This window comes from Volvox carteri (genome assembly GCF_000143455.1).
Source record: "Volvox carteri f. nagariensis unplaced genomic scaffold VOLCAscaffold_50, whole genome shotgun sequence".
Lineage (NCBI taxonomy): Eukaryota > Viridiplantae > Chlorophyta > Chlorophyceae > Chlamydomonadales > Volvocaceae > Volvox > Volvox carteri.
In genome coordinates, this window is record NW_003307593.1 from 875,449 (window position 1) to 1,001,478 (window position 126,030).

The 126,030-nt window shown below is 57.1% G+C and overlaps 15 protein-coding genes across 15 annotated transcripts in view; 9 read left to right on the top strand and 6 right to left on the bottom strand.

The window, feature by feature from the left end:
• VOLCADRAFT_96252 (uncharacterized protein) overlaps window positions 1–2,540 on the top strand; it is a gene marked incomplete at both ends in the record, with an annotated part of 4,629 nt that extends 2,089 nt beyond the window's left edge. Inside the window, 5 exons of the mRNA XM_002955260.1 lie at window positions 453–506; window positions 793–882; window positions 1,159–1,202; window positions 1,711–1,933; window positions 2,448–2,540. Coding sequence (XP_002955306.1) covers window positions 453–506; window positions 793–882; window positions 1,159–1,202; window positions 1,711–1,933; window positions 2,448–2,540 — 504 coding nt within the window. The remainder of the gene's footprint in view (window positions 1–452; window positions 507–792; window positions 883–1,158; window positions 1,203–1,710; window positions 1,934–2,447) is intronic.
• A 3,096-nt stretch (window positions 2,541–5,636) lies between these two features.
• Window positions 5,637–12,016, top strand: VOLCADRAFT_96253 (uncharacterized protein; the record flags this gene model as incomplete). Its single annotated transcript, XM_002955261.1, has 9 exons — window positions 5,637–5,703; window positions 5,866–5,997; window positions 6,708–7,535; window positions 7,874–7,930; window positions 7,980–9,063; window positions 9,748–10,180; window positions 10,340–10,813; window positions 11,134–11,467; window positions 12,000–12,016. 9 exons carry the CDS (start codon window positions 5,637–5,639, stop codon window positions 12,014–12,016), a joined length of 3,426 nt encoding a protein of 1,141 aa, XP_002955307.1.
• Window positions 12,017–17,935: 5,919 nt separating this feature from the next.
• VOLCADRAFT_119034 (uncharacterized protein) lies at window positions 17,936–20,866 on the bottom strand (the record flags this gene model as incomplete). Its single annotated transcript, XM_002955321.1, has 7 exons — window positions 17,936–17,992; window positions 18,400–18,525; window positions 19,116–19,229; window positions 19,861–19,995; window positions 20,201–20,365; window positions 20,472–20,616; window positions 20,706–20,866. 7 exons carry the CDS (start codon window positions 20,864–20,866, stop codon window positions 17,936–17,938), a joined length of 903 nt encoding a protein of 300 aa, XP_002955367.1.
• A 374-nt stretch (window positions 20,867–21,240) lies between these two features.
• Window positions 21,241–27,122, top strand: VOLCADRAFT_121415 (uncharacterized protein). The gene is made up of 12 exons (XM_002955262.1): window positions 21,241–21,573; window positions 21,952–22,064; window positions 22,508–22,660; window positions 23,094–23,195; window positions 23,305–23,409; window positions 23,881–23,961; window positions 23,995–24,150; window positions 24,665–24,745; window positions 24,982–25,095; window positions 25,605–25,703; window positions 26,243–26,317; window positions 26,686–27,122. The coding sequence occupies exons 1-12, from the start codon at window positions 21,297–21,299 to the stop codon at window positions 26,830–26,832; spliced, it is 1,503 nt and encodes a 500-aa protein (XP_002955308.1). The 5' UTR covers window positions 21,241–21,296; the 3' UTR covers window positions 26,833–27,122.
• Window positions 27,123–32,156: 5,034 nt separating this feature from the next.
• VOLCADRAFT_65761 (uncharacterized protein) lies at window positions 32,157–35,146 on the top strand (the record flags this gene model as incomplete). Its single annotated transcript, XM_002955263.1, has 7 exons — window positions 32,157–32,261; window positions 32,534–32,697; window positions 33,023–33,055; window positions 33,520–33,616; window positions 33,917–34,009; window positions 34,290–34,439; window positions 34,979–35,146. 7 exons carry the CDS (start codon window positions 32,157–32,159, stop codon window positions 35,144–35,146), a joined length of 810 nt encoding a protein of 269 aa, XP_002955309.1.
• A 1,352-nt stretch (window positions 35,147–36,498) lies between these two features.
• Window positions 36,499–40,065, bottom strand: VOLCADRAFT_96258 (uncharacterized protein; the record flags this gene model as incomplete). Its single annotated transcript, XM_002955322.1, has 5 exons — window positions 36,499–36,543; window positions 36,575–36,712; window positions 38,703–38,938; window positions 39,222–39,548; window positions 39,876–40,065. 5 exons carry the CDS (start codon window positions 40,063–40,065, stop codon window positions 36,499–36,501), a joined length of 936 nt encoding a protein of 311 aa, XP_002955368.1.
• A 485-nt stretch (window positions 40,066–40,550) lies between these two features.
• Window positions 40,551–50,408, top strand: VOLCADRAFT_96259 (uncharacterized protein; the record flags this gene model as incomplete). The annotated part of the gene is made up of 14 exons (XM_002955264.1): window positions 40,551–40,591; window positions 41,751–41,773; window positions 43,573–44,201; window positions 44,583–44,762; window positions 45,038–45,153; window positions 45,459–45,519; window positions 46,522–46,607; window positions 47,009–47,090; window positions 47,278–47,370; window positions 47,662–47,791; window positions 48,132–48,268; window positions 48,635–49,140; window positions 49,319–49,817; window positions 49,935–50,408. The coding sequence occupies 14 exons, from the start codon at window positions 40,551–40,553 to the stop codon at window positions 50,406–50,408; spliced, it is 3,057 nt and encodes a 1,018-aa protein (XP_002955310.1).
• A 1,263-nt stretch (window positions 50,409–51,671) lies between these two features.
• On the bottom strand, window positions 51,672–56,488 carry VOLCADRAFT_121416 (uncharacterized protein; the record flags this gene model as incomplete). The annotated part of the gene is made up of 10 exons (XM_002955323.1): window positions 51,672–52,046; window positions 52,516–52,583; window positions 52,636–52,846; window positions 53,027–53,267; window positions 53,821–53,979; window positions 54,143–54,228; window positions 54,719–54,908; window positions 55,268–55,345; window positions 55,914–56,018; window positions 56,414–56,488. The coding sequence occupies 10 exons, from the start codon at window positions 56,486–56,488 to the stop codon at window positions 51,955–51,957; spliced, it is 1,305 nt and encodes a 434-aa protein (XP_002955369.1). The 3' UTR covers window positions 51,672–51,954.
• A 493-nt stretch (window positions 56,489–56,981) lies between these two features.
• VOLCADRAFT_96261 (uncharacterized protein) lies at window positions 56,982–70,236 on the top strand (the record flags this gene model as incomplete). The annotated part of the gene is made up of 24 exons (XM_002955265.1): window positions 56,982–57,068; window positions 57,763–57,864; window positions 58,228–58,315; window positions 58,385–58,845; window positions 59,198–59,221; window positions 59,381–59,607; window positions 60,017–60,349; window positions 60,894–61,218; window positions 61,592–61,624; window positions 62,052–62,300; window positions 62,426–62,647; window positions 63,224–63,388; window positions 63,629–63,718; window positions 64,135–64,329; window positions 64,578–64,706; window positions 65,213–65,256; window positions 66,096–66,406; window positions 66,620–66,826; window positions 67,526–67,580; window positions 68,135–68,309; window positions 68,608–68,667; window positions 69,259–69,392; window positions 69,619–69,706; window positions 70,171–70,236. 24 exons carry the CDS (start codon window positions 56,982–56,984, stop codon window positions 70,234–70,236), a joined length of 3,870 nt encoding a protein of 1,289 aa, XP_002955311.1.
• A 2,925-nt stretch (window positions 70,237–73,161) lies between these two features.
• Window positions 73,162–73,610, bottom strand: VOLCADRAFT_37192 (uncharacterized protein; the record flags this gene model as incomplete). Its single annotated transcript, XM_002955324.1, has 2 exons — window positions 73,162–73,203; window positions 73,476–73,610. Coding segments are annotated over 2 exons (177 nt in total), but the record flags the coding sequence as incomplete, so codon positions are not given.
• Window positions 73,611–74,335: 725 nt separating this feature from the next.
• On the top strand, window positions 74,336–79,445 carry VOLCADRAFT_96263 (uncharacterized protein; the record flags this gene model as incomplete). Its single annotated transcript, XM_002955266.1, has 5 exons — window positions 74,336–74,341; window positions 74,708–74,783; window positions 76,001–76,133; window positions 76,371–76,540; window positions 76,726–79,445. The coding sequence occupies 5 exons, from the start codon at window positions 74,336–74,338 to the stop codon at window positions 79,443–79,445; spliced, it is 3,105 nt and encodes a 1,034-aa protein (XP_002955312.1).
• Window positions 79,446–80,618: 1,173 nt separating this feature from the next.
• Window positions 80,619–81,812, bottom strand: VOLCADRAFT_32891 (uncharacterized protein; the record flags this gene model as incomplete). The annotated part of the gene is made up of 4 exons (XM_002955325.1): window positions 80,619–80,774; window positions 81,083–81,398; window positions 81,605–81,665; window positions 81,701–81,812. Coding segments are annotated over 4 exons (645 nt in total), but the record flags the coding sequence as incomplete, so codon positions are not given.
• A 3,175-nt stretch (window positions 81,813–84,987) lies between these two features.
• Window positions 84,988–113,150, top strand: VOLCADRAFT_96265 (uncharacterized protein; the record flags this gene model as incomplete). Its single annotated transcript, XM_002955267.1, has 50 exons — window positions 84,988–85,046; window positions 85,379–85,545; window positions 85,959–86,185; window positions 86,728–86,853; window positions 87,089–87,154; window positions 87,453–87,470; window positions 87,815–87,884; window positions 88,276–88,324; window positions 88,839–88,884; window positions 89,114–89,191; window positions 90,223–90,324; window positions 90,639–90,886; window positions 91,180–91,263; window positions 91,542–91,614; window positions 91,802–91,906; window positions 93,170–93,297; window positions 93,783–93,860; window positions 94,084–94,162; window positions 94,554–94,737; window positions 95,216–95,329; window positions 95,775–95,993; window positions 96,239–96,368; window positions 96,893–97,114; window positions 97,476–97,573; window positions 97,802–98,130; window positions 98,310–98,494; window positions 98,814–98,886; window positions 99,188–99,321; window positions 99,611–100,208; window positions 100,559–101,507; window positions 101,678–101,841; window positions 102,300–102,819; window positions 103,132–103,310; window positions 103,841–103,990; window positions 104,385–104,426; window positions 105,332–105,391; window positions 105,763–105,909; window positions 106,239–106,475; window positions 106,656–106,715; window positions 106,982–107,364; window positions 107,745–107,916; window positions 108,143–108,223; window positions 108,605–108,703; window positions 109,099–109,126; window positions 110,014–110,159; window positions 110,596–110,730; window positions 111,012–111,078; window positions 111,942–112,045; window positions 112,414–112,570; window positions 113,005–113,150. 50 exons carry the CDS (start codon window positions 84,988–84,990, stop codon window positions 113,148–113,150), a joined length of 8,115 nt encoding a protein of 2,704 aa, XP_002955313.1.
• A 2,639-nt stretch (window positions 113,151–115,789) lies between these two features.
• VOLCADRAFT_96266 (uncharacterized protein) lies at window positions 115,790–121,002 on the bottom strand (the record flags this gene model as incomplete). The annotated part of the gene is made up of 4 exons (XM_002955326.1): window positions 115,790–115,812; window positions 116,525–116,602; window positions 117,671–120,013; window positions 120,915–121,002. 4 exons carry the CDS (start codon window positions 121,000–121,002, stop codon window positions 115,790–115,792), a joined length of 2,532 nt encoding a protein of 843 aa, XP_002955372.1.
• A 4,548-nt stretch (window positions 121,003–125,550) lies between these two features.
• On the top strand, window positions 125,551–126,030 carry VOLCADRAFT_65776 (uncharacterized protein; the record flags this gene model as incomplete). Its single annotated transcript, XM_002955268.1, has 2 exons — window positions 125,551–125,637; window positions 125,953–126,030. Coding segments are annotated over 2 exons (165 nt in total), but the record flags the coding sequence as incomplete, so codon positions are not given.

Sequence of the window (126,030 nt, forward strand, 5' to 3'; positions counted from 1 at the left end):
GGGGGAGGAGGCTGACAGGCTGTGTTTGGCTGGGGTGGGGAGCGGGTGACTACCTGGTGGTTAAGGACTGGGAGGCTAGGGGGCCGGCTAGGGGGGTGCGAGGCAGACTGCGTGACTACGCACATGCATACATACATACATACTTGGCTTGCCTTTCACTTACATATATACATAATTACAATGATGATGATAATAATAATATTTATTTATATAGTCCTATAACTCGGGGGAAATGTCCCGGTTCCTTTCAGGTCGCACTCCGCCTCTGCAGGGGCGAGTGGGCCGAGTGGGGCGAGTGTTGCTAGTGGCGGCTTGATGACTCCGCGCCCACCACCGCCGCTGCCGTTGCCGTTGTTGTTGTTATTGTCACCGTATGTCAAATGCCGATATCTCGGTGTTCGGCTTGCCAGACGCTCACCCGTACATCCGTACATACATCCGTTTACCCCCAGGGATTGGAGTACATGAATGACGACCCCGCCGCCATGCACGTGCTGTACCTCAAGGTGTGTGTCCACCTCCACCTCCACATCCACATCCACATCCACCTCCCCCTTTGGGGCCGTGTCTGAAGCCCGGAGGTGGTGGTGGGCGATGTTTCCGTTTCAGGGCGTGTGTGGCCTCTCAAGAGATACACACAGACAGACACCGAGGGAGGACCTTGCGCTGGACGTCCGCGGTTGTTTCTTTGACTTTGGGTTTGGGGGGTTGACTCGTAATTGTCATTCCCCCTCAACCCCGCTAAGGGTCCCAAAACCCCACCCCGCACCGCCCCGCATGTGCCGTACTCAGGTTCACGATATGGGTCCCGGCAGCCGGCTGGAGGCGGTGTGTGACCTTGTAGTGGAGGAGTTCGCTCGGGCGGGGCTGCTGCTGCCTCAGGTGTGTGTGTGTGTGTGTGTATCGGAGGGGGGACCCGCCGGGGAGGAGCCCTTCCCTTCAGCGCCCGCCACCACCACCACCATCATCGTTATCATCATCATCAATATCTTCTTCAATATCTTCAGTATCACCCTCAGTATCATCATACTAATAAGAATCACCATCACTCTTTCCCGCTCCCATACCCGCCCCACCTGGCCCACCTAACCCCCCACCCACCCCCACCAAACCCAAAACCGTGTTTACATACATACGCACATACGCACAACCCAACAGGACGAACGCAAGGTGAAGCTCCATGCAACCGTCCTGAACACCAGGTGCCGCATGGACGTGTGTGTAGGGGGCGGTTGGGGTTTAATTCGGTTAGCAGTTGCTTAGCGCCTGCTTTGGTCACTGTCGTTGTCTCTTGCTGTTGCTAACTCCCATGTCACCATTGTTGGTGATGATAGTGTAAAAGTGATAATGGTACTGGTACTGATGAATGATATTGGATAGTGAGATATGGGTGACGGAGGTGAGGTTGGGGGTGAGGTCTCCTATCATCGCTGTCCCCTTTGGAGCCTTTCTGTGCCCCCCCGGGAGTCGTGAAAGGGGGGGAAATGTCGACCTGCGAAGGGGGGAGGGGAAGGGGCGCTTCTGAGAGGCGCACGGCTGCGGGGTGGGGGGGGAGGCAACGCGTGTCTCCTGTCTCCTCCTCACCCCCGCACGTCCTCACCCCAGTGCGCTAACCTCCTAGACACAAGTGCCGCCCACCACTCGTACACTTTAAGTGAGTCTCCACCGCTCCTTCCCCCCCGTCACCCCGTCACCCCTCACCCCGGGCAGGTATCGGAGGCGCAACCAAGCGGGCGGTGCCGGTGGTGGTGGTGGTGGTGGTGCCGGTGGTGGTGGTGGTGGTGGTGGTGGTGGTGGTGCCGGTGGTGGTGGTGGTGGTGGTGGTGGTGGTGGTGGTGGTCCGACCGGTCGTCGTGAGGAGAGGCAGCCCTTTGACGGGCGAGCTCTGTTGGCGGAGCACGGCCGCCTGGACCTTGGGATACACACGCTGGAGGTAAGGGGGGAAGGGGGAGGGGGGTGGGAGTCACGGGCCGCATGGGAGCAAAGGATCTGCGGAAGGCGGTCCGACGGGGAGCGGGGTGCGGAAACCGGTTGACCTGGGCAACATCGGGAAGCAACTGGACTGGATTAAAGTCGGACTGGGGGATTTCGTGTGTGTGTATATGTATGTATGTATGTGCATGTATGCATGCATGCATACATGTATGTTTCTGGGCCACCTACACACTCTCTATAACTCCGCAACCCCCGTGTGCAGCCGTGTTGGGGCCTTATGTAGGCGGGTGGTCGGGTCTGACTGGCGGACTGACGGACTGACGGTCTGATGGTGCGGCTCACTCCCCTGAGGCGCCTGATACTGCCTGTCTTCGCTGGAGCTCTGCATGTAGTGACTTAGGGTTCTTCAACCTGTATGACGTACTTCCTTTTCGCGGCTCTCAGCCCAATCAAACACACACACACTCGCCATCTCTCCGCCCCTCCCCCCATCTCCCCCTCTCTGTCCGCAGGCTGTCCATCTGTCCCAGCGGGGGGTCTACGGGGAGGGCGGCTACTACCGCTGCATGAGCAAGTTGGACCTTGCGGCGCCCGGGGACGGTTGAAGGTCGCGAGGGCGGATGTGCTCTCTGCGACCTGCACTCCAACATGAGTGCGTGTATGCATGTATGTATGTATGTATGTATGTATGTATGTATGTATGTATGTATGTATGTATGTATGTATGTATGTATGTATGTATGTATGTATGTATGTATGTGCAATTCTTTAACGACTGCGCTGTCTGGGCACCTGGATTGTGAGGGTGGCAGAGGAAGCAAGCGAGCTGCATGGGTTGGTGAACGGCGAGGGGAGGTGGAAGAAAGAGAGGGAGTGAGAAAAGGGGGGAGCATTTAAACTGCTGCCGCCTCTCGGCGCGCAGCGGCTGCGGCGCATGTGTTCGCATGCGGGTGCTGGTGGTGGCGGAGAGCGGGGGAGAGCCATGTCAACTACCACCTATTAAGGCATAAGACATGTGCAGGCACAATTACGGATGCTACTCTGGATGCCTTGGCACCTCAGCAGCCTTGGTTACGGTGATTCAAGTAACACTGCAAGGCTGCTCGAACAGGACGATGCAAGCATTAAAGTTAGGATTACAACTTTTTCTGTATTTGAAAACTTTGGAAGATGTATGCAAGCAAAATTGTAAAAACAGTTTAACGTCCTTCGCTTGACTAAATCCATCCTAAGAACACGGATTCTTTTGCTTGTAATTAGGCGATCTTTAGGTTTTCATTCACCTTTTGTTCCATTTGTTTCCACGAGGAATGTTCATACGTCTGGATTAAGGAACGGATTCAAGTACAACAATAATGGTAGACATTAAAGAACTATCGAGTATCAACATGAAGGTCTTGCAGCACCTTTGAACGGCACCCACGGTGTGGTGCATAACACTAAACAAGAAGCGCAAAGCTTCCACAAAAGCTTCCACAAAACAAGGAACACCTACACCCTTTATAAAGGATAACTTTCCAACCTATCAATCAGGTTTTTTATGAGGCGTTGTTAATCTACATTTAACCCGCGAAGCGCGCGAATACGGGCGTAGATCGCTAACTATACCGCCAAGCTTAAACCCGCCAAGCTTAATCCGCCTAATCCGTCCTAGTCCGCGCGATGTTTCCATATGCGACGGATTAAGCCTTAAACCGTGACTTTTAAATCCAAGTGGAAACACCCCTTAAGTGGGGTAAATGCGTGCAGGGTTGGTGCGCTAAACGTTCTTACTCATTTGCAAGTGGCGCTGGCACCTCTGGGCTTTTTTATCGGCTTCGGTGTGTAGTGTACTGGCAGCCATTTCCATGAGCCGAGCTGCAGCGCACAAAGAATTCACCGTGAAAGAATGCACCACGCTGCACCGCTAAAGAGACGTTCGTCAGCGTTCGTGGCCCGACCGGGCTTACCGCAACTTTTAAACGTTCACCCAGCAGGGCAGAATAACGAAACAGTTAACTTAACGAATCGGTAAGCTCCTCGTCATCCTTAGACGAGGCCGGCAGCGGCATGGAAGTTGGGCGCTGCGACGACTAGGCTCGATTATTTTTTATCCAAAGTAGTCCGGAACGCCACACAAAGTTTTTGTCCGTAGCAGCCCCGGAACAGCTCGAAAGTCCAAAAATCCATCACATCGTTTATGTTCCCTTAATGGGAGGATACATTTCCAAGCCAGATCTTGTTGCCAAATAAAAAGCTTCGTGCATCAGTTCATCTGCGCTGATGTCCCACTGCAAATTTGTTTCTTTGCTAGGACCAGCTTCATCCATCGACCACCGCAGCACTCCTAGTCTCCAGCAGACGGACCGGGTCCTCCAGGGCGAGGGAGGGCTGACGCGCATTCGGTGTGCAAACCTACGCCGACGCGAAAAACCGGTGTTCTTGACGACTACACAAAAACAATTAGCACAGCTGCTTTGTAACAATGTCACAGTGTGTGCGCCTTTCGCCTTCACGATTGCCGCAGACCGAGGACGTACAGCTGCAGTGTTGCCGCACCGCATGCCATTCCGAATGGCTCACACTCCTCCGTTGAGGTGGTTGGTTTTGTTGCCCGTACACGGTCTACGGGGCACCCGGCCGCCGTTCGGCATGTTGGAGCGCAGGGTTGCGTGGGCATGTCTTCCTAGAGCTTTCGCTGGGTGTGCAGCCGTAACTTTTACCAATCCCGAGCGCCCGTGCCCCCTCTAGCTCGCGACACTTCTTAGGGCTCATAAGCTCATGTTTCCGTGTGGTCCCCGATGCTGTCCGGGCCGAAGAAAACGACGTGTACATCAGACGTGGATTCGGAGAGTGTGACGATGGTTCTTAGTTTCCAGGGCACGCTCCTGCATGCATTTGTGTAATGCACGGAGGGGACCCAAAGCTCCTAGGATTGCTGCTGATATCAAGCAGCATGCGTTGCTGGGCGTAGTTGCTGCGCGTAAATATGCGTATCCGGATTTCAGTGCTACTCAGGCTTGCTGCATGCTTTTGGATGCTAAGGTATGATAGTGTGAAGGTGGGGGTATCGTAACCCGAGAGAAATCGTACTGAACATTTAAACGCTTGAATTCCTCTGAAAATACTAAAATGCACTATCATACTTTCCAGCAACGCTATCCAACGTGACTGGCTCGGTGCGCTACAGGTATGCAAACTGAAATTTTAAAATCTCTTGTTTGCAGCAGTTTAAATATATAATTGAGAAGAGAATTATAGATGATTGACATATTGATTTAACCCTGCCTTGATCCCCCACTGTTTAAAGGTGCTTCCAGTAATACGATGCTTTCTGGTAATACGGAAGATGAGGCCACATTACGAGATATTGCTGCACATTTAAAAAACGGTCTGGCAGCGGCATCTGTTAGGCATGTGGTAAGCGATTTAACATATTGTAAAGATAGGTGCAAGTTGGGCTGTACAGCCGCGCTAACTACCGGCCGTATCGCCCGGATTCACAGCGAACACTGAGTGACGTGAATTGGATGCATGTCGCAAGAGTGTTAGTATGCACTTAAAAAAAGGTGGACTCATACATACAAATGAAGCAAATCAATCAACGTGCAGCCAAACCGCGTCCTAGCAAGCGAGTTAGGCTGCTCCTAAAAAGCAGATGAAAAACGTAAAATCTACAATCCGTCTTTTACTATGTGGCTGTGGATCAAACTCCTTCTCCAATGGTTATACAGAACCAAGCGACGATGTGCTACCACAAACGCGACCCCCGAGCGAGCAGACACAGAGGTAAGATCTTCATTGTACAGTTTATGGATAGTATTTATGGCATAATACTAAAATTACCTAACACACGTGTTTTTCATTACCGTTTGCGAACTGGCAGATGGGAAGTTTTCTCGCAACGCTCTCGCAGACCGCCACAGGCTGAACATGGACATCTATGTGCAGCGGACGAGCACTCACAAAAAATAGCTTTTGTTCAGGATAGCCCGAGAAGCCTGACGAGGCAGGCAGGACATCTATCGTCACCCGCGGAGTTCACAAGAAGCCATGGCCCCAACACTGACGAACTTTGCAAAGGTAAGAAAAATTCCATAACCTGCTAAAAACAATTCGTGGGCTCGCCGCGTCAACAACTGGGAAAGAACCAATGTGCAAGTTGGCACATTGGACACTGCATGGCAGACGGTCGAAATCAGGGACTACCTCGCCTCCTGCTGGCTTGTGTGGATTAAGATTCCAGCGGTCACATGTTAATCTATATTTATTCCTTAAACTCATCATTCAACATATTCTTGAATGAACTCATCTCAGCGCTCCGCGCATGTAGCGGCGCTCAGTTCCCTAACTCTCGAAACCTGCCTAAATTAGGATTTGAAGCTTGGACCGGAAGGCGTTTCCTTGATGTTCAACCCAACGAGGGATTCAAATTATCATACATGTGCAGATGATTGGCAACGGTTGCAGATTGCCCGACCTCTGCCAAATCGCTTCAGGACAGCAATCAGCATAATTCCGTATTATAATTTCGTATCAAGGGGCCCATGCCCTGCACAGAGCAGGGAGCCATGCCAATAAGACCAGGACCCACCGTAACCGAGTTCACAAAAGAAGACGCTGCTTAAGGAGACGGAATGAAACAACACAGGTGCTGCAAGCCCAGCACGTGGAACGCGATTTAGGAGAAAAACCTATACAGCCAAGTTGGACAAGCATTATGCAACCCCTGAAGTTGATCTTTTTCGATACTCCACTTTACCTTCGCCCTCGTGACCGTTTTTGTTGCGCAGGACCTGTCGAATCTATCACGCCAACTGCTCCGGAAAGTTATGCCGCCGTCTCGATAGCTTCTGCACATGGAAACAAAGCCCCGATCTATCATGGAATTGCTGAAGTTAAGCATCGCAGAAACGCCGAAGCCGGTCCTCCGCCAGAAGGCCTTAGGCCGCCGCTGCCGTCCGCGCTGCAGCAGCAATCGCGAGACATCCACAAACTGAGCCTTATCCAAGCATTTTTGGACCCAAAGCTCCCAAGCCGAGGGTGTAGCGGGCCGAAGCAACGGTCCCTTGATCCATTACTTGTTCCTCACCCCGGTGGTTCCGCACCCCCGTCACGTCTGATGCGAATTCACACGCCTCCAACAGCGGCAGCGGCGGCAGTAACGACTCGTCCAGGTTCAAAGTCCCATGGCACCAAACGCACCACCTCTGCACGCAAGGACGCGACGATTGGCGTCAATTGCCAAATCAGGCATGTGCCCCGCCTTGTGGACGCTACACGGACGCATGCCGTACCACACGAAATGCACGCGACATTTTCGGACACAGCTGACGTGTGCCATTGGACGGCTTCCTGCGGTAACTCACCGGTCTCTGGCGATGTACGACAAGCCACAAACGGCGCCCTGGGGACCTGCAGCCTTCCAGCTGACGGCAGAGCCCAAGAGCCGTCCGTGAGGCGGCCCACGGCAGGGTTGTCGTACAACGCATCGGCGGGCGGCACCGGTGTTCATACCACCATGGCGGGATGTACGACTGACTGTAGAATTATGGGGGGTGATACGGCTATGTGCATAACCGCAGCGGGCGATACGGCTGTCTGTACAACAATGGCGGGCGGTAAGGGTTGCTGTACATTGATAGCGAGCGCATCTCCGAGCGATGCCGGTGGTGCACCAGTGGACTGTTGGGAGGGTATGGAGCTTCCAGCAGCAGCAGCACCAGCAGTAACAGCAGTAACAGCAGTAACAGCAGGAGCAGCAGCTCAGGTGCTACATTCGCAGCCGCTGCAGCTGCAGCGTGAGGTCCTCAACGGGGAGAGCTCCAAGCTGCCTGGCCCCCGGGTGCCCAGAGAAAGCAACAACGCGCCGTGCTCGGTGGCCAAGGTCGACGCTGCCGCCGCCACAGCTCTAGAAGCGCGCTCGAGTGCGGCGGATCTCCCCCCTGCTGCTGCTGAGGCCTCAGCCCGGACCCAGCCGCCGCCGGCAGCTACCTGCGAAAGACCGACCATTTCGGTAGGCTGCATAAACCCATGCATTATGTTTCTGGGTCCTGGCGCCACAGGTGCTGGCAGTGGCACCTGCTCCCGCAATGCCATGCATGCAATCGTCTGCTCAGACAGTCAGGACACTGCCATGTTCACAACAATGGATGTGGGACTCGATCCAGGGATTTCAGCAAGAGGATTCCTTTCCTCAGGCGGCTCAGGCCAGGGACTCTATGACGCATACAACCCCAGCGAAGGCGAGATCGTGATAATTGACTTGAACACTTGGGTTATGCCAGATATGTCTGATGAGTCACACACACGCTGCGTCTGGCCGGTGGTATGTGGCCGTCGGGACGGCAGCGGGAATACCGGCGAATGTGGGGGCGGTGCCGTTACAGCACCCATCGCTAGCGGCCCAGGCGCCGCCGCCGGGGCGGCAGCGACCACCGCTAGCGGCGGCAGCGCCGCCACCAGAGCCGCGCACACTAGGTTGGGTGTGTATCTCCGGCCTCATGAGGGGTGGGCTGCCGGCGGCGGCAAGGATGCTGGCGGCAGCTGGGACGGCTGCGCTGGTGGGGAGTGGAGTTGCCGACAGGGCTTCATGCTTGCGACGGCGACGGCGGCCGCAGGCGACGGGGAGGAGGAGCGGGAGAATCCTGCAGCATCGAACGGCATATTGACATTATTGGAAACGCAGCCACTCCACGACGCGGCTGCCGCGGCCGCTGCCTTCCCTGCAGCAGCTGCCATCGCCTGCCGTGCACACGCGGCACCTTGCGCCCGTGGCGCTTATGCTCTGGGCCCCACCGCAGGGAGCTCAGCCCGGTGCGATCCGACTGCGACTGCCCGACCTAGACGCTCTGCTCGGAGCTCAAACGCTGTGGATGAGGTTTCTGGCGAGGCAGTCGCCAAGGCCGACACCACACTTACTTTGGCAGGAGGTGTCTCCGGCTTGACCGAGGTCGGGGGTTCGAGTCCAGCCAGCGGCACCTGCCCTGAGGGCACTAGCCCCACTGCGGCTCTGCTGCCCCGCAGTGACCCGGCGTCTAGGACGGCTAGCAGCAAGTGGCTCCAGGGGGCCATGGAAGATGGATTGGACCGATCATCACCTGCTGTCGATGCCAAGCTGTTTGGTGCAATCCAGTGTGCAGCATGCCAGTGAGTTGTGCGGATCGGGAGGGATCTTTCTACACAGCCCGGGGTGCACACCGGGGGTATCATCCGCATACCGGTTGACTCCGAAACCTGCAGTCGATTGGGGAGGAAAGCGGGCGGCATGGCAACCCAGATAAGATGCTTGCCTTACAAATACCAAAAGATGCACATCGTGAAGTGTCTCCATGTCCCCATGTCCCCAGGGAGCAGCGGTTTTGCCGCTGTTGTGGTACTAATAGCCAAATTGAGGATGAAAAACACGTGTTATTGGAATGCCCAGCCTATAATAATATTCGTGCGGAACAAGGATTCGATCATCAACAGAGCATGTTGGAGGCCATGAAATGGGAACCAGTACGTCTGGCGAGGATGTTGGAACGTATGTGGGCTCACCGCAACTCAGTTATCCCCTTTGGGCGCTAGGCTGGGCTGATGTGCGGTGTTTCCTGTTCTCCGTGGCTTTTAGGCGTATAGATATTGCCCTTAGGCCTTCGGCTCGTATGGGTAGTCTTACAGGTATGGGGTCAGGCACCCCCAACCATGTAACACACACACACACACATCGTGAAGTGCACTGTCTCTGAGGTTGCCGTGCATATATTAACATGCCGTACATATTACCTTCAAAATAGCCCGCTGTGGACACAATGATTTTTCACTTATACCATAAATTTGCTTGTGCGGCAGGATGTACAGCTGCTCGTACAGCGGATATGATCACTCGTCGTACCGAGGGGACCTGAACGGCCTGCTCCTGCGGTCCATTGAATCGTACGGCGGTACGGGCATCGTCACCTTCCGAGCGACCTCTCCCTGTGGTAAGACGCTGACGGCCAAGGTGACGGAGCTTCCGCACGGCATGGACCTATCGTACATTTCTTTTGTTGCCAGCAGCGGTTGCGGCGCTGACGGTGCGGCAACGCTAGCACCAGCACCAGCGGTGGTGGACCTCCCTGCTGAGTTGCCGTCAGCAGTAGCGTCAACGGCTGCCGCCACAATCGCAATGGCAACGACCGATGCCTGGAATACGGACTTGGACCCGGGCATCTGGGCTGGAGCCCTGCAGAGTGCCGCTGACATTGCGTGGCTGATGTACCTCAGCCATCCGAACATTGCAAGGGTACGGCCCGCATGTGATTTTCCCCAAAGTTGTCTGATGCGTTACCATGTCGTAAGTGCAGGACAGTGCAATCGTTTCCAGCTAATGTACCCGGGGTAACCGCCAATCGCCAACCGCCAACTGCCAACTGCATTGCATTTGCCCTCTACAAATTTACAGATCCACTTATGGCGCAACGGAGTGTATCTGAAGCCGTGCAAGGCCACAGCAAGCAAGGACGCCCAAACGACCAACACCACAGACGCCGCCGCCACCACTACTATTACAACGGAAGTTACAGCCGCAGCTGCGATGGCTGCCAACGCAAGCTTTGGAAAAGCATCAGGCGTGCTATCGCTGCGCCTCGACATCGATGGCGACTGCAATAGGGAACGGAATGGCCGTGCACCAGTTGACGGAGCTGGTACGGTGGCCACCGTTGGCCAGAGCGCAGGTGCTGACGTCAGCGTTGCCGCTGACGCGGCCGCCGACGCCGACACAAATGCAACTACCGGCACCAGCTCGCCAGTCTGTTTGGTGCTTGTGACCTCTTGTGACTTGGGCAGCCTCCGAACGGCGCTCGATAAGGGGCTCTTTGGGCGCCATCGTGCATGTGGCGAGCCTGCCCGCTCGGCGCGGGTGGTGGACTGGAAGGTGATACTACTGCAGCGGGGGTTTGGTACACAAGCTAATATGACCTACTAGCTAACATAGCTAATAGTACGTAATTAGCTGGCGGGCTGCTCCGCTTCTTGGCAGTATCGCTGTTGAGCGATACCGCCACTTAGCTCTATCGATGTGGCGGCTTCTAGGGAAGGATAGGTTCTTGGATTTGGTGCCCTCCCTATATGGTATTATCCAAAGCCGTTTCTCCGCGCTTCTTCCGCAGCAAGCGGGTTACTCCGCCCATTACGCTACCCAATGATTAAGCCACCTGCTATCAATATGCTTACACCCGCCAATCAACCCGTCAGGCTATCCTACATACCCTCCTAGACGTCGCGCGAGCGCTGCGGTACCTGCACGGCAAGCATATCGTACACAGGTCTCTGCAGCCGGACGCAGTACAGCTGTACTCTAACGGCAGCGACCCACGCGGCTTCACGGCCAAGCTGGCAGAGTTTGGGCTGGCAGTGCGGTTGCACCCGCACCCGCAGCAGCAGAAGTCTGAGCCACTGGCAAGTCACGGCAAAACCAGGTTTGAGCGGGAGGAGCAGCGGCAACAGCAACAGCAAGGGCGGGGGGAAGCATCCGAGAGGACTTCCGCCATTGGTCCCCTGCACAGCATTCCACCAGAGGCTTTTCAAGGTGCGTTGAGGATCTTCGCGGTGGGCTGTGGGAGCGCCGAACGACTGGCAGGAACGACTGGAAAACCCCTCGCTTACACCAAACGGCGCTGGATTGGGGCATCCATTTATTCTGATGGCTGGCCTATCTGCTGAACGTGCACTAGGTTCTGGGCGGTGATGATGATGGCCGTTACTGCTTCATGCCGGCCAGTCACTAGCTTAGCACGATAACAAATCTATCTATCTATCTATATCTATCTATCTATCTCTCTCTCTATCTCTCTCTCTATATCTCCTTTGGAGGAGCTCCTTCTTGACGCTTATCAGCATCCGTCACCATATATGCCCTGATTAGGTGCTCCCCCAAGCTGCGCCGCCGACATATACGCATTTGGAATTCTGATGTGGAGTTGCAGCTGCTGGTGGACGTCCACACCCCCCGAGCACACGGCTCAGCCCTTCGGCGCTGCAACAGACCCGTCGAGGGTGCCGGAGCTGGTGTTGCGCGGCGCACGGCCCCTGTTTGACACACATGTGCCCATGCCGTACAGGTACGGTAGTCATGTAGTGCTTGAGGCCACGTGTATCCAATTCTCATGTACGGGCTGGCGTTGTGTAATTAGGACACGAACTGCGTGCATGCAAACACCCGACGTGGTCTAAAGCCTACAAGGCGTTTTAGGCTGAAACAAGCCAAGGGAGTAGGGTTGGCAAAAATACTATATTTATTTTCCCAAATAGTATAGTATAGTAAGAAATAGTACTATATATAGTAATATAGTACTATGATACTATTACTAGGCAGGTACACGCTCCCTGTAGAAGGGGGGTGTACGACCAACCGTTGTACCTGAAAATTACACCGTTGGAAAGGTCTTCTTTTGTTCTTTCTAAATATCTACTTCGACATGAGAAAGCAGATCGCTGTGGTCATCCAGATCACTTTTTGTTAGTTCAGTGCCCGGTAGGTGGACCCCAAACCCGATGTCTCAAGGCGTGTTATGGCACATAAAGACATAATCACAGATAGAAGACCCAGTGTTGACAAGACAACACACGGACGCCATACTAGTGAAGTTCCTGCACTACAACGCCCAGCAGGCCGAATAGGTTCCGCAACTCGGGCTTCTCGATCAGGTGAATAGGCACGTTGTTCCTGTAGAAGAACATGCCAAGCTCCTCCACGACTTGCCCCACGAGAGTCGCGGGAATCACTGGGAGGAGGGTCTGGCCATCAATGCCGCGCCGGCGCTTGGAGAGGGCCTGCTGATCCGCCGTGCTGGGGCCCGCCGCAGCAGAGCTGGTTCCACTCTGTTGCTGTTGCTGGCTGAGTGACGCTGCACGCTGTTTGATAGCCTTGCAAGCACCTTGCTTGATGTGGTGCGTGTTGGTAAAGGTTGGGTTCACGGCGCTGAGCGGCTCATCGCAGAACAGGCAGACTAGCTTTGGTAGACCACCCCACCACTCCACATCGAAGTTGTCCCAAAGACTACCCGTCTTGGCGTTCTTCTTCTGGTTACGTAGCTTGTTAAAAAGCTCGTTCCGAGAACGGAGAACTTCAGGGGGGACGTCTGGACCAGGATGCAAGCCTCTGATCGCCTTGTCATTCTTTATACTGGATTCCTTTGACATTATTCATCAATAACTACGTAGCACAGCTCGAAGACACGGCTATAGCCCTTCAAAATACAGCTTGACTGCAGATCTCGACTTGGTCCAACTAGTACTGGACACTATCCAAACCCAAATCTAGTACTATCTAGTACTATTTTTACTATACTATTTTACTATGTACGAACGCGGTACGAGCGTCGTAAACTAGTACCAGTTTAGAGCCCTGCATATGAAATAGTACTATGCATAGTACTATTATAGTATAGTACTCTTTTCTAGTATAGTACCCGTGCCAACCCTTGAAGGGAGAGAGTCAACCCTCAACCTCTCATCGTGTCGTGTTAACATGAGCATATCGCAGAAGCGGCATGACATGTGCTGTGCCAAGGCGCGCTGCTCACGAACATAAGTATGCACCCATCTATCTGTATCTAACCTTGCATGCATGCATGCAGGCACCTGGCCCAAGCCTGCTGGTCTGCTGACCCGTCCTGTCGTCCGACGGCACCTCAGCTGGTGTCTAAGCTGCTTATGTTGCTGCGAGAGACTTAGAGGCTGGGGCTTGGGAGGGGGGAATGAGTGGCGGGAAAGGCGCCGGTAGGTGTCAGTCAATTAGTTTAATTTATTAAGCAGTTATCGGTTCGTTATATTGGTTAGGGATAGCCTTAGCTTGTTGAGGACTGGAGGTCAGGGTGGCCCCGATGCTGACCATCTAGCTCTGGGCCTTGGCTGAGCTCCGGCGTTGCTCATTAGCACGTTGATGTCATTTCATGTCATGCCATGCCATGCGGGGAGTGAATGCAGGGCCGAAGCTGAGGGGGGCGACAAGCGAGTCAGCGCAGCGAGCACAGGAAGAAGCTTGGTTCAGAGATGGTTTCTAGTTGGGTCACTAATCCCAACACGTGTAGAGGTTTAGGATAGTTGAGACGGTCCAGGAGGGCATATATGAGGAGATGCAACGTTATGGTTAGGGCGGCGGCGTTATTGTTAGGCCATGCATTCCATCACGGAGAAGATTCGTTGCAAGCAGTAAGACGTACATGAGGAAGGCATTGGAGATGACGGAACAATAAAATGAAGCAAGTGGCGAGATCCGTTATTGAACATAATAATTTCTGCGTACAGTGGCTTTGCAGCCCACGCGATGCGACATGCACAAAGATAACACTGGACTAGGTAATGTGCAGGTAATCTGTAGGGTGCGAGCCGCCAAAGGATAGGTGCGGCGACCTTTTATTTAGTTTTTAGTTAGGTAGAGTCCAACCAAAAATTTGGCATTTGTTTTGTAGTGTCTGGCCGCTGAAACGGCCTACCGAGATGCTGGTCGAGCGCTTCGCGCGTATTTGTAGTTGATATGTGTGCCGTACTGTATACTAGCCGCTACAGGTTTGCATTCAGTGGCCCGTCGCTGCTGCCTGGTGTGATATAAATCGGGCGCCTGTACGAGCGCTCTAATGGGGCGAGCGAGAGTTGATGCAAAAGTGACAGGAGGGTGGAGGCGGGCGGCAAACAGCAGCCTCCGTCTCAGCCACCGCAACTAACCGTTGCTGTGCCTCTGTAGGCGTGTGCAAGGAGCCAAAACGTGCTATCTAATGTATGTTTCTGAAAACATATATGAGCGAGTTTTAATGGTCCGAGCCGCGAGTAGGGGCTAACTGGTGAGGGCGTGTCAATGAATGTGAATGAATCTTGTGTGTATGTGTGTGTATTTATAGCTGCACATGCACATAGAGTATACCTGGCACCTGCCTTGCCTACAGGCATTGTGAAATTTTAGCATGTCAACTGCGGGCTGCAGTTACCATCGATTGCAAGAAGTCTGGATTTAGTAAGCCGGGCGGCGAAGGCTGTTGCTGGAGACCTAACTGGCCCATTAAATGCCGGTGCATATAGCCAGTGGATAGCTGGTTAAGAGTTTCAGCTTTTTTTTGCAATAGCGGTTGTAATGGCTTCTTTGTTGGTAGCAGCATTACTTGCAAGTAGTGCACTTTGGTGGTGAAGTGGTAGCGGTAGTGCATGCCAGCTGCGGGCGGCTGGAAACGGTAGCCTCTGCTATTCCGGAACGTTTTCTCCGATGTGCAAATGTTTGTCTTGTCATATTGAGCCGCATGTACCTTTTAGTTAGTAATAGAATTTATATCTAGATTTTATGGGATGATAACCAGGCAGGGTACTATGTCTTTCCCTAGTTTAAACTTCCTCGTCAGGTCGTGCACTATGGTGTTTAGATGTGTTGGGCTTGGGCCACAAGCGGGCGCAGCGATGAGTTGTAGCGATTCGACATCCCTAGCATTGTCCATCATCCCATTACATGCACAACGCATTACCCTCCATTTTATCGCTCAGTGGCACGGTATGGAAGTTACGAGTCTGTGCATGGTGTGGTATGGAAGCTTACTGCATTGTTCAAGGTCGTTAACTGTTACGCAACAAGAAAGGGGCGAGAAAGTCTCAATTTGGATTTTTGAGGGCCACATGCATGGTACAGCCATACGTGTAACAGACAAGTATTACAAGTGCCGCAATTCCACAGGGCCAGCCAGTAAACGCCAATTCATTCACAAGATCCAATTTAATGCTGGAGTATAAAAGCTTTGAGGCAATGCTTAACATATTCTTTTGTCACAATCATTCATTGCACATATCAAGCAAGGGTAATGGGCCTCCTCAGGTGCCCTAGGAGATGCTGGCACGCCATTGCTCAAATCTGCCCAAACCCTCATCAATGCTCATAGGCTGACCTGCTGCAAGGCAGGCCGTACGAGACAAGACCACTTGCTCCACCCCATCTATCATCCCGTCCCCATGCACATGCATCAATGTCTCGATATTCCCCTGCGTTATGGTATTCCCCATGTTTTACGTTGAACCATGCACACTAAATCCTGCGGGAATCTATAACATAGCCGAGTTGCATCGGCTTCCTTATCGTGAACAGCTCCGCTTCCCAACGCCAGTGTCTTACTGCCGCCCTCTGGGGCTGCAGGTGGCCATCCGTCACGCCAAGGACAGGCGCTGCATGGCCGCAGATGGCGCGACACCTGCATATAAAGTGGACTTGTCCCTGGCACTGCCCACATCGACCGCCGCCACAGCATCTGCGGAAGCGGCCCCAGCCATCCAGCTCATCATCATTTCAGGGTCCGAGTTCGATGCGATCGCCTCATCCAGCCGCCTGTTGTACTCGGCGACCGTGCGCCGCAGCTTATTGTACCGATCCATAATCTCCTTCACTCGGGACTCCTTCGCTGCCAGCAGCTCGTCCGTGCGCTCGCGCCAGTGCCGCATCTGCGATGATGTAAGACACAGCAGACGGGGGCAGTACAGGGTTGGGTAGAGCGTACACCAAGCGGGAGAGCCGGGTGGACAGGTGCCGCTTTAAATGGGCGTCCCGGCCAGGCTGGAAGGTGCAGGGAATAAGTGGCCTGCAGCAGCAGCAGGCACACATACATACACAAGGAAATAAGGAGGACAGGGGGAAACCTTGCAGTGCACCAGCTGATTTAGGATGTGCAGCTCCCAGAGGGCCCCTTGCTGTCAGGGCACATGCGTGTCTGGGGCGCAGAACTGTTCGGTTTGTAGGTTCATGCATGGTCTACAAGTCGGCGCAGACCCACGCACCCGTGCCTCCTGTTCTTCAGCCCGAGCATGGTCAGCCGCGCGCTCCGCTTTCACGGATTCACGCCGGCTGGTCTGCTTCTCCACTTCCGCTGCTGCCAGATCCACCCTGACCTTTCCCTGTGACAAAAGGATGTTCAACGTGCAAGTAGAGGTGACGTTAGACCTCTCAGCAAGCCGCCGATGGCGACGATAAATAGACTGGGATCAAGGGACCGGTTCCTTGGTTCGAATAGACAGCTAATAAGGCTAGCGTGACGAAACCATGGCAAAGCCCACTCGTGCACTCACCTGCTGCTCAGTGCGGCTGATCTTGTCCAGCAGCGATGCCCCTTTCCGCTTCTCCGATGCGTGCATGGTGAGCAGATCGTCGTGCTGCCGCTCCTGGTCGGCAATGGCCTGTGGTCGCGATGACAGACAAGGTGGTCCCATGACAGAACTTAGGACAGGAACGGGGGCACCTACACTGCCAAGAATGATTGGCACGCAAGGACATCCGGACAGGGAGATCACGACAAGATGCAGTTTTACAACTGCACTGCGCACTATGCCCATGTAGTACAGATGCCCGCAGAGTATTGGGCAAACGATGATGAGGGGACTGGCCGGATGTGGGCCTGACTCGAAGCGCAAGAAAGGGCAGCCACAAGTGGCTGCACGGATTTAAACGTGGTCAGGAAAGGAACATGCGCGCGTTGGGTGCATGACAGGGCAGCTTTTAAAGCTGTCAGGTAACGAGGCCCGAGCCCAAGTGGCTTTGATTGAGGCCAATCCAGCATGAATGACGTGCAAAGGCAAACATATGCACACCCGGGCGCGAGTTCGCGTACCTTCATGTTTTCCTTGGTGGAGGCGCCCACGCTCTTCTTTTTGGCCACTGCAGCCTCGACCTCCTCCTGCGCGCACCAAGGATACAACCGCTCGGACACGGCAAAGGTGACAGCAGCGTTTTCGGTGTAACACACAGGCATTGCAATCTTTTCAATACACGTTGCTGCTCAAAATCATTACATCGGGGGCGGAAGAAGTGCCACATGCAGATGTAAGGTTTTGGACCAGGCCAACGACCCAACCCAAGAGGTTCGAGAGCAACCGACACCGCCGCTTTTTTAGTTGGAAAGAAACCAGCAGACTAGTTGACTTGTAGCTGGACCTACAGCCCGTCAGACGTGGTTGTCCGACTCAAACACTGAACGCCGCCCCAAGTGCTGCAGAGACTATTGTTGGGTCTTCCGGTTCCCCGGTACCCCAGGATCTATCCCAGCAGACATCTCACCACCGCCGTTACGCAGCGCTGCAAATCCTTCTCGAACTGCGATGCGGGGGCGGTCAGTGCGAGGGCTTCAGCGACATTTGCGCAAAACAAAACGATTCTGTTAAGAACATGGACGGTCCAGGGAGTGGCGTCTGTCATATCACGGCGATATCATAAGTCTTAAGAACCAGAACCTTACGAGCCAGGAAACAAGGCCATCACAGCACAAGTATTCCAAGTGTTTTCGTAGAGACCGCCGCTAGCGCTCGGGGACACATATCCCATTCCCTTACCCTTTACCTTAGCCGATTCGATTGTGATAGCAACCCCATTTAACGACAGTCCTGGACCCGTTAATCGCAATGTGTACGGGCAGGTTGAGTAAGCAGGAAGTACGGCTACAGCTCCTGCCATTCTAGTTTCAGCACTTGCATCTGACAACAGCACTTGCATCACACGCACACCTTGGTTAACATGTCCAGTTTGCGTTCGTGCTCCGCGCGAAGCGAGGACAATCCGGCGTGGTAGTCGCGCTTCTTATCGTAGGCCGCACATAGGTCGTTGATTACTGTCTTGTGTTTCTCGGGGCTCTGCATGCCGGCGTACAACATGAAACAAAAGGCAACATTCTACAGCATCGCAAACAAAGAGGCTCCGCGGCGGCGCATTGCTGGGTAGCAGTCACACCAGCCCGCAAATCGGCATCTCCACCGGGGCGAGACCCGAAATGCTTATTCGCTGCGCCCTGCGCTGCAGAGATGTAAAACTGCTGATGTCCTAATCGTTAGCTGCAATCATCTATGCTCCCTGGTCAAGGTGACATGCTGGTCAAGGTGCATTGTTCTCGCGTCAATCATGTAGGCCAGGCCAGGAAGCACGGGGCCGTCTCCGGGGGAGGGGGAGGAGGAGAGCGTGCAAGGGCGCCGCGAGACGCACAAAAGGATACAACCCCTTCATGCGGAGCAATAGGCCGTTTCCGAGTATTAGCCAACAAAGCCCCTTTAAGAATCGGCCCATGCCAGGGGTTGTATTGTCTGTTTGGAAGCTGTAAATTGCGCTGCCGTAAAACGCGCCCAAACTGCGAAGTCCCGAAATGCTTGTTTGTTGGCAATGGCCCGAGGTTTGTTACCTAAATGGGATATAAGTTCCCAATTACTTTATTAAGCAGCCGCTCACTTACATGTACGAGCTCGTCCTGCAGCGCTGAGCACTTGTCGTACAGTGAGTTGAGCATGAGCTTTAACTCTGCCGCTTGGTCTGTGAGGGCGTTGGTTTGTGCCTTGATTCCGCGGGTCTGCACATAGGAAATGGAAAACGTTGCAGGCACGGGGTTGGTACTAGGGTCGAAAGGCCACATGTCACATGTACGATACCAGGTCCCATATTGGGAACGGCCTCCTGCCTAAGCGCCGTGGTTACGACCACACTGGAGCGAGACGGGACTCGATGCACACATAAACGATACTGGATTGTCCAATGTGTATAAATGCAGGTTTTTTGTTACGCAATGCCATCCTCAAATTTTGGTACAATCCGGAATGACCGCGCGCCACGGCAACGCCCCCATGGTGCTGCTTGTGCCGGTACGTGCTGTGGCCAGCGTTTTGACCCAGTAGCGAAACCCTAGCAGCAGCATGCCAGCCTCGTTAGGAGGTAGTTAGGTGCGGCAGTCTCGTTAGGAGGCAACAGATTTGCAGCCTCATCACCAACCCACATATATATGTATAATACTGGGAGGGCTTGGGTGAGCCAAAACACCTAGGACGGCACACATGCTTACAAGTACAGTGATTGTTGTCCCAAGGGTTGTCAAAGGTCAAAGAATGCTACAGTTCCTGGAAAAGCCGTGACCGAAGTACATGGCTTCAAGCGGGGACTACAGTGAGGGGAAAGAGGCAAAATGCACCGCTAGTGAAAGCACTGACCTCTTCGGCGAGTACCGTGTGGACCTTGTTGTGCTGCATGATCTTTGCGGTGATGGCCTGCGTATCCATTTCAACGGCAGCCGCCTCCTGTTGGCGTGCAGCGCGACGTTCCTTGAGGCGCTTCAGCTCCGCCAACTGCCAACCGGACAATTTTACAGCGAAGGGAGGCAGCGTTCTTGGATTTTGCAGCGGTTGCATGCGGTTGCTATATGCAACACGAAAAGGGAAGGTTGCCCTTGTTTGGAGGCCCATTTGGACCAGATCGAAGAACTGGGCCTGGCGTGAATCTGGGAGCAATAGGTTTTGGGAACGACCGAAGGAGCCCCCGACGGTCTCTTACGTTCTTCTCCTTCCTTTCCATCTCAGAGTGCTCCAGTCTCATCATCTCCGCCAGCCTGTTCTGCAGCATGTCCAAGTTGGTGACCTTCTCTTCACGGTATCTGGCGAAATTAATCATGGCGCAGAAGTGCCGCCGCAGCCGCGCGGGTTCCGGCTTAAAAATGTCCTGCAGAAAGTAGCATGTGGGTCGTGCGGACGGGTGTCGTCCGATGTTTGGGCTGCGCGGTAAGTGGGAGGGCTCAGGCAGTTTGAGTCCTAGGGCAGCCACCTACGTTCAGGGTGAAGTCTGTGATGCCGCAAAACTGCATGAGCTTGGTCAACTTCTGGAGGAAGTTTAAAAATGGTATCGACTCATCATGCAGCTCCATGTACTCCATTCCGGTGAGCGCGGCGAAGTCGGGCCGTGCGAGCTCTTCCCTTGAGTTGAGGAGCAGAGGGGCGGAACGACTTAACAAGAAGTCGCACCCATCAGGACCCCACCCACCCAGCTGTAAAAGTATTCAGACCTGGAAGTGTCCATTAAGGCAATTACTGCCTGCTCGTAATATGTGCGGACCGCCTCAGGGGTTGGTTTGATCAACTGACTCGGGTCCAGGTTTATTTGCATGTCACTTAAGCACTGCTGAATATCATCATTGCTTAGGTCAGTTGGAAATCTGAAAGACATTTCTTATGCTACGACTCAGGCAGACTCGTTTGTTAGCCGCAGCTGTCGACAAGCCAAACCGGTCCTTGTTGCTCCCTCAACTGTCACACCGAGAGAGGGCGAGCCGTCCCTGTCAAACTTAAAAGCAATCTGGTGTGAAATTCACGCTGAGGGAATGTCCACCTGGGGGGAGTGAAATGGTGGGTGTTCACCTTGCTATGAGAAACGTGGACACGATAAATAACTGTGGTAGGGATCTCCCGAAAATTACATTATCATTGAATCAGGATGCTTAGACGGTAGGTTTCGTACCCGTACTGGATCCGGAACAGAAGTCATCGAAGCATGTTGGGTTTAAAATGTAACCCAAAATTGCACGACTACAGAGAAATGACTTTTAATTACGAAGTTAGTAAACTTCGTAGGGTAGCTGTAACGTTTGCCCGGAACCATGCCGATTGCAGACTTTGTGAAGGAGATCGACGCGAAGAAACTCAAAGCCGTCCAGGAACGGTTAAAAAAAGAGAAGGCATCACAAAAATACACACCTGATGCCAAGAAGCCGGGGGTCTTCCATTACCTGCTGCATCATGCCGTGAAAGGTGGAGACCCAGCTATTGTCGAAGCGCTCCTTGCAGCTGCAGCTGATGTGTCCGCTTTGGATCATGAGGATTCAACGGCACTCCACTGGGCCGTGCGAGACGTTGGCACTCCTCCCAAAATAGCGGGTATGTGGGCGACATGTGTGATGTCTCGACGTATGGAGGTCAGACCGACCCACCACACCGGCACGCAACGCACTCTCACATCGCAAGTTCTTTCTGAGTAGCTTCCATGCCTTGTTACTGAAATAACTAGGCCTATGGATGGTATCGTGGTTACCAAGTGCCAGTACAGGATATACTCGCAGCCCTCTTGTCAATAACAGAGATCCTGCACGCTTTTAGCCATGCTTCGAAACATGCATGACAGCGTGGTGATGAGCCTCTATGCAGTCTCCTTCCCTCCTTAAGCGTATACACTTAAACCCAGCTCCAGAAAGCATACGAGACGCATCTTCCAACTCTACTGCCGTAACCCCTGGGTCCTGTCGTACTGCCGTACAGAGCTGCTACTTGAGAAAAAGGCAAAGGTGGATGCTCTGAACAAGGCGAAAATGACACCTCTGCATGTGGCAGCCGTAGCGGGTGCCTTGAGCGCAATCGATCTTCTCGTAAAGGCGAGTGTCAACAACGTGACGCGCACCTGATAGGTACTGGATTTGCTATCTAGGTAGGGACCAGGCCCGTGTGAGCTGCTGATATTTCACCCGTTTCGCTGGCTTGGCCGCAATCCGCCGTCCCTTACACCTGCGGCTGAGCATGTCCGGTCCTGTAGGTCACCTCCCGCTGCTCGATAGTCCTCGACAGTCCTCAGGACCCTCAGGACCAGGGTTCAGGCCATCTTCTATCTGGGCCGAACCCGCCAGCAGGTGTCCGCAGGTCCGCAGACACTGCACCCCACGACGACCGCCCAACCCGCTGCCCGCGGCCTTGCCAGCCATGTATCCATGTAACCAAAGAGGAGTTGCGTGTGGGGTCGCGCACTCGCTTGGTGCTGCAAGCTACTTAATAGATCCCTCCTCCTTCTCCTCCGCCTCCTTTGGACTCAACACTACGCCAGGCCGGCGCCGCAGCGGACGTCTCACCCCCAGGCGGCGGTGGCACCCCGCTGCAATGCGCCCTCCGCGCCTGCTGTGAGGGCGCCCTGAAGCCAGCTGTCTTGCTGGAGGTGGTGGACAAACTGGTAGCCGCAGGAGCCAAACTGACAACCAAGGTTGGTAGGTCGGTCGACGCGCGCCCATGCCGCACACCCTCATATGCGGTACACCCACGCCGTCCGGGGGGATGCACGGCTGGTCGATATGGTAAAGCCCGACCGCTCGAGCTCATACTCACATGCCTCTAGAGTCAGCTTCTGCGAGAGCTACATAAGTGCGTCATATCATCAGTTCTTCAACATCAGCGTCGCTGTCACCCGCAGCATCGGCAACATCGGCAGCGCCCCAAATGGCAGTTAAGTCCAGCAGGGCGGCCCACTGGGTGCCCAGCGACGACAGGCTATCCGTGCGCTCCACAATGACCTGCGCCAAGTAAATAAACCGTCCTTCGCCGCGACGCCGCAAAGGTGTCGCCATCACCACCGCCGCACAGCAGCTGTAACAACAACTCATAGCCCTCCCCTCGCTCCTGGTGCTGCTGTGTTACAGGATGCCAATGGTCTGACTCCGCTGATGTTTCTGGTGGAATCGGGCCGGGTGGCGGAGGCGCTGCAGTTGCTGGAACGGCCCAACTGTGGCGTAGACGAACTGGTGAGCAACTAACTAACTGACTTATAATAATATAATAACCAACTCTCCTGCGTACCCATCTTTCTCGTTTCTCTTCATGTACCCGCGCGCTGCTGGTCTCCCCCGTCAGGACCCCTCTGGTCGCAGCCTGCTCATGGTCCAGGTCGCATCTGACCAGCCGCACATGGACCTGGTTCGCGAGCTGGTGGCCAAGGGAGCCTCGGCGGACCTGCAGGTGCGTGGACGGGTGGTCGATGCAAGTCCACCACCAGATAGATCCTCGCCCAGGCTGCTCAGCTGGCCTGCCTCGTGGGCCTGATTCCAAACCAAGCTCTTGCTCTTGTGTTGGCGTGGGCATGTCGCAAGGCTGGCGGGATAGGAGAGGCTAAACGTCCGTCGGCAGGTTCTCCTCAGTTTGCAACGGGATCCATCCGCATTTCTTATGTCTGTTAGCACGTCATATGGCGTGACAGGGCAGTGCGGCTGCCGTTTCCTTTCAGTAACCTACCCCTGACCATTGGGTAATAAAGGCAAAGACCTTGCAGGTGTAGCAATAAGCCTATTGAATCAGGAGACCAGCCCACATTGCAGTGGTGCCCTGTTCTCGCTGCCCTTACAACCTGGCATCCGTCCTCCCACTGCTTCGGAGCTGATGCTGCACCTCGTCCCTCTCCCCCAACATAACGCAAACACGTGCCTGGTGCAGTACCCTCAATCCCTGGATACGCCACTGCACGTAGCCGCGCTCAAGGGCAACTTGGCGCTGGTTACGGCGTTGCTGCCTGCTGTACGAAAGCCGTACCTGCGCAATGCCGCCAAGGCCACCGCAGCGGAGGTAGCGCTGGCGGAGGCGTCCGGTGGTGCCGGCGCGGCGATTGCGGAGGCAATCGTAACCGCGGGCGGGGACCCCGGCGAGGCGGGCATGTCACTCATGAAGGCCGCGGTTGAGAAGAAGGCGGACGGCATAGCTGCGCTGGTGGGTGCCCGCGCACCGTTTGAGAAATGTTTTCATGGAGCTCGCGTTGGTCTTTTTACGCGTGGGGACTTAGTCAGCAGGTGAAAGGTGAAACGGAGGAGGGGACTTAGTCAGCAGGTGAAAAGTGAAACGGAGGAGGGGACTTAGTCAGCAGGTGAAAAGTGAAACGGAGGAGGGGACTTCGTTGCGGAAGCATGAACCCCATGTCGATGGGCCCGATATGGAGCCCTCTTGGAGGCCAAGCGCATGGACGTCTGGAAAAACCTTATTGCTGCAGCCCTATATATTGTTACTTATAGTTTGGGAGGTAGTTAACAGGCATGTGGAGGTTTACGGAACGCCCTGGAAGTTTACCATAACTCGCGGTTGTTGTAAGGGCAGCGCGGGTAGGGATGCGGGTGCCTGTTACTGTCATCTTGTTGACCAAGCCATGTGTCCTCTGCCTCCTGCACGACGACGCATCATCCGCGCTGCTGCTGCTGCTGCTGCTGCCCACTACCTGTCCCTGTTGCAGCTTGTCCCCCTCCTCAAACCTGCCGTGTTGACCTCCCTGGACTTGGAGTTCAAGACCTTCATCGCGGCTGGACTAGGCCGGGTGCGTGATGTGGATGCGGTACCTCGGTGGCTTTACATCTTCGGCATACAGTTCACTTCACTTGTGCTATAGACTTATAAAGTGAATCTATCAGCTTAATGACCTACCTTTGATGCTCAGGCTTTCTGGACCGCTCGTATTGAAGCTTTGCCATGCTCCTCTGTCCTCATATTCCACCTTAGTACCCTCCATAGCCCTCCCTCCCTTGACCCCGCGGTGACCCCGTGGCCCTTCAGGCCGCCATGGCATACGTGAAGCGCTTCGATGCGGAACACGCGGGTGACGCTCCTGTGGACGATGCGGGGAACACGTACCTACACCTCGTGGCGGAGAGTGGCGGAAGCTATGACGTAAGATCGGCCAAGGCCTGGGCTTGGGCAGGGACACGAGGCACAAGGCACGAGGCACGCAGGATGAAGGAAAGAAAGATGGAGACCCGGCGCTGCAGGCGGGCGGGCTGAAGTTGTTTCCGGTAGTACAGGCCTTGTAGGGGGTGGAGTGTTGAGGTGGAGGAGGATCTGGCGATTGGGAAGGTCAACAGTGGGTATCGTGTCTGGCGCAGACGACGACACGTTGTCCTTAAGTCCACAATGTTTGCGGGCAGTTGTCTAGCGCTCGTGTAGCGACACCAGGCGGGCGACTGGAGTGTAAGGAATGGGGGTTGATTGGAGGCGATCAGGTTGGTTTCTCCTTTTGAATGCGTCTTGTCTCTGGTTGTATTGTCAGCTGGGTTGGGTTCCGCAGGGTTGCGGTCGGGACATCAGGCAGCAGGCAGGGACAAGGAAGGTTGTCAGTGGAATGTGGTGCCACATTAAGCGGCAAACGTGCACCCACCATACACCCCATCCACCACGTGCAGGTGGTCACCGCGATGATGTCTCTGGGGCTCAACCCCAATACTGCGAACAAGGAGGGCGACAGCCCACTACATGTGGCCGCAAGGGGGGGCCATGTGGAGGTACGCGGGGATTTGATGTTACAGTTGGCTGTTAGCTGTCGCTGTTGACTAGCGCTGTTGCACTTCTTGCTGGTCGGCCTACCTTATATGGACGGGTTGGTGCCTGTGTGTGTGTGTGTGCGTGTTTGCGTGCATGTGTGTGGATGTGTGTGTGTGTGTGTGAGCTGGCAGCGCTCTTCCTCGGGATGCCCGCCCTGTGGGGCGATCTCAACAGGGGATGACCGGCGGTGATAGCGCAGGTAATGAGTCCAAGAGTCATTGAACTTCTGTCCGCTCCATGCCCCACAGACAGTAATCATGCGCAGTTAGCAGTTCCCGGCCAGCGCAATATAGCGGTTTCGAATTACTCTCCCCCCTGCGCCGTGCATGCTGACCCCCGCGAACGAATGCGAGTACCCGTCGAACCGATGAGCCCTGGTGCTGCTGCCCTCGCTTTCGTTACTTGCTGTAATAGCCCGATTTGGCGCGATGCACTTTCTGTAACCCTGACCTAGCTCTCATGCTCCTCTTCCCCCTCCGTACTGCATTTGAGCTCCCAGGTGTGTCGGGCGCTGGTAGATGGCGGTGCAGACGTTCTGAAACGCAACAACAAGAACCGCACACCCCGCAGCCAGGTGGGTCTGTCTGTCTGTAGATCAGTCAGGCGGTTAGGTAGGTAATATTTGCACCTCAAATGAGTCATGCTCAAGCGTTTTGCAATCGGCATGAGGATTGCTTGCACAGGAGGTGGGGTACGGCATTGCCGGTGGCGCGTCAGATTCCACCAGGCGCCTTTCCGTTCTTGTGTAACCCTGTCCAAGATGGTCCTTCCTCTACTGCTGCCTTTCAAATTGGCGTGCTCGACGATGTGCTTGCGTCACGAAGCCTCCACATACATAGCCTTTACGCGTCAGCCCTTTTCCCTATGTCCCTATGTCCTGGTGGTGGGGATTTGCGTCTCGTGTTTGATTGTGTGTGCACCTGCCCAACCTGCCTCCTACAGCTTAAGCTGCCGGACAATACCAAGGACTACCTGGCGGAGGCGGAGGAGTCGTTCAAGGCCGCTAAGGACGCCAAAAAGGGTGCCCTGTGGGACGACAAAATGAAGGCCACTCAGACGGAGAGTGCCTTCGGGTTGCGAGTCATGTGAATCGTCCATTTAGTTGTCAGGAACGGTGTTTGGTAGTTCAATTCATTTGCGTGGGAAGGGTTCAGCGTTGTGAGTTCTGCGTGGTTGGGTGTTGGGTATTGGCATGCGATTCGTGTCGCTGTGTTCAACAGGTGCGTAGGTGTGTGGGAACACTTGGATGTTGCGTGGAAGGTTGTGTGAAGAGCCACCGACCTGCGGGCTGCGCACTGCGGGAAGGTGGCGTAATGGCGAAGAAGCACCTAGTGTCCGTTCTTCCCGTTTTCGAGAGAAACTCAATCATGATGAGCATGTGCTCGCCTATGAAGGCCACCGTATCATAAACCCGTACATTAATTAAGCAGCGATGGGACATTGTTAAACTTACGTAGGCGTCAGTGTTTATGCAAACAAACTGAAACCTCTGTGAAGTTCCGTCAAACCAACTACCACTACCCACCCTCCACTGACACAATCACACTTACGCAACGCCTGACAGCTTAGGATAATAATTTCTTAGTATAATCTGACTGAGCGTACGTCCGAATCTAACTGCTGCAGATCATAGACCCGGATGAGGAATCCCCCACTTCTAACTAACATTCCGGCATCAAATATTTAATGAGCGAATCAATTTTATGGGTAAAACGCGAATGATTTAAGTTCATTTGCATGGTGCAGACTGCAGGTACAGCTAGGGGGCAGGCTCGTGTCTTCGACGATTACGATTTTAAATGCGCTTGAAATGTTTAGGAAGCATCATCGGCATTATGTTAGTCCTCAGTCACCGTTATCTGCTGATACCTTTCCAGACCATATTTGTGGCTGGACAGTGCTTTGTGTAGCATCCCAACCCTACTATGCCGTACTAATGTCGTTACCAAATGCCAAGTTTCTCTCCCGTGCAACCGGTCGGGAACAGTGGTGAAAACATCGCTGGACATGATACGGTCTTCCTGGTTAGGGCTTTACTGATTTTGCAAAACATCCCAGATGCTGTGTCTTTTTGACAAATTTCACGATTGTTTTGCAATAATGGCAGCCTAACTATTGCACCACACTACTTGCTCACGTCAGCACGGACTGGGAAAGTGGAAAGGCCTGTTGAGCCGAATAAGTGACAGAGATGGCCCCGCTCCTGCACCATCAGAGGCTGGTTACTAGGTGCGGGAGCTTCCAAAGGACAAGTTTATTGTCTCAGCACAGTCATCACGCGGCTGGCAGATATTGGTTGTCATCAGGCTTCGCGCCGCACGTTCCACGGTCTCCTATCTCGAGCTCATCAAGGGGCTTCCCGCGGAGTGCACATAGCACGTACTCAGGAGGGGCGACCAGCGCTGTTCGGCAAGCGGCACTGGAGGGTAGGCCCTTTGGGCGACTGATTAAGGATGCCTTAAGTTGCACCTGTGTCAGTTCTATGCCGCGCGAGCTTAACGCATTCCAAAATAAAGACATGACCGTGTTAGATTGATGCAAGTTTGTATTGCGTGGGGGGAATGTTTTGAAATAGAGCTGTTGGTCAACATACGTGCTGCCGGTGTACATGGAACCCAACGGCCATATGTCCTGTAGAGGACGACTACTCTGGAAGGGCTCGGGAGTTGCAGTACCCGCCCGGCGGCCCCTATGTTGACGAGTATGATGATGCGAGCGACATGGGCTTTTGGAGAGTGGCCATAGAGGATCAGGCATCTTTCATTTGCAATGAACTGGACCTGACGGACGAGCAGGCCCTATACCTGCTGCACGCTCTGGGGCTTTTCCCGGAGGGGGCGTCGCTGGACGACTTCCGGGTTGCAAGTTTTCAACAAGGTGCGCAGGGGGCATACGTTGGCTTAGCTTTTTTTTCAAGGCGATATACGTTCCGCTTAAACTATCGGATGTGTACGCTCTGCCTTAACTCATATGCCGGGCTTGTAACGGGGCCCCCAGCTGGACCGCTGCAACTCGCCAGTTAAGTGGCATGGCCCTTTTTGTCGTTGAGACTTGCATTTGTACTCCATTATCCCCGGATTGGTCTCTTGTTGGCTGATGCGCAACAGGATTAGGTGATGCTAGGGATTTGGGATAAGGTGAGCGTCAAACTCGACGTCCTGTGACGCATGCTAGCGACACATCGCGTGATGCACCCGCCAGCAAGCCGGGCTCAAGAGCCTGACGCAAACCTCCCGACAACGACAACTCCGAAGCGCGTGTGGACTGATAAGCTGATGCCTTGGGGACCACGTCCTTTTCACCACTATCCGACGAGGAAGGGGAGGATTGCGAGAGGAATAAAAGCGCAGCCGGGAATAACACGTTGGCCGTCCTGCTTTCCCGCCAGTTCAATCCGAAGTGCCTGTGTGACTATGCATTGTTCCGTCCGCCCCGTCCCCCGCCCGTCGTATCACCCCGTCTCGTCCCAGCAGAGGCCGTGGAATATGATGTGGAAGACGACCAGGGCGGTCCCATGCCCCGTGATGCACTGGAGTCCTGGCAGGTGGGCAACAGCAGCACCAGCAGCTTTTACTGCGGGCTGTGGGTTACCTAGGGTTACCTACTGCCTGATACAGAATCAAGGGTGTGAGTTTGCGGTGCATGGTGACACATTAAAAACAACGGTACGTTGTTGCTGTTGGTGCATGTGGTGCAGGACGACTCGGAGGGCGACGAGGTAGATCCGGGGAGCCGGATGTATCGCGGGCCAGCTGACGGCTATGATGTAGCCGGCGGCGTCAGCGGCACCGTCGCGGACAGGCACTCCGGCGGCGAGAGCACCTCGAAGCCTGTGAGCTATGGGGATGGGTCGTGTTATCACTCGGAGTACGCGCAGGCCGGTCACCAGCATGACTACCATCATGGAAATGGGGTGACGGCGGGGATACAGGCAAGTGGTGGAGATGAGGTGAGGGACCATGCAGATTTGGGGATTTGGTAACGTCGGCTAAGTTGACAGTGTTAGTAACATAGTACCAGGGGAACAAGGAACGGATCTGGGCCTGGCTCTGGGCTTGATCAGTGGGCCTACGGTACACTCCAGGGGTTGTGCTGTGCAGCGCGTCAAAGTTGTTTGGGTGGTGGGATATGGGGACTGCGGGACAGCTGCCGTTTGGTGGCAGCATGTTGCGGTGCTCCTGTTCACAAAGGTTTGTTGTGGGTGATGAGTAGATCTGCGCCTGGGCTGGCGTGTTGGCGCTTGTTGTTCAAGCCATTGGAGAAGTTGGCACGGCACGGCAGGGGCTGGCTGGTATCCAGCAGTATGAAGGAATTCAGCTGGCTGCGGGGTGGGTGGGTGGATGCACCTGGCGGTAGGTCCCCGTGGGGGGTTGAGGCGGGTGGGTTGTTCACGGCAAGGTTCACGGCAGGGCAAAGACAACGTGTTTTATTAACTGACCTGATATCATCTGGCTTTCGATCTGTTGTCTCCCACCACCGCCTCCCCCAGCGGATGTTGCTCTGGGTGTCGGCAGCTGTCTCTTTTTGACTTTTGCATCATCTTTACCTTCATTATCATGATATGGTTTCCCGCCCCAATAATCGCTGGGGCCTTGGTGGCGTTTTGCGCTTTCTTCAAACGGTTGTCAGTTGGCTTGACTCCCGCTACAATTCTCCTCTTCAATCGTATACAGTGCCACCACTCACCCACCCACCTGGCGCGCAGGACCTCCCGCACACGTCACACTCCTCTGCGGGCCACATCCCGGAGACCGCCAAGGCAGGAGGGTCCTTCCACGTTAACATACGCCCCAATCTCACCGAATCGAAGCCGTCAGGTGGGTCGCTGACTGACAGACTGCAGTCATGGGGGGGTAACAGGGTAGGCAACTGCCAAGTAGAGAGGGTCCCCCGGCGTATCGACGCCAGATTACAGCGTAACGAAAGAAATCTATGCGCGACCAGACGGCCTGAAGGCTGAGTTCGCAGCCCCATGTACGCGAACTCAGCGCAGCAGCCTGTGGCGCACAGCCTTCACTTGAGCTTGCGCGTCCCAGTCTCGGCTCCTGTCTGTCTGCTTGATGTCCCATCCTGTTAGCACCATGAATCCGTTCGGAAAGCCGTTGCTTTGTTAATGATATACAGCGTAGCCGACGGACGGACTCATTTGGCAGATTGAACTTTGGGTTTCGAGATTTCGTTCTTTCCTGACGCGTCAGAACCCTCTGCGGACCCACGGGTCGGGCCTACTGCGGCGTGGCGCGGCGAGCAGGGCTGAAGGTGGCTCCTGGCGTACCGGCCATGGCGTATGACCAATCGTCGTTTGATCGGGACTTCGAGGTCATACAGCTGCGGGTCATCGGCAGGCGCGCCTCCACGGCCGCGGCAATGGGCGACGAGATCGAGCTGTCCCCCGGGAAACTCATTGCGGGCAGGCAAGTGCTTGACACGCATACGCCCGCGCTACCGCCGGCCCCGCAGAGAGCGTGTATGTGTGGGGGGAAGGTTGAATGGGCTAGGCTGTTGTCATGTAAGTCTGAAAGCAGCGTTGGGCACGTGTTTAGTATTGCGGCTGGCGGGTTATTAACGGTTTGACGGGTGATGGGCGTTTTGTTGTGCATAGTCTATTGCTGCCGAGGTCGCGAGACGCAAAGGGCCGTGCAGCTATGGGGCGCTACCCGCTCCCATGACGGAATGAGCTCCATAACTCACCTTATAATGTTCGTGGTGCTACAGACCATGGAGCTATAGCAACCGGTAGCGGTAGTCATTAGGTAGTAATCAGCCACGCTGTGGAAGGATGGGGCCCCGGTCGGTCTCGGCTGGTCTCAGCAAAAACCCCCGATGGCCGGCGTGTGCTCATGTGGCCGACCTGAGCCCGCTGACCCCCTGGACACCCGGGCGAACTCCCCGCTGCTGGACAGGTACCAGATCTTGGAGCAGGTTGGCGCGGCTGCATTCAGCCGAGCCGTACAAGCGTATGACACGTTGGAGCGGCGGTTGGTGTGCCTCAAAGTCGTGAAGGTGTGCTCTCTCCGGGCATTATCAGGGGAGATGATGATGCGGTGCTGGGGCCTGAGGTGATTGTTTCGAGAGATCGGTAAACTGGTTGCTTAGGGTGGGAGCAAGGGGGTTGGGTGGGACTGGGCAGGGTTAGGGATTGCAGAGGGCAGGGTGGGGCGAGGGTTGCATTTGCGCAGTACTTTTGGGGGCTTTTCTTGTGGGGCGGTGGCATTCCTGAATAGGCCATGGATGTGGCCAAGGTGGCCGTATTGCAGCGAAAGAAGCCGCGTCGTAGCCGACCGTACTTGGCAGCTAGCTAGCCGCTGTCTGTCCACCCATGTGCCAGTCAGTCAGCAACCCGCTTGCGCCTGCCGGTGTATATGTACACGTTTGTGCCTGCCGTGCCGTGCGTGCAGAACGACAAGGAGTGCATGGACGCCTGCCTGGAGGAGGTCCGGTTGCTGCAGATGATTAATGCGCGCGACCCGCACGACCAGAACCATATTGCCCGATTATACGACTACTTCTATCACATGGTAGGAGGGCAGCACGTGGCGACCATTGTGGTGATGGTGATGGGGGGTTTAGACAACTTAGATCAGCCGAGCGCAAGGTGGTCTTCCAGTGTATCTGTCCTGGATTTGGGACAGTCCTGCTGCTGCTACTGCCGCTGCCCGTGGTCATTGTCGCTGCGGCTGACTTGCGCTGTTGCTGCTGCTGCTGGTCCTCCAGACCCTGCCGTTGACTGCTCCCTCCTGCTGCCCTGCTGGTGCCGGTGGCTATCACCTTCCCCCATCCCCATGTGCAGGGCCACTTGTTCTTGGTGGTGGAGCTGCTGGGTGGCAACCTGTTCGACACGCAGTGCTACGACCCGTCGTACTTCACCGCGGGCCGCATGCAGAGTATCGCCAAGCAGGTGCTGCAGGCGCTGGCGTTCCTGCACCACAACCATATCATCCACGCAGATGTCAAGTGGGTGGGGCATGAAGATGGGGGTGGGTGCCTGTGCCTCTGTGTGTGGGGTGTGTGTGTGTGTACAGAAACGGGCCGTGGTTCAATCCAGGTTTCGGGCTGGGAATGGGAATGTAAGGCGGGGGGGAAAGAGATAGCTGAGGATGTGCGTGGACGGATCTTGGGCCATTTTTTTCCAGATCTTAAAAATTGAAGGCGGCGCAGCCACATGGTACGAGTACATCAGGTTTTAACACCCGGTTTTATGGCTTTCACCGTATCCGGCATATTCGTGTTGCTCTTTTTTACCATCTGGCTGTGCGCGGCCGCCTCTGTCTCTTCGCAGACCGGAGAACATCCTGGTCAAGAACTACAGCAAGTGAGTGGGCACGGCGTTTGGGGGGATGGCGTGGGAAGGATATAGGTGCTTGGTTACTCCCTGGACCGTGCAGAGCAGGAGCACGAACACTTCGGCCACTAGCGCTTGGCGATAGTGCCAGGCCCCCCGCACCACCCCGCCTACACCTGCACCTCTCTCTTCCGCGACCAGCCTTCTCAAGCAAAAGCTACACTACTGTATCAAGGAGAGAGCGGGAGGGTGTCCGTAGAAGCCAGCCACTGCACTTCTACCCCAGCGCGAGTATGTACATCTCTACGGGCTCGTCTACCTACCTCATTCCATCGGGAAACGAAAGGGTGACTGAACCCCGCTTTTGCCGAAGTTCCCTTCGGGGAGGAGGTTAGCTCCACTATCTCCTATCACCTAGTGTTTTTCCGCTAGGCCCCTCCCTATCCAGCCACCCGTCCGCTGACCTGGTGCCGGTTTGCGGCTGGCCCGTGCAGGTGCTCGGTGAAGCTCATTGACCTGGGATGCTCCATCTACAACTCGGAGACCCACCTGAGCCACTACGTGCAGAGCCGCTCATATCGCGCACCTGAGGTGGGGTCGGAGGACTGGGGCCGGGCCGTCTGATGGAAGTTCGTCGAAGGAGAAGGGTTTGTAAACGGGGTGGAAAAGGGGAGGGACCAGGGATTTATAAAAGTTTGCAACTGTGGCAGCCGCAGCGGCAGGGCTGTTGCAACGACCGTGGTGTAGGCAGTACATACGGCCAGGCGGGCGGGATGGTCTTGTGCCACTGAGTCGCAGCACGCGCGTCGATGCATCGGTAATGATGTGACCATTTGGCTAGCTCGTCCGTTTCAGCTTCTAAACGCCACACCATCTCCATTTGTACGGCAGGTCATGCTGGGCCTGCCGTACGACGGGCGCATCGACATTTGGTCCCTGGGGTGCGTTATGGCGGAGCTCGCTACGGGCCAAGTGCTATTTCCGGTGAGAGCTCCTTCCTGATCTAGCATGGTATGATATGGTGTGATAATGCTGCAGAAGGGGATGTAGCCGCGGTAGCGATTATGCCGTAGACTCTCTGGTTTCGGAGCCCACCGTGCATGCGCGAGCAGGGGGTACATGCTCGTGTGCGGCTCCTGGGCACCTTAATGTCATATAGCACCAGAATTTCACCCTGCCACGACCTTCCACAACCTCAGCCACCCATGGACTGCCCGTAGCTGAATTTCCTCTTGCTGCTGCCGCTGTTAATCCCATACCCCAGAACGTCAGTGAGGCTGCTATGATGGCTCGCATGGTGGGCATGCTGGGCGAGTTTCCCCCTTACATGCTCAAGCAGGGCCAGTACGCTGGCGCGTTCTTCACGCGGTCGAGCCGAGTGTACGAGCGCAATGGCGAGACGGGCCTGTTTGAGGTGCGGTACTGGTGGTGGTGGTGGTGGCGCGATTGTAGATAGATACCAATGCGGATGCCCTAGGAGGGGACCCTCCTCAGAGCGCTGTTGAGTTGTTTGGGAGCCCTAAGGGGAAAGCTCCGCAGTCAGAAGCTCCCTCGTTGCGGTCTTCCCGCGTGTGTTATTGTCGTGCGTCCTGGCAGGTAGCTTCCTGGTTTCTTCCTGGTCGACCTCGCTATGTCCTCTCCCTCTATAGCAGAACCCACGCTCGCATTGCTCCTAAGCCGCTCGAATAACCACCATGCTTGCTCTTCAGCCCGTCACCCCGTACGTCAATATCCAGAAGGCCAAATCTCGCATCAGCCCCATGCACCCAATACACGCGCAATCAGCCCTCCTTCCACCTCCTTTTTGCTGACAGCCGCCCCACCCTCTTTCCCCCTCTTCTTTTTCCTCCCTTTTCCCCCCTTCCGACGCACGTCACGCTGTCGTCTCCTCTGCGGTGTGTTTCTCCCACACCTTGCACCACACCGGCCCTTTCCCCCGCGGACGTCTCCCAGCTGCTGGTCCCCAAGCGCACCACCCTGCAGGCCCGAGTGGCCTCTGCCGACCGGGGCATGCTGCACTTCATTCGCCACCTGCTGGTGCCCGACCCTGCCAAGCGCCCCACGGCGGCGCAGGCGCTCAAGCACCCTTGGCTGCAGTACCGGTATCGCAGCCCCAAGTAACGCCAGGTAGAGCCGACCCGGGCTCGCAGCTGAAGCTGGTGGGTAGCCATCAACTAGTTGCCGGGAGCTAAAAGGAACTGATGGCTGAGTACTTGACAGCCGGTAGCAGTGACGAGGGGTGCTCAGGGTAGGGGCTGTGTTTGGGGCTTGCGTAGAGGACAGCGGCAGCTGCGGGCAGGTCCCCACTGCCACCACACACGCGTCGGCGGACTTCTTCCTTCACTGAAGCTGCCTCTCCTATGCCATCCTCGCAGCTTTCCACTTCCCTGGACGGACGGACTGGGGAGTTGAAGGGAAGCGTAGGAGCCGGCAGCAGGGCTTAGGGTCGTATCCTCGTATACGTTCTGTTAGGAGGCTTGGTTGAAAAATTGAATATTGGTTCGAAGCTGGTTTCGGAGCCGTTTGGAGATGTGGTTTATGCTCGATGGTGTATGGAGTTGCCCTCTTCGCCTCTCTCTCTCTCATTCGCCTTCTAGACTAACTGTTTGCAGCCGGCGGGAGCGCCGGTCACGTGGCGGGGAAACATCCAGGGGCGGCAGGGAGCCCTTAAGAACTCCTGCCGCTTCGGGCTTGGCCGCTCTGGACCGGGGTTGGGCCGCCGAGTGGAATTTGGTTGCACGGCAGGTGGTCGAGAGAGAGCATCTGAGCCGAGATGTTTACGGTTATTGTTTGTGAGGGATGAAATACAGGGCAGGTGAACGGTTTGGAGGCATCCATGATTGACTGATGGGTGGATGAATAGGTTGAAAGGACAGGAGGGGATGTCGGCGCGGTAGGCAATACATGGCTGTGGCAGTTGCTCGTTGGTTTGCTGCTTGTGGTGGGTTGGGCGTTTGGGATGTGTTCAGGTGGTGTAGCGTCACGTCCGAGTAGTCCCCGTGCAGCCCGCCTGTGTAGTCCAGAGCCAGCGGGTTGCCATGAGCGGCGGCAGCTTGCTTGGTTGTTTTGCTCCACAGACCCAAGTGCTTCGCTGCCGTGGAGGCGAGCTGCACCGCGCGTGAAGCGGCACTTGCTCAACAGGCACAATAGGGACACGGAACCGCATGCGTGAGCTAAATCTTTCGGGGCATGTGGCCGTTCGCGCAGGGCTGGGGTAAGGGTAAGGGTCAGGGTGATGGCCTGTGAAAGAGGACTAAGGCAAAACGGATATTGGCTGGCTGGATGGACGAGTGTGCGATACAGCACCCGCACCTACCCCCGCGTAGATGTCAAGAGGGAAATACGTACGGCAGTGAGGACGCGTCGGCCCCGCCTCTGCTGGTGCCTGTACCTCGCGGTATGAAGGAGAGAGGGGTTTTCTGAAAGGCGTGTTGTTTTGTTGCGGAAGCTGCGACAGGGCGCTGCGGGGTGGGTCAGTTGTTGCATTGGTGATTGCCTGAGGTCGGTGAGTGAGCGCACTGTGGAGGGTACGATGCGGGGCGGACGCACAGGGTCAGCGTGTCGTGGAATATGGTTGTGAAATGTACAGCACAGTGACAGGACTATGACAGGTGCGAGAGGGGACGGTGATGTCCTGCGTGTAGTGGTTGGGAGTTGATTGGCCTCTTGTTCAGCTGGCGAGGAGCGCTGTGCAGGGGGAGACAGCGTAGGGGGCCAGCACGAAGGCACGGCCGTAGGTTCTGCCTTTGAGAGATGAGAGCTTATTAGGGGTAGGTGAGCCACTCTTAGCAAGACACGAGGTGAAATTTGTTCTGCCCTCGACGGTGACGTAACGCAGCTGCACCGAGACGAGCGTTCCCGACCTGGACGGGGCAAGCGGAGGTATGTGTATGAAGTATCGGGGGGATGGGACTAAAACCTAGGAATTGACTATTTAGGACAGAAGATGACATCGATCTGCATCAACCCGGGCCTGCGTCCTCCTAGTCTGTTTGTCCGTCCGCATTTAGGTGGCGCTCACAGGAGGATTGGAAGTCAGTCCGTTGTAGCTGTACCTTCAATAGGGAGAAGTCTTTGACGCGGGCGAAGATGATGTTGTCACGAGGGAAGATTGCTGTCGTACAGAAGACGTCATGATAATGCAGGGGGAGATGCGGTGGTCTTCGTAGGCTGTGTGGCGTGGCGGTTTAGTACCTGCGCCGTAGAAAGAGAAACGAACTCGCGTGTCGCCCTGCCATGGTGCCAACCGTTTGCCCACCCAGCGTTTCACCATCGTGCGTCCCGGTAGCTCACTGTGTATATTGCGTTCCTCATAATTTCTTCATGTTGTTTCGGTGTTCATTGTTTTGGCGGCGATGCTTGTTCACATACAATACATGTTCACATGTCGTGTTTTAATGTTGTGTGTTCAACATGGCCAGGGGGAACAGACTGTATTATAGCATCGTGCTTTCTGTGTTGCAAACGTGTGAAGGCTGTGGAAGGGAATATCATATTGTCGATTGTGCTTTACCAGTAACTCAAGTTCGGGCAGAAGAAGAAAGACACGTAATTGCCGTACTTGTGGCGAGTACGGCAAAACTGAGTATCTTTCTCACCACAAGTAGTACTCTCCCAGGTGAAGTTCCCTAGCACAACCAAACTCCACCACAGCTCATCTGTCCACACAAAAAAACGGCTACATTCATTTGCAACAATGTGCCAATGTGGATTATTTCTTCACGTGGACGGTTACACGGTTCACAATTACCTTCCCCAAGCACTGCCTTCCTTCTGCCACCTACCTTTCCTTTCCCCCCGTCCCGCCGCCACCGGGAGACCATCTGACAACCAAAAAGCAACGAGTACAACCCGGCCCTGCGATCGTCACTGGACAGTAGCCTCCCAGGACAAGGCCATGCCCCCTTACAGCCAGCCCTATACGTTAGTGCACAAATCATTGCATGCAAATGTTCAATTTTTTCTTATCCCAGTACAAATGAAAAAGCAATGATAGCCTTTCACTCGCTCCTTCATGACGTGATCACCTAAGGAGTAGCACAGACCCCTCCCGTCCCCATACGAGCCGTCAACCCTCCTTACACCCCCACAGCCATCTCATGTCATCTGCGAGCTACAAGGAACTACAAGTCCCCCGACGACATTTTGCGCTTGGTGACCAATCGCATCAACAACTGTACAATCGACCTATACGGCGGCAGTACATCCGAGCCAAAGTCCGGTGCATTCCACTGCCGCACATGGAATGAAACCATCTGACGTAACAAGTCCCGATTGTTCTTCGCCGCCTCCACCAACTCTGTCAGTTGTTCCCGTGGCGACCGTCGGTCGTTGTAATACGATAAAGACGCGAAATAGCTCTTACTCCATGCCGGGCCGTTCGCAGTTGGCAACAGGCTCGGCAGCCTCGTAAACCCGTAACCTTTTAGCCGGGCCAGCTCTGCTAGCGCAACATCTGCACACCCAAACCGTTGCAGGTTCGGCAACCGGGAAGCGAGCACAGGGCAACACAGGGAAGGTTCGGAATGTCGCAACGGGGCTGACACAAAGGGGGAGAGAGCATTGAGAGAACATCGGGGTAACATCTTGCCCCAAACCAACGCCTTGCCCCCCCCCGGTAGCGCGAGCCGATAATAAGCACGCGCATATACTTGCCTGAGTACGGTCTATGGTCCACCAGCGTCCTAAGAGCCTCCGCAGCGTAAAACTGCGGATCAGCCATCAACTCCCGCATCAGCCCCACACTGTAAATAATGCCCGCGCCGCCGTACGCTGACACCTCCTCCTGTACAGGACACTCTTCCGGGAATGCGGCCGTGGTGTTGGATCTCGGTCTGCTGCACGGCTCCGGTAACCTGCAGGGGCACAGCCGGGCGGCCCCCGCCTCGGCACACGGCAGGCACCTCGGATCCACTGCACAGCGACATGGGTAGTAGCAGTAATGCAATCGCGACCACCACCATCATCATCATCATCATCATCATCATCATCATGGCCGTCTTCGTTATCAGGATCATTGTCATCGTCATCATGAGTAAGCTGCAAGATGTACAATGAGGGCTCACAGGCTCACAGGTTCATGGAATGCCCAGCCCACATCGGGAGCAGCGGCGAGAAAGCAGGGGGACATTGGCACATGGTCAGAAGCAGTTGTAGTAGGATGGGAAGACGTGTCATGCCACATCACCGGCCTCACCTCGCTTGGGTGCTGAACAAGGGCAATGCCCCGGCTTGCACTGCAAAAGCTCGCACTCCACCAAAAAATCGCTCAGCATGTGGGGCTCATCAGCAGGCAGTCCCAGACTGTTGAGCAGGTTCAGGACGGCGCGGGGCACGAACACCGTGTCAGCATCCCCCACGAGCAACCACTTGAATTGGCCGTGCATTTCCTCGAAGGCAAAGACTGGGGCCAGGGCTTGGCGCAGTGTAGCGGGATGGCCTGGGAAATTGGGCAATGCTGTGAAGCTTTCGCCGTAGGGAGCTCCTGCCAGAGGCAACCGGGCAGGCGGGTAATCAGTGGGTGCTGGGAGGGCAGGTGGGGTTTAGGAGCGTCTAGTTGTCCATTGGGTCAGGAACTGGGGGTTGGAAGCTGGTTATCGTTGTCATGGTTGACGTGTGTCCTCATGAGCTTCCCTCTTGGTCATCGCGACAGAGATCTGAATTTGGCTGCTTTGGGTATTGAATTTAGTTAAGGCACGGCGGAGAGATCGTGTTCGCCGCTTGGAGAATGAGGATACGGTCATTTCGCTGGCTTTGGGGTTTGGATTAAGACGGGTTGTGGTGGTCAGGTGAGCATATGCATTCTCCAGCGTGCAGGTGCAAACGCACGTGTGTGCAAGTATTTACTCACCCAAGACCCGCAAGGTGTTAACATCCAAACCCTGGTCCACCATGACATGGGTCCGCAAGCCAGCCCGCCATGCCCGTGATGCAACAACCAGGGGTGCGTTCTTCGCATCCACTGCAAATGTAACAGCCAGGTCACTAAGGTCGTAAAGGTGTGCTGGCTCTCTTAAGCCTGCCGGTTCCGCGGCAACCATACAGCCACAGCTTAAAAGAGAAAGAAATGTTGCTTGCACAACTGTCGAAAACTGTAACATATGGCCCCGTAAGAGCCGCATCATCGGAATTCAAAATGCCGTTGTGAAATGACCCTTCAAACGTTAGCTTAAGCTTACGCTGCATCAGCATTTCTAGCCAACTTAATACAAAAGAACATGCAACAGCATTGAAAGTCTGTAATGACGTCTTGAGCGTACAGTATATACGAAAACCCGTGCGACAGTTCTTTATGGCATAATTCGCCAAGACAAAGCAAGGCAAGACCAGTTGAGCATAATAGGTGGACCACCATTATGAGTTTTAGGTTAGGCGGTCGTTGAGTTCCAGGACGAATGGCTGTGAACGCGCCGTGTGTACCTTGGTGAAGGATGAGGTGTATGTTTTTTGTAACCAGCCTACGGGGGATTGCTGGTTAAGCGCAAGGAGGGCTTTAGCTCCCCAGGATGTGAGATGTTATACTATTATGATCGAGGTTCCCCGGCATCTAGCTGTGGGCTGTTCTGGGTAAGGTCAGGGTAGGAGGACCGGAGGACCAGGCACAGGGATGTGATGCAGTTAAACTACACCAACTAAATTTTCATATATCTTGGTCCTATTATTACTGTTACTGTTACAACTCGCCACGCTACGACCGTCGCCGCTTACCGTTGCTACCGTCGTCGCTTACGACTTTACGAGATCAGCGACGGAGGGATCTGTACGCGCTTAGGCCTGACTTCCTTGATCCGTCACGCAACATAAGTGTAATTGTATGCAAGTGCACTTCTCGCAGTTTGTAGGACTCTAGGATGCTAGGCTCCTTGCAGCAACTATTGCTTGGGGCGGCTCTCTCAACGGACACCCTTTCGTATGTGTCGTATCTTTTTTCAATTTTGCGTGCACTAACTTATAAAGTATTATTGCACCTTGCACTCCACCGCTCGCTATCACCGACACCTCATCAAGCCCCAAACCAAACGCCCAAACGTCCGCTAGCAGCAGATGGCTCGTGGGCTTAGTTGCGGGTTCCTGATAGGAGAACAGCCACGGTGTGTGTGTGCGTGCGTGCGTGCGTGTGCGTGTGTGTGTGTGTGTGTGTGTGTGTGTGTGTGTGTGTGTGTGTGTGTGTGTGTGTGTGTGTGTGTGTGTGTGTGTATGTGAGTGTATGTGTGCATGTGCGTGTGCGCGCGCAATAGACTTTCTGGAGTTGCGTTATTCTCCGTAGATGTAGTTTTGGGGCCCATAACGAGCCGGGGCCCCAAAGGTCGTAGGCCCGAAGGCTGTCCGAAATAGATAAACACCGTGAAAATGGATGATGAACACCTAACATGCTGTTGCTCGAACAGGAAAATTATGTCGAACTATCGAATCAGCCAGACTGCTATCAAAACCCGAAGCCACCTGGAAATAGTCTCTATGGGGGCGGATCGAAAGCACAGACTCTCTTAACCATCCCTACAATCTCATTCACGGCCACCGCCGTCATATTGGCTTCGCCTCCGCCACACCTTGCACCTCTGTGCGGGATCCTTCCTTTGGCATCACCGCCGGGTCCTGACCTTACACACATTTGCAAGCGATTCGCCTAGGTCAAGTGCCAGTCATCGCAGCTCTTGGAGGTACTCACCTTCATCAATAACAGCAGCAGTAGCAGGACCGCGCTGTCTCCTCACGTTGATTGCAGGACCGGGTTCATGCGGACAAACAGTGAGAAACAAGCGGGAGGAGGGTGTGTGCGTGGACAAGTCTGCGTGTGATGTGTCTATCACCGGGTCATCATAGCACGTCAAGCGCGAAATTATACCTCAAGGCTGCGTTATGCATCACAACACGCAGGATGCGGGCGGAGCTGGGTCCGAGCGGACCCATCTCTTGTATGTCTGCCTGATAGAAGCTGCTTTATTGATAGCACTTAGTGTTGGACACTCGGAGCCTTAGGAGTCTCTTTAACAACACCAGTGCTTGCAGCTTTTGCGCGGGCAACGCGTACTGCCTTTTCAATATGCTGTTGCTCCCAGATGCTTTGGGAATGCCGCCGTGGCATACCTCTTCGCGCAGACCCCTTCACATCAGGCAATTGAAAACATCGGTGTAATTGGGAAGATGGTTCCCTAGCTGAACGAGTTCCACTTCCAGCCGTCGTGTCGTCACAAAGCGCGCTTTGTCAGCTTCGGGCAATTGGGCGCTTCGTTACCGCAAAGAACGTGGGGCGGCGGGGTCGGACTGTATTCTCGATCTCCCCTTTCCCTTTTTCTGCCCCTCCCTATGCGGCTTTCACTCGCGCACTTTTCCCCATGTTCACCGCAAAAGGCACCAACGCCAACATCAGCTGTTATGGCCGTCCCCTTATGCATCTCCCACAGGATGAGTCACCGGACTTCGGCCAACTCCACCTAAGTCGTTCCACCGTTGCTACGGATAACAGAAAAATTGCCTAAGGGCAGCAGGAGGCGGCGGCCCTGTGCGCACCTGCGAGCTTCAACTACGTTTGCTGCGAATAGAACCTGCTGCTAATGTAAAGCCGGGACGAAACAGACTACCCGAGCCTATGCAAACGAATGGGAAGGGACGAGCGCGTAACGCCCAGTCCCTCCGCGCTCATCTCTCCTTTGAACGCGGCTATGGCCGCTTGGAAACAAATTTTTTTAAGCGGGACTCTAAAATTCCGGCTCCAGATCAGCTGTTCCGGCACGAGAGATGTTTTTACATGGAGCGCATAGGGTTTGAATATACATGGTATCCGCTATCAGAGGCCCCGGCAGGCAGCGAACCGCTGGCGAACCAATGGATGAGCTAACATAGGCTTTGGATCGTTTTAAGCGATTAGAAATTCCTAGCACGGCCGTTTGGTACGACGGGTTATGCATCACCGCCAAATTCACCAAACTTCCCATGACACTCACCTGGCATAGGCCACTTCCATGCTGAACGATATAGAGATCAATTTCTATGGATTATATTTTTCCCATCTCTTATATTGTTTGCAAGTATGCTTTCGCCATCTACGAACGGACCGTTAGGCCGTCGGCGCGGCTCACCGAACGCTCGCGGCCAGACACACATCGACACTCGGGCACGTAGTCAGAAGCACAGCATAACGATAACGACTGTTTTTATTATATCCTTAACAGCTGTAACGGCAGCTACGTTTTGGGTGTCGGGCCATCATCGATTTTCAAGCGCGACAGACCAACAAAGCCCCAGATTCCCGGAACGTCCAGAGCCACACAACTTGGCGCGCGGCGAGTATCCAATTTAACCGCCGCTGCTGTCCAATGTTTCTAAAGTTTACCTTCATTTGGCTGGCATCCTCATTTATCAGTTCCTAGCACTGTTTGTTGCTAGAATAACGAACGGCCTCACACGCCCCGAGGAATTCATCACACCAGTCAACACCAGCTGCACTACGCACTTTTACCGAACGCAGCCCGGCGTGACGGGCTTGACCCGGCATCTAATGCAATTGACTCGCCCGCCGTGAAACCACTCAACCGCGCAACCCGCAGGCCACCTCCGAATCGCACAGCACACGGCAGGCCCAACCCCACACACAGCTCCGGAGGGCACAGAACCAGGGGGCATCACGCAGGACGTCAGCCAGCGCCGCAGCGCCGCCGCCGCCGCCGCTGCCGCAGCCGCCGTCGCCGCAACTGCGACCTCCCAAGCCCGCACGCACACATCCCTGTTCCAGGCGCTGCTACTGCATTCGTCCGCCGGACATGTCGCCGCCGCCGTCGGCGCCAGACGAAATTCGGCCCAGCTGCCCGCACTTGCCGGCCCGCCAGACGGCCCAGATGCAGTCGTACTTGACTCCTGCCGCCGCTGCGCCGCCTTTTCTGCATCGGACTTTTTGGCGGACGCGCCCGATCTGGAGCTAGCGGGTGAGGATCCGTACTGGCGGGACTGGCTGACGGCGCCGCCAGGGGACCTGAGCTCCAGCGGCGGCGGCGGCGGCGGCGGCGGCGGCGGTGGCAGTAGAGCCATGAAGCATGCGGCAGTTACGGGGGGCCCGGGCGATGTACGGCGACAGCAATGTCGGCGTGTGGGGTCCTTTTTGGGCGCTGTACGGAACAATGAAGAGCTGGAGGCCTACCGACAGCGCATCGTGCGATATGTACGGAGCCCGCAGTACAGGGTGAGCGCAAAGTTGTTGCCGTACATGGATAAAGATGGGTTTTCGGGGAGGGAAGAGGGGAGGGGACGCACTTTAGGCGAATGTAGAGAGGCGGTTTCAGTTTTTATGTTGACCTAGGACGACTTTCTGCCGTACATCTTCCTTTGCATTTTATACGTGCCTGTATACATCTATACACACACACACAGACACGCACGCACGCACTCAGACTGGACTACGGAGCCCTTGCTCTGTCGGTAACGGCATCATATGGTATCCCACCCTGCTTTGGCAGTAGAATTTACTCGGCGGCGAAGTTGCCGTGGACTGTCGTTTATGAGCGGATACATGCTTTGGGTAAAGTTTTTCTGTTTATATCGTTATCCCCGCCCGGGGCCCCAGGCTCGGGCCGCCTCCATCGCCCGGCCCTCCTCCTCCCCCCCCACCTCCCCCCCCACATCGGTGTCCCGGGGAATCCTGATCAGCGCGGGTGGCGCCCGCTACACCGCCAACCTCATCGTAACGCTCCACGTTGTACGACACCATTGGGGCTGTAAGCTGCCTGTGGAGGTAGCCTGGCAGGTGGGATAGATCGTACGGCAGGTGGGGTAAGAGGTACGGCGGGGGGGGCGGGGGGGGGCGGGGGAAAGGAGGATGACTAGGGCCGGGGTATCACATGGGGAGTACGGAAGCCAGGAGGGGGAGAGGCCGCGGGAGGTGAAGCACAAGAACATATACACATGCATACATGCATGCATACATACATGCACACGCATACACGCGCATACACGCGCCCGCCTGTGACTGTGTCATCTGAAGCAACCTACCCTCCGTTTTTCCCTCCGTTCCCGCCATAGGGCCCGGAAGAAATGGACAACGTCACGTGGGCCTCCCTGGAGCGACATTTTGCTCCCATTTGGGGTTTCGACGTACGAGCGGCCCCTCACCCGGTTCCGGAGCTGCATAGCGCCAGGTGCGGCCGCTGCTGTTCTTGGGGGTCTTCCGTAGCGTACGGAGGAGTGCGAGAGTGGGAGGAGTGTGTCTGTGTGTTTGTCTGTGTGTCTGTTCTTTTGCGTGTGTGTGTGTATGATTGTGAGAGAGAGTGGCGTGGAGAGGTGGGGGGGAGGTGAAAAGATTATATCAACTCAAAAGGGTTTTAGGGTTTTCTTAGGGTTTCAAGTGAGCGTCTGCGCGCTCCGTCAACCGCCAACCCGAGGGGGGGGTGTCGCCATTTCACCCACACCCTGCACACCCTGCCGTACGTGACCTGTACTGCAGCTTCCAGCCGACGTCGTACAGCGGGAAGGTGTACGCCCTGGCGCTCTGCAGCTTCCGAGAGGTCGGTTCCGGTTTGCAGTGCGGTGCTGCGGACGGAGGAGGAGGAGGAGGAGAGGGGAGGGGAGGGGAGGCGGGCGCGGGAGGGAGGGAGGGGGTGTAAGTTCCTGTGGATTTGGGCGTTGATGGACCCATCGAGATATCTCTGTCCGCGCGCTCTCCCCCTCGTACCGTCCCCCCACTCGCCCGCACCACACGCACACGTGCGCCCCCCACGTGGCCATCTCTCCGGCCTCCCAAGCCGGTAACCAAACCTAAGTCAATAACAGTGACAGTAACAATAAAAGCAATTTGTTTTTTAGTGTGTGGTTGGAACTGGAACTCGCTCGCTACTTAGGGTACCGGAGAGAAAGGTCCGCCCTAGCGGGCAGGAGGTGTACGGCAGAAGGCAGTTTAGCGTACCGACTGGACGGCAACGTAGCGGACACCAAAGCAGGACTTACCGTACAGCGGCATACTAGACACGGACATGTTCCTCACACAACCTTCCCTTTACGGCGTGTATGTATGTATGTATGATGTGTGGGATAGGGGAGTCAGATCTTCACCCTGTGGCCGCTACCCTGCGAAACCCTGCCTGCCTTGGCATATCGGGGCACCCTCATCCAGTCACCCTAGCCATCTTCTCAGTGGATCACTCAGGTTCAGGACCCACAACCGACATCAGACTGGATCAGACGATCGGTGGCCCAACTTCCTTCCTGGTCGTCTGTCAAATGGAAGCGGACCCAGATGAATTTCGTCCATCAAGGATTATATACCACGTGCCTGGGAAGAATTATGACTGTCCCAAAATCCTTAGAACTTATCGAGAACTGTACCATACGTTGAATATATAGATGACACCTGCCAGGATTGAACTGGCGACCTCCTGTGTGTTAGACAGGTGTGATAACCAACTACACCAAGGTGTCTCTCGATGCACAATGCCGTACATGTAATATTTTATCGCTACCCATCCTCCAACCCCTCAGCCTCAAACCCCAACCCCTACCCACACGGCAAGCAGGTTCTCATGTTGGACGCGGACTCACTGCCGCTGAAGAATCCGGAAACACTCTTCGAAGATCCACGATTTGTAAAGCACGGCAGGTACGGCGCGTGGTGTACGAGGCCCCCATGGGTGCATATGCCACCACTGAGCGCTTATACGACCCGTGTCATGTGCCGCCCCGGGTGTGGTCCCCCCCCACCGGGTGCGTGTTGATACTCCATCATCCGGGTGGTTCCCCTCCCGGGTATTGGGCCCCCGACACCCCCCACTACTCGCGACTCGTTTCGAACAACGTGACAGTGTGCGGGCCTACGATTCCTCTCTTTACTTAGGTACTGTTAATGTTATCATTAATTTAGCAACGGCGCACACACAGCTCCAATAATTTAGCAACGGCCGATACCAGCAGTCGACTTACGAATCTCTTTCCAACACTTGGCGACCCTTGCATGTGGTGGACTCCAACTCCCAACCCACCAACTCCGCCCCACCCGAGCAGCCTCTTCTGGCCCGATGCATGGACAGCCCAGGCGCATTCCTCAGTGTACGGCTTGTACGGCATTGATTACGGCAAAGCCCAGGTAGGTAAGTCCCCCGTCTGTCCTTCATATGTACGGTAACCTCCCGTACCGCTTCGTGGATTGCTTCCGGGCCCCCTTGCGTTGGAGCGGCCAATTTCCCGCTCATAAGGCCGCCCTCGGTACTCCCCGCCCCGCCTCCCTCCCCATCTACCCCTCGTCCCGCCTCGGGTCCCACCCCCCGCGACAGCGTGTGCTGTCCCAAGGCCTGGGTTTCGGTCGCCGCGACGCGGAAAGCGGTCAGTTGCTGTTTGACCGAGCTCGTCACCTGGACGTACTGGAGGTACGGCATGTGGGTTTTACCTGCGGGCCCTCCCCCGCCTTCCCAGTCTCACACCTTTACACTGCTTGCACTGAGTGTTATCCGCGCAACCGCTCAACCCCTGCCTGTACGGCAACATGTGTGCACACAACCCCGTCCTTGAACAAACACAAAAAAGCGCACATACATCTGCAGTGTTCGTGAACAGACACACACATACATACATACATACATACATACATACATACATACATACATACATACATAAGCACAAGAAAGGCGCCGGCCACTCCACGCCGCTGTCCCCGGCAGGCTCTCCTCATGATCAACCGTCATCCCACCGCCAACCGGTTTCTGCTCTGGGGCGACAAGGACTCCTTCTCCCTGGCCTTCGCGGCGGTGGGTAAGGCGCACTGCTACAACCAGGTCTCCGCGCCACCATGTGAGGGCGGGGGGGGGGTTAGGTGGTGGGGGGAGGGGAGGGGAAGGATATGGGGGGATGTCTTAGCAGGGGTAGGGGAGGGCGGGAAGGTACTTCCCGGGGCGCAGGTAGGTAGGGAGGGCTCGGGCGTACACGTGCCCGTGTGCCGTACTTTGAATCTCCTTGTGATGGGACTGCGATTTACGTTGTAAGCATTGACGACGACCTGGACGAGTTTTGCGAGGACGTACTGCGGTGTCGCTTTTTTCTTTCCTTTATCAATCAGCTAACAGTTAGTTTACTCTGTTAGCTAACAAACCAACTAAACTAACGGACCAACTAATTAACTGCTCCTCCGCAGCTGCCTACCTCCTCTGGTCGCCGGACAAACTGCTCACCAAGGCCACCAGCCAGCGGGGCCCAGGCTGGCTCTTGGGCGGCTTTGTACAACACCTGGAAGACGTGCCGTACGTGTACGGCATGGACGATACAGACAATGTAAGTACGGCAGGGTGCATCAGCGGCGGCGCCGCTGGGCCCGGCGAGACTCCGGCAACCGTCGGCAGCCGGTGGCGTCGGCGGCACCACCTTAGCACCGATACTGCTCAGACTGCTGATGGCGGCGGCGGCGGCGGCGGCGGTGGTGGCGGCGGCGGTGGTGGCGGCAGCGGTGGTGGCGGTGGCGGTGGCGGCGAAGAATCAGTTGGTAGCAGCAGCTATAGCACCATTGCTACGGGAACTACTGCCGCGGCCGCGCCGATGGCAGGCTCGCAGCTACCGATGCGACCACAGCCGCTAACGCACCTGCTGAAGGCAAAAGCGGCCCCGCGGCCGCGTCTTCCGCTCCTTCCCCAGTCGCCGCAGCGGCGGCAAGCACAGCTGCAGGGAGAAGGACCGGCGGCTCAGGCACATCCGCGATCCAGGGGGGACCTACGGGGAATGTCCAGCCCTAGCGGCGAGATGCACGGCGCCAACGCATCCCGTACCTCCAGCGCCTCCGCCGCCGAACCAGAAAAGCCAGCGACAGCGCTGCCGCTGCCTCTGCCGCCGCTGCTGTCCAGCGACGTCCCGCGAGCGAAGTCCCCTGCTGTCGCCATGAACAGTTCTCAATCCATACCTCCCACGCCCGTGACCGCCGCTGCCGTACGTTTGGCCGCGACGCCGTCTCAGCCGGAGGAACCAATGGCGGGAGCATCCTCCGCACTAACCTCCTCATCGTCTCCCTCCTCCTCGTCCTCCTCCTGCGCCTCCTCCCCCTCGCCCCTGACCGGTCTGGTGTCCGCCGCCTTCTTGCATCGAACCATGGCCAAGCTCCGTGCAGATGCAGAGCCCGCCCTGCTGCAGCTGATCACTGCGCCAATGACACAGAGGTGCGCTGCGAACATGAAGAGGGACCTGACCGGGGGGGGAGGGGAGGGGAAGGGGGAAAAGGGGTTTGGGGACCATGCATTCTCCAATCCTTCACCGCACCACATCTCACTAACCCGCCTGGTTCCACCCCACCGCTCAAGCACCACATGGGGCTGTCGTACTCTCGTCCACTTGCAGGTGGGCGTCGTACTTCCTTGCCCACGACAATCTGGGCCCCACTCGCGGTGTCCCGTGGGACTATTGCGTTCCGGAATCCGCGGTCGAGATTGTGAAGGCCTCGGGATCAGCGGGGTTGGATTGGGCCGGCGGTGGGGGCGGCGGCGGGTTCGGCGGCAGGGGCGGCCCACCGGCGGCTGCGGCATTACCTTCTGATGGGATTACGCCCGAGGCGAGCAGTAAGGCGCCCGGGCAAGCTCAAGGGCTATGGACATGGTTGCGACAGCGGAACTGGAGCGGGGGCGGGGGCGGCGGCGGCGGGGATGAACATGAGCCAGGTGGCGGCGGCGTTGGCTGCGACGGCCGCGGCAACGGCACGTGTCGGGTGCGGCGATGGCGGCGGCCGCCACGTCCGCGGGAGGAGCCGCTGCCTCCGCCGCAGTTGCTTGGCGGCGACGGTAGCGAACAGGAACGTGGCGACGGCGCGTGTCCCTTGGACGAGCTGTACGACTACCTAAAGGTCCGTACACCTCACATCTTGCCGCACTTCCCCCCCAGTCTCTCCGTCCGTTCGGGTCTTTCGCGAAACATTCCAAATCTGAAACCCTAAAACGCAGATTCTCCCTATCCCCTTCAGGCTGTAGATTCCGGACTTCCTCTGGACCGACATCCTCCACTGGAGGCCTTATGCGCGAATGAGGTCCACGACTACGTCGCCACTGCAAACGCTGCACTTGACCGCGCAGCAGCCGCGGCGCTGGCGGCGGCGGCGGCCGCTGCAACCATCGGCGGCCGCCGCCCCGTCGAAGACCCGTCTTTCCTGGCCGCGTTCCGCGACACCCAAGCCGCCGGCCAGCTGAACCGGGTACCACTCCCCCGCTCCCCCGCTGCGGACTTTTATCCGTACATCGAGGCTAAGGTCATCCGCGTGGCATCGCCGCCGCGCCCGCTGCCTGCCGTACAGTACGACTGGCAGGACCCGTGGCCATGTGAGACCGCGCCGTTTGTGTCCGCCATACGGGCGTCGTACATGGCGTACGTTTGGCTTCACGAGCACCAGCGGGAATTCCCGATCGTGATGCAGGGGGCCCCCGGGGGCAAGAGGGGTTGAGAAGGGCTGTAGGGTTTTGCCGTAACGGTCGTAGGCATCCGCATGCCTCGAGAGAATATTTACTGCGGCCCCATGATATTGTCGTATGGCTGCGGAGAGGCTGAAAAGGGGGTGTATGGGCCCTAGATGCTATGGCTATGGTGAGGTGGGTTCCTAAGGCAGGAGGGCGGATGGAAAGCATTTCGCTTTTGGAAGAACGGTCCGGAAGAAACATTGTACATGAAGAATGACATCTGGAGTGCAGTGCAACAATAATACATTCGTAACTGCGATTTTAGTAGTGCCGTGCGGTGGATGTAGTACATTGCCGTACCGTACTGTACGCAACAGCATTTGCCAAGTATGTTGTTGGATGAATACAATCGTTGCCTGTCCAGGGAGGTCTTCGTAGCGTCACAAATTACGGCAGTGACGTCATCGATTTGTAGTAGACGTACCACTGACCACTGACCAATGATGGTGATGGTGATGATGATAGTGTGGGGTCGAGCCGGGTTGAGGGTTGAGGTGAGGCGAGATGAGAAGCGAGGTGAGGTGAGGTGAGGTGAAGGTGAAAAAGGTGGAGGATGATACAAAATCCGATCCGAGTGGTGTGCGAGTGCAGTTGAGGGGTGGGTGGGCCCCGGAAGCTCTACCGCCAAAGTCCGTTACGGTGTGGGACAGAGTGCTACGAACGCACCTGCGCCAGGGAACGGGCGGGTGTGTGTATGCGTATCTGTATATGTGTATGTAACGGGCGTGTGTGTGCATACGTAGGAGGGTAGGAGAAGGTTCCATACGAGGGCAGGTTCCTTGGCACGAGACTGTGTTGGCTGGTGGCCCACACTGGTGGCGACTGACCACAGCTCTTTAGGTGCTGTGGTGTGTTGTACTTGTTGCAGCAGCTTCTGGGAGCGAATGTATGTACGTATTTCTGTGTGTGTTGTGATTGTGCGAAATAGGGGGTATATATATATACCTTCAACCGCGTGCATGTTCCCGCCCGGGACGTGTATTTAACTATACACGTAACCATCACTCCGGGACCTGCGGAAGCTTCTTCTGGTAGGGTTACCGACTGCTGGTGACAAGCAAAAGGATAATTCGAATGACCTCCATAGAGCACTTGGCGACAAATGTAGAGAAAGCACAACTGCCTCCTAGCCATCGACCAGCAGCTGGTCGGCAGGCTTGCAGCACACAGCAGCAGCTCAGCAGGCAGCAGATCTGGTCGCTTCACTAAACCAGGAGGTAGACAAGGCAAGGTACTTCTTACGCATGGTTAGGAACTTTCCATTACAGTCCATTACAGTCCACCGAGTTTTATCCCGGCCGGTAACCGATTCATAGGGGTAGCCTATCGGCAGGGTGACCCTCCGGTTACCGATTCGTGGTACCCGGGGTACCCGGGGTCATAGGGTATATGCTGTTCGCGGGGCAGCTGGAACGGCTGATGGATGCGGCAGGGCACCGCGCTTCCAAGTCCTCTGGTACTACCGGTGTTGTCTCGATCCTTTCATTTTAGCCGCAGCCGGTCCGGCACATGGCCAGCTGGTAAGCTGCAACTTCACACGTCGTTGATTAGCTGCCTCGTGGATGAGCCCAAGAGGCCCTCTGCACCGTTCTGCTTAGTGCGGTTGTGCGGTTGTGCCATGGGATCTGCAGTCCCAGGGTGTGAGGGAGGAAGGAAGGAAGGGGAGGACATCAACACGACGCGGAGGGAGGAGAGAAAGGAGGAAATAAGCCAAGAAGTTACAAGCTGAAGAAGTTACAACCAAAAGGCGGCGCAATCGCGGCACATTACAGCATTATGTAGTGTCCTGTCATATCTGCCCGCTGTACGAGCATGTGTGTGTATGCGTGCGTACTACACTGCAACACGAATACAAGCACAAGCACAAACACAGTATGTCGGTATGTCACATATGTCACATATGTCACACCATGCCAGACCTCCCCCCATACTCCCGGCGGGATTTTCTCTCCCCCTCTCACCGTTGAGTAAGAACAGCAAATCCCATTTCTATACTGCCTAAACCCCCCTACAACGGCGGCTGGTACTTTGAACTTCGCAGGTTTCCTTCGCATCTTCGTTGCGCCATGATCCGGAACCCGCTACAGCCCCTACCTCCGTACAGCGTCCCCCGCCCCCACATCGTCCAGGGTGTAGCGCCCCAGAGCTCCTTCACGAAACGCCTGCATTACGCCACGCAGCAGTGCGTTACGGCGACCCAGGTCCACCACTGACCCACGGGTCAGGTGACGGAGCAGAGCCGCCACACGTCGCTCCGCGTCTACACGGGCACTAGGCACGCCACCGCCGCCGCGACGGCCGGGCCTCATCATCCGCCCGTCATCATCGTTATTCCTTTCCCGGTCGTACAGCGGGTAAGGGTGTTCGGCGTCAAAGCTGCCGCCATTGTCTTCGCCGTCATCATTGTCGTCGCCGCCATCCATGCCTGCGCGAGACGTAATACCACCATCGCCAACACCGCGGCAGTCACCATGTTTTAAGCAAGGTCGTACAGCCCGTATAGTCGTCGAACCACCGGTACGAAATCCACCGTTGGCCCTTTCCTTCCTCTGCTGTTCCATGACCCCTCCCTTACATGACCCCTTCCATATGCCGTACACCGTACCTGGGTGCCAGGCTGGCGCCGGCGGCGCCGGCATAGTCACGACATCATGCAGAGCTCGCGCCAGGGCTATCGAGCCGCTCTCCCGGCGGCGCCAGCCACCGCCGCTACCGGCGCCGCCGCCGTCATGAGACCCTCTGGCGGCGGCGGCGGCGGCGGCTGTGCGCTGCCGTGCCATGGCCGCCACTTGTCCGTCCGCCGCCATCCACAGCTGACGCTGATGCCTGGGCTCCGAAACCAATATCTATGTAGTATGAGGCATGAGGGTGCGAGAATGGAGGAGCAGCAGTGCAGTGGCAATCGCACGATCGCAGGATACATTTCGCGTAAGTAGTAGCTTTGAAGTGCACTAAGCACAATTACTACTCAGCATTAAGGTGATAGGCTGGTAGGGGCAGTGTTCTTAGAACCTTTCACCGTGGCAGTTTTTTAGTGTGGGGGTGAATATCCAACTTCACTTAGGAGAAACTATAATGAAGAAGCCGTCTGAGCAAGCTTTCATCAACTTTGACTCTATGTACGGCGACGCGTTCCCGAGCCGAGCTCAGTGAAGCATCACTGTTTGCCACCCAAGCGTCAAAAACGTTTTTCAGGCGGTGCTCACTACTACCGGGGGGGTCTGCGGCCCACCCGCCCACCCATACTCCAGCAAAGCTACCCCCACAACTGCCTCCCCACCCGAAAAAGCACACATTCATGAAACCAACCCCCAGCCCAACCGCCGTCCCCAGCGCCCAGAGCCGCCAACACGCTCCCGAACGATGCCGCCGTGCAAAGTCATGCCGTGTCGTATTCACCTGCACCAAATGCCGTACCAGAACATCGTCCGTCAGGCCCCCGACGGCCCCCGGCATAAGCCCCGTCAGCGCCAGCCGTACCGCCACCCCCTCATCCGGGAGTGCGGGGGGTAATACCCCGGGGGTGTCCAGGACGTACAGCAGCGGGCTGCGACAGACCTACGCAGCCAAGGAAACAGCGACCAGAGGAACACCGTCATGCTATTTGCACGATACGACACTGTGTAGTACGGCGTTGTACGGCACCATGCTATGTGTATATATACATGCAAACAGGCTTCGTGCGGTGTGTGCGTGTGTGCGTGTGTGTGTGCATTCTCACCTTGAAGCCCCCCAGCTGGCGAGTCACTCCAGGAAGGGGCCCCGAGCGGGCAGTCCGTTGAAACGCCTGATCACCCTCCAGAAGGCCTTATGGAACTCCCGTACAGGTTTCAGAGGTTGACAATAGGGGAAGGAAGGGAAGGGACAGTGGAGGGGGAGGGTGAAGCAAGAAAGGAAAGGGGAAGAGGGCGGGTCCTGTCCAGCGGGCCGCCACCACAGCCCCCGACCCGACGGCCCTCCCTCTCCTCTCGCCACCCCTTTCGCGTCCCCAGCCACCACTAACCCACCCACCCACACATATACACGCACACACACGCGCGTTGGATAACGCCTCTGGGTCTTCCTTTGCGCTCCCCCTAACCACCCTTCCTTCCTCTCCCTTTCCCCCTTTGCTTCATTTCCGGAAAGTTCAGCCCGCCCGCTCCCATGTGCGTAGTCGCTGGCCGAACACGTTTTGTCGTACGTCTGCGAATGCACTCCATAACTCTCGTTCCACCGCATTCCACCCCCAGCCCCCCCCCCCAGCCCCCCCCCCCTATCGGCCCTCGGTATCCCCCCCTTTTCCGCACCATCTCACCCTCCTTCTGTGCCGCCCGTTTGAGTGCATTGATAAGGGCACTTTTCCCCGTGTTGGGAGCCCCCGCCACCATCATCAGGCTCAGGTCGGGGTGAGAGGCGGAGGACGATGAGGACGAGGGGGCCGAGGCCGAGGGGGGGCAGGCGGGGCTGTACTGGGTTTGTAGCCAGTCCAGCACCGCGTCTAGCACCTGCAATGCCGATGGGTGTGTGCATGTGCGTACGTACGTACGTATTTATGTGTATGTACGCACGTACGTACGTACGTACGTATGTATGTATGTATGTTGTAACCAATCTGATCCAGAAGCAAGAACCTTACTCTACTCTCCAAAACACACCTATCTGTAACTCCAAACCTCATTATCTACAACTGCAAGTCTCATTCCATGAGATATATAAAAGATGCAAAATTCACTGCAAATCGCTGCAAATCTTATTCCACGGATTCCCCACTCCATGAAATCTGTAACGCACTAACTGTAAGTGTAGCTTTCACCGACCCATCAGGTCATCATCTCCACCGACATCTTCATCTCTCCCCTCTCACCCTGCCCGCGCTGCCCTCCCTGGTGGCCACGCAGGGAACTACCACGTGGCCCTGGGACTGAAGCAGCGTGCAGGCGGCCTGGAGGTCGGAGGACGGCGCGGGGGGAAGGGGGAATTGTATGGTATGGGGGGTAAGACGAACCATTGGCGAGTGGAGCAGATACCAGGGATAGACGGATAGTCCAGGAGGAGAGACAGATACTGCATCAGGAATGTTTAAAAGATACCGACCAGCTGTGATTTTGGTGGTGGTCATCGCGGCGACGTGGCCAGCTAGCGAAACGAGTGTGTCTGAGCTGCCGAGTCCAAGGAAGGAAAGGCAACACAGCGAAATGGCTACCTGGCCGCCGAGATGTAAGGAAAAAAATGATGAATCCATCGGGGCCAGAAAAGTCAGGAAAAGGCTGCAAATGTCCAAAGTTGGAAACTGAACTGCTGTAAACCAAAGCAGCGACGCGACTGCGCGCAATTTACCGACGGAAGGAGGGGGGGATCGGTGCAAGAAATAACTGCGGGGTCCGCTGCCAACAGGAACGGGGGTTACAAATGTTTTGAGAGAAAGGGACAGCAGAGGAGGCTGGAGGGGAATTCCTATGGAAATTGTACGGCAGTACATACGGTGGCGACGGTGCCGTACATGTATTTACCTTGGTGGCTGTGTGATCCGCTAGGTCGATCTTGTTGAGGACTATCAGGCGCCGCTTCCGAGGGGCAAGGCGGGCAATATCAGGGTTGGCGGAGGAGAGGGGCAACTGGAGGGGCGTGACGATGGTGAGGTTGAGGGTAAGGGTGAAGGTGAGCGTAAGGGTGAGGTAGGCGTGTGGGTAACGGGTCGGCGGCACGCCGCAAGGATGGAGGAGTTGCGGACGTACACGTAAGCGGCAATGGAAAGGATTTGTGAGTGACGGGATAACGCATTCAACGGTAGTTGCAACGCATGACGTGGCGTCTTGGGTTTATGATGTGTGGAGGCGCGCCCCGTGGGTCACCGCGTATATAACCAGTGGAGCGTTGACTAAAGTCACAGGCCTCAGGCAGAGCAGGAATGAACAGGTATGGTTTCTTTACGGGTAGATGTAAATGGGTGACGCTTTCAACTCCAGCTGGGTTTGCCAGGCACCATGCGGATTTAAATAGTTGGACCCACCCGTGCGTCACGGACTTCAACCAGGACGTCGATCATCTTTATTCGCTGCTCCATTAGCTTCAAGGCTTTGGCCATATGGCCGGGAAACCAGCTGTAACGAACCCCACCCATCCTGCTTGGCCCCTCACGCTACTCCGCAGACTAGACTTTATATCGCAAGCTTCTCACATGTTATGGTGTTACCAAAAGGATCAGTAGCTTTTTCCTCGTGGCATTTTGGACGCGCAAGTTTTGCAGTTCCGAACCTGCCTTGCCTGCCTTGTACTGCAACTGGCCACTAACTCAACAAGCTCAGATTGATTTGCGTTAAGAGCGAGCAGATTCAAGCTGAACTGCTTCCCTTGCGCGATCTGTTTATTTGGTATCAGATGCCCACGCAAACCATGACTCTCGATTGGGCATAGTGCGGTCAGGAAAGTTTGCGTGTATGATCATATCCAAACGATCCATCACCTCTAGACTGTAGGTATCCTTAGTCAACGATTTCTGAAGCCAACTGCTGGCGAACGAATGAGCGGACAGCAGCCGCAATCTGCCTGGCCGCAGCCCGCATCCGGCTATGCGCCATATGCTTCACCACAGCAGTCAGCGCCAGGCGGCACGCAACCGCAGCAGTGGCAGCCGCAGCCCGCATCGTCGTATGCACAGCCCCAAGGTTCGCAGCAGCCCTACTATGGCCAACCTCAAGGACCTCAGGCTTCGTATGGGCCGCCCACGGGGACCGCACCTCAGCCCCACTCGGGGTACGCGGCCCCCGCCTACTCCGCTTACCCGCAGCAGCCGCAATATCCTGCCCACGGTCAACAACCATACACGCAGCCCAGCCAGCCTCCCCAGCAGCAGCAGCAACAACAACAGCAGCAGTATATGTACAGCCAGCCATACGCCCCTTCTTACCCGCAGCAACATCAACAACAGCAACCGCAGCAGTCGCAGCCACAGCAGTCGCAACCACAGCAACTGCAGCCACAGCAAACGCAGCCGCCACAGCAAACGCAGCCGCCGCCGCAGCAGCCAGCAGCGGGCGGAGAATACTACCGCCAGTCGTCTTTCAGGCCCCCAGCAGCCAAGGTAAGGGGCGGCCGCGTCCCTGCTTTAGACCTGATCTGTCCGCTCGCCGTGCCCTTGGCCATTTACTTAAAGCGGGTTTCCCCGCTGTTCATCTCACCTTGGTGTTCCGTCGCCTTCCTACGCCCTCACATACTTTGTGGCTCCGCCTAGCAGGACTTGCCACCGCTGCTGGCCCCATGGCCTGTGACCTCTCCCGATATCACGTTGTGTAAACATAAGAGAGCTCTCGGCATTCCTCTTTGTCGTGTTTCCAATTCCTCCTTGGACCGACCCATCAGACGTGGGTCGGCGCTGTGACCAGCCTCATCCCGCCCAACTACGGCATCGTGGACGGAGACTCTTTCTACGTGAACGCGGTGGTGTCCGGGCAGCTGCCGCAAGTGGGTGACTGGGTGGAGGGATGGTCGTGACTGAGTAATGATGACCCTCTATCGCAGGGGGGCCCTGAGGCTGGGGCTCGGTACGGGAAGTGAAGGGATGCGCGCTAGAAGAGAAGTTTTGAGGCCGATGGTGGCGGGCTGGAGTATTTGAGGCGAGCATGGAATCGTCCATGGAATCGTTTTGGCTGGGATGTGTGCTGACTTGGACTAAGGGCGGAGGGCGGCTTAGGGAAACAGAGCGCGGCGCCTTGCCGTTCATGGCAAGACGGCAACGGCTCACCAGCAGTGTTCCAAGCACAACCCAGATGAACCCAAATCAGGATTGACACATGATAACCCGCTTGCTCACGCCCACGCCTGCAGGTGGGCCATCGCGTTCGCTGCGAGGCCATTCCTAACACGGACGGAGGCCAGTACGCGTGGAGGTGCACTTTCGTGGAGCTGGATAACGGTGAGGAGCCGCCAGCGGGCTCGGAAGCTGCCGCCGCCGGCGGCAGCGGTTCCGCTGTCGCGCCTGCAGGCGGCGGCGGCAGCTCCCTTGCCGCCAACGCCCGCAGCGGAAACCGCGGACCTGCAGCGAATCGTGCCTACGGATCTATGGCCCGCGCCGGCTCCTCCGGTCCTGGCGGCTCCGGCGCCGGAGGTGGCGGTGGCAGCTCCGGCGAGAAGTCCAAGTACAACTCCGCGCCTCCGCCGATGGTCTCCTATACTGCCGATGTGGCGATGGCGTTGGCCGCCAACGCCGTGGAGGGCTCAGGTAGTGCCGCTACCGCCATCGCGGAGCCGCCGCCGGTGCTCAAAGCGGCGCCGTTCGCCAAGCCGACCCCGGAACTGACAGATGAGGAGCGGCGTCGAGCTGAGAGTGCCGTACAGCAGCTGGCGCAGTACGGCGACCCGTCAGGCGTGGGCGCGCGGCTTCTTGCCAAGATGGGTTTCGGAGCGGCGGAGGGCAGCAAGGGCGGCCTGGGCCGCAATGAGCAGGTGTCGCAGGCGGGGTGGGACTGAGGCCGGGAAGACGTCTGGTGGGAAGGGGGATTGCGAGGCATCGGGCCCTGACCGGAACCCTTGATTCTTCAAGGCCTGCCGGCGAATCCGTTTGCCACTATCAGGGTGGCACCACCTGCTGATGGCTTTGAACTGATGCATCGAGCAGCCCCCAGGTCATGTTTCCGGACTCGGTGCCACTCGGGAGCCCCCCGCTGTACAAACTCCGCCATGGCTACTCCCGGGAGCTCTGCTTGTCAACTGTCCCATCCATAAGGTTCCTCCACTTGTTCTCCGGCGTATCTCCGGCGTAAGTTCCCTTGTCCATTTCCCTGAATGCCTTTCCCAGGGCATCGCCGCACCCGTGGATCCAGTGGGTGTGCGCGGCAACATGGGCCTGGGCTTCAGCTCGCACCAGCAGCAGCAGCAGCAACAACAGCAGCATCAGCAGCAGGCGGCGGCGCAGGCGGCAGCACAGGCGGCCGCGGCGGTGGTGCAGCAGCTGGCCGCTGCGCAGACTCACTGGCCGCAGGCGCGTCCGGACCGGGGCAGCCGGCGCGGATGGGGACGCGCGCGGAATGTGGAGTCGGATCGGGACCGCGACCGGGAACGGGACCGTGAGCGGGACAGGGATCGAGATCGGGATCGAGATCGGGATCGGGACCGAAACCGGGATCGGGAACGTAGCCGACGAGCGAGATCCAGATCGAGGTCAAGATCGAGTTCCAGCTCTAGGTCTCGATCCAGATCTAGATCCAGGTGCGTTGTGCGGACAGAGTTGGCAGGTGCAGGGGACCAGCCTAATGCGGGATGCCATTGCTGCTTCACACCAGGAATTTGTCGATTTTGAGGTATCACAGACGTCGGTTTAACAGTGAATCAATCAAGAGGGGATCTGTCATGATGCCAAAATAATGGCCCGGCCCAACGGGAGATGGTTAAGAGACAGGTGAAGCCCAGCCCACGCCTGGCATGACAGGGGCTTAGGAGCGGCCTAACAGGTGACTGTTGGTCGAAGGAGGGTCGTGCGCGCGCGAGATGGTCCCACCCAGCAGGAGGGTGTACGTTTCTCATTGCCTGTGTCACCCCCACGGCCATCCCTCCTTCCAACCATCCAAGCGTTTGCTTCCGCCCGTCCGCCTGCTGCCGCTGCTGCTGTTGCCCGCAGCTCTCCCAGCCGTAGCAGCACCTCGACAAGCTCGGACTCCTCCGGCAGTGACCGCAGTCGCAGCCGAAGCAGGATCACCTCGCCTAAAGGTGGCGGCGGTGGCACTGCCGCCGCCGCCACCACAGCCCCCGCCGCTGCCCCTGGCGCCGGCAGCGCAGCCGTGGGCACAGCCACCGCGCCCATTCCTGCAGCCGCAGGTGGCGGTTCCGGGTCCTCCTCGCTTGGGCGGTATGCGGTGCGGCCGCCCAAGTTCCATACGTGGGAACGTAGCCGGGGGGTGGCATCTGTTAGCAAACGCTACAAGCGGCTGTACATACCCTCGGACTTTAGCAGGTGGGACGAGGGGCTGGAGTTCGGTTCGGTTTGGTTACAACTTATAAGGGGGCTAGGCCTGCCTGCCTGCCCTAATGGCGTGACAGTTTTCGGCGTGCAGATGTGCGCGACTGTTTGGGGTTGTACCCAAACAGGGGCTCGGTTTATACCCGCGGGAGGGTTGGGTGTTGCGTGTGTTGGCACCTGGGCAAGAATGCGCCCCGGGGGACGTTAGGGTTTTAGGGTTTTAGGGTTAAGAATAGGGTTAAGAATAGGGTTAAGAATGCGCCCCGGGGGACGTTGCATTGCGGCACCTGACGGCAGTGAGGCCTCTCGAGGCAGGGTGGAGACAAAGCGCGGCGGAGAGTGAAAAGTAGAGAGAATGGTTCGGCTGGATGAGAATGGTGCGCTTCAGGACAGAATTGTCCCGGCGGTCCAGATTGTTATGTCATGCTTTCCTGTACTTATGAATGATGTTGGTGGCCCGAGTCCCTTAATCGCGTGTCCCCGCCTCACCCCTCCTTTCCCCATGCTCTTCCTTTCTGTTCTGTGATATCCGACACAGACTGGAGGCCTCCTGGCTCGACACTCTACCCGAGCACGCTCCCTTGCCGCTGACACAGCCCATCGAGTTCATTTTCACTTCTTCAGCTGCAGCACCAGTTCCGGCGGCTGCTCAAGGCGGCGGCAACACAGCCGCTGCTGCAGGCACCAGCGATGTCGCAGTGACAACGGCAGGGGCGGATGCGGCAGATGGTGCCGCGAGTGGTGGTGCCGCGGCGGCGGCAGCAGGGCCAGCACCGCGGCGTGAGCCGTTGAGTGCCGCGGCGGTGGCGTCAGGCAGACGGTGGAGTGTGCGGGTGATGCTGCTTAGTGGCGTTCCTGAGCAGGTGCTGTGCAATTGTGTAAAAGGATGCTGTGCAATGGGGGGGTTGGGAAATTAGGGGCTTGCCGTAAATGTGTGATCGGCGGATTTCATCTGTCCCAGAGCGGCTCCACCGCTGATCCGGTGGCGTCGCGCCCTCGGCCACTTCCCTGTGGCGGCTACCTCTTCCGCGGCTGAGTGTTCCGCTGCATCGTCGCCCGCACACACACACATACACACTCACGAACTATGTTCGTCTTTGATATGACTCCCCGCGCCGTGAGACATTGCCGTGACATCGCCGCTATCAGCATATCTAATCGGGCGTGCTGTAGCAGACGGCACATCTAAATACACACATGTTTTAACTCCCCACTTCGCTTTCGGGCACCTCGTAGGCACTCTACGCGGATGATGCGCAGGCATACCAGGTGCGTGAGAAACGGAGGGATGGCAGGGAGGTGGGAGGACGGGGCAGGGGTTTCTGCGGCCTGGGCCGACCTCCGGCTGTTTTTTGCGCATATGCCGTTACAGGACGCTTTCGCTTCAGAGCAGAATGGTGATATAGTAACGGTAGACAACACTAAAGTATAGGTGAATTGCGTGGCTGGTGACTGCATGATGTCCTTGCGGAACTGAGCGAAGCCAATCTACGGACTCGAGTAGCATGACAGCGGCATTGCTTCCGCACGACTGCGCTCGTAGGCAGCATCTCTTGTCGCAACGGCGGATCTATTAACGTATATCTATCTTTTTCCGCGCTTGCGATTTCAGTCTTAGCATTCCCAACCGCCTACTTCTATTCCACGGTGTATGACCATCGCCCCACACGCACATTCTGCACTCTACCTGCCGCAGCACCCCCTCCGGAAGATGCGTCTCCTGGTCCAAAAGCGTACTCACCATCACCACCACACCAGCGGCAGGGGCGCCAGCGGCGCCGGAGGTGGCAGCAGTAGCGGTGGCGGCAATGAGGTTGGCGCCGTGGGCGGTTGCTGGGAGCCAGTCGACGGGGGCCACCCCGCTCGGGACCCGGCAGCTCTGGTGGCGACGGCCGTACGCACCTTCCGACGGGCCACTGGCGTGGACCTCAGCCCTTGCACTGAGGTAGGCAATGCCGCGGTTGCCAGCGAAACCCACCAACACCGAAACCACCAAGACCACCAACACCCTTCCACACCAACAGCACCATTGCTCATCACCACCATTACTGTAACACCCACTATTGCCAGCACCAAAACCAGACCACCGTGCGGTTTAACAAAACGCAGTGGGTTCGCTTCGCGGAGGTGGTCTACTTGCGTGCGGCGCCGTCGGATGGATCTGGATCGGCACCTGGATCTGGATCTGGATCGGGCCTGGTAGAGGAGCGAGTGGTGCTGATGGTGCCGGTAGACGCAGTGGCGGCCGCGCAGCCCAACGCGGCGGCAGTGGAGGCCATCGCCAGGGCGCAGGTGCGCGTCTCCGCACGTGTTTCGTGCGACCTTGTCCGCGCGTAAGCATGTCAGCATGTAGGCGTGTGTGTGGCCCATGTGTTTTGCGCCATGTGGGAAATGGGGCCTGGGGAATTTAGGGATTCGACCCAAACCCGGAAGGGGCATTTGAGGAGGGAGCGCATGTTTAGGGTAGCCGGAGGAACGGCCCGGCCGCTGTCAACGCCGCCCCAATTTGGTTACTGAGATTCGTCACTTACGGGGAATTGGCGTCGGGTGATGAGCCCATGGGCCCCCTGAGCGGAGCAGACAAGGACGTGTCTTGATTAGGCAGCTTTTTCTAGTCCTCTGGGCTGCTGAGTTACGTCGGGGAAATGGGGTGTTTTCAGTCCTCCACCCCATGCCTTGCTGAGCTGCCGCCCTGCCGCTGTTTGGACCACTTGTGCCTTGCCTTGCCATGTTGGCCTTTCTTGGTGACCTTGCAGTCAGCATTACTCAGCATGTCTTTATGAGTAGATACGGCGGATGGTTACGCGCGCCCGTTTTCCCTTTGCGCAAGAAACCCTTTGACCAAGCCCATCCAACTACCTTTCACAGGACGCGGTGTTTGGGGAGGCGAGGGCACGCACGGAGGCTGAGGCGGCGGAGGCGGCGGGGAGGGCGGCAGCAGAGGCGGCGGCGGAGGCTGCTCGGCGGGCTGTGACCGCCGGCGGGGAGGACTCCATCCTGGACCCCGCCAACATGACGGTTGTTCAGTTGCAGGTTAGAGAGGGCTCCCGGCGTGAGACGAGCGTCAACCAAATGACGGGGTTCGAGGAACATGCCGGGAAGTAGGAAGTACACATCAAAACCAGCCCCGTGAGATGCCAGGGGGGATAGTGCGCGAGGCACAGTTCTTAAGTAACGCTGCCACACAAGTACACCGTTCTTGGTTGATGTGCAGGCTTATCTTTTCTTTAAGCAATCCCATCACGTGCTCATCCTAACCCATGCCATCTACAGGAGGAGCTTGCTAAGCGAGGTCTCACGGATGGGGCCGTAAAGAAGTGGAATCCGCTACATGGCAAGAAGCCGCTGGTGGACAAACTGCAGGTGCGGGTGGGGACTACGAAATGGGACAAGACGGGTCCGGGACCGGGACCTGGTGAGGCAGGGCAGGGCAGGGCAGGGCAGAAGGCCTTAAAACAGGCATCTATGCCTGGAACCCAAAGGGAATGGACGGACCAAGGCTGTGTTTTGTGTTTTGTGTATGTGGGAGGAAGGCCCGCAATCGGAGGAACCCGAGCAGGGCCTTTGTACTGTGGCTGTGGCTTCCCTGAGGTATCGTCGCCCAGTGGGTGCACGGTCGCGCGGTCAGCAGGGGCTTTGCGAGCCGCAAGCCTTGATTTGATAGAGCCTGGGTATAAGGGTCTTGGGGTAGGGTAGGGACGGAAAGAGGCCTATGACGTGGCCCTGGATTAGAACTGAATGCGAGGCGGTGGGAATGTGCCCTGGAAATGGACCCTCAGGAGTATTTGGATCGCCGTCGGGCCGAGGTGGCGTCCAGTGAAACAGAAGAGGGGCTGCTGGTGCGGGCAGCGGTGGAGGCGCGCGGGGCTGCGGAGGCGGCAGCGACACGTGTACGGGATGCCCGCGAGGCGCTGGCGGCGGCACAGCGTGAGGCGAAGGAGGCGCGTAAGCTGCTGGCCTACCCGCCTGTGGTGGTAAGTGGGTGACCGATTCGGGTCTCGGCTCGGCCTCGGGAGAATGCTGGTATGGCACGGTAGGAGGAATTTGGATCGGGTACGGGTACGGGTCAATGGTCCTTCAGAACTGGCGTCGTGCTATGAGCTACGGCCATTTAAATTATCCTTTAAAGCCTCATGTGGGATCATGGCGCAGCTCTTGGAGCATTACCAACGTAGCTTACATTACCTTTTTCCGCCCACCCGCGCTCTCTGGTGGTCCACAGGACACAATGACGTTTACGCAGCCGGTCCGCGGTGGCGGCGGTGCTGCCCCCCGAGTCACCCTGACCAGCTACAACCTGGAGCAGCTGCTGGAGTACGGCGAGGATGACACGAGGGAGGCCACGTTTGAGGTGTGTGGTTCGGCGAGGCGGTGTGGTTGGTCTTTTACATCGCTGCTGTGCGGCGGCCTCATTGGGACGCATCTCCTCTATTTCCCATCCTCTTCTTCGTCCTTCCCCTCTTCCCCGGGGGTGCTTTCGGGAACACGTCTGGGAGGTAACGTCTGGGGTCGGTGCCGTCTTCAGGTTCCCACCCCATTCAGTTGGCCGGACTGCTCACGGTTGGTTGTTTACGTTCGGTTGTAAGTTGGCGTCTCGTCGTTTTGCGGTCATAACGTGCAGCGCACGACGATGCCGCCCGACGTGCGAAAAGTCAGGAGTTTCCATAAAACCCTAAAGCCCCCAAACCCGAGAAGATGATTAAAGGCTCCTTATTTTGTACCTGCACGTATTGATGTGCCAGACACCATGTATGTACAGGACATGCACATGTCCCTGTGTGCTTGTGTGCTCGTGTGAGGTTGCGTTTGCGGGGTTAATGGTCCTTCCCGCCACTTTTGCATTTGGTTTCTACGCAGGTCTCCGTCTTCGTGGAGCTGTTCCGGGAGATGCTGCAGCAGCGGTACGGCAGGGCGCTGCTGCGCGCCCTCGCAACACTGCTGCCTCAGCCGGCTATCACCACTACCGCCACAACCACGACGATTATCCCTGCGGCGCGTGGTGGTGGTGGAGCCACCGACGCCGCCACCGCCGCCGCCGCTACCACCGCCGTCGCCGCTACCACCGCCGCCACCGCTACCACCGCCGCCGCCGCTACCACCGCCGTCGCCGCTACCACCGCCGTCGCCGCTACCGCCGCTGGCCCCGGGTCCACAAGCGGGTGAGCTTTATCCATTCCAATGCCAAGATGGCGCCGTGATATTCCACCACCATGTCTACCGGGGTTGGTCTTTGCTAAGACCAGCAAAGCGCCGGACCCCAGCCGGGTCCTATTACTGTGGTTACCATTCACTGGTATATGAGTGTCGGTCATTTCCAACAGTCTTGCTCTTTTGCGGGTGCTGGCCTTATTACGTGGGCTCGGCTGGTGCATACTGGTCTGACACGTGCTGGCCTTGTCAAACGTGTACTGTGCACAGCTGCACTGAAACTCCCTTTTTATTGAAGAAGGCTCCACAAAAAGTGCCCGCGGGGAGATGTGGTGTCCCGTCCCCTCCGCCGAGTGTCCGTGATCCTAACTGGTAGCCTTGCGCGTGCTCGCATGTGTTTACGTGGCGTCCAGGTCGCTATGTCCAGGGAATCCTGAGAGCGTGCGTACCTGGTCATCTATGAGATGCCGGGTATCGCCTTCAAGGTTGTATATTTGCACACACGCACACACTCTCTCTCCCTCTCTCTCTAAATCTACCATCCATATCTGCGCCCTCTTTAAAATGCCCCTGCCATGCCTTTCCCTGCCAGTCGCGACTCCGCTGGGAAAGGACCGGGCGATGTGGTGATGACGGGGGCCTCAGACGGGGAGGTTGAGGTGCCGGGGCAGAACGGCGTACCCGGGGGCCCTATGGCGACGCCGCCCGATGAGGACCAGGACGGGCCGGCGCCTGACGGCGTGGGTAACGGCCTTCCCTCCAAGGACATGGAAACTGACGGGGTGGCTGGCAAGCGACGACTGTCGGGCGCCGGCGGCGGGGACGATGCGGCCGCGGCCGCGGCAGTCCAGGAAGGGTCGTCGTCAGGCGCTAAGCGGTCGCGTCGGGAGGTGCAGATAGAAGGTATGGCCGGCGGAAAGGGTGACGTGAGATGGGGCGTGTGGTCCTACTGGGATATGTCGGCGGTAGTTGCTGCAGAGCCATTGGATTGATGCGTGTTCTTGTCGTCGGCTCCCAACACATACTCCTCGACGGCTCCCCAACAACTTCCGAACTGTGCCTTATCTTCCGCTTCGCTGTCCCGTCTTTTGGCCCCCGCGCCACCGTGGAACCCAGTTGCCGGCGGTGACGGCCATGCCGCCTCGCCTTCGGCGGCGCAATCCGCCGGCGCTGCTACTGCTTGCGCGACTGTTGCCAGCTCCTCCTCCCTGGTTTCGGAGCCTTTCCTGGCCGTGTGCCGAATGTTCGACGAGCGGTGCGCGGGCTACATTGACGCGGAGGATTTGGAAGAGATCATTTACATGACCGCCGATAGCATATCACGTGAGTTGTCGGACGTAATACGACAAGAGTCGTACAACCGGCACGGCTGTGCTCAGCGTAGCTGGGGAGAGGGTAGTGGGGAGGTCTAGGGAGACGAAAGGGGAAGGGGGTGCATGTAGCGCAGAGCCAGGAGAGGGAGAATGTCTCGTGAAGATGATGGGTGATAGGATGGGTTTGATGGAATATTGGTGGCAGATGCATCAGCAGGGTGTGCCGGTGGTTTCGCTATGGATGGCGTGGACGAGACCCACGCGTAGGCCTCACTCCTGCATGTGCCCTTCCCGCAGCACATAAGCACACCTTACCGGCGCTGACATTTCCGTTCCCCCTTTCCTCCCCTCCCCCCTTTCCCTCCCTGTCCCTCTCCCGTTCCCTCTCCCCCTGTCCCCTGGCTTCCGCCGCTTACCCGGCACCCGCTCGTCCTCCTCCCCTGTCCTCCCTCATCGACGGCATCACCTGGGTCTTCTGATGGGCGGGTGGGCGGCCGGGTACGGTTGCCGCCCCTCCCGTGCTGCCGCTGCCGCTGGCTTCGATTGCCCTGCTTCCTTGCGCTTTGGCGCTCCCCTTCCCGCCCTGCCCTCCGCCTGTGCCGCCCCTTGTGTGCTCGCCCCCTTGGCCCCTCCCCTCTGCTGCCCCTCCGCGCCGTTCCTCCTCCCGCCTTCCTTTTTCCCGCTCCTCTTTGTCCCCCGTGCCCGGCAGGTCGACGTGTGCAGGCCGTGGTAGACCAAGCCACGGGAAGACGTGGAAGATTCAGGTGCCCGAATTTCCCTTCCCTCCTGGATCTTTCTTCGCACGTCGCTCACCCGCAACATTACAGACACAGCCTTTCCCTTGCCGTCCCTCCTGCTCCTCCTCTTTTACCTCACGGATTTTCTCATATACGTCGGGCGTTCCGCCGTCTTGCAGACCACCTCTCTCCCTCACCTCGTCCTCGTCCAACTAGGGCTTTTCCCCCCGAGCGCACGGCACCCGGAGATTCCCAATCTCCCATATTGCCATTCACGGAAAGGACCGGCAGTGCTCATGTTCCAATTTCCTCGCCTTTGGCCTCGAACCAATGCAACCCCAAAAGGCGGAATACATGCAACGTCTGCGCCCACGAAAGGGGGAGGAAATTGTGTCCTCCCCTTTCTTAGGTCCGCTCTTGGATTGCTGCTGCTACGGGTCCTTTTTCCGCATCCACAATTATCACAGCATAACAACATCGTCGGCCGCTACCCGCTACCCGCCTGACCCCTCCGGCCTTTTCATCCAAGCCTTTGCGCCTGGAACTCCTTTTCCCCTCATCCTCTCCTTCTCCATCTTCAGTTACACGGATCATGCGTCGCTCGTTGTACCGCCGGCGCCGGTGCCGGAGCCGGAGCCGTCATCGGCGGGCAGCCCTGCAGCTGGCGCGGGTGTCGCGTCCGCCGCGGACGGCTGTGTTGGCATGGTATCGGTGAACGGCTCGATGGTGGATGTAGCCAAGCTGCGAGCCAGATTGGTAAGGCGGCAAGGAAGGAGGAATGGGTGAGGGAGGGGCAGCGACGGAGAGGAGGGTGCTTCGCGATCCACGACACACGGGTGGTCTTTTCGCGGGCCGGTGACTAGTGAGAGTTTCCATGCCCTGCTTCCTGCGGACCTTTTCGACCCGCCGACATGGAGTGCATCCCAACCCCACCATTTCGCATTGCCTTGTACCTCCCATCCCCTCTTTTCCTCCCGCCGTCCTTCTTTCCCTTCTTGCTTTTCCCACGTTGGCAACCCCTTGCTTTTCCCACGTTCTGGCTCCGGTTCCTTAGGCGGCGAGTGAGGCGGAGAGGAAGGGCCTGTCGCTCAACTTACAACGAATGGAGGTGCAGGTGGGCCGGGTGGTGCTGTAAAACTGGGAAATGAGGATGAGGTGGATGTGTGGGTATCCGAGTGTTCCGGGCTTCATGACGCGGGAGAAGAGGGAGCACGGGAGCAGCTAGGGGAGCATGGGCTATACATCGGGGCTAGTTGTGATTACAGCTGATAGGTCTGGATGGATCTGGGTCTGAGAGTGTGTTGGGAGTTTGACTGGGAGTGATTGTGGAAGAAGTGTGTGATAGGAAAGGATGATGGTCACGGGATGATTGGGCAAGGGCGATTGGGGTGCGGGAAGGAGACACGGGAGGAGGGTAACGTGCAGGAGGTGAGGTGGAGTCCTACGGTCATCACTGGGCGAGTAGGTTGGGGGAGAGATACTTCAGGGAGAAGCAAGTGGGCAAACGGCGCAACAGCTTTCACTTCGCACCCATTAATAACCCTTGCTTGGCAGGCTTGCAGCTCAATGCCTCAGCCTCCGAACGCCGAGAAGAAGAGAGAAAAAGCTGTGCCTCGTGCCAGCACCCATATGGCACTCACCTTGCGCTGCGTGTCGGTGCCGATATTGGTACCTCTCCTGGTTCTGCCCGGGCCCCACCCTTCAGGTTTCTGAGTCACGGCGCCGGGAGGCCGCCCTGGCTGACCGCGTGGCGGGCCTGCGCGGTGAGGTGGCGGCGCTGCAGGCGCGACTGAATCTGTCCAGCGCGGGAAGGGCCTCGGTGGACGCGGCGTTCAGCTCGTGAGTGGACTCGAGGGACAGGTGGAAATGGTTTAGGCGCTTTGGTGAAGGATGGGGTGTGCGCGGAGAGTTAGGTAGCTGCGGAGGATTGCGATGGTGATGTTTTTTCATTTTCTGGCACTTGGTCGCAGCACTTCCATTGCCAACTTCACAAATGTTTTTCCACGTCATGACAATTCCAGCTGCCGTTGCTACCTGATTTCATGCTCTCACCGCTCGTTTCCAGGGTGCTATCCGAGGTGCAGACGGCGCAAGCCCGGTTGGCAGCCGCCGCTGCGCTGCTGCAGGAGCACGGCTTCGGGAGCTCTGCGGGGGTGGGATCTGTACCTGCTGCTGTCATGAAGGTGGAAGCTGTTGCAGGGACTTAAGGCCGTGCGGACGGCGCATGACCAAACAGCAGGCAGCTTAATGCTTTTGCTCCAGGTCTGGGACATCGGTTCGGATCGGGGGCTGCTACTTTTGCATATTGCTTTGATACTTTTGAACCGGCGCAAAAAAGGCAAAATCAATATCAGAACGATGCAGGGGGGTCACAGCTTCTGGCATCGGTACTACTTGTCGGTGTAGTTGATGGATCTAAATAGTTGCTTGCCGTTAGACCTGGGGTGCTGCAAGTGCTGCTTTGAGATTTGTGGCCGCGCAAGCTCGCAGCAGAATTATTCTGCGTACATCCATGGCATTGGTAACGGTCGCCATCCAGAATCGGAGGCTGGCGGAAGGATGGCCACGAAGTTAGGTCTTCGCACACCCTTTCCTGGATGCCCTTATTTGGCTGCAGACTCTCAGCACAACTGTAATCACGGCATACCACCGCCGCAGCCATCATATTCATAAGCCGTCCTAGCTTACTAATCGTTACATACGGACGGGACTCGCAACGGGACAAAGGCGCTACAACTGCAAGCAATAACCCAATGGGAACGAGTCCTTATTGATTTGGAGCTCGGAACAGATAAGCTAAGACGGGCTAATCTGAAGCCTGTCTAAGGTCAACACAATGAAAGTAGTCATGGATGCTAATTAAACGCGAAACAAAGTGTACCGCCGGAAAGGGATTCGCTATTGGTCTTGGCTAACTGCCATATCATAACCCACCAGCCAAGCGCAAGCCGATACGGCTGGCGGCATTCGCTGCGAAGGATGCCGAAGGAGGGAATTCAGAACCATAACGTCTTTCGTGAAGCGCAACCATTATCCGCGCGTTCATTACCGTGAACACAACCGGCTTAAACCATCTCAATGCCGTAGCGGCGAGTCTCTTACTGCTTTGCAAACAACACTTAAGGAAGAAGACGGACCAATTGAAGTCCAAAATCCACAGTAGATTTTAGGACAGGACATACGGCAATTCCCGCAGTGTCCCGACTTCACGCTGACGGTGAACGGCACTCGTACCGGCTCGTACCACTTGCGCTGATCTGCCTTGCCCTCCCCACAAGTTCTGCCGCTCTGCAAACTGCGCAAGATACCGTCGTAAATGCTCCAATCTGCACCAGCCATCAACGCTGCAATAATACCGCGTTTCTCGACTAATTGATAGAAAGCTCATTCCCTGAATGACTCCTCCGTGTCAAACCAATTGGAAGCATTAATAGTGGCACGTAACACATACGTCAGAACCCCACTGCGCTGCGCACTCAAATCGCAAAGTCACGGAAAATGCAATACCATATTCTTGCCAACGGACGTTCCAAGATAATCGTACATACGACTTCCAAACTGCCAAAAATATAGCGCTACAATGTTGTTGAAAAACTCAGTAAAGCCGAACATGGGCATGAAATTAGGAAATACATCGTGTCGTTTCTTCCTAACCACAGGAATTCAAGGGACGGGCCACAAGCATTGACACTGCCACAGTCCCCCCCACCACATTCACTGTAAGAACATTGAGCAACGCACCTTTGGCTCTCCTGCCTCTCCTCTTGTCCACCCTGCCTTTTTGCGGAACTCTGCCGCTTCCATTCCATGCACTGTTCTTCCATAAGCTTCGCGAACCTCTCCAGAACCATTCGTCGTCCAGGCGCCTGCTGTCTTTTTCCTCTCACCTTCCTGCGTCTACACGGTACTTGACATATCAGCCACCACGTCGGTTTTCCTGTACTCTCGCAACGACGAGTAAGGCCTCCAAAATCCGGTCCAACCTCCTCTCTGTCCATCGGCCACGCGTCCAGGGCTGGGTGGACCATCACAAAGCTTCCCCTTTGCCACTTTTCCTTTCTCAATCGTCCATGCTGGAAGCGGAGCTTGTAGACGACAACACCATCCGATCCCTCCGCGAAGTCGCCACTACCTCCTGGTACCGCCGCCAGGTGCGAGCAGCACGAGCAGCTCGCGCCGCCAAGTCCGCCACACCGCGGCTCTCCCGGTCTCCTGCTGCAGCCCCATTCGCCGCCTGTTGCTTCTGACGGTCGCGGGCCTGGTTGGCGTCCTGGTAAAACCTGCATTTAGGCCGCCAAGGATGGGCCCAGGTGGGCTGCATGGCTAGATAAATGCCCTGCTAAAATCCAAGGTTATGCGCGTCAGGGCCAGGCCAAATAATATGCACTGATGCCTTGATGGCAGAATACAACGACTTCAGATGGGAGCGCCCATGCTGCCACTTAATGGCCGAAAATCCCTCCTGGCCTGCCCTGCCTGCTGCCGGTTGCCCCGCCAAAGTTGGCAGCGTTGCTCCAAAAACGCCAGCCAGTGGAAGGGGAGGATGTTACAGGCGCAGCTGCCGCCTCCACACGCCGCTGGATGTCCGACTGTCGTCGGGTCCAGGCCAAGCTTGCCTCCTGCAAGGCGGCAGGAAACACCAGTCGGGCGTGCGGTCTATTGCACCCGTGTTGCGATGTGGATAATGAAGGCGTGAGGGAGTGGAAGTTTAGATGGGTGCCCTGTTGCGGGTAGGAAGGCACCGGAAGCACGCCCAAGGGAGGAAAGGAAGAGGAGAGCAAAGGCACAACGGGTTTACTAAAAGGGGGTTGCTGCTGTTGGAAATGACCGACACTCATATACAAGCGGAATGTGAGGGCAGTAATAGGACCCGAGCAGATTCTGCCATCTGTCGAATGCTGGTGGTCATGGCCACTGGACACGAGAACGATCATGAAACCTGGCGGTTTGGTAGGATTTCACCAGGAATCAAAGTGATCCTGGGTAAAGCTACGCCTTCGTATCCCACACGCCGCACAGCACCTTCCTTTCTTTCAAGCTGCACTGTAACACCAAGCGAACAAGCCTTACCTGTAACAAGCCTAGACGCACCCCCCAACACAGACGTGTACGCGTGCATGCAGCATACACGCGACCTCACGCACCGTAAAAACGTCCTTGTTTGCCCCCGCTCCGCTCATCATGGTCCAAACAGGCAGCCGCTCCATCCGGGCCATGGCGGTCTCGAGCAGAGACATCTGCGGACCGGAGACCTGAGGGAAAGTAAACACCAATTAAGGTTAAGCGACTGGGTGAGGGGAAAATGGGGAAATGTGACATAGGAGCTTTCTATTGCAGATTTCCGGACAGCCAAAAGCAGACAGCGCAAGGTGGAAAACAGGCATCGCGACCTGCGGACAGAAGTCGAGTGAAAAGTATGGCTCAAAAGTGTGGCGACTGACAGCAGTCGCACCCGCGATGGGAGCCGGGGATGAGCAGTGGGGGGGCTCGAACACATGGTGCAACGAATCACAAGTAGTACAGCCGCGCTCCTCCGCTCACACCCGGTACAAAAGCCCAACTCGCCCAGCCGCTTCCCGCCACGAAACCATCCCGACCTGCTCGTACCTACCCAGTGGATGCAAGACACGGGACACGAGTCAATCGCCTCCTGTGACACGACATTCGGAAATTCGGCCAGAGGCCAGCTTAGGTCTGGTCATGTGATGCCATGCTAGTCAGGCCAGGCTAGGTCAGAGAAAGCCTTGCAGTTAGGTAAACACGCCCCACTCCGCTAGCCGCAAGGGATGACTCACGTCTGGTTCTGGCCCCGTCCATCGTTGTATTCCCCCGCTTATCCCGCTTCGCCTGGACCGCTCACGTTCGGGTGTACTGGCACCTGGATGGGTTTCCTAACACCCGCATACATTTCGCCCGGGATACCTGCAGCTTGGCTTCAGAGTCCACGTCCTGCTGCATGGCCCTCGCTCGCCCATATTCCTCCTCCATGCCGAATGTCTTGGGGCACACGTTGTTGCAGTTGCGGCAGCCAATGCAAGAGAACTCGTCCACGAACACCTGCACAGCAAGGTTACGCATGCGCGCGCAAGAAAACGTTTCTGCTTTCATTTTATAGATGCGCGATGGTGTAAGTTAAGAAGTCACACATGTTGGTGAACAAGGCAGGGATGAGTGCATAACGCTACGACGGGCGCGGCCACGCCCCGTGTTGAAGAGTGTAGGAATAGGAACCAGCATTGCAGCGCAGTCATAGGTTTTAAAATGCAGCTATTGGTAGCGTGGGTCTGTTCGATCACTCGTACAGAAGCAGCGTACAGGCATGGCCACCAAGACGGGCACCAGAGCTGAGGGACGCACCCCGACCCCACTGCGACGATATCCGAGGTTGGCGGGCCCACGCCCCATCTTCGCAAACCCTGCCAGCTGGGGGCAGGCAGGCGGTGCACAGACTGCCGGGTGGCCACTCAGCCATATTGGGTAACTTCACATGCTCCCCACGGAAGTACGTACCCGGTCACGGGGGTAGCGGTCGTCCAGGAAGGGATTGACGCTCTCAGTGGAGAAGCCCGCCAGCTCGTCGTACAGCGCTCGACGCGTCGGATCCGTCAGGGTCTGAAGAGCGCACCGGACCGAGGGCGGCGGATCACCGGGAATAGCGGCTACACTGAAAATTTCCGAAAAATGAAGCCATAGGGACACGACATGGCAAAGTCCACTACTGCAGAAGTGGTCAGCACTCGAGGCATTTAGCGAGCTGCTAAGCCGCGCGGGAGGAGATAAACATGAGGGTGAGTTTTGACGCAGCGACGAGGGGTAGGGGAGCAACACACGCAAGACAAAGCTTCAGTGTATGAGCCACAGGGGTGCTCTGCGTTGGTCCCCACGGACGTTGCGACTGTATGCAGATGAGCAGGTCTTGAAAACCTATGTGTTAAGTTGGCAGCAAAAGCCACATACGCTCAAAATGGGGAGCTCTTTGATGATGACGAACCGAACTGAGCTCCTGCGGCGGCCACACGCATAGGGGAGTCCATGCGTCCAGATAATAGTTGGGACAGGAAAGGTAGGCAGCATCGCATGGACACAATTCACCATGTGGGCCGCTAAGAGGGCCCGTGCAAAGGCGCGCCGCGCTGCCGCTTAGCGGCCTGCAGACGCACCTCGTACACTTCGTTGAGGAGCGCGCAAAAGCCGTTGGCCTCGTCGTCGCCAGTCCGATCGGGATGGCACGTGCGCATCATGCTGTAGTATGCACGCTTAATCTCCCTAGCGTCCGCCAGCGGACTCTTTTAAGAAAGGTATATGGGGGGCCGGGCCGTGCGCTGAAGTTGGGCGGTTGCGTCAACCGTGCGTCACACCAGCGCCTTCTATCCAAGAAGGGATTATCTGCCCCGATACATAGAATATATTGACGGGTAACTACAGTCACTGCAAAGGCAACTCACCACACCGAGGATTGAGTAGAAATCCTCTTCAACTGCTTCGTCTAATTCCATCTGCCTCTGAGTCGCCGTTGCCTTTAACCTCGACACATACAAATGATTTCGATTTCCAGACGCTCGATAGTCACAAACACGAGCAGGACTTCTCCGGAACTGGACAGGGCAGCATCCAAACGCTAAGCGATATTGTTCCACTCCTGAACCTCCAGCAACATGTTGTGCCAATGTTCTATGCCGCATTTTGTCCAGTCTGTCCGCGATGACTTATGTTGTATGCTTTGGGGTTTGTCAAATCAACCCTATCGCGATACACGAAAAGGAATATTGCGTGGTATAAAAACGACACTGGCAAGCAAAGAAGCCAAACCCTAAGACGCAAAACCTCCGTTATGCGCAACGGTCGTGCAATCGTGCTCTGGAGCGTGCCGTGCACGCGAGTCCGCCGAACATCCTCCAGAATACTGAGTCGTTACACAGCACCCAGAAAGTAGTTCGGCCATTTAAAATTTCTATACAGTAGAATACTAGATTGCTCAGGGATGGCAAGGGAGAGCATGGAATACTGCCGTACAACTCCCCCTCAGCACGCAAGCCATGAGCAGCAGGGAACAATACAACTTGGTTGTTTAGGTTACTATCTAATAAGCCGCATATGTGGATAACTTATATAAGAGGATTAAGCCAAACGCTAATCTCAAACACAGAGGATTCCCGTGGTGACCTCTTATCGTCCGAACATCGAGTCCGCCCTCGTGCCGTCCTTGGGTTCTTCATCAAGGCACGGACGGGGTACTGACAAGGTGGGCATGAGTACATTTTCTGCCTGCTTTCTGCAAGTAAGCTGCGGAGCACACGGTGCAGTAAATGTTGTCGCCGGGGCATTAAGCCGAGCCTGAACGCACCCAAAATCCGCTCTAGCTATAAGCATCGATTTTTTCTGATATGTTACTGATCTTTTACTTGCTGACCTACTATGTACCCTGGCGTGCGTCCGGACGCCATCAGCTGTCGACATGCTGTCAAGACTGCGATCTAACGCTGTGCGTCGCCCATCCGGCTTCTGGGATGCTTACAATGATTATTGGCGTATCTATTATTTGGAGAACTGGAAGAAACCCAGACGACCTGAGATTTCGCGGTGCGACTTGACTTCAACCAGATGCGCTGCCTATTGGAGCCTGTTGTAGGGTATGCGGCATGCCTAGAGCTGAAAATATATGGCATGCGCCTCTCTCTAAGCAGCCTCCGCGCTCCTCCCAAGGCTTGTCGATGCGGGGTTTCGGCGAACATCGCGGGACCTTCCCTTCAAATCTTTTGCCAACCCGCCACCAAACCTGGCTACCGGCACCCTGAAATGCCATTCACACCTAATCAGGTGGTATCAAGAAAACAGCTCGACAACATGGCCAGACGACGACCGTCCAAGTCTGGAGGATGTTTTTGAACACGGCAAGGGCCTGCGCATAACGGAAGACATGCGCAAGTCCCTCAATGCGTATAGCCTCCGGAAGCGGCCAGGGCAAGGAGCGCCAGGATTACTGCCAGGTAGCAAGGAACGGTGCCCCACGGGATTGATGATGTTTTGGTTTATACCTCAGCCTCGTTGGATTATGTACAATGGCGGCTTTTGACAAACTTGGGCACAGAGTTGGGTTAGTCCACTAGACATTACCTTCTGTGTCGTTTGGGTTAGTCCACTAGACATTACCTTCTGTGTCGTTAATCCTCAGGATCCAGGGACGCGGAAGGTGATCTAAGTCCCACCGATCGACTGGACACCGAGAAGGACAACACGTCTGACGATGTGCCACATCCGCGTGTTGTTAAAAAGCGCCCAGCGCCATCTACGAGCCCGAGGTCCAAACGCAGGCGGCTTTGCGAAGACAAGAGTTACACAGATGGTGGGAGCTGCACCGTTTACGATGATACCACTTGCCGGAACATCGTCGCTCCGAAGGCCGAAGCTCTCGATGCTGGCAACATGAAGCGTGATGGTATCAGGCAACCCCTGCCAGTTCCCGCGGCTGGACTGAAGGTGGCGGAAGGTGCATCTGAGCCAACCTCGGCAGCTACCACCTCTGCTACGATCTCCCCGCGCCCAACCATCCCAACCAGCGACCGTGACCTAGTTGCGACCCAGAGCACGTCCGGAGGCGGCCAACTTGGGTCATCCGCAGCAGACGGCAAACTCGTCATGCAGGGTCACCATGAGGGAGTCAGCTCCCTCCCTGCTGACGCAGCGGCACATCCATCGGAGACCACGTGTGCACAAAACGAACCCTCTCCGCTTGGGCCATGCGCACACGGCACGTCTCTCCCTGTGGCTTCTGGAACCGACAAGTCATTGGTCTCGACAACGACTTGCCAACGCACAGCGCCCCTGTCGCCTGCCCGCCGACCGGTTACCAGGAGCTCAGATATAAACGGTGGCGGACTAGCGCCGCTGGGATTGCTAGATACTAACGCAGGTGTGGCATCAAGGTTTAGCAGTAGCAGCAGCTGCAGTTCCGCCGCCTACGGCTCTGGTTGGGCTCATGGTGCTGAGAACACGCTGCAGTTGCCGAAAGAAATCTGCACTGACAGCGGAGTGAGCGGGTCCAGTGGCGGCAAGGCCGACAAGCAGCAACTCGTCGCCTGCGTCTTGGGAGTGCGCAAGCCCGCACAGCAGCAGCATCAGGGGCAGAGTCAGGACAAGAAGCGCACGTTATTACATAAAGACGCCATGAAGCACGGCTCGCAGGGTTCCCTGGCAGAACACCAGCATCAGCACTGTTCGAGCGAGAACGAGCTGCCCTCACGGCCTCCACGCCCACAACGGCAATGCCTGGCACTGCGACCGGTGCAGCTATCGACGGCGCCGGCTGCACAAATAGTAGCGGAGTTGGGACCGCTCAATGTCCGACCACCGCAATATGCCACAATTACCGATATGAGCGGACCCACTGCACAGACCGGCGAGATAGCAGCGCTTATGCTGCCCCAGACCTCACAGATGAGCACACAAAGTTGGCCAGTGCTTCCCGCCCATTCGTTTCCGCGACTGTTGGGTGCCTCCACTGTGGAGGGAGCGCTCCAGAGTACGATTGTGGGGTCCTTCCTGTCACAGGCTATAGTCGGCCAGTCGCGCCCTATGAGCTTGGATGGTCTGGCTGCGCACGATATACAATTTCAGTATGGCGTTCGTCCGTTGGAGGAAAGCACGAGTACCCAACTCTCTGTTGACAAACACAGCAGAACCTGTGGCGCTGGCGGAGCATTGTGCGGCCCTGCGGAAGCGAGCAGCAGCGGCAACAGCATGTATACATCTTCCTTGGGGCTTGGGGCTGATATGCGTGGCACGGCGACGCAGTCCGTATACGGGGGATACGGCAGCTTCTACGGCACAGATTACAGCCCTGACGTTTCCTGTGGCATTGGTACCTCTGGGCAACCTTCCTACCAGTACCAGCACCAAGTATGCGACGGCTTAGCCGCGAGTGAACGGCCGCAGTACGGTATAACCGTGGCAGAGCAGTCGTTGCGGCCGTGGAACGTGTCATCTTACTATCACTACGGGCCTGCGGCCCTGACATGTCCGGACTTGCCGCAGTCGTTTCGCTACCCCCTTGGCGCCCCTGTTCTACCGCTGAGTCAGCCTTCGCCACATCAGCTCACGTACCACCAGGTTCGGATCGCGCAGGAGACAAGCAATTTCCTGTCCCCATCAGCAGATCTATACCCACACGGGACGCAGCAGCAGCACTTGCAGCAGCACCAAAGGGCTATCGCATCCACCGGTAACCAGTACGCAGTCCCTCTTGTGCCTAGCTTACAGGCCGCAGGCTACCGGCAAACGTCCTCATCCACCTCAGGAGGAGAAAACCTGGCCGTGCAGCCAAACTCGCTTCCAGGAGTGTGCATTTCAGTTCCAGCGTCTCCAACCGCAGCAGTATCGGATTCCAGTGTCGACCACAGCGGTACTCAGGTGCCGCCGCGCCAACTTGCTGATCAAAAAGCATTGTATCTCAGCGCATACTACCGCCCGGCACATCGCGACTACGAGGCACTCCAGGATGATGAACTTGAAAATTATTACAAGTCCATCATCTCTAACCCAGACCCTGAGGTGACGACTCCGGAAGCCGGGGACCTCATGTATGCCACGGGCGCGTATAGCGAACAACCACTGCTGGGCCCGTCGGCGGAATGGGCGGATGGGGTGATGGACACGACCTGGCTTCTGGACGGCTTGGACGGTATCGATGACGTCACCGCCGACGTGGCGGCAGCTTGGGCGGATGTGCCAGGGGATATGGGAGACGAGTCACTGCAGGGCGTGGCGGATGCTTTTGGTGTAGATCAATTGCAAAAGCATTTTGGGACAGTTCCGTCGCCACCACAGCTGTTAGATGTTGCTGGCTGTTGCGTTGGAGGCACTATATGTGCACGATACCTACCCTATGCTACTTAATATATGGAGCATGGAGTTCGTGGACAGGGAGGATGGACTTTTGACATTAAACCGCGGCGAAGGGCATGGGAACTGGCAGGAGTTCAACAAACTGGTCTCATGGGAGATGTCAACCTTGTGGCATTTTTGGTACGCAGGTATTATTCATGTGATTGTCGCTCTGGATGACTTGTACATGTATGTGCGACTATTTAGGTAAAGTGATCAAATGCGTACATCACAAGGGGCCGGGGGATGCATAATCCCGTATAAAGCTAGCTTGGTTGGCTGGCGAATGTCTGGATGGTATGTGTGCTGGCAATGCAATGTGCCAGGCTTAAAACCTTTTGAGAGTGGTGGAACAGGTCTTGGCGTGCAAGGTCCTCGATGTTGGGCTTGCTCGCACGGAAACCCGCGCGTAATGCTGCACGTGGCTGAACGCATTTCACATGCGATTGCGTGGGGGAGGTTACTGGCTTGTGTGGGCATTCCATTTCAGGCTGGACTTGCTCTCTGCATTTTGGTTGGCTTTTCATAACGCATGCTATGCGCTACAGGTCGATTGAATCGTGTCCTATGAACGGGATAGATGTGCGTCCTGGTTCCAGTACCTGTCGCGCAGAGATGCCGCTGTCCCGAAAGCTACACGTAAAGTAGTCGTCCGCGTTACACGTGGCATCAAAATTGGTTGTTTGCCATGTCCAGGATATGTACGTGATGTGTCCGAAAGTGCTGCGGCTGGCCTCAAGGCCCGTGGAGCAAGGAAATGTGCCCGCATCCCAACCCGCAAACATGCCAGAACTGAACACCGCGGTCACAATAACTGGCAGTTCGAATGCAGCTAGCAGTCTGCCATCGCTCCATTCCAAGTGCAGCAACTGCCGCCCCGTTCTTAAGTGCAGCAACTGCCGCTCATCAAACTACTGATGATGCTGAAGAAACTTTTTAGCCAGGCTACAAAAGCGTATATAATCTCCTTTTTCACATACACGCACATCTGCAAAGGCGTCACAGGAAGACACCTCTCCAATCTCTCGTCTCGGTTCGTGCCTGGTGTTACCGACCCCTGAACACGGCTCGCTGCATAAGCAACGCCACCACGGCCGCTACCGGCACCGCTAGCAGCGTATTGCAGACAGCAGACAGCACTTTGAGACGCCGCGAGTTGGCCTGCATACGCGCGATTTGACGCTGGAAGTCATCCCTCTCGTTCATGTGCGGGAAGGGCGCCTCCGGAATCGGCTTGCCTAGGAAGGCACACAGCGGCGCCCAGCCATCTTGCACACGGAACTCCAGCAGCTGACTGGGAGGAACGATGCGCCGGACCTCCGCTAGGTGCGCCTCGTACACCTGCGTGCGTTTGGGACAGAAAAGACAGCGATGCAACGTTGCGGCATTCTGTATGCAAGATGAAAAAGCTGCGTTGAGTGTACACGGGTCCAGTACAAGCCGCGGCACTGCGCAGGTGGATTGCATGGTGGATTGGATTTCACCGGTCGTACAGACATGGCCCCGTACATGCATAACAATTTCAGCAAGATTGTGACAAAAGATGCAGTGACGCCTTACTCCTATGTCACAAGCAAATTCATTGTGCAAACCGCACACACGCACACACGCGGCATAGATGCTGCGTGCCCATTTCGCACCTTCCGCACATATTGCTTGTCGTTAAACCTGCCGCCAAAGGTCCCCCACCAGATGAGCTCATCCGTCATTGTCCCCATCTCAGCTAGGTTCCGGAACAGCGGCGCCAAGTACGGCGGCGGCTGAATGGTCCGCATTACATCCCGGATCGCGAAAATCGTACTTTTCGCGCTATCGTACCACTTGTCGAAGTCACGCAGCGTCAGGATGACCTTTGCCTTCGGACATATCGCCAGCAGCTCCTCAAGGAAAGACACAGCGGGCCAATCCACTGCGGCGTTGTAGGTCCCCAGCACTGGCTGCCAGTCAAGTGGGCGGCCGGCGGCCCTGTCACGAGTGATCTGGAGCCAGCCCGCCCCCTGACCGGAATTGCGTACGACCTGTGGACGAGGCCGTCACATGGCCATCAGTTGCCGCGCTTGCCGCGTTCCGCCTTCATTACACGTCATCACCGTTACAGATAAAGCCACTTCCAGTTATTAGTGTGACAATTTAGCACACAGAACGAGGCCCAGCGATCTTTTTGGCCCCACTGACACTCCCCCAGCCCGCCAGCTGCAGCGGGTTTGCGGTCTGACCTCAAAAGACAATCTGCTTCATCTCAAAGGGGGCCCAGACGACACACACACCCGGCGGTACCTCAATCATGTGGTGTGTCTTGTAGCCCAGTATGTTGAGTGCCGCATACAAGCTGGCAGTACCCGTGCGGCCAAACCCAGCGCCGATAACCTCCAAGGCGACAGGCGAACTGCTGCTGCTGCCCTTACCTGTGCTATTACTAATGCCATCACCGGTGCCTTTCTTACAGCTTTTAGCGGGATGTTCCTTAGTGTTCAACAAATATTGGAGCATTTCCCAGTTGCGCGCTCTCAACGGCAATGTGAAAACTTGGCGTCGTTTCCCGTCGTTAACCTATATGAATTGCGAAACTCTGAAGCTGCCGAACATAAGGATTCCTTCATGCTGGGTTGCACAAGTGTTTATGCGGTTTATTCTACTTCCGTAAACTGTAAACTTGTACGGGCGCCCTCATAATCTGCGGTAATCACGTGTTTGACTGACGGCCCTGGAAACTATAAATGGTTTTGATTTCTTATCATGGCGTTTAATGTTGAACTCCAAGCACGTCCGGTGTTTCCGGAAGTTCCGACCTAATGTGAACCGAGTACTCACTCTTCCATATTCGGAAGTAGACAGCTGGGGAAATCGGCGACAGCAACTAATGGCATGCTATAAACCTGCAATATCCCAGCAGGCTCACGGACTGATCCGTGACGTCTGGGTCGTCTGCTCACCCTTTTTTGCACTGAAAGTTCGAGGCTTACCTGTCGCGGGCTTACTTCACGGGAGCTAAACAGGTTTGCAGCTAAACACATAATAAGAGCCGGGCACTTGAGCTGTATACTTAGCCAGCGTAAGCCCGGCACGTGCAAGCCCAAAACACATAACTGAATGACGGCACAGCTTACAAGCGAATCCGACCCGATTACCGGTGTCTCTCTCCGCACCTCAACACTGTCAAGCCCAGAGCTACAAAGGCTAATAGCGCCGCACCACAGCCCAGACAGGACCAAAGCAAGCAGAAGCGCTCCCAACGGCCCCGAAGCACTTTTATGGGGTACCTCCAGACGGCCGGCCTGCGATTAAACCCAGGATACGTACGATCTATCGAGCTGGCCCAGAAAGCTAGTTTGTCCACCAATCGACGACTCCTGGCGCACCTTTGCAGCGGCTGACTTCTCTAGTAGCGCAAGCTCTAGTGCCGTTGTGGGCTCGTCGACTTGAACGCACGTCTCCCTGCCACTGCCGGTCTCCCAAACACCTCCGACAGCACCGTGCGTCCCAATTCCCCCACCACCGCGAACCGAGTGTGGGTGTGGCCGGTAGACTTTTGAGTATGCAATCGCCTTCACACTGCCAGGCGCCGGGGGAGCTGCGGATCTCCCTGGTTCGAGCTTTCTTAGCTCAGTCTGCTTGAGAGAGCTTGGAATGGCAACATCATGCCCTTGCTGGAAGTGCCCAGGCCGGGTGCATAGCTTCCGATGTTTGAACGCGCCACGCGGCAATCCTTTGGAGTTGGATGCAGATTGGTAACGTGTTACGTGGGTTTTCGATGGCGTTATTTGCAGCTGGATGGAGTTTTTTTTAATTGTGCAGAGGACACCCGGTGTTGTGGCATGTAGCTAGGTGAAATGAATGGGGGCACACACCGGACGATATGTGAACTTTTGCCATGAAAGCGTCACGTGGCATCGATGTGTTTCCATTTTGGCTACATGTACGCCGCTTTGCACGTCAGCCAGGGTTCATATGCTTAATGCACTCTGCCACAACAACGAACCCGGGATCCTGCAAACCCTTTCGCGTGTATGTTGGCATTCTAGCTCGTTTCGCACCGAACCGTTACAGGTCGTTGTGCCTATACAAATTATCTATGGCCGTATGCCTGACACAGGTTGTGGCATCGTTATGCAAGAAAATTGTAACGATGTCAGTGCTTGAAGATTTTTAGTTGCGCAGCGTTCCGTAAGCTCAATTGAGCGCAGGGTTGGCTAAACCGCGGACGTCTTGAGCGAAGGAGCCGAATTCTGTATCGGATTTGACGTTGACATGTTCGGCATGTCTCTCTGATGTGCGCATCAACCGACGCTCACACCGTAACATACCTATCAGTGCGTGCGAGCAAACAAGCCTGGGACTTGGTCGACTGCTGACCTGTGACCATGTCCCAAGGCAGCACGGCACCCAACCATGCATGGCGATTGACCAATCCGCGCGGAGTAGACGGCGAAAGGGCTCTTCCCCCGCCAAAAGTCACAAGCGTGCTATGTTTCGGTAACACGCACTTCATTACCCCTGTAAACCTAGCAGTAGATTATGGTTGTTTGAAGTCAACAATTTGGTAATAGGTTGCGAGATTTTCTTAGGAGGTCGGAGGCTCGGGATAGACCTATCCAACCTCTTTTCCCCAAGCGGACTGACGGACCCATGGTATTCATGCTAGAAGGTCTTTGGCTTTTGTGCTTGGCCATATCCGCGCAGTCCTCCGGCAGCTCAGATGCCGCGTTCGACGTATGCGGCCTCCGTGTCCGGGGCGTCAGTTTCAAGTTACCGATCCATATCCAGGTCTGAGGCGGGACTCAAAAGGTAAAGTGACAATACATGCAAGGATGTGCCACGTATGCTTTCCTAGGCAAACTACCTGGCTTGGCGTTGGCTTGAGAATCATGGATGGACTCAGCAGGTAGAAGCAAACTAGATACGTTCACTATGGCTAGATGAAATCGCACAATGCATGCTCGTTAAGCAGGTACACCACAAAGGCTAGAGGAGAAAGGCCGTTGCATGCTCGAAAACCCATATGGCCGTATACCTCTCTTGATGTGTAGAAAATAAACATTTTGTGTTCCAGATGGGTCCAACTTCGGTTGTCTATCCGCCCTTGCGCCCTAGTTACGACGGACCTGGACGACTCAATCTGGGTCGGCGGATTTGGTGCCCAGAAGACGGGAATTGCTGCAGTGACACGAAAGCAATTCATAATGATGAGTCCAGTGAAGAATTTCCCTAACACCTGCAAGATGGTGCTTGCGCCACTCCGTCACACTTAGTCTATCTCCCGCCAAATCTTCAGGACATCTTACAGCTACTGTTTATAGCTAGCAGGAAACGTGTGCGAGTGGTTGTATTCTCGATTCCGGCCCGACGGCAACGCGGGACGGGCGCCAGTTGAAGGACGGTCGGGCACCCCAGCTCTTATCCTGGCAATCTGACGCTCCGATTTTTAGCATATTTCAAGGAGCTGGCGCTATCCAATTGCTGGGTGGTTTCGGGGAGCCGATGTACCAGCTTTCCCATCCCCTTCCTGACTAGTGCTTAGCACGACACTTTTTCACTTTATACTTTTATTGCGAGTATGTATGCAAGCAGCGGAGCTCCCAGTGCGGCCGGCAGCGTGTACTCTAAGCGATTTAGGTACGCGCTCGTTCCGCAACGCCGACGAGGTACCTACACAGCTGCCGACGTCTGCATCGAGGCATGCCGTGGGTTCACACACATTTCATAGCTTCAGTCACAACAGTACGGCGCCTGGTCCTCGTATCGTTTCACTACCCTCCTATTACGACCAACAAAACGAAACGTACCGCCAAGATGGTTTTCCCTCCCCCCGCATTTCCCAAGCATTTGCATGTCGCGGAGAAACGTACCTCCTCACAATCGCCACCCGCCCGTCAGACGACCTAACCCCGCATCCACCGCCCAAACCTGTCCCGACGCCGCCTGCTGCTGCTGGTGCTGGTTCGCAGGCTCGGGGCCAACCAGATCAATGGCGGTCTGGGCCGCGGGGGCGATGACCTGGACGCAAGCCGCCGACCCAGTTTCGAAAATGCCGTGTTCGGCGTCCTGTTCACCCTCAGGCAAGTCCGAGCAAATTTCTTAGGGTTTCTACACATGGATTTGGGTCTGCGGGCTCGTACGGCAGCATGGCTTTGCGACGGAAGGAATGCCCCGCTGAGTTCGTTTCTCGGGTTATCGCAACGCTGTCGTAAGAGGCCTCTTTCGAACCCACCCCAGCAGCAGCAGCAGCAGGAGGGCCCATAACACGAACCCCCCCTGAGAAGGGGGATTCAAACGCAAGTCGCAAAGGGTCAGTGCAGATCAGTCAGGCGGCCGGGGAGGAGGCGTGGGGCCCGCGACGCAGCAGCGCAGTAAGGGTCAAGTTTGCCAACATGTTGGGGCATGACCCAGCAACAACCAACCAACCAACGAACCAACCAACCAACCAGAACAATCAATCTAGCTGCCCGGTGCAATAGCAGCGGCAATAGCAGCAGCAGCAGCAGCAGCATCCTCCTATCCGCGCCCTCCCATTTCACCTGCCCCCAGGTTTCCCCCAATCCCCCAATTCCCCCCCCCATCACCCGCACCCCCCATGCAGCAAGGAGAACAGCGAGACCCGCATCGTGATCCGCTGGGTGCTGTTGAAGATCCTTCTGGACGGCTGGCAGGTCTTCACCACCGTCATACAGCCGGCGCAGGGCTGGACTATCGACGACAGGGGGACGCCGTGGCGCATCGTCAGTGTCCTGGGCTTCGGCTGGGTGGCGGACCTGGTGAGGCTCCGGGGGGAGGGGGAGACGGTGGGGGGGCGGGACGGGAGAGGAGGGGGGAGGAGGGGGGATGGAAGAGAACAGTGGTAGGCAGGGCCGGCGGGTGATGCATGCGGGTTTAGCGGCGTCATCATGAGTTTTGTTGGCACGCGGCCTTTGTCTGTAGGGGTGGAGGGCTGTGTACGGGGGGAAAGAGGCGCTCTCGTGTCGTACTTTTCGGAAAGAATTCTCAGAGCGGGGTCTTCACCCAGCCTGTATGCATACACCCATTGAGGTGGCGGTAACGTGTTTCTTTATTTTCTAGGATGAAATGATGCGGGTGCGGCTGGTTTATGGCGTCTGATCCGTACCAGGCCATAAATACACTCACAAACCCATGACCCTGCAGTGCACCGCAACAAAGCGCAACAAAGCGAAGTTGGCTAACAGCCCGCCGCCTGTCGAGCCCGACTTTCCCCCCTCTGAGCGGCCTCGGTTCCCCCCTCCCCCCCGCTCTCCCCCTCCCCCCGGTGTGTGATTCGGTGTGTTTTGCTGTATTCCGGCAGGGCTATGGCGCGTACGTGGCGCTGTTGTACGGCATGGTGGCTCTCCTTGCTGCCAACATCGGGCTGTGCGTGTGGGTCGCCTGGTGCTTCAAGGAGCAGAAGTTCCCCGTCGTGTGGCCCATCAAGGTGAGTGTGGGGCCCCGCCCGGAAAAAGGGGGGGAGGGAGCTCCAGGGGTGTTTTTAGGGGGGGGGAGAGGGCACCGCGCCGGGACCCCTTTTGGCTCTCCTTCCCTTCCTGTTGCCTGCTGGAAATAGCCCCTCCTCCTCAGCTGTCCGCGACACGGCCCCTCCGAGCACACCCTGGGCGTCACCCGCGTGTGTGTGTATTTCCCCTCCCCCCTCGGTGCTGGCGGCACCTCAGGTACTGCGCTTCTTCACCAGCGTCTTCTTCCAGGCCTTCGACATCGCCTCGCTCAACCTGCTTCAGGTGCGTACGGAGGGGGTGGTGGTGGTGGTGGCGGTGGTATTGCGGCGCCGGCTTGCTTTTCTTGCTGTTGTTGTTGTTATTGTGGTGGTGGTGGTGGTGGTGGTGGTGGTAGTGCGGGCCCATGGGTGTGTGTTGGTCCTGTTTCGCTGCACATGGCGCTGCGGTGTCTGTGGAGGTTGTCGTGCGGTCGTAAACCTCCGCGTGTGCCGTACAGGCCGTATATGCCGTACAGCGTGCTGCATTACTACTGGGCCGTGTGTGGTGTATCCTCCCGGGCTCGTGTGTGTGCTGTCCGCAGCCTCGGTCACGTGGCGGGGTGGGTGGGTAGTTCAGCTGAGGGGGCTGTTCTGCAATTGGGCCTGATCACTAAAATACATTACTGTTGGGCTACTGATGAGACCCCCCCTGGGTTTGATGTGTGGTCCGTAACACGTCACCGTAACAGTAGCCAAAGACTGTAAGGTGGTCGTATTGGGAGCAACTTTCCCCGGACCGCTAATGCTGCTGTGGATGATCCTCCTGCTATTGCCACAGCATCTCTTTTTTCCGTTGTTGTCGCTGTTGCCGTTATTGTTGTTGTCGTTATTGTTGTTGTCGTTATTGTTGTTGTTGCCGGTGCCGGTGCCGGTGCCGGTGCCCCCCACCTCCCCGCCCCCGCAGGTCGGCATCACCTGCCGGCTCAATGGGCCCCAGAAGCCGCACAAGTACCTGGCACTGTTTCCGTCGTACAGTGAGCATGCTGGGTGGGGGAAGGGAAGGGGGAGGAACGGCTGGCGGGGGCGGAGGGGAACGGGGGATATGCATGAATGAACGATTGGGTGGGAGGGGAGGAGGATCTGTTTTGGATGGTGCAGCGCAGCGCCTTATTTTTGCGGCTTGTGATGCATGTTGATATAAGGCTCATTTCGGGCTTTTGAGGTCTGAACTAGTTACGGTAAGCCGGTTTTAGGTGTACGGCATACACGGCATACACGCATCAGGCTTAGGGGCATCCCTTCAGACCCATGCAACCATAGGCTGGCCAAGTCCACATCGAGTGGCGCTTTCTTTCTTACCGCCACGCCCCTTACCCCCCTCCCTCCTGCCCCTGTGACGGTGGTTTGTGGTACGACATGTCGCAGGTTGTGCCGCAATGCCCCACGTGGTCCATGCGGTGGTGTCCGGAGTCAGGTGCACGCTCTGTGTGTGTATGTATGTGTGTGTGTATACTTGTGTTATGTATTGTGTGCTGCGAGGAGATGGGGGGAAGGTAGGGGGTGTTAAAAACGTAGGGGGGTTGGGGGCTTTGATTTTCGGGAGGGGGAGGGAGGGGGGATACATATGTACGTACATACATGCGGGGTAACTTGGCACCAACGGCGCATGTGGCGTCCCACATGCTTTCGGGGATGGGGGAGTATTTGGGGGAGAGGGCGTGTGTCTTATGGTACATGCATACACACGCACGCTGGATATCAGCCAGTTTCCCGCGGGGATTCCCCCGTCTCACCTCCCGCGACTTCCCCTCCCTCGAACTGGGTGTGTGGAATAAGGCCTGCAGGGGTTTCCAACCAACTGCCGTACTGCCGTAAGCCAACAGCGACTTTTTGAAAACTAACATTGTGTATCTTTCTCCACCTTTCTGCGCATGTGTGTGTCTCTGCATATGTATATCTGCGCGGCCTCCATGCACAACGCCGTACAGCCTTTTGGTGTTTGTCACGCTGGCCCTCCTAACGAACATGGCCGAGGTGAGTGAAGTGACGATGTGTATGTGTGGGTGTGTACGGAGCGTGTCGTCGTACAGGGTGGTTGAAGGGCCAGTGTAGAAACTGCATTTTAGGGATTTAGGGTTTCCCACACCATTTCACAATACCCAAGCGCTGTACTAGTCGCGCCTGAGTTGCCCTGCGTGTGTGTTTTCCACCCCCACCCACCCAACCCCCGACCCCCCGACCCCGGCTCCCCCCTCTCCCCCAGGTTGAAGTCAACCCCAAGAGCCGGCGGCCCATGGCTCTCGGGCACAGCGGTGCGGAGGTGTCTGCATTTGCACTCAAGGTGGGTCGGTATGTATGTATGTATGTATGTCCGTATGACTGAATGTAAAATTTCCTGAACTGAGCACGAGTGTAAAAAATGTGTGTGTATGTTCGGACGCAGGGGGAAGGGGAGAGAGCTGTCGCCTAGATCGGCCATTTTCTTGTTCATTTTATAGACGCCATTATGAATGAATGTTGCTAAGTGCATTGGGGCCCCTCTGCAACCCTCTCACGTGGCGCTCACCGGAATTGGGATTCGGCAGCATTAGTGGAGTGTGTGTTTGTGTGTGTGTGTGTGTGTGTGTGTGTCCAGGGGGGCCCAGGGCCGGGGAAGAGGGCGGGGGGGAAAGACGAACCACGTGAACGAGTGAAGCTGCTGCCAGGGCAAGAGAGTATCAAACGTAGAACTGACCGGAAGGCGTCCGTGGCGACCGTGACCTCGAGATGAAGAAGTGAAGAAGGTGTCGGAAAGACTACCTACCTAAGCCGCCATAACTGAAAAAGAAGAAATAGTATTGCCAAGCCGTAAAGAAGTAGGTGTAGAAAAGTAGTTGTGAAGGCGGCGGAAAAGTAGTAAAGTAGTGCTGTCGTTAAGCTGGCATAAAGTTGCTGGCCTGGACAAATAGCTGATTTGCTGATACTGAAAGGCTGTCGGTATGCAAGTGCTCCTCCCAACCCCCCAAACTAAAACGCGCGACCGACCCGACCGACCCGACTATCCTAGACCGGCTAGCCGACCGACGCCAACGCGATATACCAAAGAAGGGCGGGGGGGGGTCGAGGAGGAAAGGCAATGTGGAGGCGAGCCGCTTGGCGTGTCGGAGATGTGCGGCGGTTATTGCATGCGGGCTGCTGGGTTATTGATTGCATTCTCCACCCCCCAGCTGCTCCCGCATATCAAACAAATTGGGTGCCCAGGGACTGAAACCCACGTCTCATCTCCCCACCTTCCTCCCCCTCTGCCTCATTTCCCCCTCCTTTCCCGCCGCCTGCCTCTTCCCCCCCATTCGTCTCTGCGCACATGTGTCGTCCCCCCCCCCCGGCACCCAGGTCCTCATGACCCTGGTAGACGTGTTCCTGGGCTGGCCCAAGGTGGCGGCATGTGTGTATTTGGCGCTGTCGCTGGCTATGACGTTTCAGTATATGCGATGGGTGAGATGGGTGAGGGGGGGGAATGAAAGGGGGATGAGAGGGAGTGTGAGGCAGCAGGTGCCCCACTGGGGGCCGGGTGGCACTGCTGCGAGGGCGCGTTCGGTGAGGCTGTGCCGTTCCATCACCCCCTCATCCACCCTCCATCCTTGTCCTCCCTCTCTCCCACCTACCCTTCCACCCAAGCCCTAGCCTAAGCGTCTATCCCTGGTATTTGATTCATTTGCTAGTGGTTCGTCTTACTCCGTCTATGGTCTTCGCTTCGCGTCAATTGTCTATATGCTTCGTCGTACCCCCTCCCCCCTCTCCGCCTTCAGAGTCCCAGCCTGGTTGGGTGGGTGAACCACCTCAAGGCCGCCTGCTCCATCGCCATCGTGTGGTGCTCCATCTGCCTAATGCTGCTGGTGTTTCACCCCGGGGTGAAGATGGCGGAGAAGGGGGATGCGTTCAGACGAGCCATGACCATCATTATGCTGGCGGGCATAGGGCCCGCGCTGTTGGGGGGTTTTGCGGCGTCCGTACTGCTCATGAGGAGGGCGGCGGCGCAGTCGGTGGCAGCCATTAGGTGAGGTGCAGGGGAATGGCGTGTGTGTGTATGTGTTGGGGGGGGAGGAGTTAGGGGGGCCGAGGAAGGGGGGGAGGGACATGCCGTCAGGAGTGTTGGTGTCGGTGATATCCCTCCCCTTCGAAACCCGAACATCTGAAACCTCATGACGCAGTCCCCCCTTTCCCCGTGTCCTGTCTTACATCAGCTCCACAGCCCCTTCCCTTTTCCCCCCTTCCCTCGCCTGCATTTACCCCTCGTTCAATCATTTCCCCCTCTCCTCCCCTCTCCTTCCCCTCTTCAATTGATCGCAGTACGGCGGCTGCAAAGAACGCCCCCCTGCAGGACATTGTGGTGGATCTGTGGACCGACCCACGGGACGTGGAGATTGCCGTGAGGTGCGGAATACACCCTCCCGAGGCCACCTCCACCAGCCACCGCAGTCCTCATTGACGTGGCCGTAACGGGTGGACACGTGTGTGTTTTACTGCCGTACCATGGAGCATTGAGACTTTTCTCTTGGGCGCCTATTTAGGACTTGTGCTTGGAACGTCTACAACTCTTGTGTGTATTCCCTTGTGTACATTCCCTCGCTTTTCCCACCTTTCCCCCTCACATCAAGTTCCTGTACGTCCCACCCGTCCCCACCTCCCCCCACCCCGCCGGTACCCAACAGATGCTGCCGGGTATGGGTGGATCGCAATGTCCTGGATAAGGATGCGGTGGCGAGGGCGCAGCTGTACCTCAAGGTGGGGGGTCCGGGGGGGGATGGGTGTGTGTGGATGAGGGTTGGGGGGGGGGAACAACTGCCTAGGACTGTGGCGCTGTTGCTGTCCTACTTGCGGTGTTCTATACGGCTCCCGAACTCCTGTCCCCTGCGCGTTTACCCCCTTGCCCACCCTCCCGCACCACCACCACTGCCATCACCACTGCCAGGCGGGCTTGGCTCTCTTCCCTGGGAATGCCTTCGTGGTGTTGCTCCAAGCCAACTTCATGATTGAGGTGCTGGGGGTGGCGCAGAGCGGTATGCGCCAAGTGGAGGTGCGTGTATGATGTGTGGGACAGGGGGGCATACCTTCACCCTGCGGCCGCTACCTGGCGAAACCCTGCCTTCCCCGGTATTTCGGGTCACCCTCATCCAGTCACCCTAGTCCATTTCTCAGTGGATCGCTCAGGTTCCGCACCCACCACCAGCATTCAACGGAATCTGCCGGATCGACAGCGGCCCAAATCCTTTCCTGGTCGGCCCGCGAGTCAACTTTATCCCAGGTTACCACCGTCCATCGACTAGGGGCACTTTACCTTCCACCATCGGAAGGATTTTCGACCCTGACAGGTCTCGATCCCGGGACCTCCTCGGGGCAATGGTCCGTGTATGTATGTATGTTGTTACAGGGTGGTATAGCTTCACCAGCGGCCCCCTTTCCCGAGGCAGTTCCCTGCTCTCCCCTGCGAGAGGGGCACCCTAATCCATTCACCCCATCCGACTTCAGAATGTATTCGTTGGGTTCAGCAACTCACCACCAGCATCCAACCAAATCTAGCGGATCAACGGCGCCACAACTTAGTTTCTGGTCAGCTCGCAAGTTGATATAATCACGTCCTACACCGTCCGCAAGATGGGGGGCCACCTCCAAATTCAACACCCCTCAAACACCCGAGGAGTCGGCAGGCGGAGTTGAACCCAGACACGATGTATGTATGTTGTTACAGGGTGGTTAACTTCGCCAGCGGCCCCCTTTCCCGGGGCAGTCCCTGCTCTCCCCTGCTAGAGGGGCACCCTAATCCGTCACCCCATCCGACTTCAGAATGTATTCGTTGAGTTCGGCAACTCACCACCAGCATCCAACCAAATCTAGCGGATCAACGGCGCATCAACTTAGTTCCTGGTCAGCTCGCAAGTTGATATTATCACGTCCTACACCGTCCATAAGATGGGGGGCCACCTCCCATTTCATCACTCCTCAAACACCCGAGGAGCCGGCAGGCGGATTTGAACCCGGGTCGACTGGGTCAACTGGGAGCAGAAGTCAGGCCTTAACCTCTGCCAGCCGCCTGCCATGTATGTATGCATGCATGTATGCATGTATGTATGCTTACGTCATGCATCATCGACCATCCTTCTCAACATCGCCTGCCATGTATGCATGCATGTATGTATGCATGTATGTATGTATGCTTACGTCATGCATCATCGACCATCCTTCTCAACATCCTTGAGTGGTATCCAGTGGAATCTGTCGTACTAACGGCGGTGTCAACTCCCCTTCTGATCGGCCCTCTACCCTCCCCCCCCTTTCGTAGGCTGCCCGGAAACTCAAGCCGGGCATCATGAGCCGGTTCATCATCTTCGTGCGCATGCAGCAGGCCCAACAGAAGGCGGCCGGCACCAATGCCGGCGGAGTGGTGGGGTCAAATATGGACCTGCTAGGGTGAGGGTGGGGGAGGGGGAAGGGGGGGACACAGCGCAGCAAGGCGGCCGTGACGTGCCAGGATAGCACCCTGCACCACGGCCGATAGCCCTTCTTGGCGGTGGTTTCCGCCGTACAATGCCATACCTGTCAGAACTCCATTCATCTTCCTCTTGATCCGCTCTCGTCCGCCGCGTTGTCGTCCGGGTCCTCCGGCTGTCCTCCTCCTCGACCGCCGACTGGCGACATCCGACTTGCATTTTTGTATAGATATCTCCTTGTCGTACACAACTTCACTTAGAAAGTTCGCGTGGTTGCTTTGTAATGCGCCATCGGGTATTGATGAAATGCGACATTATGCTCTCCCCCGCTCCCCCGTTCATTCCCCCCTCGTTCGTGGTTCGTCTTCCCCCTTTGGCCCTCGCCCTCCCCCCCCGTCCCTCCCCCCCTCACCTTCACTTTGTATTCCCAACATTCTGAATAACGGTCCTCTTAATTCCGTGCAGGTTTGTGGAATATCAGCGCAAGCAGCGCATGGTTGTACGGCTCCATCGGGAAGCGTTAACTGCCATGTGTAACTTCTGGTGCGTTTATTCGGTTGGTTGGTTGGTTGGTTGGTTGAGGGATGTTGGGTTCGTTGCGTGTCTTATATCTGTGTTGTCCATCCCCGTGCGGTCCGTTCCCGCCCCACCATGAACCGCATTTGCCCAGCCTCGCAACCCACACCCGCACAAACCCGCACTTCGTCTCCCTGCCTCCTGCCGCACCCCACCACATACATACATACGTACACACACAATCCCGCAGGAAAGCCCTTGATGCGCACAACGTGTCGTTCACGTACCTCAGCAAGGCGCTTGCAGCGATTGAGGTTTCGGTAACACGGGTGAGTGGTGGTTGAATGGTGGTTGTGGTGGTTGAGTGGGGGAGAATAATGGGAGAGGGCTGTAGGGTGCGGTTAGCTCTATGTTGGGGGGCGGGAGGGGGCTTCGGGGGTATCTTGGGCCCAGCCGAGTGGCCAGGGGTACCAGCGCTGGCACTGGCACTGGCCTCACCCCACCGCTCTCATACCGTGAGCTGCGGCACATCACCGCCGCTGTGTCTGCCGCAATGGCCTCTTTTCGCGCGGTCTCTACCCCAGCAGCCCCAATACACACGTCCCACTTGCCCACATGCCCCCGTCCGGGGCCCCCTCCTTCCCCGCACTCTCGGGTACCCCACGGCTGCGTCTTCACCCGCACAACAAACTGTTGCTGCTGCAAAACCCTTCCTGTCAGGCGCAAACGGCGTATCACTTGGTGCTCGAGACGTACGGCAGCAACTACCGACTTGTACGGCTGTACGGCAAGTTTTTGGAGACGGTTAAGAATGATCCGTGGGGCGCGTTGGAGTACTACACGGAGGCTGATCGGTTGGAGCAGGAGAAGAATGACGACGGGGCGGGGCCGCTGCTGCCGGACGGTGAGGGCCCCCAAGGGGGGAGGGGGATGAAGGGGAGGGGCCTGGTCCTGCAGTAGTAATAGTAGGAGTAGGAGTAGGAGTATACGCAGCTGGCCCGCTGACTTTATCTGCTCTTCGTGGGTCTGTAGCCCACTGTAACCACCACACACGGTACTGCCCTGCCGTACATGCGGGTGGGGGCTCGCACGGGGATGCGGAGTTGGGGTCCAGTGGGGCCGCCCGAAGCGCCCGTGTCGCGGTGTGTATGGACGTCTCGAGGTGCTGCTTGACTGCCGCCGCCTCCAAACGCCCTGGCCCCCCTTCGCCCCCCTCGTAATCCCCCTCCAGTTACCCGTACCCGTACCCGCAACCGCACCCCGCTGGCTGCCCAACCAACCCTCTCCCTCCATCGCCTCAAACCCCCCAAACCCTATCCACAACATAACCCAAACCCGCGCCCCTTGCTCGTGCCGTACTGCCTGTACCACACACCATATAGGCACGCCTCTTAGCCGAATGGACGAGCTAGCCACTGCCGTACTGCTGATCTCCTCCGTGGGAGAGATCCAGATGGCCAACAAGCAGGTCCACCATTTGTTCGGGTACAAGAAGGGTGAGGAGCCGGGGGTCCCGGGGGGAGGTGTTGGGGTGGGTGGAACGGGCGCCGTAAGACGAACTACTGGCGAGTGGAGCCGGTACCGGAGATAGACGGATAGCCCTCCAGGAGAAGAGACAAATGATGCATCAGGAATACATTTACTGAGCAGTGATGACTGGAGTCTGGGGTAGTCCTGGGTGCAGAAGAGTCGGCGGAGGGAGGGGGGGAGGGGAAAGGGTATTGTAGTACACGACACGGATGTCCTTTGTTCAAACGGGTTCGTTATCTCCGGTTGTCGGTTTGTGTCTTGTTGTTCATCCCGCCAGCTTACTGCTCCCCTTCCCCTCTCACCTCCCGCGTCCCTCCTTCGAACGCCGGCAGTTCATTTCTGTTTTCCTGCATGTAGTTACCCCTTCCTCCCCCCCCCCGCCCCCCCCGCCCCGCCCCGCCCCGGGGCGAGCTGCAGGCGAGCTGGACGGCAAGCTGATCAATGTCCTTCTTGCCCCTCAGAGCAACAAGCGCATGATCCAGTGCCTGGTCTCGCTGGTGGAGCAGAGCATGACGGGGCTGGGGCAGGTGGCGGCGGAGGGACCCCAGACCTCCACCATGGCTGCCGTACTGGGTATGCACCACGAGAGGATGGCATTCCCCTTGCGGGTGTCCATTACTAAGGCGACAGGTGGGGGGGGGAGGGAGGGGGAAAGCGAGGGGGGTCGGGGTCGAGGGAGTGTGTGTGTGTGTGTGTGTGAGGGGGGAGATGACGGGTGTGTTGTGGACAGGGAGCAACTCACCGTCGTGGGAACGTGTTTTGGTCACACAGTTCGTTGGAGCTGTAGTCGTGTGATTTCGTTTGTGGTGGTTTCGGCGCCCCACTTGGTTCAGCCCCCACTCCCCCCCAACCCCAACCCTTTCCCCGCTCCAAAGGTATGGGAGAGGACTCCACCTTCATCGCCCTATTGGAGCCCGTACATGTGTCCAAGGATGCGTCGTACTTTTGGGTGGCCCCCAACGGTGTCATTGCGGGCTGTGACCCGCAGTTTGTGGCCAACTTTGGGTGCGCGGGGATGTGGCAGGGTTGTGGTTGGAGCGGGGGGCGGCCTGGAATGGGGTTGGGGGTTGGGGGTTGGTACTGCTAGGATGATCCAGCACTCCTTACCCCTCTCCCCAACTAAGTATTGCCCTGCTCCATGACCGGCCGACCGACCGACCGACCGACCTTGGTGACCGCCGTGGATCCGCCTCCGCACGAGGCCCCTGCCCCCCTCTTTTTTCTCCCCCAAACCGTTCCCCACTCGTTCGTGGTTCGTCTTTCCACCCCAAACCCCTCGTCGGCCTACCTGCCTGTCCGGGTCCTAGGCTCCCTCTCTACCTCCCACCCTCTCTACCTCCCGATAACCCTCCCAATCCCCTCTCCCCCATTGACCCCCTCCATCCTGCAGCAGTCGTCTTCTCCTATGCGTCTATCCGTCTATTTCTGGTATCTGCTTCACTCGCCAGTGGTTCTTCTTACCCTCCCATCCCCCCTCTCCCCCCCACTCGCTCGTGGTTCGTCTCCCCCCCCTCCCCCCCCCCCGGCAGGTACCTGCCCCATGACGTCATCGGCTCCCACTTGGGCGACTTCCTGGTGTGTGCCGGGGACCTGCAGGCGCTCCGGAACCACATCGCCTCTGTGTCCATGGCCTCAGCTATTGATCGCTGGGATCTTGAGGACCAGGAGGAGGAGGAGGGCGCCGGCAACACCGCACGACGACAGCAACAGCAGCAGCAGCCAGTGGGGGAGTCGGTGAACATATTGCACAAGTGGGTTTGTGTCTTTCAAGGGCAGGCGGGCCGTTGCGTGCGCTCCGCTCCAACTCCTCTTACTACTACTGCTCCCCCTCCTCGCTCGCATTCTCGTGCAGCGGTTCTTTCCGCGGGTGCAGGGGTATCGGACCATGCCGCAGAAATCCCGCCAAAGCCCAGTTCCCTTCGCACCCGCACACTCCCCTTAGGCCGTCTTTCCCACCCTTGCCGCTTACTTTCCCCGCCGCCGCGCCTGTTGTGCCCCTCTTCTCTCCTGCACATCCCTACTTACTCCCCCTCCTCCCTCCTCCCCTTCCCCCCTCTTTCCCCCCTCCTCCCCTCCCTCCTCCCCTCCCCTAACCATCCCCGGCGGGTGCAGCATCCTAGCCCACACTGACCGAGGCGGTGCGGCGCCTTGTCACGTGTCCCACCGCTTCGGCCACCCGCTGGCGTGCGAGGCGGCGGGGAGGAAGCTTGGTACGTGAGGGGGTTAGGAAGCGGGGTATGGGGGAGAGGGAGGGGGAGAGAGGGCAGATAGCTGTGTTTTGCCTGTACGCGGAAGGGCTCAGCTCCCTCCTCCCTTACCTACCACCCACCCCTCCTTCCACAACTCCTTTTCTCTTTTCCTCTCACCCTCGATCCATTCCACCAACCAATGGCGTTTCTCCGTTGCCCGCCACCGCCGCCGTTGCTACCGTGCTGCAGATCTGGGCGATGCCGTACTGTACGAAGTCCGTATCTGCCGTGCATGTCCGGACCCGTTCCTCATGCTCGTGACCGACCGCAAGGGCGCCATCAAGTTCGCCTCTCCCCAGCTGACCTCCATACTGTGCCCTAGAGGCTCCAACGCTCCCGGTGGCCAGCTGAGCGACGGCGACGCGTTCAAGGACCGCACAGACTCGCACCACAAGGGCTCGGGGCATGGACTGGCAATTTTGTCCGGTGTTGCTGCAGTCCACGGGCTGATTGGCGGCTACAGCCTCCGCGACTTCCTACCTCATCCTTGGAAGGACATCCACACCAAGTTGCTCAAGGTGCGATTGGGAGGAGGGGAGGGAGGGGGAGGGGCAAAAAGGCGGAAAAAGAGAAGGGGGAGGGGGGAGGAGGGTTCTTTCCCGTTTGGCCGTCTCCAAATTCCCCCTCTCCCCGGTGCCACAACATTCCTCTCCTTACCCCGCCAACCCACACACCCCGCCCCGCCCCGCCCCGGCAGGACACCTCCTCCTCCTCCTCCCCTCCGGGCGCCTCCTCCCGCAACTTGTGGAGCTGCACCCGCCCTGTGGGCAAGGGCACCAGCATGGAGCTGCATGACGCACATGGCACCCGTTTCTTCATGCACGTGGCGGTGAGCAGTGCGGAGGTGGTGGGCGAGCACCTCCACATCGCCAGGATGGCGCAGTGAGTACGACTGGGGGGGCCCCCAGGGGGCAGGGCAACTGGGCGCCGGTGGGGGTTGCTGGGATGGGAAAAAAGGACGAGGAGGAGGTCGGGAAGGGATAGGGAGGGGATAATTGCGGTTGGGAGTTGGGAGTTGGGGGCCGCCGCTGTGTGGGGAGTTCGGGATACAAACGTCGCGGTTAGCTGTGCTTTTTCTCCTTACTCCTCATCCCCAGCCACCACCAACCTCCTGTTTCCTCCCGCAGCGGCGCTTCAACCCCCCCGGCATAACAACCCCCTTGAAACCCCCCGTCGTAACCCCCCTCTTAACACGCCGCAGTTCCAACCAGGAGATAGCAACTTCGGAGCGGCGCCTTCGTCTGCAAGTCAACTCCGAGGGCCTTATCACGGGAGTCAGCAAGGACACGCCATGCCAGCAGCTGTTTGGATTCGAGGCCAGCCACGTGAGCGCGTGTGTGTACGTATGTACGTATGTACGTATGTGCGTATGTACGTATACATGTGTGTATGCGTGTGTTGATTAGTTTTGTATCTATGTGTTATGTCTTCTTTTTTTAATCTGGCTTTTCCTGCCTAAGCCCTGTTCCGCGGATTTCTTACTCGCGGTGTACGGCTGCTCAGTACGGCAGGAAAACACATTTCGTGCTAATTTCTGTCCATCCCCCTTCCTTGTCCCCCTTTGGGCACCCGCAGGTGCTGGGTCGGGCCCTATGGGAGGTTGTTGACGGAGTGGAGCAGCAACTGCTGATGCGGCCCGGCTCCTCCCTGGGGAGAGTGACAGGCCCGGGGCAGGGCAATGCGGCGGCGTTCTCAGCCTTACTTGAAAAGTGAGCGCGTAATAGTGTGTGTGTGGGGGGGGCCGAGTAGTGGTTTCCGAGTTGGCCGAGTTGGGGGATTGGGAGATTTCCCGACTGACTGAGGTAGGTAGGTAGGTAGGTAGGTAGGTAGGTATGTCCGGCACAACCGCCTTGGCCTCCGTAACCCTCAAGCCACCCCTCAGTCCGTAACCCGTGACGTCCCCCCCGCGACCCCTAGGGCAGCATTCCCTACCCCTTCCTTCCTCCCGCACCCACCACGCATTCCCCCAATCCTCTCCGCCGTTCTTCGTCGGTGAAGGGTTATCCATGCTCCAGGCCGTTCGTACCGGGTCGCTGTCGTACCGCCGACGCCCGCATCCGGCATCGGCTCCGCCGTCTCCCGCGCGAACGCCGAGCTGGCGGCCGCGCAACGGGCCGCCCAGGTCCGAGCGGCCGTGATGACGATCCATATCCCGCTGCTGTCGGACGACGAGAGTGAAGGCCCCGACGGGTTACCTGGCGGCGGCAGCTCCGCCGGCGACGGCGGCGAGTCCGGATTCGCCACCCCCAGCCCGCAGATCGGCGGCAGCGGTGACGGCACCCCTGCCGGCGGCGGCGCCGCCGCCGTGGCCGCTACTTCGCGCGACTCCGCCGTCACAGTTGACTTGTGGCCGGTTCACAGCGTCAGCGGCGTCCTGGAGCTGAACAGCTTGGGTCGCATTACGTCTATTTTGGAGGAGCACACGCGACCCGCGGGTCTGTTGTTCGGTGTTGCGACCAAGTCGTTGGTGGGTCAGTCGCTGACGGCGCTGGTGCCATTGCCGCCGGGACGGGAGGAGGTGGGCGACTTGCTTTCGGCGGGCAGCCGCAGCAAGAAGAGCAGCCTCAAGCAGGCAGCCAAGGACCCGGTCGTGAAGGTACGTGGGCCGGGATGTGCCCGGGGGGGAAAGCGCCGGGGGGTTTGGGCAGTGCCTTCTTATTTACATGTGCACCTGACTTGTACTATATTCCATCAGTTTTCCACGCTCCTACCTTAACAGATGAATTGTTGAGGAGCGGGGGCCCCGCTCAATATTCTCTCTCTCTCTCTCTCTCTCTCTCTCTCTCTCTCTCTCTCTCCCTCTCTTCCCGCCCCTCAACCTCCTCAACCTCAGACGGTCTGTCCCTTCTTCGCCTTGGAAACCCTCATTGCCGTAGACCTTCCCTCCCTCCCTCCTCCCCTTCTCCCCCCCCCTCCTGTGTGTGAACACGTCCCTCCTGCTGCCAGGTGGGCCCAGTCCACATCCTGCAGGCTATCCACGCGGACGGCCACCCGCTTCAGCTGGCGGTGCAGGTGGTGGGGAAACCGAGGGGCGGGGAGCAGCTCACAGTGCTGATGAGACTGCACGTTACTCCTATGATGCCAAACGGCGGCGGTGGAGGTGGCAAAGCCGGTAGGGGTACGGACGACGGCAGACTGCCGCTGGACTCCCCGCTGGTGCTGCCGGCAGCGACAGCGAGGATGACGACAGCGACGGCGGCAGCGGCAGCCAAGGTCCCGGCGCCCAAGGCGCCCGTGCCGAAGCCCCCTGATAAGGCCCAAGAGAAGAGTACGGCAGCGGAGCGGCTTCTTGCGAGGTTGGAATCTTGTGACACGCCGTCCATACGGGATATGGAGGAGTTTGTAACGGGCCGGTCCATGAATGCGCGTACGGCAAGCACATCCGCCGCGGCTGCTGCTGCCGCTGCGGTGGCGGCGGGATCGCCGCCGGGAACAGCGTCGGCGGTGGCGGCGGGCGGGCTCTCGGCGTCGGCATCGAAAGTCCCGGACGAGAGCAGCGGTGGCGGCGGCAAGAACATGACGCCGCCCGGTACGGCTCATCGCGCCGCCAGTGGGACGGCTTTAAAACCACCCCTGGACATCCACCGCCGCCTGGGGTCTCCCCGCGCACGTCCCGCCACGCCGAGTACGCCCGTCAAGTCACCGGCTGAGCTGCTGGCCGTCGGCGGCTCGGACAGCGCCAACGGCGCTGCATTCGGCAGCGGCGGCACAGGCAACGGGATGGCCGGCGGCGGGCAGCCGGCCGCGTCGCTGCCGCCAATGCCGGCGGCTCTGGCCGGTGCGGGCTTGGAGCTGCCGCTGCCCGGGGTGGTGACGACGGCGGGTGGCGGCGGCGGCGGCGGCGCTGCGGTTCGCGTCGCCTCGTCACGCCGAGATTTGGTCCATCGGGAGGCAGGTGAGGCTGGGAGGGCGGCAAGGGGGATTAATCCGTACATACATACATACATACGCACACATCCCCAGTACTTCCTGTGGCTCATGTCATTACTATACATATATACATATATACATACACACGGCTCAGTTCTCCGTACATGTGCACACGTACGTTGTGCCGTGCCGCAGGTACCCCGAGGATCGGGTCGACCAGCGCCGCCACTCCCGCCGTCACCCAAACAACAACGTTCACCCCCATGGCCGATGACGACTCGGCCATAGAAGGCAGTGCGGCGGCGGGTTACAGCGCTAACAGCAAGGACGAGCAAAGCGACGATCCAGATGCCGTACAGGTGTGTGTGTACTGTATACGCATGTATGTGCGCAAGGGAGGGAGAGTTTGGCTGTCATGCCATTTTAGCTTTGGAAAGATGCCTTGGCTAGTGGGGAAAAGCGGCTGCATTTCGCCTTTTATGACGGCCTGGCGTGACGATGGTGGTGTGTCCGACTGCGGCGCGACGGAGGAGCCCCGCTGAATACCGTGTCGCGCCTGCCTGCATGCACACGTGTATCGGCAAGTTGTATCCCCACCTTGACGTCTCCGGTTCGAATCCTACCTACTATATTTCATATTTTTTCGTGCGATGTATGCAAAATCTAACCTTTTTACTTCGCTCCTCCTAATTTAGGGCTGTTGTGTTTTTCTTTCCGGCCCATCCCCCATTCCCTTTCCCGCTCACCTCCCTGTTGCCATGCCGTGACTCGGCATACCGCACCCGACACATCCATCCCAACAACCCCCGTGTTACAGCCCGTGTCTGCCGGCGGCGGAAAGAACATGCAGCGCATCCAAGAGTGGGTCATGACGAAGGGCGAGCTCTACCAGAACGCAAAGCCCAAGCTAGAGCGCGATGACGTAAATCCCCTGGATGCCGCCGCCGCCACCAAGGCACTAGACGTCGACGTTGACGACGACGACGAGGAAGGGGAAGGGGAAGAGCAGACCAGCCAAGTGACGGAGGAGCGAGCAACAACGAGCAGGTTTGCGTCGCTGCGCGCGCCGCCGCCGGCGGTACTGAGCCTCGCGGCCGGCGGCGGCGGCGGCGGCGGCGGCGGCGCCGTGCGTACCGGCTCCGCCAACATTGCCAGTTGGGCGGCGGCGGCGGGGCTGGAGACGACCACGCGGACGCCGTCGTTCAGCAGCCCACCTGCTGTATCCGGGCCGCCTGTGGGGCTGTTTGCGCCCCCTCAGCCCGCCTACCCGCCGCTATCCGGCGATTTCGACGACACCGCCAGCAACGGCGGCCAGAGCGTCATGTCGGGCAACTCCGGTGGGTCCGATTGGGCCGGCTTTCTTCTGCTGACTGATCGGGCGATGTCGCTGACACGCGTTGACACCACTTTTCACCACGTTCAAAATGTTTAACTACTAGTTTGCAGCGGCCGCCGAGTAACTTTCCACCCCCTTCCCTCCACACAACCTGTTCGCCCCCGGTCTCCCCTGAAACACGACCAACGATACCGTCCACACCACCACATGGCAGTCCAACAGAGCACCCCACCCCCTTATCCCCTCCCCCCGCACACATATACACACACAGACACATACACACACGTTTTCCCCCTCCGGCCCCCGCGTGCAGGTACCAGCGGTGGTGCGGAATACAAACGCGGCAAGCGGTTCCGCAACTTGGTGAAGCTGATGGACAGCAGCGAGGCCGAGCAGGTGCTCCGGCGGTTTCGTGTGGGGGCGCTGCTGACCATGGCGGTGCTGGCGGCGGCACACACGGTGTGTTTTTCGTTTGTGGTGGTCAGCATCAAGGTAAGGGGGGTTGGGGGGGTTTGGGGGAGTGTGAGGCGGCACCGCGGTTGCGTTTACAGCAGGTTGACTGACGTACATGTGGCTGCCACGGGGCGGGCAGGAGGGGTGTGGACGTGTGGGAATCCGAGTTTCTTTAGTTGGTTGGTTGGTTGGTTGGTTTGTTAGTTGTAGAGGAAGGGAGAGAGTAACCGCATATGAATACTTTTAGCAGATGGGGTGTGATATGTGTGTTACACCTTTCTTGAGTTTCGTAAATTATAAATGATCTAAATAATCTAATCCTGCTGTCCCTATGTTTTCTGTAATTATGCATTCTAACGTAATATTCAATATATGTTCTTTGAATGAAGGTCACTAAGTAAAAGCCATGGTGTTCGAGTTGGTTAACCTTCAACGCTGCGGGTGGCATAACCGCACATGACGGCCACTATTAACCACATCTGGGCGCCTTCCCCGCCTTCCCCTGCCCTTCCTCTTCCCCCTCCAACACACATAAACACATGTATACATACGCAAACACACGCACACAGGGCCAGCAGCAATCCATGGGGCAGCTGGTCACGGCGGGTCGCTCCCAGCGCTACCTGCACCAGGTGCTGGTCAGCCTCCGCGCCATGGACCAGATTCTCAAGGGCAAGACATCGACAGCCTTTGAATTGTACAACAACACATCCGTGGATGTGCGTGTGGGGTTGGGTTTGGTTGGGGGGATCACTGGGGAGGGGGCGGGACAGAAGGCTGGGGGGTTGGGGGAATCTGGGGTGGAAAAGGGGGGAAATGGCTGTGTTTCGGTCATCTATGTTGTTAGCGGCACACAGTCCTGGCCCCCGTTCAGCGAGCCCGACAGACAAACAGACGCACAGGCAGACGGAGACAACTATTTTGCCGGATGGTTTCTCTCGTCACCCCCTCAAGCGCTTACCTGGATTCCTGGCCCTCCTGGCCCTCCTGACCTTTTGATTAAAGAACCAGGCGGTTCTCAGCACCCAGCTCCTCCGCCCCACCCGGCAGTGGCCCCACTCCCATCGCCTCACTTGACCCTCTCGCCCCACTGGACCCACTTCCCGCCTGCAGACCTTGGCACAAAAGGTGTTTGACTCGGCCATGCAAGTGAAGGTGCGGAGGGAGGAGGGAGGTGGGAGGAGGGGGGAGGTGTGTGTCTGTGTTGGGGGGGAGAGATGGAGAGGGGGGACTTGCGGGGGACATTGGAAATCTTTCTGGGTATGCCACCTGTGTACCTAATATGTGCGGAAACACAGAGATACATACATACAGACAGACAAGTGTGGATTTGCGACGTGGTGGTTGTAGCACCACGCCCGTGTGTGCGGCTGGAGCGTTGCAGCAGAGCGCACACCCCCATGGCGAATGCCCTGCTTGATACACTTGCAGTCGGTGCCCTTTCCGCCGGCAGCAGGGGGTGCTGCCTTGGCGCGACCAGTTGCTTTCGTTGCGCTGACTACTGCTGACAGCTGACTCTTTCCTGCGAGGCGAATGGGTGCGGCGTTGCAGTGCAGGTGTTTCCAAATGCCCCTCCTCCGAAACCACTTTCGCATTTGCGATGATGCATTTCCTTATGTCGTCGTACGTTTTTACAGGAGCTGAATAACTACGTGGCGGACAACAACTGGGGGAAGGGCTCTGTACGAGATCTGTACTACCTGCAGTCCTTCTCTGTACGGCAGGGATGGGGAGGGGAGGTCGTTTAGGCGGGTGGGGTAATGGGTATGGCGGCGGGTTAGCGGTTCGGGTTGGGACGTGTGGTGGGGCCCGGGAAAATAAGATGATGTGCAGGTGTGGACGTGGGGGGTCGAGTAGGACGCTGAGAGGGTGTGTACGACCTTTCCTTGTGTGGGGGCTCCGCTGTGGGGCTCTGCTGTGGGAGTGTATGTAGGTATGTACGCCCCCGGGGCTCGAGGTGCTCATTCAGCTATTGCTTTGATTACTCAGTCTCATAGCTACCCGCTTGCAAGCACCTGGCCCCTCCCGCCCCCCGACATGCCCCTCTTGACGCATTGAAGGTCTGGTCAAAGGTCAACGCAACCACAAACGAGGACGTGTACGTCAACATGACGTTGTGGGTGAGCTGACTAGCTGGGTAGAGGAGTGGTTGGCGTGGGTTGGCGGTGCGGAGGGTTCCTCTCGCTGCTTGCATATGACACATGACCTCCCCTCCCCTTCCCTCCCCCTTCCCCTTGCGCAAGGCCCCCTGCAGGCCGCGAGAGTCATATGCCGCCGCGATTGGAGAGCCTGCTCCTCCTTCCCCTCCCCCGCACAGCAAACTTTGCTTATCTCAATATCGCCTCGTTTACCCGTTCCCATTTACAATTATTTAAACGTTCCCGCCTTTATTGGCCTCCATATATCCAAATATCCATATCCGTCCACATTTAAGGGCCCCTTCCCGCCCCTGCCCCCGCCCCCCCGGCCCCCGGCAACCCCCCCTTTACAGGACCTGGCCACCAAGGTGTATACGAGCAGCAAGGACGTGTATCAGAACTACCGGGAGTGGAACCGAACCCAGGTCAACATCTCCACTACGCCCTCGGGCCAGTTCCTGCTCAAGAGCGGGCCGGAGCTGTTCAACGGCTTCAGGAAGGTGAGAGTGAAGCGAGCGGCTGCTGCTGCTGCGGGCGTGTGGAGTGGGTGACTTGGTGTGTGTGTGTATATATATGGGGGCGAGTGAAGAGGGGGCAGGGGGAGTGGGGCCAAGGAGGCAACAAGCAAAGGCTGTGTACGGATTAGGCGGCGGGGAAATACGTCGGGTTACCCTCTGTGCAAATGTATGTATGTACTGTTGACTTCCTGCTTTCTTACCCTTCGCTTTCCTACTCGCGGATGTTCTTGTGGAAAATATATTGCTGTGAACAGTATAACATGTCGCACATGGGGGTTGCCGCCATGTCCCGTACTCCGTACTCCGTACAGATTTTGGACGACCTGCTTTACATTGCGATGCGCAACACCAGCCAGGTGAATAACCTGTTGTTGGCTTTCCTCGTGGCTGAGGGCTGCGGAGTGTCGGTGATGGCAGCTGCAATGCTGGCGTACTTGCTGAGGAAGCTGGCATTACAGCGGTACACGCTGTACGGCACATTTTTGGTGATTCCCGTGGGCCTTACTCGCGCGCTGTCGTCTCAGCTGGCCAACACCACGTTGCTGGAGGTGGGGGTTTGGGGGGGAGGGTTTGGGGGGAGATACGGCGGGGGCTTTTGGGGGGGGTGATGCTTTTGATTTTGCAATATCAATATGCTGCAGCGAGTGCCTGTTCAGGACACCTCTTCCGGTGCCGATATGTGTGTGTGTGCTGTTACTGCCCTGCCCTGCCCTGCCTTGCCTGAACAGGAGGAGGAGGAGGACGAGGAGGAGGACGACGGACCGCACGGCGATGACGACCACGACAAGGTGGGCTGCGGGGCCCCCGCTGGCTGCGCTGCGACAACACACACACATACACACACACACAACCCTGTGGCTAGTGGGCGGATGGTATTGTCGTACATCATACACGCGTCTGGGTTTTGTGGGTTTTGTTTGACCAATACGACCTCGTTTTCCCCGGGGTGTCGGAGGAGTTTTGCCACCTCTTCGCCATGTGCGCATCAACCCCCCATTACACACACACACACACACACACGCATGCCCCTCTGCCGTACATGGACGCAACACAGTCGGGGATTTCGGACGTCGAGACGAACGGCGGCAACGATAACCGAAACCACGGCGGCAACGATAACCGAAATCACGGTTTGCCCAGCGGCAGCATGCGCAATCGCCACGCCACGCTAGCGCCCTCGGCCACGATAAACAGCCGCCGGCGGCCCAGCTTCCAGGCTGCCGTACTGGCGGCGTACGCCAAGGCCGCCGCCTCGGGCGAGACGCAACACGCCGCCAGGCTGCCGGCGGCGGCGGCGGCGGCTGTCCCCGGGGGCCGCTCGTTCAGCCGTGTGAATTCCATCCAGCACAGGGCCCTGGTGCTGCGATCTTCTTGGGGTCGCTTTCGTGAGGGGCTTATGTCCCGACTTTACCAGTGCCTGCCTTGCCTGGCAAGAAGGTGCGCTGGTGGTGGTGGCGGTGGTGGTGGTGGTGAGGGAGGTGGTGGTGGTGGTGGTGGTGGCAGTGGTGGTGGCAGTGGTGGTGGTGGTGGTGGTGGTGAGGGAGGTGGCGAGTGAAGTGGCGAGGGAAGTGGCCAGATGTGTTTGATTAGTGCTTACGTTTTTTGGCAAAGCCTTGGAGCGTTTTCAAACTTGAAATGTACGTGACAATGACGTATTTGACGTACGTGTGCGTTTTTCGTCGGTATCCGTACTTCCCGGGGGGGGGGGGCCTGCAATGGGGGCTTAGGGCCTGGTGGGCCCGCACAGACTGCCCCCGCAACTGCTACACGCACACTCATGCCCCCCTCCCCTCCCCTCCCCCCCCTCCACGCACCAGGTCTCAGACGGTGTTCCCCACCTCCCACGGCCCGGGTGCCGCTGCCGTGGAGCACCACCACAAGCGGCACCTGAAGCTGGACTCCAACGACACCACGAGGCTGCTGATGCCCTTCGTGCTGTGGTCCTGTCTGGTGGTGACGTTCTACGCGGTGTCGGTGGCGGAGCTCAAGGTGTTGTCGCGGGTTCCAATGAGGACTTGGGCTGGATAGTGCTGTCGTCTGGTTGGTTGTGTGAGATATGAAACGATGAAATGCTTAACGAACGACCCTCTTTTTCTCTCTCTTTTCCTCCTTTCCGGAGCATCTTCCCCCCCCCCACCACCCACCCACCCACACACACACACACTTATCCCCTCCTCCGCTCCGGACCGCCCCTCCCGCACCCTCCCCCCGGCAGCAATCCAAGCCGCTGGTGGCCGTCGCCAGCGTCAGCAACTTCAACACCGCCCGTACCTACCGGTCCTGTTTCTTTGCCCAGGTGTGTACGGCTGCTTGTACTGCATGATTATATACACAATGGCGCTGGTCTTTTCCGTACATAACCGCACTGGTCTTTTTCTTGTGGGGCATTTGCACCTGGCGACCTCGCCCGCGGTGCGTCGTGGGGTGCCACCACCCGCCCCGCAGTGCCGTGTGCGACATTGGGTTTTGTACGGCAGCTTCGTTCTCTCTCCCGGCCTTTCCCTCGCAACGGCTCACTCCTCCGCTGCCACTTGCCAGCAGCCGCCGTGTACCGCCCTGGTGCTCTGGTTTTGCTGAGGTGCAGTTTCTCATTGACGAATCCCCTTCTTGTGGCTGCGTTTGCACGTCTGCATGTACGTATGCATGTACGTACGTATGTGTGTGTGGTGTGGTCCAGGAATTGGCTGCGGAGGAGGACCCGACCAAGTTGCCTGCCCGTCGGGCGGTTTTGAAGAAAGCGGCGACCATGTTGAGGGACGCATTTTACACTTTGAAGGTAGGATGCCGTACATGTGGCGGGCCGTACGGAGAGGTGTGCGGATGTAGGGATGTACGGCGCTGCAGCTTGGGCTTGCCGCGACAGAGCTGTACTATTAACTACAATAAGACGGGGCTGGGGTGAGGGAGGGGGAGCCGGAGGAGGCGGCGGAGGGTCCGAAGTCGGGGAGTTTGACCATCTGCATATCCCGCCCTTTCCATGTCGACCATCGATCCAACCACCGGTCTAACCCCACCTTTCCCAACCCGCCGCTCATTCGCATCTTATTCACCCGCCCAACTAACAAACTAATAAACTAACTAACCAACCACCCTCCCTCCCTGGCGCTCTCCGGTTCCCCCTCCCCCACTTCACTCGTTCGTGGTTCGTCTTTCCCCCTCCCCACCTCGCAGTTGGGCTCGGAGGCCTGGAGGACCCTGGGTGCGACATGGGGGATATCACCGGGGGGGGGTTGGGGGGGGGGTAATGTGTGTGTATGTGTGTCTCCACGCCTGGCTGCTCCCCGCACGACGGGAAATCCAATTGGCCCGTGTTCAGTCTCGGGTGTGGCCATGTATGTATGTTTGTATGGGTGGATGGATGGATGGCTGTGAAGGTGGGGGGGAAGGCAAACGTCTGGTTTCTTTTGGTGTGGTGGACGTCCTGTTGCCGATTTAACTTCCTATTATTATTACCACGACTACTATTTATATTCCTAAATCTTTCCGGTTTCCATGTTCACATGAGGTCCATCTAATTCAATACTTCTCTTGTTGTTGTTGTTGTTGTTGTTGTTGTTGTTGTTGTTGTTGTTGTTGTTGTTGTTGTTGTTGTTGTTGTTGTTGTTGTTGTTGTTGTTGTTGTTGTTGTTGTTGTTGTTGATGGGGTGTTACACTGTGGGCGGCTCGCCCGATAAAGGACGAGCACCGGGGGCCCTGACCGGGCCGAAACACAGCGCAGGGAAGGGCGCGCGGCTTTACGACCGTCTGTTCCTCCGCGCGCGCCTCATTCCCTCACTCGCGCCAACCGGGACACTCTCCCAGCCCCTGGCTAGGCAACACAGCGGCGCAAACCGATCTATGCAAGAACCGCACGAAAGGCGCCACTTCGCCTGGCCTGCCTATTCACGCGCTCTCGTCCCTCTTGACCTGTTGTTGTTGTTGTTGTTGTTGTTGTTGTTGTTGTTGTTTTGGTATTCCGTATCCTGGTTTTGAGGTTTTAGGTTTTTATGTTGGTGCATGTATGTTGCCGTAGGTTTCACACCGCTTCTCTGAGCGGTCTTATTGTTGTTGTTGAGTGTCCTTCCGTCGCTCCCCCCCGCCCCTCAGGACCCAACACGGAGCGCTTCCCGCTGGTGACTCTGGGTATGTCGTACGAGAACCGTGCCCTCCGTGAGCTCTTCTACACGAACACGGGCTGTCTGCGCTCCCCGCCCAACCTGCCCTGCCCGGGCCCGGAGTACAGATGGTATCAGGTGCGGAACGGGAAGGAGGGAGGGGGGGAGGGGGGGGGGAAGGGAGGGGGAGGGGGGGTTGTGTGTGTACGGGACCGGGGACTTGCAATGGGGCGGGGAGGGGTTCTCGAGAGGGGGGGAAGGGGGTTTAGGCCTAGTTTTGTGTATGTACACATGTACACATACACAGCTGCTCCCCCACCTCTTTACTGTTCGGAGGTATGTGTCCGAAGTGGGCTTTGCCCCACTAACGACCCCACAGCCCCCTGGACCGTCTGACCGCTCTCCAGATAGCCATATAGTTCCCTCACCCCTCACCCGCCTCTTACAGCTCTAGTTCAACATTATGTATGCGTGTCTCTTCAAGCGACTGGATTTTTCCGCGATAACTGCCGTACATGTCACCCTGACACTCCATTTCCCCCCCTTTTCCCCCTCTCCCCCCCCTCCCCCCCAGCTGACCCACTCTGGTGTGGACAGCATCATGCAGGTGTACCTGAACCACCTGTTCGCGATGGCGGAGGAGGTGGTGGATGTGAAGCCCGGCCTGGACAACCCGCACCTGGACTTCATCTATAACGTGGGAACTAAGGTGGGACGCAAGGGGGCCGTGCGTGCGTGTGTATGTATGTATGCTTATATGTATGTGTGTGCGTTTTTCGGTGCGGGGGAGGGGGAAGAAGGCACTTTGATTACCATGATGAGGTGACGGGTAGGGGGGGGGGGGGGAAATCCGCCCCGGGGAGGGGAATCCAAGGGGGGGGGAAGGGGTCCCCGCCTCCCCTAAACCAGTGAGATGGATAAAGCCCCTGCCAAACTTCCCCCTTTCTGACTCCTGTACATACGTACGTACATACATACATGCACACACAGGACCTAACGGACGCCAACATCCGAATCGGTGTCGCCCACTTCGACCACATTGAGAACCTGTTCTCAAGTAAGCTATGCGCAGTTCGTACATGCATACATACATACATACTTGGGTTTGGCACTACTGGTAACGCGCGACCATTGCCCCCGGGAGATCCCGGGATCGATACCCATTAGGGTCAAAAATCCTTCCGATGGTGGAAGGTATTGCGCCCCTAGTTGATGGACGGTGGTGACCTGGGATAAAGTTAACCTGCGAGCCGACCAGGAACGGAGTTGGGCCGCTGTCGACCCGGCAGATTCCGTTGGATGCTGGTGGTGGGTGCGGAACCTGAGTGATCCACTGAGAAGTTGACTAGGGTGATTGGATGAGGGTGCCCCGAAATACCGGGGAAGGCAGGGTTTCGCAGGGTAGCTGCCACGGGCGAAGATATATCCCCCTGTTTCACACATCATACCATTGCCGATGCATTACCGACAACAGCACCGCCATCCCAAACGCCTTTATCATGAAAAATTTCAGGCTTATCTTGCTTTTTTGGTGTCTGTTCGACGTTCGAGTCGTTGCCTTGTGCGTGTTTGGCTATGTGAGGACCGGTCATACATGCTGCTATGCCGCGTTGACTCACGGGCTTGACCTTCTTACGGCCCCTCGTATCTATTCTATGATTGAAAATACTAAGTTCTGCACATTACGGAGCAATCTGGCAGCAATGGACGTTTTTGGCTGGAGGAATGAAAATGTACGGGTCGGCCTGAAATTCATTCCTTTTTTCCAAAGGCCAAAATGCCTGTTTATTCCTTTTAAGGAATATATTACTTGTTAAAAAACGCTGATTACACCCACTGTACAATTCCGCCACTTCCCCCCCTCGTCATTTCCCTCCCCGCCCGCCCCATCCCCTTCTTCATCCCCCGCCCACACCGCAGACATTCTGTTGCTCCACATCCTGCTCTTTGTGCTGCTGTGGTTCTTCCTGGCCGGGTTCTTCGTGCTGCTGCTGAAGCCGCTCCTGGTTAGATTGGCCCGGGAGGTGAGGGGGAAGGGGGGGAGGTGAGGGGGGGGGGGGGCGGGGAGGGGAAGGGGGATGAGCCCACGGGAAGATGGGCGCGGAGGGGGCACCGCAGGAAAAACCGGCGGAGCTTAGGATCCCATACGCATCTAGGGTCTCCCGACCACCCCCCGCCACTGCCCTCCCCCCCACCAAAAACACACAGACATACAAACACACACAAGGGCACACCCCGGCCTCACCCCATGATAAGCATATTATAATCCTTCGCCCCCAGCCAGACGCCGTCTTACTTTGGCGTACCAAGGACTTAAAGCCAACATCCCTTGACCCAGTCTCAACCGAAATACCTGCCATGTTGCCGTACATACGGCGTTACCGTACCCCAGAAGCGCCATATAGCCGAGCTGCTGAGTCAGCTTCCCCTGGAGCTGGATGTTGAGAAGATGGTCCGGGTGGCGCTGGCGGGGAGCACGGGGGGCCCCGCGGCAGCGGCGGCGGCGGCGGCGGCGGCGGAGGGGGGCAGTGGGGGTGAGGCGCATGCAGGTAGGGGGCCGGTGGGGGTGAGGGGAAATGAAAATGGGGGGGAGGGGGGTTAAGGTGGGGAAGTTGTGTTTTAGGTTTTGTGCTTATGTTTCTTCCTCATCTTCATCCTGGGCATTGTTGGAGCACAAGCACCCGGGGTTGTTGGGGTGTCTTCGTGCACTTCGAACCCTGGGTGACACCTTTCGCAAGCGTGCTGAACAAAAGGCGATTTTCCAAGATAGCTGACTGTCCGTGTTACGCTGTGTTGGTGCTCAATAGGTTAGGTTGGAAGTGGCGACACTAGCGATAGCAGGACGAGTGCAAGGCGGGATTTGGCCGCTCAAGTAGCCACGGCGGTCGTTTTGCACCGTCACGTTGATGGCGATACCCACCTAATGGCCCCTCCCCTCACCTACCCCTCCCTACCCTACCCTCTACCCTCCTCTACCCTACAGGCGCAGCTAACGTGGCGCAGCAGCAGCAGCTGGCCTCGGATGCAGCTCGCGCCTGGAAGAACGTGCTGCGCACCACATCCAACGCGATCAGCCAGGAGAGGGAGCGCAGGAACAGCTTGATGATCTCCAACAAAATGCTGCAATAGGGCGGTAGTACGGCGGTTGTAGTACGGCGGAGGCGGAGGCCGCGGCGATGTCGTGTGCAGTGCATCCACTCGTTCAGCGGCTCACACTGCGGCGCTTTCGTTCCGTTTGCAACGCAGTACAGCGGTGCTGTACGGCAGTGATTTGTTCTATAGTTATGTTTGTGGCTGCGGCGGCGGCGGCAGCTTGTAGCTGCTTCCCGCCGATTTGCAAGTTGGGGATGAGAGCTTGGTCGGTTGGTGGGATTGGTTAATTGCGGCCGTACAACCCGCCAGGATGGGGGGAGGGGGGAGGGAGTGACGCTCCCCCCCCCACACACATACACACGCACGGGCACACAGCTGTGTGTGTGTTTCGGGGCCGTGTGGCGAAGTACTTGCCTGCGATGTGTGTGTAGTTGTACGTCTGTATGCATGTATGTATATATGTATACGCGCGAATATTCGTGCAGTGCTCTTGTACACTTGCTTTGCTCGTCGGCCGCGCAGGTTCGATACTTGACAGCCTGAGGGCTGCTGCTGGTGCTGCTACTGCTGTTACTACTATTGCTCCTACTGCTACTGCTGCTACTGTTGCTGCTGCCGACTCGGCGATGTGCTGGTTTGCCTTTTTGTTCTTTGTCCCTTTCGCGGCAGCTGCTTTGCTTTCACACCGCACGGCAGCTTTGCTTCTGGCCCCGGCGTCCTCCCACTCGTTCATTCATTCACTCGCAACCCCCACCCACCCACCCAACCCCGGTTAGTCGTTGTGTTAACTCAATTCTTCGAGAGAGCTAGGTCCCGGCTTCGTAGGGCAGAGGACGGGCCAGTCCTGTTGCAGCAGGTGTTGTGTGTGTGTGTGTGTGTGTTTCATCGGGGGGGGTCGAGGTGGCGATCGTGCGGGTAGATGGGTGGTCCTCGCTCAAACGGTCGCAACGGTCGGGTTGTTAGGTCGTTAGGTCGAGCTAACCCCGGCCCCGCGGCATCCCCTTGACCGACCTCTACCTGGTTCGCATAAGGCCCACAGCCCACTGCGGGGTTCGCCCTCCCGCAGCTCAGGGTTTTGAGGGGGGACCGGGCAGTGGTATAATGGTGGTGTATATGAGTATGTATGCATGTATTTGTATGTATGTGTGAGGAAGAGGGCGCGTATTTCACAGCCCTGGCAGGCAGGGCGGTTTTCTAATCCCTCTCGTACAACTACCACAACACGCAACTATCACCGCTACTGCCACTGCAAGGAAATCTGACCACATTGTTGTCCGAGCGGCGGCGGTTGCTTATAACCGCTTTCAACCGCTTCGGGGTGTTCCGTTTGGCCTTCACACCATGCCCCTGCCGAAGTGTTTGGGGCGTTGCGTGTGAGTCTGTGTTTGCCTGGGCGAGCGTGTGCGTTGTGTTTTTTTATGACCTGAGCCGCGGTGAGGGAAATGCCGATGGTGTGTTGACGCGTGTGTGCGTTCATGTATGTTTGCGTGGCGCATGGGCGAGCGGTTTACAGCGCGCGCAAACCGTAAGTACGAATTGGGCTTCTTGCGGCTCGTTTTTCAGTTGTGGCTCCAACGGTCAACTGCAACCAGAATCAGCGGTTCATCTCCAGGAATGGAGAGAACTAGCGCGCTGTCAGCGTGCGTATATATGTATGTATGAATGCCTCTCTAGCCTGGCGGTGCGGGCCGTCATCAAGCTGCGGTTGCATGACATATACGTGTATGTGCGTGTCTCCCCCTGGAGGGGGGGGCCCGAGCGAATGGGGGGAGGGGGAGAAGTTCCAACCTGCGTGACGCGCTCCTGTCCGAAGCGCCAAGCCGCGCCAACGGAGGAGGGGGGAAGGGAGGTGAGCTCCGGAGAGTAAGGCGACGAAGAAAGTAATCCTTTCCCCCTCGGGAAAGGGAAGAGGAGAGGAGGGGGGAGAGGTGCGGCGCTGGAAAATGATAGAGCGGTGGTGATGTGTGTATGCGCTCCTCGTTGCCGTCGTCCTCTTCCGAAATAACCGGAACCTCCGGCACCCTTGCCCATGAACCCATCCCATTGGGTGGTACTGCGTTGTGCGTACTACAGCGTGTCACGTACCGTACGACCGTCGTACTGAGGCCATTGCCTATGGACATGGTAGATTTTCCAACTTGCGCCTAAATCGTATCCAACTTTGCCTTGCCTTGTGCCTGATTAAGCAACGTGAGATGATGCGGAGAAGCGAGGAATGGATCCAAACCCCCTTTCCGCAGTACTAGTTTCGTACATGTTTTACGTATGAACGTCTGTTAGTATGCATGTATGTGTGTATGTATGTGTGTGTATGCGTGTGTGCGATTACGCTATAAGTATTTTGACTGAGCCGCATTCGCAATACTACTCATACACACGCATACAGAGATGCACATACATACTTACATGCATACATACGTAGGCGGGTGTCTGATATTGCTTGTTTGCGGCGGTTATGAGGCGCAGCAATGTCAGCTCGATGGGTGATGTTCTACAGATTCGGGTTCTGATCCTGACTCTGATAGATGGATGGATGTCATTTACAAGTGAAACGATCAATCCAATTAATCACGACCTGCTGCGAATGCAGCAGCAGGTATTATTTTGCACGCGTCCTCAACACACGGCCTCCTCCGCTTGAGACACATCAGCACGTGTAATTTTGTGCTAGGTTGCTAGGCGTGGAGCTTGCTGACGTCTGCGAGCATGCGGGGGATCGCCGCGAGCCGCGGAGAAGGCGCGGCATGTAGGGCACACGGTTTATCGCGCCACGCGTATTGCACAAAAGCCAGCCCAGCGGTATTGGCGAATATTAGACTGCTTGCTCTCACTGTAGCGTTATTATACCAGCATTTACCAGTATCATTGACTGCTATCGCGACTTCGCTCATCTTTTATATTTATGACGATAATAAGCTTGCCACACTGGCTTTTGCTTTTTCCGGCAGCAGCAGATTGCCGCTCAAGGGGTGTTTGCTGGACTTATTGCGTTTGGACATGGGGGCCGTACGGAAGTAGGGCCTAATGCACGGAGGTATGTTTTGTAAGGAAAAAGGCTTGCGGACATTGCTCTGTGCATGCGCTGCACTTGGTGTACCACTCGGTGGTGAAGGGGCCCGTGTTCTACCCACCTGACCTAACTGCGTTGTTCGATATTTATGGTGTTATATTCGATATATGCACATTAACTTCCTGGTCGTACGGCGTTGTTGTACTGCACAGTACGGATATGGAGCATGCGCTCCAGGACTTAACGCATAGCGTTGGAGGGTGGAGAAAAAAAGGAGAGGAGAGGGGAGAGGGCATGCGCGGATTTGAAAGAGACTTGTCCGTACGGCGTCTGGAACGGCATTGTACGCTATGTTTTTGGACAAGGCAAGATGACGTCCTGGCCTCCTACCCGTCCTGACCTGCAAGTCCCCCGCCACTGCGACATCTCCACAACAACACCTTCACAATAACCTTATGGCAACTGAGGGCGCGCACCACTGCGGTCGGGTGGGATCCAGAAAACACAGCACTAGTGCGCCGCCTTGCGCCCCCACCCCCTAGCAGTCCTCCTTCGACCCCACCATGCAAATCCCACCATGCAAATCCCCATCCGCCCCACAACAACAGGTGTTGTCAACACGGCGTGGTCGTGCTCTCAAGCCCACTTCAGTTTATTCATTCATTCATTATTCGTTTGTTTCAGCTTTCCATCAACCTCATGACCTGCGAGTGATGTGGTTGATTAACCACCAGGTGCTATGTGTGATGCGTATCCACCTTTCCCTCCTTGGATATGAAGGGTGTTCCCAAACTCCGCCACAAGGGGGACCACGAGTATGATTGCAGCGATCGGACGCATTCGCAGTATGCATACATACCCAGACATGCTACATCGCCATCGCACCGCCTCTTGCCGTCCTCTCATCGCCAGGGCGCAGCTCAGTCCGTCGAAAATCCAAGTACGAGTGTACTGACATTTAAGCACGCATATACATACATACATACACACACAGGCACACACACAGTTGCTTGGCTCTGTCTGCAGGCCCTCCGTGTATCCTACCCCGCGGGCAATCTTGGCCAACCGAACTGAAGACAATTGCTGCACTTTTACAATTGACGATGCGCAGTGTTGCAGCCTGTGCCGCCTCATTGTACACGTGCACCGCAATGAGATGTAACGTAATGGGACGACCCCCAATAAGAGGTTGCTCCGCACTCACAACAGCTCGTTAGGACCCCCATGCAGCGGACTCGCCTCCCTGCATTCATGGGTCCTATTCCCCAACCTGCTCCGCCAATAGCCCCTCCCATGCATACAAGCCGACCCGCATCCAACATCATTTCGACAGACATCAATGCGCCGCGCGTAGCTTCAGAAACTAGCCACCACCATTCGTCTCATAAGCACAGATACCGGCGAAGCGGACTGCTAACTTGACGCCCCGTCGAGGACCTCCCGCCCAAGCCAGCAGCAGCATCACTACAATGACCACCATCAGCAGGAGCAGCAGCAACCGCACTTGCAAAACCAGTGGAAGTGACGGCGGCAGTAGCAGCCGCACCCTTTGAATGCGGCCGCGACACCGACCGCCGCTCCTCGGCCTCATGAACCTCTCCCACAGACGGGTCGTCACCGCAATGCATTACGAGGGCCGATGGACCGTGTTCCACTCGTAAGACCGAGTGGGACTTTCCTGCAGGTGGCCGACTTGGTGGCGGTCGCGACGGAGAGCGCCACAGCGCGTCATCGCTGGCGGCGTACCCGTCGGCGCCGTGTTGCGCTCCTCCTCCTCCTGCTCCTCCATGGAACCCCTCCTCTCCTTCTCCTCGCCCTCCTCCTTTGCCGCTTCCTCCACCGCCGCCGCCCTCGTAGCTGCTCCTGGGGCTCTTGGACTCCAGAGGATACATGGGGCCCCAGACGCGGGAGAGAGAGAGCTTCTGGGAGGGGGATTGAATCCAGGGAGGGGACCAGGTCACCGGGGAGGAGGGACAGCTGCCGCTGCCGGCGCCGCCACCGTCACGGCCGCCGCCCCGGCGGCCCCACTGTGACCCGTGGGTCTGTGGCTCTTCCCTATCGCTCAGGTGGCTGCCAACCGGCGTGCGTAGAACCTCCGTCATAAACCAGGTGCGAGGCTTCCCTGTGCTGCCGCTGCCGTCGCCGCTGCTTCCACTGCTGATGACGGACGTGGCGCGGGAAACGGCCGCGGATGCGACGTCCGCGGCACTCCTAAATGCCGCGGCGGCTGCAGCAGCAGTGGGACTCGCCCGTCTCGCACCCCTGCCGGCGCTGCGGCTTTCGTCCCGCGACAGGCTGTAGCCGGCCGCTATACTTCCGCCGAGCCGCTGATGCGCCTGACGCTGCCTCTGCCAGGCGATATCGTGCCGCCGTCCAGCGCTGTACCGCGGTACGGACATCGACCTCAGCGTCATCGCGGCTGACGTCACGCGATACGCAAAGCTATCCTCACTGCTATCCGACAAGGCCTTGCGTGTCCCCGCCGCTGGCAGTAGCAGCTGTCCACGACCACATCCCCCACCCCCCAGTCCCCGCAGACGTCCCGTCTCGCTGGCTACCAGAACCTCCGCGTCGCGCCATAATAACGCACGCCGCAGCACCGCCGCCGCCGCCACCGTGCTGTTACTGTTACTTTTACCGCCGCCGCCGCCTTCCCGCGCGGAAAGCGCGGTACGCATTGCGCAACGAGCGGCACGACGCACGACAGCGCCGCCGCTAGATCTGGAGAGCAGATGGCGTCGCTGCGCCGCCGCCAGGACAGTCGCCGCGTTCTGCGTCCTGAGCAGCACCAGTGGCGGCGGCGGCGACCGGGGCCGACTCACGCCGATCCCGAGCGCCGCCGCACCTCCGGCCCGACCCACATGACTCCCATTTATGGCCCTCCTGTTACCAACCCAGGAGGTAAATGAAGCGCCCACGTCTAAGCCGTCGTCTCCGCACCGAGAATCCGCTGAGAGGGTGCCGTTGCTGCGCACAGTGCCGCGGGACGACCGGCTGTCGCTGTCGTACCCGCCTCCACCGCCTCCACCTCGCAGCACCTCCGCCGTACCCGCCACGGCCGCACGCGCGCGGCGCCTGGCGGCGCGGCGCAGCTCCGCCAGGTCCTGTTGCCGCTGCCGCTCCAGCTGCCTCTCCTGGAGCCATGCCGCCGTTCCCCCCAGCATCTGCTGCACCACTGCCTCCTCCTCCCGCTCCGAATCCGCATCCGTGTTGGTGCTGATATCGCTCTTCAGGCGACCCGTTGCCAGGGGGGGTCCAGCATGCAGTAGCAGTGGCCCCGTACCCGGCCGAGCAGAGACAGAAATTGGCCTCACTCTAGCAGCTGAGCCTGAAGTAGCCGCAGTAGCCGCAGCCGCAGTCGCACCCTCAAAGGTACGACGTCGCTGCTGCTGCGGCGCTGCACTGCTGTTCAGGCGTCTCCCGTAAGCGACGGCCTCACTGCCGCCGCCGCCAAAGCTCTCACTGCGTTTGGTCCTGCTGCGGCTCCGACTGCCTCGGCTACTGCTCCTGTCGCTGCCTCTGCCGCCGCTGCCCCCACCGCTGCTGCTGCCTCTCCTTCCCCGCCTCCCCGTAACGGAGGTGTAGCCATCGCGGACTGTAGCACCGCCCCTGCTGGGACCGCGACTGGCAGTCTTCCCACTTCCCGCGGCCCGTCCAACCGGGTTGGGAGAGAGGTACGACAGCCATGTCAGACGAGGTGTCGGCGGGTCTTCCGAACTGCTCACGCTATGAGTGGAGGTAATGGCAGTCGTCGGTCTTTTCGGGGTGCGGAAGCTTAAATCCAAGTGAGGTGGGGTGGTGATGGCGGTGGCGGCCGCGGCGCCCGGGTTGCTGGCGGTGACAGCGCGTTTTGTTGCGGCACGCCAGGCGGTAGCGACCAGGGTCGGACCTGCAGGTGTCGGTGACCCACGGGCCAGTTTAGTATCGTATGTACTGGGATTTGGGTCATCAAGCAGATCATATATTATGGTTCCGAATCATTAATGTTTCTTTAGCACACATACATATCGGTGCTAGCTAGTGTCGCGATCTGGGTCGGAAGGCTCAGGGCAGGTAGAGCATGCAGTTACGTGTGGAGACAGGTCTTCTCCTTGCCTGATTGTGATGCTTCCTGCGTTCTTGGTGATGGCATCGTTGATGAGGACGAGGAGGATGCTGGGCCCGACGCCTGTGGCCCCAGCTGGCGAGTAGCAGGCGCACCAACCCGCCCAGTTGCTATAGCCGCTGCCGTCCGGGCAGCAAGACGTTCCGTGCGGCTGCTGCAGGCGCCGCAAATGCAAGATGATGATGATAACGAGCCTGGAAAATAGCGGCTGTGGTTTTGATCGCGAGCTGCGTAATTGCAACTGCTTGCAGCTGCAGCACAGGATAAGGCTGCCCTGCCGCTGGTCCAGCCCAGCGGCTGCCTCGGTGTGATTCCGCTGCTACGGCCGCAACTTTGTCGTCGTTCTCCTGCATTATCGTCGCTGTCGCTATCATCATTTGATGACCAGGTGGGCAAGAGTGGAGGGCGGCCGAGGCTGCGTGGAGTGCTGGCTGCAGTTGTGGTGCGAGAGCTTCGGGGAGCGGACAGAACGCCGCTGGGTGAGAGGCTGCTTAATAGGTTGTCAACAGCGCTCTTATGCTGCACGGCAAAGTTCACCAAGTTGCCTTTGCTTTTCGCGTGCGCATCAATGCCTTTTAGGGCAGCCCGCGCAGGAGCCCGGCGGAGGTCCACATCCCCTCCACGACGATAAGGTCGTGGTGGAGAATCATCAACGTCAGGATGAGAGGAGTCTTGCTTGACGAACCTTTGGTAGGCAGCTGGATAGTCGTCTTCGGAGGATGAGGCATCCCGCCCCGCAGGAGCGCCCCCCACCCGTGTGAGCTTACGACCATCCTTAATCCATGCTTGGTAAAATGACAGAGGCCGCATTTCATTTGGTTCTGCGGAAAGGAGGGCAAGATGCCGCGACTTTCAGAGCATGGATGGCAGGGGGTCTTAACAAGTTACATCTGCAAATCTACCGGTTTAATAGCGCAAATCAAATAGCACAACTAGCTAAAGCCTAATGATGGTAAGCATTCTATGAACTCTCAGCTTAGGTCAAAGTGGCCTGTTTTATCAACGCCGTATCGACGCAAAATGCAAGGACCCAGGTTACCTCCCAAGCGGAATCAGTATCGCTCCTCTCCAGCACCTAGCAACAAACAGCAAGTAACTTGAATCCCTATGTATTGTCGCGATGGCGGTTATAATCTGTGGGGAGTTACTTTCGCAATAAACGCATTTCCGCCCAGCCAAGCATTAATTTATTTGACTCTTGTAGCTACGGTAGGTGTTATAAAGTGGGCTTCCTTCGCAACGTTGGAAATGGAAGCAGGAAAGTCGCAACTGTAATCGTACACCCGTCGTCCGTTTGCCCCCGCCACGCCGATGATGAATTCTAAGCGCTAATGCATGTATGCCATTAATTAAATTATGATCGGCTTGTTAATAGGCCCGATGCTTCGAGGCGAGGCCTCGCATGGTGAGGCGGCTGACGAGGGCCTTACACTACTGGTTGAACCAGTTGGGACGCACTGATAGAAAGCAATCATAAATGGTTTCATAAAGCTGATACATTTTGGGATGGATGCTTTACCATGGTGTTCGTTTCCTAGCAGTTTGCTAGGCGCTGACATGTCTGCCCGAGAAAGTCAGGCATAGGATCTTATCGTAAGCGGTTGCGAACAAGCGCGAAGCATATGCCTTCGGCAAGAATATCAACTTTGCACTTCGTTTCCATCAGTTGAGCCACCATTACCCATGCGCTTGATTTCAGTTGTGCGCAACGAAACAAGCTTCGAGAGGAAACAACTTTATGTCAGGGCTTAGGCTAATCCAGCAAAGGGAAAAGCGCCAGGAAATGCGTCCTGTGGACGCTGGCAGGCGTGGTGGGAACAGTGGAAACCCTTGACTAAAGCTCCTAACTGCTCGCAAAGTCCAAGTGTCAGCATACTCGCAGTGTCGTAGTGAAGCGTTCGAAATCAAACCTGACACTAGGTAGCTGCACATTATTCACTTTGATTAGCGTAACTCATTTGGTTTAGCCCAGCTCTTAATGCAGCCGTCCTAAACACCCAAAGGCACGCAAGCGCAATACCCTTTGTTTGCAATCCATAACCTATAATCTTGCATTCTTGTGTTTTTGCAAAGGTGACGGTGGCGGCCTACACGCTGTACAGCCGCTGCAGATGTGGTTGACCCCCTTTTTGCCTAAACCGTGCAGTTGCCGCTCAGCTGTATTGCTAGCAAAAGTTGTGACAACATATGACACATGACAACATATACGGCCTGCGACGTGGTGGTAAGTTTGGATAGACATGAGGCATATAGCATGCTGGTAGATGTTCCCAGTCGTCAGCCCTGTGTCCGAATTGTTTCGCTTGGCAGACACATGCAGAGGGTGCAACAGCCCAACAGCACACGTTGTACACATGTAACGCATAAATACTATAACTTGCTACTAATTACTTATTGCTGGCGAGCATGCTGAAGACGTTTAGACGTTAGACGTTTTTTGTTACAAGCTTCAAGCTTGTACGGTCCAGACGAGCCAAAAGGCTCATGGACCGCCGAACTGGAAACAAGAACTAAAAAAGAAAAATGCCAATACCCAACAATAACAGATTGATTAATCTTCAACGTACTGCAACCTGCATCTTCTAATGTCATCCAGAACGTGCGCTAACCCGCGTTGATCCTTGACGCCCATAATCTCGATCATGCGGTCCCCAGGAGTAACCCCCAGGTCCCAAAGCTTCAAACGGATATTCGCATACGCAGGACAATCTAGCAGCACATGACATTCATCCTCAACAGCTTGCCGGTTCCCACAGACCCGACACCACCGGGCAGACCGTTCCCTACCGTGCGGTCGATTAACCGCCAAAGGCCAAACACACATCCTGAAACGCATCAGCGTGACGTGCTGTTTTGGCGAGGTATAGCCGCTGCCATGCTTGGGCAAACCCATCCATTGCTTATAGCGACACATCTTCACCCCCTGGTTGCCTATTATCTGAAACAAACAAAGCTGGATCCACTGTCAACCGCTCACTTTCCCAGTCATCATCAAATCGGCACCGAAGTTCACAGATCAACTGGCCTACATCTAGTGAACGTGTCGCCAGAGCATCAACTTTGACCTCAATGTCGCCTGAGTCGTCCACACCCGTCCGCACGTTATGACCCATCAACTCTAAGGATCTTCAGGACTTTCGCTCCCCATCCATCATACGTCATGCCAGATGATAATGCCAACCGCAGTTCCTCCCGAAAGCAATGGTGGTACACAGAACCTTTTGCCTCAACCAACCTGTTCCAAAAACGAAAAATCAGGTTTGCCCAATGCACTTGCAAAGGGTATTGACCCAACTCTCTGAATAGTAGCCGATTTGTTGGCAAGCCAGCACCACTCAACTGCTTCAGGAAGTTCTTCTGCAGTTCCACCATCCTGTCCTGCAGTGCAATCTCAAAGTAGCACAATCGTGGTTCCTGGCTGCTAGGGTAACCGCGCTCCAGGATGTCCAGAACCCTTAACGGGCCCCAAACCTGTACCCCGTACGACAGAATAGACAAAACCTGGGCATCAAACGCTTTCACCGCAACAGCTGGGACAAAAAGCCCTTGTCGCTTAAGAAGCTGCTGAAAAACATGCAGGGTTTGAAGCAATCGTACAGGATGTAGAGGAGGTCGTCTGGCATGCTTCAAGTAATGGAACACGGAACACGGATTATACTCACAATTGGTTGTGAATCGGGGCTTCCACTTCGCGACATAAAGATCGTTATAAAACATTTCAGCCCATGCAGCCGTACGTCACCGTTATCAACCGTTGTGCTTTCTCTATCCATGGATGCATCTATCCAATGACCCACTGTAGAGCGGTTCAGGCTCTTGACTTCCGTAAAGTGGCAATTTTATATAGCTGGCTTCCCTGTTATTTAAAGTGCCGCAAGGTGTGATGTTTCGGTCAACCGCAATGGCCAGGCACGGCACTTGCTTACTGTAACCACAGCCTTAAGGCGAGGGGTCCATAGGCAAAAGGCCTTGGGGCCTACGACTATTACATTTCAGAAGTCGCTTCTCCGCAACGGCGACCTGCGGGGCTGGCAGGTAGACATGACGGATCTTTTGCTGTAGTTTTTATAAGGCAAGGATTTGTTGAGCAATATATCATACACGGAGATGGTTGATATGGCTTCAAGCAGCTGTTGAAGAGCTGGAGATATCTTGCGGAACATGCTCATGTATTATCAGTTATCACGTACAGACCCGAGCCAACAGCGCATCCCTTTCTGAGCTCATTAATATCCTATGCCGACCCAACCTTTCATGGCCTGGCGCGCGGCCTTACGCTGCAGCCCCTTTTCTCACAGTCTACAACCACCAACAGCTTCCCAGGCAAACATGTCATAATCCCTATTAGCCCCTTAAGGTCCTTTCGTCGAATACCCCTCTTTTTCTTCCTCAATGATCCAATCCAACCGCACGCCACCTCTCCTGCCACCTCACTCTCTCGCAGCCCCCTGCAAGATGATGTCCACCTCCTCCCTCGCTACCCTCTCCCAACCGCGGCCGGCCCCCTCCGGGGCCGTCGCCCTCGGAAGCCCCACCAGCCCCACCAGCCCCGTCAGCTCTCGCAATCCCCCCCTGGACCATGAGGACGACTTCGACGCCCACGGCGCCCGCCTCATGTCCCCCCGTGTCCTGCACCAGCTGAGCCGCACCCGGGGCCACTACCTCACCCCCGCATGCAACACCACCCTGTACCTCCAGGACCTCCAATTCCGCCGGATAGAAAACTTACAGGCGAGATAGGGAGTAGCGCAGAGGGGGGTTGGGGAGTTATATGGCTGCGGGAGGGCCGTCCTGCAGGTCTGGGACGTACACACGCGTGTGTGTATATGTGTGTATGTATGTATGTAGCATAGAGAAGTTTGTATGTGCTGTGTCGGTTCTCCCTGCGTTGGGTAGCGGTCTCCCCCGCCCCGCCCCGCCCTGCTCTGGTCCAAGAACAAGATCGCTACTGCGCAACCCATATCAACCACGACTAGGATAAACAAACAAACGGACAAACAGTTCACCAATCGCAATAGAAGAGCTGTCAGCATTGTCCGAGACCTCTCGGCTGGTGGTGGTGGTGGTGATTCCTGGGGACGTGGCGTGTTTTCCTCCCCCCTCTCGTGTGTGGTTCGTCTTTCCCCCTCTACCGCACGTATTTTAGTCTAGGCGGCTAGGTAGGTAGTTTTTCGCGTCGTCGTCATTACATCATCCCGAGGTCGCCGCCTTTAAAATCGCCTACTGGTCAGTTCTGCTTCTTGTACACTCTTTTTCTTGGTTCGTGGTTCTCCCTCCTGTCCTCCCCCACCCTCCCCCTGCGCCCTCCCCCCCCCCACTCTCAGGACTACACGGCCTGCCGGGTCCTCCATCTGTCCAACAACTGCCTGTCACGAATAGAGGGACTGGACAACATGACCGGGTTGCAGGTGGGGCCGTGGAGATGTAGATGTAGATGTAGGGGGCTGGAGTAAGGTGAGGTGCGAGCTGGGTGGGACGAGGTGGGGTAGGGTAGGGCGAGGTGGGGTACGGCGAGGGGGTGGGGTAGGGTGGCGGGCAGGATCAGGCCCAGGCCCAGGATCAGGCGGAGGCAGCTGTGGGTTGAGGACCCAGGGTGGGGGGGCGGGGGGCAACTGAGGGGGCCCGTCCCTGTCCTCCTGCTTCCCAAGCTCTTGATGGAAGCCCGCACCGCCCGCACCCCCTGGCCCCCCCTCCCCCCGGTACCGGTGGTGCTGGGGCTCCAGGCGCTGTACCTGCAGACCAACGACCTGCGTTCCCTGGACGGCCTCTCCGCCCTGACCTCCCTGCACATCCTGCATGTG

What these genes read in the sequence shown, in the direction of transcription:
- VOLCADRAFT_121415 (XM_002955262.1), top strand. Translation starts at nt 21,297, where the DNA reads ATGCCGATTGCAGACTTTGTGAAGGAGATCGACGCGAAGAAACTCAAA. An exon ending in GAGCCAAACTGACAACCAAG is followed by an intron (nt 22,661 to 23,093) that starts GTTGGTAGGTCG and finishes GCTGTGTTACAG; the next exon opens with GATGCCAATGGTCTGACTCC. An exon ending in ACTGTGGCGTAGACGAACTG is followed by an intron (nt 23,196 to 23,304) that starts GTGAGCAACTAA and finishes CTCCCCCGTCAG; the next exon opens with GACCCCTCTGGTCGCAGCCT.